The sequence below is a fragment of the Lytechinus pictus genome, chromosome 6 (assembly GCF_037042905.1).
Source record: "Lytechinus pictus isolate F3 Inbred chromosome 6, Lp3.0, whole genome shotgun sequence".
NCBI classification, from domain to species: Eukaryota; Metazoa; Echinodermata; class Echinoidea; order Temnopleuroida; family Toxopneustidae; genus Lytechinus; species Lytechinus pictus.
Window position 1 is genome coordinate 24,022,831 of NC_087250.1, and position 144,179 is coordinate 24,167,009.

Below are 144,179 nucleotides of genomic sequence, written 5' to 3' on the forward strand. Positions count from 1 at the left end.
CAATTTGTTAGAAGTGTGTAGCATGCAGGATAAGAGAGTAAGGATGGGATTAGGAATAGTATGCAAATGGACTAGAAATTTACAAAATGGCGCCTGGATGGTCATGCATTGCCCCTGTCCGTCCGCCCCCCCCCCCCCCACTTGGTTTCCGCGCAATAAGTAAAAAAATATGTAATGGATAAAAAAAATTTGGTGTGTAGGTATAGGACACCAAAATACAGGCTCAGTTCGAATTCGGAGTCCGCAGGTCAAAGGTCACAGCTCATTAGATATGCGAGTTGGTTTCCACATGATTATCATAAGTTCCAAATGAATATTTAGAAATGTTTTTTTATTTGAATTATAATCATGTGAATGATCACACATAGACATCTACTATGTATGGGAAATACCATGTATGTTGCGCGCCATGTTATATAGTGGTACACTTTGGGGGTACTGACCAATTTTTTTGAACTTTTATCAATAGATGTGCAAAAACATCAAGGTAAAAAGTCAAAAGCACGGGGCAGAAAATAACATTATTCAATAGCTGTTTTTGAAGTCAGTAGGGGAGACCGGGGTTAGTTGGAACATGGGGTAAGTTGAAACATTGTAATTTTCTTTAACGTCTTTAAATAAATTTCTGCAATACTGCCCTCAAGTTATTGTCATTATCAACGGCCATCCACCATATTACAGACAACACATGTGCAACAAGCCTGGTGAAGTTAGAAACAAATTTTTGTTTTTTGACCTTCTGAGTAAATTTTTTCTCGTTCAGAAATGTTTGATTATCTCAGAGAAGTTTACAGATCAAGTTGGCCAGTTTAGGGGTATAATATACACTTATACCAAGCTACAAAATGAGGTTATTAATATGCCATGGTGAAGTCCCTTTTTTGTGCTGTAAGCTTATAAACGTCGAATGAGCCTCCGGGGTTAGTTGGAACAAAATTGAAGGGGCTAGTTGGAACATGTTCCAACTTACCCCAAACATAATTATGAATGAAAATATTGGATATGAGAAAAAAAAAAAAAAGTATTTCACACTCTTCTGAACATGTATTGTATACCATGCTTAGGCACCTAATGCAATGTTAACCCTTTTTTAATATAAAAAGGGGGGGTCAATTTGAGCCCCCCTCAAGATATTTTGTCACTATGCCGTCGCACGAAATTTTTTGACTACACTCAGCTAGCTGACTTTTTACTTTCAAGTCTTGCGCATCATTTGAGACCAAATTTGTGATGCCTGTGTGCGCGGTTTCAAAATTACGCAACAAATTGTATGTGCATGTTCGGACCCAAAATTGTTCAAAAAGGTGATTCCATGTACAAGGTCAATGCAAATTGTGTTTTTCAACCAAAAGTCATAAATGTATGATTATTTTTTTACTTTTGCTGGTTCAAATAGATTCATTTTATGCTATTTATGATCGCAAAAGACTCCTGACAAAGTCCATCGGAAAAAACAAAGTTCGAAAAAACAAAAAATACATAAGAAATTATATTTTATGCATTTTTTGGTGGATATTTGTTATAAATGTGAAAATTGATACTCTCACCAAAGATTCTACTAGCTTAATAAATAGAGTTAAAGGCAAAAACATACCAAAAAAAAACAAATTTCTGGAAAATTTTATATGCTTATTTGCATAATTAATTATGAAAAAAATAAAAACAATCAATTTTTGTCTTATAAATTTGATGCAGAAGTACATGAAATTGGTGATAGTACACTTAATTGCATGTAAACTCAAACGCACCCAAATATGCGGAATTCTACTACACAGTCTGCTTGCGTGAGTGGCTGTATAATAGAAAACATAAAGTTCAACGAATCCACACTTTAATATTTTGAACTTGAATAAGATAAAACAAATAGGCTATAGTAATATTACAGTTTTAAGTAGTTTTAGTATAATTCTTACATAAAGTTCAACGAATCCACACTTTAATATTTGAACTTGAATAAGATAAAGCAAATAGGCTACATGTAATATTACAGTTTTAAGTAGTTTTAGTATAATTCTTAATTGACCATGCAGTGTTCCAACTTACCCCATACCATGTTCCAACTTACCCCGATATGGGGGTAAGTTGGAACGTTTGCGATAGTCTTGTTCAAGGTGGATTTTTTCAGTAACCATAATAGAGTTAAAAATTTTATGGGGTACACTTGAAGCCCTGAGATATATGCTTCAAGCTGATATATTGATTGTTTCTCGAATAAAATCTATTTGGATTTTACAGCCATTTTTGTCAAAAATGTTCCAACTAACCCCGGTCTCCCCTACTGCTGCTATATCGAATCGCGTATGATGGCGACACTGCAAGAGGCCTTCCACTTGTTAAAATGAATTGCAGAAAATTGTCTGATATTTGTAAAAGATGAATATTCTTATGAAATATGTGCTTAATTTTTTTTATCATCAGAAGTATCATCTGTATGTGTAATGAAATGTTTTAAAATTACCTCGAAACAATGACCTATCAACCATATGGTTTGTTTGATTTTACAGGATCATTTCAAAAGATGCATGGTGATGAGGCAGCAATATCACAGTCATCAATGTGTCGAATCATCAAAGATGTGTCAGAAGCTATAGCAAGAAGGAAAAGGCAATACATGAAGTTTCCTTCGACAAGAGAAGAAGTTGAAGCAACTCAGCGACAGTTCTTCCAGTACTGCAGATTTCCAGGAGTGATAGGTGCAATTGATGGGACACATGTCTACATCAGGAGCCCTGGTGGGGATCAGGCAATATACTTCCTCAACAGGAAGAATAGATACTCGATCAATGTTCAGGTTAGATTAATTATACCCTTTCTTAGGCCCTTTTCACAATTAGTGCTGAGACTGCTTGCAACCTTTGTGATTGTGTGCGGCATATATTGTGATCAAATGATTGCAATTGCTAATACAAGCAAATGTGAAAGCCACTTAAATTACTATAACTAGAACAATGTACTATTTTGTATAAATTTTGGCCAAAAAAAAGAATGTGACATTAATTTTCTTTCCTAGGATTTCCTATCACTTCAGTTTCATTTATAGTAATTATTCGATTCGTATTTGATTGGGCAATTTTTAAAATGAGTAGTTAATTCTGTAGCATATATATATTTTTTTTTTGTGCAAGTACTGAGCAATTGAAGCAGTGGAAGGGTGGGGTGATTGTTGGATAAATCAACCTAACATGGAAAGCACACCAATAATTTTTATGTGCATGCATGTTAAAATTGCATTCCAAATATGTGATAAACTTGCAAAACTCAATTGTTGTGTGCTCCCATTGGATGTCCCAAAGAAAATTGAAAATTAAGTGCCCAGAACGATATAGAGACAGTTATGAATGTAAGATTTGATATTCCTCTTTTGTCTTCTGCTAGGTTGTTTGTGATCAGGCTGGGAAAATAACAAGCATCGTTGCCAGATGGCCTGGCAGCACACCTAACTCCGCAACCGTAAGTCACTTTTCAACCAAACTTGGATGGTAGATGTACTTAGGCGACCTGCATATTATGCTGCAGTCGGAGGTCACATGGTAAGGTCAAAGTGTTCAAAGTTTTTGTAGAAATGTACCAAACCCGACGGTGCTCTCACTCCATGATGTGTCACTGCATCGTAGCAATCCAGTCGGATTTGAAATGGTCTACACATGTTGAATATATGGTCAAGAGCGCAAATAGTCGTTTATATGTTCTTCGCACTTTGAAATATCATAGTCTGTAATTTCAGGACCTTATAGTTGTATATACTAGTTTCGTGAGACCAGTTGTTGAATATGCTGTACCTGTATGGTCAGGAGCACTAACAAAACAACAAGTACAAGTCATCGAACGTATTCAGAAACGTGCCCTTAGAATCATTTTTGGAGCAGCATATTCTTCATATGAGCATGCTTTACTCCAGTCAGAACTGATGTCTCTTGAAGATAGATGGATCAAACTCTTTGACTTGCGTTTGCGAAGTCTATGCAAATCCCCACGTCTAAACTGTATCACCTTCTACCTCAAAATAGGACTTGTCAATATCAGACTAGAAGCTTGGCCGGAACAGTAGAGATGCGATGTCGAACTTCACGATATAGAAATAGCCCCTTGCCCTCGTTGATTCGGCACCTTAAAGAGAAATTCCAGTAGTTGCAGTGATTTCATGAGAAAGTCTGTAAAACAAGGCTTAATTGTCAGTATATCATCGAGGATCTAGATCTGGTACAGTTACATAAACTGAACTTTGTGAAATCTTGAAATCTACGCTGAAAAATGTTCAGGCTGAAGATCCCCAACACAGATAAGCGCACGTGGGACAGTGTATAATTATTGCTTCGAATGTCGGGCCCGACGCTCTACCCGAATCCTGTGCTTATTTGCTGATTTCTCAGCAATTACACAATTTCTTCCAGAATCCTTTGGCACATATGTTTTATTTATACAAACAGACACTTTGGTGGTCATTTCATTGGATTCTGTACGAACTCATTTTGATATCGTTACCAAAACTAGCATTTACCTTTAACTCTAAAAGAATTGATTACAAGGAGTAGTTTTTTTTGTATATATCTTCCCCTATCGTTACATGTATAATAATATCAAACTACGAATGGCTGAGAATTAAAGAACTCATCATTCATTGGACTCTTAAAATGTGATATCATTAAGAGATTGTTTTTTATAAAATGCAGATTACATACTAATTCTAATGTTGAGTTCTCTTTATGTTGGCGAACTCAAGTTTCATTTCATTTCATTTTACTTTGTTAATCAAAATATTTTTCTTTCATATGAGCAATTATTCACTGATATCTAGTCGTAAACTTAATATTTGAATTGAAGTCATAAAAATTGCCAAAATATGTATTATTGCAGCATATTAGATTATCGTTTTTTCCCAAAGTAATGTAATTCAGAATTTAATATGTAAATGTGTTTATTAATTTCTCTTTGTATATATGTTTAATCGTTTTATGATTTCTGTATACAGTGAATACTGAATCATTTATTTTTATTATTATTTATTCATTTTTATTTGTTTATTTTTTATTCATTTTATATATATTGTTTATTTCTTAATTTTATCTTATTTTTTATTCATAAAATTTACTTATAAAAGGGGGCCTTCACCCTACAAGCTCTGCTTTTTAGTTGGTCTCCTTCCCTTTCGATTTCATGGTATTATTGTATTATAAAAAAATGATTTAAATGTTATATTTTGTTATAATGTATATTGAACTATCATTGTAAATGTAAAAAGATTGAAAGAGAAAATAAATGAATTGAATTGAATTGCTTCTTCGCCCTTTTCTCTCTGTTTCCCTTCCACCATCAATTTCTTCTCTTCTCTCTCTCTCTCTCTGCCTCTCTTCTCTCTTCCACTATTTCTATTCCTTTCTGCTTTCCAATTCATTTCCTCTATCCACTCATATTTACATGTATTTTGAATATTTTTCAATTTTTTTTATTGATCAGTGAGTATCAATTTAAATTTATTTATGATATACTTTGTTACATATGTCTATATTGAAATTTGTTCATAGTACTATAAGTTTTTTTACCTTGTTATTGATGATTTTGTTTGAAATGTAAATTTTCGCAATTCGGCTTTTGCCGCAAAGAAAGGATTTTTAATAAACCATTTTGACTTGAATTGAATTTACAGGTCAACATTAAAGTTTATGTGCAAGGCTCTTATGACAAGTGTTATTCCATCCCAGTCATTTCACAATGAAGTTTCAATACAATTATGTTGTGTGCCCTCGCAAATCACAATATTTCTGGTTATTTTCATGAGTGGGCGAGACACAATCACTGTTGCCATGTTTTATTCTAGAAATAGTAAGCTTAGTATGAAAAAAATTATTGAAAAAAGCTGGCCCGATTTGTCCAGGTCAGAAAAGGGCAACACAATTTTTGTTCAGGCCTTAAGTGAATGCATTCATACAATCTACCATGTGTTTGGGAGTACATGTTTAAATAGCAAATCAGCGTTCCTATTGTAAGGTATCTACTGATTAAAAAATATCTGTAAAAAATTTAAGAATTCTGTAAACTTGTTTTTTTACGGAAATGTGTAAATTTACATGGGAATTTTGTAAAAGTATGGTAATTTTACGGAAAAGGAATCCGTAAAATTACGGATTAAAAAAAAAAATTCCGGCAGCAAAATTTCCGGACAAATTTTTTTTTTCCGTTAATTATTTATACGGAATCATGTTAATTCACGTAAATTTTCTGTAAAATTTCCGTAAATAATATCCATATTTTACATGGGAATTTGTAAAAGTACGGTAATTTTACGGAAAAGGAATCCGTAAAATTACGGACAAAAAAAAAAAAAAATTCCGGCAGCAAAATTTCCGGACAAATTTTTTTTTTCCGTTAATTATTTATACGGAATCATGTTAATTCACGTAAATTTTCTGTAAAATTTCCGTACATAAAATCCGTATTTTACATGGGAATTTTGTAAAAGTACGGTAATTTTACGGAAAAGGAATCCGTAAGATTACGGACAAAAAAAAAAAAAATTCCGGCAGCAAAATTTTCGGACAAATTTTTTTTTTCCGTTAATTATTTATACGGAATCATGTTAATTTATGTAAATTTTCTGTAAAGTTTCCGTAAATAAAGTCCGTATTTTCAAGAATTGTAATTTACGGAATCTTGTATATTTTACAGAACTTTTCCATAAATTACCACTTTCTGTAAATTTACGGAAAAAAAAAAAAAGTCCGGAAATTCTGCTGCCGGACTTTTTCCGTTAAAAAACGGAAATTTTTCTAACAGTGTAGAAAATGTTGATAACATTCTTATAAAACTATAAAACAAATCTCTGTCTTTTCAAAACCGCGAATTATTAGATGGAGGATTTGTTACTAGTACAAACCGTGAAATTGGTTGTAAATGATTCTTACATCAAAACTATCAAATCAAAGTCTTCAGTAGAGTGTATGTATGTCAAATTCTAGTTTAAAGGGGTAATGTGTTATGTTTGAAGCAAATTACCTGCACATTTTACGAAATTTTGAGGGAAATTTTACCCTTAAAATATCATTTTTGCCAAAAAGTATTATATTGTAGAATTTTTTAATTATTAATTGATTTTTTGTTTAGTTTTTTTTTTTCGTTATTGTAGAATAAGGTTTTAATATTTTATCAGCAATCCGACCGTGAAGTCATGTACCTGAGTGTTCCATTGCATGCTAGCCTGCTACCGGCATCAATCCAGCGAAAGTTCGAATTATTATGAGCAGATGTCACCATATTGATACCACATGTAAGTCTGATATAATCCCAAGACCTACTCAGTTTACCATATTGCGTACATTGAGGCTTAAGTCCGAATCCTCAACATAAACTCCATGTTCATACTGATTGCTTGCCCGACGATTGATGTCCTAAAGATTTGTCTGTCTCGGACGTCATCAGAGGGCATCTAGGAAAAGAAGGTGACCCGGTGGGTGTTCCGCTAAGCTTTTCGTAAGTTACGAACGACTTTACGTACGACTGGTGATGATAATAATAATAATAATGAAAATAACAATAATAATTCAAGTATATTTACCCAGGGAAGCCACTTCAGTTGTAATTTTTTTTTCTCCCAGCGGGCCCTGCTATTAATATTATTACCCCGGCTTTAGCTGGGCTGCCTAGGCGCTCAAAGCATTTAAGGAATTCCTGTCTATACCGGTTACCCATTAACCTCACCTGGGTTGAGTGCAGCACAGTGTGGATAAATTTCTTGCTGAAGGAAATCACGCCATGGCTGGGATTCGAACCCACGACCCTCTGTTTCAAAGTCAGAAGACTAAGCCACAGGGCTACAACGATACCTTCTTGTGGTTATTATTATTTTTTATGTTGGTTTAGCGCCTAAGAAAGAATCACCGGTAATTCGCAAAGTTGCTCATATTATTCACAAACAGGTTTGTGAAACACAATTACCGGATTGGTACGTCCTGAAGCGGTTCGTAAGTTACGAAAGAATTTACGCACACCTTAATTTTAGAAAAACACGGTGCGAATTGGAACCATTTTGTCCCATAGCCATAGTAGCTGGAATCCTCGAGAAAAAGGGTCCACAAAGGTTGTTTTTTTAACCAATAACCTTTAAATAATCTTATTGAAAAGGTTCTTAAGTGACCGTTTAATGTAATTTAGAACCTTTTGTGGGAACCTTAAAGGTTCCATAAAGATTCTTCGAAGAACCCTTTCTTAAATTCATGCGTATTATTTTACGAACAATTTTATGAAATACCCAACTGACCTTGGGAATGTTGCAAAAACAGTTGGATTTATATATACTATAACAAAATTTTTATACGCGAATCCGAAAATGCGCACTTCATCTTAATGAGGTAACGTTAGATGTCCGGATTTTCGTTTGTCTTTATTTCTCTGCAACGGGTCTTTAACAATCAAGGTAATCTCCCAAGTAAGTCAAATTCAACCCATATACCCGACTTTTCAAGAAATGATTTTGCAACAGATTTTGAGCTTTATAGTGTTGGGTTCGACATTTAATTTAAGGACTAAGTTGATTGTCTGATAGGAATCCTCATCGAAGTCATCAATATAAAACTTTAAAACAAAATGAGCAGACACTCTTGATATATTTGCGATTAATTCACATCTGAACGCAACATTTTTTTGCCTAATGTCTCCTTTAGTAAAAATCGAAAGAACCGTATATGTATATCTAGGCCGATATGATAAATCACATTTTACTCCGATGAGTGCATGTCGAAAAGCTTCAGTATAGGTCCGTTTTTAAAGCTATTTTATGATTTTGCGGTACCAAAGACTTATTTATATATTTAAATCACATTTAGTTCTGTGCAAACTACTTATTCATCACCTCATGAAACTTTTATATAAAGGAAATAAAAAAAAGAGAAGACGGGAAAAGAGGACAAAGGCAAACATAAATCGGGTCATATTAATCACAATACTAGACTTAAAAAATAGAAACACAAAATTAAGATGTGGACAAGAAAGAAAGAAAGAAGAAAGGAAGGAAAAAAAAAAGGCAAGGAAAAAAAAGAAAGCACTGGAAATATTTATCATAACATACCAAATGCGAAAAATGAAGTCAAGTAAAAACAAAGGTAAAAAAACGGGACAAAGTAAAAAAAAGGGTGAATAAAATATAGGGGGAAAAACGAGAGAAGAAATGAAACACATTAAAACCCAAAGTAGTGCCACAAGCAGGATATAGTGGTATTGATTATGAGATAACGTGCTATTGGACAGGCTATAGTATATGGGAGAAGGCATCGAATAACTAACTATGACCTTGACATATAATCAACCGCATGCTCCTAACTCAAACTCGATTGCATGAGCCCTCTTAAAGGGAAATACTAAGATTAACTTTGAAATAAAACGTAGAACAAAATGTCAGAAGGAAAATAGCATTCGGGATAACCCCCGTTATCAAATAATAAATTGTTAGGTATGATATTTTTCAGTTATAGGTAAAATATTGTCAAATATTAGAATGCCTCATCGGATTTTCTACCTCTTAATATAAACAAGTCCGCTCATTTTTCGACCAATATTGGAGTATTTTGTAAGCTTGGAGTGAAGGGATATTTTCTGAACCATTGTCACACATTATCTTTGCGCCAAATCCATTAAATTTTCGTTCTAAAAGTTTGTGTGTTTTAGGGACTGATTTGATTTTTCCAACGTTTTGTGTGTTTACGTCATGCTTGGTCTGTAGGTCTAGTATCGTTCAAGTCCGGTCTTAAAACACATTTATTCTAGTCACATTTCAAATCACGATCTCCCAAGACCCCTCTCCGTTATATCATCTCTCTCTGTGGGTCTCTGAATAGGTTTCTGACGGCGTAACTTAAATTACCGGTATATAATTTTTATATGGCGACTGTACAAGTTAACTTATTGAATCAACAAAAACATTTCATCACATAAGACAACAATCGTGTTTGTTACCCAGTTATTCTGAGTCCAAAAAATTTGGAATGTGTACAATAAGTAAACATTATAACAGTATATTGGCGTATTACTTATCATTTAATCCTCTTTGTAAACTGATTTGATCGATTTCATGATGGTAACTTAAATATATTCATACTATAGTTTTTATTTCGACTTCACATTTAGCTTGCATTAGAGATTGTGCGCTTTAATCCGTATGTCATGTAATTACGATTTCATTACACGTTAGATTATCTATAATTTTTGTGTGGGATGATGATGAGTTATACATAACTTATTTTAAGCGACATGATGACATGGTCATATCAAACAGTCTAGCATACGACGTATACCTGATAGTCATTAATATTTCATAATGCACGATTCAATGGACATGGTGGAGAACATATTCACCGCTATTGTTCCGTTGCGCCTTTTTTGCAGCTCAAACCGAATAAAATTGAATGATCTCATAATCAGGAAATCAGTAAACTCTTTTTCATGCACTAGTAGTATCGTGATTTGATTGGGATTTCAAATCATACAATATGACCAAATTCATGAAATTACAACATTATGAATAATAATACTTTTGTTGACGAGGACGACTTCCATATGTTTCTTATTTTTGAGTGTGTTAGTTTTATTGTAGATGTAGCCCTATATTTTACATGAATTTCATAAAGGGCATGATCATAGACACAATTCTAAACTAGATACTGTATTGTCTTTGGGTTGAATATTTTTTATAAAGCCTTATCGTCTTAAACAAAACAGCATCTCGTCTTTAGAATAGTGAAAATTGTAAAAGAATTCCCGGAAAAAAAAGGTTCTTGATCCGTTAATGGAACAAGTAATAATCACTTTGATGTAAGTGGAGGCCCCGATTTTATGCCTCCATAGATGTGCAATCCTTGCTCAGTAGATTTTACGGCACACTAGATTTGAGGCGATCCTCCTACCCTAATGCACCCACGTCTCTCGGGGATAGGACATTCCGCGGCATCCTTCCTCTTCCCCCATTCCAATACACGAGTCGTCTAATTTCGCAGCGGTTGGCAATAAAGTGACCATGAGCGCTGTGTACGAATCTAAATTGAATTTTCCAAGCATAGGTCACGTGTCACATTAATCCTGCAGAGTAATCGAGGCATAGGGGACTATTCCACCTCGCCTATACTGCGGTGTATGCACCCTTCGACGAGACGAGCTAGACATAATACATACATGCCAATGTGCAATACGTCAGTGCTGGATGCAGTAGGTACACCAATGAGTAGACATAATGTACTACAGTACAGCTACTGATACTACCACTTCCACCATCCTACTACTGTACTACTACTGTTACTAGTACTATATTACTATTACTGTTACTACAAATACTAATACTGCCATCGACTGCCGGTATGACTCTTGCAAAATAATAGAAACTGATATGTTAAAAATCATTGCCTGTTAAAACTGTTTACGGTCTACCATTGCCCCCCCAAAGTAATTTGTAATAAACTGCAATAGAGTTTCCAACATTTAACTATAGCATGCAATGTAATTTGTGATCAAACAGTATGATTAAATGAGGAAAATCATGAAAGTGTCTGATTTCACTTCATGTCTTCAGTAGATCTGAAAACATTCTGATCATCACCACTGATCAATGTACATTGAATTAAAGAGATTAGTCAACCATTCCGTCAACTGATGATTCATATAAAACCAAAATATATTTTTGACTAGGACCAGTCACATCTTCCCATATACACAATTCTGAAACATACCACTCATCCATCAACTCTGACGTACTGTATACAATGCTGAAAAGTCAATAATGTGTATCCTTAATATTACTTATAACCAACATGTTCAAAAGTGTATAACTAGCTATTTGTAGAACTGGTACTGGAACAACAAATTCATAGACTAAAACCAGATTGACACCCACTTCTGCTGATAACATTCAAAGTCATGAATGTAAAAAAAAGTTCATGTACTCTTAAAGAAAAGTCAAGTGAATAATTAACTGCTCGATCACCCTTTTTTTATAAAATAAACGTTACTTGCATGTTTACGTGTCTTTCACTCCAAATTGAATAAATCTTAAGGTCACTACCAAGAGGGTGCGAAGTGAGTGATTAAATTTTTTTTTTTAAAGAGAAATCGAGGTGATTATAAAAGCAACAACAGCTACATGTGCAACAATAACATATTATGATAGCATCGATAGTAATTATAATGAGAGTAATAATGGTTATGATGATGACAATAATGATACACTCTAAGAAAAAACAAACAAACAAACAAACAAAACCTTTGACTCTTCAGAAGTGCAAATATGCCCCTGTCCGTCCCTGGGCACCACCATAGGTCTAACTTTACACCATTTAGACAAAGGAAGGTGTAAAATTGCACCTGTAAAAGCTGTTCTTAGTGTAGCACTAGTAATGATGATAAACTAAACTTTTTTCGATGTGTGAACAAAAATGACATCAAAAGTCGTAGAACTATTAATGATTGTATTAGAAATGTTAATTATACTGATAGAGGAGAATAAACGCATTGTAAAATGCTCCAAATCAAGATGACCTTAACTCTGCGTGCAAATGAAGAAATAAACTGATAATCAATCACATCAGGTTGGTCCATTCTTAATAGCTAGTCTAATAAACTACCGAGAAAAACAGTCCGTACCTAGCGATGATGTCACAATATTGAAACTGTGTTATCAATCACTATTACGCATTTTTCAATAGACGGTCATTTGTTACTCTCATTACTCATCCTCGATAAAATTTAAGAACGGCTTTGCATCAAGGGTGGTGAGGGGTAGAACAGTGTGGCAATCACATTCAAAGAAAATTTAATTTTGGACTCGGTATTGGTGATGTCATTATATATTAAGGAATTCTTGAAATCTTATTAATCTTATTAATTTTCATATGAGGACAGTGAATCTGTATAAGATGACGGTGGTGATTGGTCGTGGTCAAAATTATGATTCAGCTGATTGATGATGATTATACGCTTAAAGAGGAATGATCTGGGGAGCGTAACGCAAAGATTAGCGATCAATCTTTAAATGAAATGACCAATCAAGATCAGCGTTACACGCGTTTTTGGCTAAAAATGCTGACCAGTAACCAATCAGAAGCGTTCTTTCATATTTGCTATTCATCGCAAACCTTTGTGTTACGGAGTCCTGATCTTGTTAATTCGAATTTTTATAGTGTTTATACCGTAAATAAATATAATGATGTTTATGATGGTGATAATGATCTTGCCGGTGATGCCGATATTAAGGATATCGTCGCTTTATACGTCCAATAACCCTAAATTTGGAGTAAAAAAAAAAAAGAATTTCGACCATTCCAACATGGCCAAGACTAGTGCTTGTTTCGTCTTGATAACCCTATAAATGTGATGCCGTGGAAAAGGTTTTAATTTTCATATTTTCACGGATACAAGCATAGTTTACTGTTGGGCTCACGTTTCGCCATATTGGGTGACTTCAAGTACGTTGTTGAAATCTGGTGTTGGTGTTGTGACAAAACCAACACCAGCAACAACACCGTACTTGACATGATGCTGATGTTGGGAGTGATATCGGAAAATATGACTTATTTCCGGCAGTTCGTGTTGAGCGCTGGTGTTGAATGTCGTCTGCTGAACCGAGCATCACAGCTGGTGCTGACGATCTACGTGTAATTTCCACATTTTGTCAACACCAACCCCCAGGGATTGGAAAATCGTGATTTCAAGTTCGGTGTTGGTGATTTGAAGCCTACGAACAGGCGGCGGACAGGATGAAACATCCCCGTAAAATTAGATTTTTACAGACAAGGGGCCCATTGCAAAAAACTTTTGCCATAAAAATTGCATTTTTTGTCAGAGTATTTTAATGTGTAATTTTCAATGGCATAATTTTGTTTGCCAGAGTTTTTGTTTATTTGCCAGAGTTTTTTATGGCAAAAGTTTTATGCAACGGTCCAAGATGAATGCAAATCATTAGAGCCTTATACCTTTTGATGAAAAATTACATTCACTCTTTCTGTGGGCCGTTTCATAAAGCTGTTCGTAAGTTAAGAGCGACTTTAAGAACGACTGGTGAACCCTTTTAACGCGCTAAACCATCGCCAATTCAATATACCATTTACCACAAGACAGGATCACCAGTCGTTCTTAAAGTCGCTCTTAACTTACGAACAGCTTTATGAAACACCACCCAGATTGTTGAAGTAATATCAGTCTATGCATTCTGTAAGAATAGATGTTACTCTAATTTCTCCCCGATTTAACTTTATTCGTCAAAAAGTTCTCGCGTAATGTTGTGTTGTGCAGCGCAGCGCAGAGGCGTGACGTCATAGGCTATCGATAACGCGATCTGTATCATTCCTCTGAACCCAGCTCAGTGTTGGAACTCGGTTCAGCAGCCTTTTCACGCTCTCAACACCAACATCAACACCGAACACCGAACTTGAAATCACCCAATGATAATTATTAAAACATAAATCACTAAGATTATTAGCATGTTTTGATATGGTTCTCATTCTACACTCTTAAAAATGTTGGGCAACATACGGTCCACACAACAATTGGTTAAAACTTTATCCAATTCTGGGTAGTTTTACACCAATACTGTGTAGTTTTCACCCAAAGCACACATTATTGGTGTAAAACTACCCAGAATTGGATAAAGTTTTAACCAATTGTTGTGTGGACCGTATGTTGCCCAACATTTTTAAGAGTGTATTATCATTATGTTTCTAATGACTTCGTCATTCTCTCTTTTTTTCTCTGCATGTTTTCCATGACGTCTGAACACTACTTCTCTTTACTTACGTCCATCCGCAGGTAAGTCGTATTTTGCTCACTATCCAAATACAAATTGGGACTATGTAACGCATTTAGTATTGCTCTCTTGTCGATTGTGTCTTGAGCAACCGTCCTAAATATCCAGGTGATTTTCGGACAAATTCCACTTTGCTCTTCGTTAAAACGCAGATGCCCAGTATTGTGCGCGCGGTAAAAAAGCTACAACAATACCTTGGATTTTAAACCCGCCTTGAAAAAAATTAGATGAATGACGGTCTGTTACCGTGGAAAACATTGATGCCAATTATAAACCCCCAAACAGAATAAAAAATCTCAAAACAAAAACAAACAAAAAACGAACGTTTTGAATGTATATCATTCACAACTACATGTGATGATATTGTAGGGCTTTCTTTTCGGGGACGCATAGAAAATAGCGACAAATTTACCATTAAAAAAAAACATACTGCCCTCGTCTGAAGACTGGTGGCATTAGTATTCTGTTCTTTGTAATATTTCCGAAGTTTCGTGGTACGGGAAGTAAAAAATGAATATTTGAGATTCTTTGATTAAAAAAGTCAAGCAGGTTGTTTGTGAGGACTAAAAATAAATGATTTTATAGTCATCCAACAAACCTTACCAGGATTTAAAAGCGCATAATGTCACAAGTACTGAGGATACAAGGTTGATATTGGAAATGGACACGGGGTTATATAAGGAAATAAGGTAGAACTAGGAAGCAATTGTTGCTGTCACACCAAACAAAGCTGACTCGAGACTGATCTAAGGTATTTCGTTATTACGAACGACTTACCATCGGTCGATTTGGAGTTGATCTTTTGGTATGACTGTCAAATGGATGCAAGTTGTAAGTGTAGAAGGGAAGGGTATATGCTCTGAGGAAAAGGTACATTTCCAGGGTCGTCGAAATGGGGGACAATAATATTTTGAAAGACTATAAAAGAGAGGGAAGATTTGAATGTTTAGCATATTACGACAGCATGATTATAAATTACATAAACTCTAACACAATGATTTATCGACAATCCTTATGGTAGAAAATGAAATCAAGACATTCCTCATCTTTATGCACACGAGCGCCCATAAGAATTTAGAGAAACTCTGGACGGTTAGGGTCTCTGTGTGCGGGTGTGTATGTGTGTGTGTGTGTGGAGGGGCGTGTGGGTGTATGGGTATGCGTTTCTATGCAGTGTGTGAGGGTGTGTGTGGGTGAGTGCGTATGTGTGAGAGAGATGCATGGAGATAGAAATAAAGACAAAGAAAGAGAGACCAGAACATTTCATTTTACTCCAAAGAAAGCTAAAGGGTTAGCAATCCATTTTGTTTTGTCCTTTAGATAAGGAGACCTGCTGGAAAGGACAAAGTGTTCCACAGTGTGTTCACAGTGTTGAACACAATGTATAACCATCGTCACATTGTATGTAATCATTAGTAAGCATCAGTACGTTTCATATTTCCACGCATAATATGTGAACACACTGCGAACGCTCAGACATGCAGAGGTGTCCACAATGTCGATGTTTTTTTTTTTTCCACACAGTTAAATTTGAGCATTTAAACAGTGTGAACTACACTTCTGTTATCTTAACTCACACAATTCTTTCAAACAAAGGAGAGTGGTGTAGAAAGTACACTAGAATTTCAAATTATTTTTGGAATGGGTTTTTCGTGCTGTAGTTTTAGATTTGAATGAAATGGCGCAGGGAACAGAAAAGATGGCTTGCTGAGTGACACACTTTCCCCGTACTCAGCAGAGGATTACCCCAAGAGGTTGTTTTTCATTCTGGGGCAAACGAAACCAGCCGTGACATGCATGCATTTAGACCAACATCTACGTGGAGTATGCTAAATTATTCCGCAAATTCATTTTTGACCCTTTCTCTCTCTCTGTCTCTTCAACATCCCTTCCCATACACGCACACACTGATAGCAAATGCGCTTTGAGATTTAGCAGCATTGAAGACATAAGGCTGATTATCATTTTTCGTAAATTATGCATACTCATCTTTTATCTAAAATGCGCATGATTGTATATTGAAAGGTGGCAGGATTATGAGACGACTCAATTGAAATGATTTAGAATACATATACTTTGGCTTCAAAACCCACAACAACATTGTTAATGTTTATGGTTTGAAAGGTTGATAACAAAACAAACCAACGACTCTCTTCGATATTGATTTACTTCTTCTAAGATATTAAAAACACAGAATTTATGATGTCGTCTTGACAGCTGTATTTAACATTGTATACCATTTTCTTCCAATTTATTTATTTTTTAATTTATTTTAATTTTTTTTTTACCGTATATGCATGTTGCAGCTGTTATCATCCATTTTTTTCCTGCCTGGTCGCCAGTTGTGGTATTTCGCTTTGCTCGCTATACGTAATAATTATATAGAGTGTAATATGGATTATTTTTTTCTTATAATCCATAATTCTCTACATGTACTGAATAAAATATAATAAATATCTTCTAGTTAAGGCATTGCAGGGACTCGTGTATTAAAATCCATGTTTGCATTATACTCGTTCCAGAATTATAAAAAAAAAGCAGAGATCATCTTTTTAATATGTTTGGGTACCTTCATAGCCACTCAATACGATCTCCCATGCTCATCCCTCACCCTCACACGCCGTGTTTGCCATGTTGGCTGTTTATCTGCATTTCCCTTTTACACTGTATTCCCGGGGGCGTTTGCAATATTCAGTTACCTGCAAACCGATATTTATATACACGGGCACGCATGATTTCATGGCACATAACAGTGGATCCTTGCATAGCCGGACGCGGTGCATGATCTATAAAAAAAGGAGGTACATGTACAAACAGTTGTATTCTTAACCTAATTATTTACACAAGGTATTTGAAAACGTGTATGTATTAACACGTACTTCCATGTAGCTATCATTTCTTAAATCATTACCTAGTCATGTTGGATAAATTAAAGAAATAAGATTCCTTTTCATTAAAGTGCAATAGGGTGCCGATTTAATTCATCTATTTCAAACGCAAATTCAAAAGCGGGATATGCTCTCCAAAATGTAATGCAATAAAAGAGAGAATATTTTTTTAAATGCAGAGTGGCTGGGGTATGAAACCAGGGCAAAGTCTGAAAAGCCGGAAACGAAATAACCTGAACATAAAGCTTATTCGAACATTTCATGACGTCACAACGAGAAATAAATAACCATGGCAACCATCAGCCTCCGTTGGCTGTCGGCTCTACGCTTATCCCTCTTCAGCCGTCCAATTTGGATTCTCAAATATTTGTCCAGGCAGTCCCATACTTTCTCCCCCATAACCTTATACGGAAGGGGTCTCGTCTCACGCAGTGATTTGAATGTTGAAACTTGATGCATATGCATGCAGCAGGAAAAACAACAATCACACACACACATAGGTTGCGGGCAATTTAGCTCAGAAATGGTCTTAATTTCAAATAGCCAACATTTTTTTCACTACCAAAATTATGGAAATGAACACATTTTATTCAAAAAGGTATAAGATACAAAATTAGAAATAGAGACTTTGTCAGATATATTGCTATACGTCGAATTCAGAATAGAGTCAGTATAATATAAGTTAATGAACCAAATGATTGTAAATCGAAAAGACACATCCTAAGCCGTTGATACAAAGTAATAAAAGAAAATAACTGTGGTGTCATTAGGTGTTTTATATATTCTTTTTCCGATGTATATGAAAGGCGACTCGGTGATGATGTATTGGATTTTTTCCTTCAATTTTCCTGCAACAATGGACGCCTTGGAAGTGATTTTCCTAAAATAATCTTAGTCAACGTATAAACAGAGAATCAAATGAAATAACAAGTCTAACAAAAAAACCCTCTTTAATAACATATAATTATGCAGACTATGGCGTACAAACAACGTAATTTACTGCTTTGGTTTGGAAGAAAGAAACTTCGTCGAGTTTGCACTCTTTTGTTCAGTGTTAATATTACTGAGCAAAGCGCGGTATTTTTCATGACTATTATCTATTATTTTGATGACATTTCAGTTTCTCTGACATTCATTCCTTTGAGAATGATTTATGTACATTTATGCCTGATCTAAATAAAAAGAGAGGGACCCTTTTGTATAGAAGTCACACTAAACGAATCAATGAATACGAAAAACACGAATTTTAAATATAGTTTATTCATTATTATCAAAATACAGGATAAAACATGATCGGCACAGCAGCCGTTTAGATCATGGCCCTGATACGACATGTAAAAAATAATTATATAAAACGATATTAATTATATATAAAAAATAACAAAAACATTACAATAACTATTTTATATAACAAAATAAGCCAGAAAAACTTTTGCATGGCAAGCAGCGAGCAGAATGTGAATTTTAGTTGATTTTCACACTTTTTGAAGTAGGGTAGAGAAGGAAACACGCAGAGTGAGAGAGATAGAAAAAAGCAGAGGAATACTTTACTGGGAGATAAAAAGAAAATATATACTTAAAGTGAAAGGAGCAAAAAAAAATAATTAGAGACAAAAGGTAGTAGGGGAAGGGGATGCATAATTTAGTTTAATTTAATGATAACAAGGGGGGGGGGGATAAGGAAAATTATTCATTCATGAAATTTGACATTCTTTATCAGCAAAGCTTTTTACCAATGATGTACAGATCTGCTCCACGAGAAAAGGTTCGAATCATTTCAATTCCGTGGAGCCCCTGTAAATGTAAGTATAATGAGTGAGAGTTGTATTCTCCTATAAACGGATTATGCAGAGGTATAGATCGAATTTCCTATTAGTCATTGATGATTTGGTTCATCAGCAAACAGTGGTAAAGGAACGGATTTGAACGTGTTATAGAGAGTTTTTGTCTGTCCTAGAATTCCGATGACTCATTTTTTTTCAATTGGAATCAGTGTATGGAAGTAACATAAAACAGTCAGAAGAGAAAAATGACAAGCAACCATGGAATCGATGTAGTGTTGTTACAAATTATGAAATTATGTTTTATTCCAAATAAACTGAAGGATGCTCACTAATGTAATAACCAATTAATAACGCGATAATAATTATCAATATTATTGAAAATAATGCAATTTTACACTGTAAGAGCCGTTTGATTTTTGAGCAAGTTGTTTTAAGCCAGTCATTCAACAACCTGTTTGAAACTTTAAACAGTAGTTGTTTGAGTGATGGGCTTGAAAACGTGTATATGTGCGTTTTTTACAGAGTACATTGTTTACTATGGTCACGATAGACAACAACGAAGACATACAGCATTTAACAAAAATATAAATCGAATTCGAAATAATGTATACTTGAACATATTAAAATGAAATAATTGTGAAATCAAAAAGTTCATAATCTGTATGATATATATTTTTTTTACATATTTAATTGGTACAAAAACATTTTTTTTTCCCGTAACGATCAATATTGAAGAAACGTGGTCGACGTATACAACGAAAGGAAGGTATTTCCGATTCATCAATCTCTACTCTCAAAACTACAGGATTTAAGATAAATCCAGATTGGTTGTGAATAGTAACCAGCCGAATTTCGGATTCGTTATCAATCGTAAGGATTGTTATTCAAATCTTAAAAGATTTAAATACAAATGTTTCAGTTTTATATTTCAATCCACAAGGTTTAAGTCTATATTATCTTGTATTCGGCGGGTCACTATTCACAACCGATCTACATTTATTTTAAATGCTTGAAGTTAGAGTGTACTCTAAAAAACGATTCGAACAAGGCGATTGACCCCTTTACTCTAAATAGTTCTAATTACATTCGCATCCTATGCATAACACCAAAAAAGGTCAATGAAATTGCTCTCTAATCGGCGTGAATTGGCCTCTTTCAACCGGGCACAGTGCAGTGCAATTTGTTTGGATATTATACAAGGACCCGGTTTTGTATACAGTGATTGAAACAAGCTAAAAGTCTTCCACTTGAGTTCCCCTCGATAGCGCTTCACGGAGATGCATAAAACATCTCCTTCGCTCCCTTGTTTCACCCTCTCATCCTCCTCATGTCTCGGGCTTTCTCCCCTCTCCATATATCCCTTCGGAACTCTCATGTATTCTGCTTAACCTTCGTCATTACCATAATATACCTCTGACTTTATCTCTCTCTTTTTTCGTTTTTGACATGGTATGTTTCAACTATTCTGGTTGCCGATATTACAAAGTTTAGCAACTGATTGTATTTGTTCGATTGCTTGCAGATTAAGTGCGATAAGTAGTAAACATCATGATAAATGTCTATAAAAAGGTAAGTGTAACTGCCCCCTGTGGCCTAGTGATATGACAGACATGGGGCCTGTTGCATAAAACTTTTTACCTGAGAAAACTCTGGTACAAACTGAAAACTAAGGTTAGTCTGATTTCTGCCATTGACTTTAACACAGGGCAAAACCCCGGTAAAAACAACCTGTGTTTTCTCAGGTAAAAAGTTTTATGCAACGGGCCCATGAAGTTGTGTACTGGATAAATAGCGGAATACGAAGAAATGGATGTACATACAAAAGAGAAAAGAAACAAACCCACGAACAAGAAAAAAGAGTAATATTTTGGGGGAATCATCTCTGACGTTTGAATAATTGTGTATAATATGAATAATGTCAGTAGTATTGCTTTCATTATTATTAGGCATATTATTGTTACTATTATCATTGTCTACTCTATTATTATCTTCATTGTAATCAATATTATCATTAGTATCATCATCCTTATTTCTTTTTAACATTTTATAATAATTATCTTGAATATTTCGTCTGAAACTGAAAATGCTCAAAATGTCAGCATGGTAGCAAAGTTTTTCATCAAAAACAAAGCTGATCAATCTATCGTCTTTCCAATTAAATAGCAAAAAACGATTGCCCCTTCTAGACTACTCATCAGAGACCTTGTCCCTTTTGGCATGAGGCAAAGCTGGCAAGAAAAGGGAGGGAGTTGTCATCAATCAAATTACTGTAAAAGAGCCAAAGAAGAATCGTGAATTACCCGTTTCGGACATAAAAAAAAACAGTTTCAACAATTTAGATATTTTTACTTGCATTCGTTTTGTTTGATTTGACCTAATGTATATATTAATATCTTAATGCACGATTTCAGTTATTATTTTGATTGATCTCATCCTGAAATATTTTCTTTGTAAATATTCATTCAACATTATTCTCTCAGCTATTTAAAGTTCGTATTTTGAAATCTTTTGACTTTCTTAAGATTATGGGAAGCTAAAAACGCTTTCAAAGAATTTAGATCGTCTTTTTCTCATATTTTCTATTTCCTCATGATGTTTTGGGGGAAAAAAACTATATTTATTGCTATTCCCCGAGAGATATGGCCGAGTATCAACATTAATGAAGTAATAAATTGAACATTTACGGTTATCATAGATTTGCGTCACAATGTGCTATAACGTGCAGTTAAAACTACATTTTAGACACACTTACCCCTCGCGAGCCTTATAGTGGGTTGAGCGATATTTTATTTTAGCAAGAACATTCAACTTTTTTTTTTCATTTTAAGGTCAGTCCTTCATTCAATTTGATCAAATGCCAATAAAGAAACCGAGAAGTTCAGCCTACTTTCCTCACCAAATCTGAAGACCAAGCACATAGGTTTCATGCTTAAATGCTTTCCTTCATCATCCCACCATGCTGTTCCTCTCTCATTTCAATTCATCGCGGTGCTGTTACGACAGACAACGGTATCGATTATGATAATAGTACACAATCAGATCAATAAATGGCCTGGCCGAGTGAGGCAATTATCGCTGGCTTCTTACGTGTCAGCGAGGGGAGAAGAGAACATTTTTTTTTGGCTTTCCATGCTTTTTTATGTTCTTCTTTTGGGGCGGCAAAGTACCCGTGTGTGACAACAGCCATGCAATCTAACTGGCCGATATCATTTTAGCATTCTTAAATCATTTTGCTGAATTCTTTATTAATATGTTTTTTTTTTTACATCACATACTTTGATAAAGGGGGTCGTGAAATTATTGTTTTTATAAGCCCTATATAATCTAGTTAAAAGTCATTTGAAAGAAGTGAAGAACAGTCATTTACAACTGAACTAAACCGAATTTAAATTTGAATTCTTAATAAGTTTGATCTATAACCATGTTACAGAAATGATACTAAATTGCGAGAATATCATATTGCAGACTTCGATCACGCGCACTATCCCTTAGGAGGGCGCCCTAATAGGCAGATGTGGATGATGCGAATCGTTTCATGAAGACATTCATATCAAGGAAAGATAAGATAATTAAAGGTATGCGACTGTCTGATTGCTTCTATTAAAACACGTCTATACTGATATTATCTACCAGAGTACATGCATCAAAGTAAATCATCCAATAAACGCTCAATACAAGACACGGTAAAAACCCATACAGGCCACTACACCCCGTCTTCATCGAGGACACCGCAAGGCATATTACGGAGTGCTCAATCGCGATGTCGTTCAACATACATTGCTTCGAAGTAATGATTGTAACTTCAACATCTCGGTGTTTATAACCCATATACAACGCAGTTCAGGAAAGCCACGCGATAAAAATAACATGTTTATTACAATTCCCCCTAAAATTGCAACCATCCAAAAAGAAAAGAAGGAGTTTAAAGCTAATGATTTACTATAATATCATTCTTATTTTATGTTTTTATTGATTGAATGATGATGTTTTGTTTAGGATTAGTAATTAACTCATCTTAAGTTTTTATGCATCATGTTGGATTTAGAAGAAAAATTACACGAACATGGTGAGAGTGCCAATGAAGTTATATACCCCTTTGTAGCTCACTGTGAAACAAACAGGTAAAACATTCTATTATTTATGTCATTATACATTATCTATATGCATGGCTATTCTCATACCATCTATCCTACCTAACAAAACAACAGTACATTATAATAGATCTCACCATTTTTTTGTTCGTTATTGAAACAAACCGCATATTGGTGTTCTACACAGGTTCAAAAGGGAGAGAATGAGAGTTATCACATATTTTGTTTGCTTCTTAGCAAGAGAAACAAGGAGCAAACCATGGAACCTATACCCGGTGGCATACGACCTCCAGATCATCCAAAAGAAACCACACACCAAGCCATGGCAAGTCAGAATGTAAATTGGTAACACTCTCTGTCAGTTTGGTATTCCATCTATATTACTCTATCAGTCTTTGAAACGGCTCGGATGACAAAAACCAATATCTTCATTCGGATCATTTATACAAGGTGCCGAGACATGTTAATCATCTCAAAGATGATTCTCGGTTTATTCTATCCAAGTCTTGCCTTACATTTACTTCGTGTACATGACGGCTCTGCCTTTTCGGAGTCATCTTTTTAATCTTTAGAGCTAAATATTTCAAAAGATGAAAACGAATGTGAAGATTACATTCATCTGTAGTATTGTATACCAAGATCCTTCTTAATCATAAGGCCGCTTAATACAAGTAAATGTCCGTATATGTATTTCAGAAAATATATTTTTCTGTAAAGTTGAATAAAATATTGCATGTGTTGCAAAGTTTAATTTTCTTCAATACATGTAGAGGCAATCATCAATGGCAACATTGCAAATGCAAGGAAGAAGTAGATTTCGATGTCTGGTCCAATAAGGATTATTTTCTGTTAAATTTATTATGGGGAGCTTATAAGCTGTATCTGATCTTCGATATTGTTGGTTGATCAAACAAAACAAAAACAACAACTTACAATAAGAACCCCCGACAAAACAAAACACTACGAAAAAGCAAAAAAAAAAAGCGTTCAAAGGTTTAAAGGTTTTGTGTTCATAAGAGCCGTTCCAACGCATTACACAATACATCGCATCTGCGATGGTAAACGACTGTCCAAAAGACTAGGCTTTATACAAGGCGTCAGGAACATGGAGTCCTACTGCTTCCCAAGGCAATATACGCCAGCCTCACACACTGGTGGAATGATGAAATAAGAACAGGCGATCTGTACACTCCTATGATTAGACTCCAATTGGTATTGTAGTCACGCTAGAAGACATCTCCTTCCATCTTACACACCCCACAGGTGTAATCTCCCCCGGGAGGGTTCAGGGATGTTGATAACAGGAGGGGCCGGAGGAATAATTTCGCACGAAGAAGGGGTTAAGGTGGAAATATACTACAAATCATTTTGTATCCATGCACCATAAAGAACAGAGATAATATTCATGCCTCAATAAATGCTTTTTATATAAATCATCATTGTAAAGCAATGCTCATATTCGGGGCGAAACTTGCACTGCGGTTTTTACTGCCAGAGAAATGAAATGATGAATCTTCTTTAATCTAATGAAGATATTGACATATCGTAAATATCTTGCAAATTAAGCTTTCCAGAAGTTTCAGTGTAGATAGTTAAGTGGGTTATTGCTTCTTCAAGATATTGGGTGATAATGTGTATACGTGTGATGGAAAGTGTAAATCGAAACGTTTTTAACATTTTAAGTTGTATTTTTGAGACTTATTTAGAGAAAAATTTTGCATACATTTCTTTGATTCGATGTAAATTGTTAAAGAAAATGTTTTAGTCAATCTCGTAGGGTGAGTATCAAATTTTAGCATTCTTTAAATTATTCATTTACATGTTTGAGTAAAAGTGAGCGTTATCTCAAAACAACGTCATTTTATTTATCTATTTTAGTTCCAGGCAAAGACGACAAGAATTTAATTCTTCAGAATTAAATTCGTAAATGATGTTTTCTGACCTCATATAAATGAATGAAAATGTGTAACACAATATATTATTGCACCCACACAACTTAGCAAGCAGACACACCACACACATTATTCTAAAAACATGAAAAAAATAATAATTTCAGTCGTAACACAATCCTTCCTGTTTGCTGAACATGTATAACAATGGCAAATAATTGATATATTCCGGCGATGATTATCGTTGATCTGTTGATTGTATCAGTGTGATGAGTCCTCATTTCAATTCCCAATCGTAAAATACAACAGGAGAAGACTGCCCAGCCTCATTAACATTTCATCCTCTAGTCGTCATCATCTCTCCAGCGATAAGATTCTGAAATGATGATAGAGCCCCGGGGAAGCATAAACTATGATCTATTTTCCTCCCGTTTTGTAGAGAGCTTGTGAGATTTTGTTGACCCGTTTGGCATGGCCTGGTTACAGTGTTTGTGATCGGTAAACAATGTTTGTTGATTGAAAAGCACGTTGGAATTCCTTTAATTAGAACCGAAGACAGAAATTTTAAGAATGGGTAGTTTCTATTCAGCCATTCAGGCAAAATGGCTTTATAGATTTCTTAAAAATGGAATGAAATAGAGAGAGAGAGAGAATGAAATGCAATGATCCCCCGGGAATAAATAATTGAGGTCTTCATGTAAAATGGTTTGTCTTGAATGCACAAGGAATGTAGATGAAGACGTACCCAGTAATATTGAACAATATCAATCTCCATACTGCAATGATGTCCGTGAAGTTTAATTTCCGTTATTGGTATTCATAGTATTTATTGAAGTTTAACGAACTTTCATTGGAAATAAATTATAATTTGCTGACATCAGACTAAGTAACAAGCAATGCAATGCTATAACATATTATTTTATTTATTTATTACTATCATTATCATTTATTTTATGTTGAAATTATATTATTATTTTCTTTTTTTTTGGAGGGGGAACTGCCAATTAAACGTATCCTTTAAACACATTCATAGAACAGGGACAGTGAGATGATGGGTATACGGTTCTTTTAAGTGACAAAAAATAGACACAACTGTTTAATTTAAAAAACTCGATTCTATTTTGAGTGATTGATACATTATGATGTTTACATGGAGCCATATAAAAAATGATGCTCAACAATGTTTGAATAATGTTTGTATAATTTATTTTCGTCATGTTCCTTTCTCTTCCGAATTCTTCTTAAATAATCGCTATATATTTTTGCGATAAAATATGGGGCAACTAATGATTTAGTGGATATTAATGGACCTTCCTATAAACGAACGTGCTGAATGATTAAAAGTGAAGGGAGACATGTAGCATTAGCTAATTGAAAGTAGTGAGAGGGCTGGGACCTGTCAAAGATTGATGGCTGATACTCAATAGGCAAGGACTTTACGATAACGAACGGATGAGGAAGGGAGAAACAGATAGATACAGAGAAAGAGACAGACAGTCAGGAAAGAGTTATACAATTATGCTTAACAAATAAGATTATAAATATCTAGAAATGCTCCACAGTGAGTGGAGGAAGTACATAGCAGGGGCCGCGGAATGATTTTCAAAGTGGGGGAGGGGGGGGGGGGGAGCTGAGCCAAAAGTGGGGGGCTGACCATGCAAAAAATCACCATCATAATTATGGTCATTTTTACGTCTTTGTACATGCACGGTTTTGGAAAGAAGTGGAGGAGGGTACCGAAGCCCCCCAGCCCCCCGCTTCCGCGTCCCCTGCATAGGTCATGTGTAGGGAATCCAGAATCCAATTACTATACCCCTGCCCAAAATAATATTTTTTTTATTGAGCACGCAGAAACATATATTTAAAATCTATTAAAAGTCTATCATGAAACGCTTATTGTTGATAATTCGAAATTGACGTTGTGCTGTAACATATCTTGCTAGTTGAAATTATAAATCTACAGTAATATCATGTCAAAAAAAAAAATCAGTAAGGAAAATTCTAGCAATGCTGAAAACGTAGCGTCAAACAAAAAGATATGTATTAATGAGAGTAATTATGGTCATACTGTTTTTTTTTCTCCTTTCTTTTGTGAATTTCTTAAATTACTCTGCGAAAAGCGGATGTGCATGTTAACTTATATGCAGTATATAAACGCTATGAACGTTAATTTCTCGATAGTATATACTACGGTATGCTATTGTGTGCGCATAAATGAAATCCATGACCATACCAAGGGCTTATGCTTGGTAAGACAGCATAGGATAATAATCATAAACGAAATTCACACACTCGCTCGCGTCCATCTCACTGAAAGGTTTTAGTGTAGCGAAATTGTATTCAAGGCATGCAGTATTGAAGGGCACTCGTCGCATCCCTGGGCGAAAACTGGGAGGATCCTGAAGAGGCTATCGCTCGAGTGACTAGAATATACCATACCACGCACCATAATCACATTGCGGTGTCTATGGAAGAGAGTTATAAATAGGGAAAGATGCTTTTAGCGTGTGGCTAATTTTAGGAGATGTATTTTGGACATCCACCTGTCCGTTTAGTAGTTATGTCTGATTGGTAGGAATTGTTAAAGTGTTCCAGGTTAATGCCTATTCATTATTAAAGTCTAACAAGATTTATAGAAAAAGAGGGAGAGGGAGAACGAGAAGGTGTGTTGTTTCATGGCAGCACAGACTTTGATGTCATTTGCATTTACTGTTGCCAATTGGGCATTTAAAATACCACAAATCTATAATGATTACCATGAATGCGCTGATAATTTCCATGATTATGGTTGTAATTTAATAATGATGATGATAATGATGATCATCAGCATCACGACCGTGATCATAATTGCCATCATCTTTAAGCATCACGAATACCACGACAACCACTACCGCTACCAATCAACATCGGCCACCATGTTTCGCTTTCAAAATATCCAATGCAGTCGCTATCACTAGCATTGCCATACTAGTAATCATAATTTGTATGCTACCTACATGAATACTACTATAATTTTTGTATCATATTTTTATACACACACAGAGAAAAAACCGTTTGTAGTCTTTAATGATCAGAAATTGAAATCACGTTCGTCATCATCAACCAAACCATACCACCTCCAAAACCGTCACAATAGTATTATAATGATAATGTAATTGTTGATAAATTGTGAAAATTATCGGCATTGATATCATAAAAATAAAAATAATTCTAATCATCTTAGCTGATGGTCATTGCTATTCACCTCACACCTGCAAAACTCTGGAAATGCATTTTATGATGAACTACATTGCTTCAATATCTTTAATGTCCTAAGTTATTCTTCATGTAAAACTATTATTGAAGATTATGCATACATGTATAAGCATTGCAACATTTACATCTGTTGCTTTTCTCATAACATAACACTGTATCAATTTTATCACTTGGGTAAACGGATTGAAATAAAAGTACAGTCCCAATTCATTGCCTCATATTATATTGATGCTGGTAGTTATTATAGACAACTGCCCTCTTACGTAATTGGTCTGCCACCTTATTTCATTAAAATGGCTGAATATGTATAAAGTACATGTATATAAAAATGTTGCGTGCATGTACGTGAATTTTAATCACGTGATTCGAACCTATATATTCAAGATCCTAAAATCACTTTAAAGAGCACCATCTGAAGACCAAAACTTAAAAAAACAAAAAACAAAAAACAAAGGAAAACCAAAACAAGTGCAACAAACAAAAATAGACCTATATCGATCAATATGAGCTTTATATAGCTTCATTTGTATCGATATGTTGTGATTGAATGTCGGGTGCATTTGGGGCGTCAGCAGTCTTCAAGCATAAATTAACTTTTGAAGCCTAGTCCAGAGTGATAGTACCATGACCTTAAGACCGGGTAAGCACTAGACTTCCTGCTGTCTTATGGAGAAAGGGGAGATTATATAGCTATCGCCATGTGACGCGCCACCCGCGATGGAAGAGTAAGAGATAGGGCAGAGATATGTCAGGAAAGAGGGAGAGATAGAAAGAGAGATAGCTGGTCGGAAGAGGGTAGAGGGAGAAAGATTGTTGGATGAGAAGGGGGTGGGATCATGAACATTTTATATGAAAATTGTATGGATAAGAAAAGAAATTATTTTGAGAAGTAGATGGAGGAGGGTAGGATTGGGGGAGAAGATAGTTTGTGTATTCAGATAAAAAAAAATCTGGAAACTTTTACATAATCAGCAGCAAAGCCAACATCTCTATGAAAGACCTTTGTTATATTTGTATTTTGTTGACGAAAAATAAATAATATCTAAATCTAGATATATATCTATGATTAATTGTAATTTGTAGACCTCTTGATAATTTTATTCTGCTGTGAACAATACGAGGAATATGCATTTTATGGTGATAATCTTGCTCCTTTTTCCTGTACATCCATCCTCCCTGTCACATGAGAGAAAATAAGCCCAACGTGCATTCCTCATACGATGGCGGATGAGTTCCCTCCAAACCTATTGCGGAGGGTGCAATGAGTGCGCATCCGGGATATTGGAAAGGGAATGGCGTTCTGCGGGCGAGAGAATTGATTGTACATCCTGTACTGTGAAGCACTTGTGGCCCTGACGATGTAAAAGTGACATTAATCCCATGCTGAAACATCCTCCTTTCTCGCATGCCATGATAGACTAGGAAGTGGGTGTCAAAGAGTGATAGAAAAGAGTGACAGATGGGTCTAATATGGGAGTCAAAGAGAGGTGACAATAAATAAAAACAAAAGGAAGAGTGATTGTGGGTGAAAAAGTTAACTATGGTAATCGATGATATTTATGAAGAAAGTATTGTGATCATTAACTTTCTGAGAAAAAAATGATAGCTATCAATTAGAGAATATTAGTGCAATACTACACTGTAAAAACTGGTGTTTAAACTGACACCAGTTGGTGTTAATAGAGGACCAACACTCTGAGGTGTTGAAATTACACCCTAGAGATTGAACATAGCACCAGAAAGTTTAAATGTAACAACCAAAGGTGTTGTAATACTAGTAACACCTATATGTGTTAAACTAACACTGTTAATTCAACTTCGGTGTAAAATAACTGGTGTGGTCCTCGATGTACACCGGTTAACAAGAGTAATATGAATTATAGTGACGATTATGAAATTGCAACGAAAAACCCATACTACTCTTGCTGCTACACATATCATTCTCCTTCCGTCCTCTTCTCCTTTTCTATGAGATTGTATGCCAAAAAACACGAGAGATTAAATTTTCAATTTTCCAAACGTCTAATATTGTCGTTAATTCATTATCAATAATAATAATAAGAACTTGATTTACGAAGTGTTTTTTGCCCGAGGATACAAAGCGCTGTTATTATTACCCCGGCTTAGCTGCAATGCCCATACATTATTCGAGGAATTTCTTCCTACCGGGTACCCATTCACCTCACCTGGGTTGAGTGCAGCACAATGTGGGCAATTTTTTGCTGAAGGAAAACACGCCATGGCGGATGGGATCGACCCCACGTCCTTCAGATTGAAATACGAGAGTCATATATTACTACCAGACCACGACCTCCACACCATTCGCATTGCTCTTAATGTTGCATCAAATAAATCAAACATTCTATTTGTAGTATTGATATTAATGTGTGCATATTTTCATTTTTATATGATTTGTCTAATTCGCATTCTTCTCTATTTTCGTCCAACAGACAACAGGGAATCAAAGTTGGGATCCAACACGGCTCTGTTGAGAACGCTCAAGTACACGGTGGTAGCAGCTATGGTGATTCACGTAACATCATGCGGATGGTATTATCTAGCTTGTACGGGATGGCATGGGGATGAGACACCCTCCTGTCATAATGGATCATGGGCTTTATCATTCAACTTCGGTAAGATTTAATCTCATTTGAATAATCAGATCAGAGTTAATCTACTAACCTACGTTTGTCACAAAAAGGGTTTCTTAAAGGGCTTGTCCCTTAAATTGTCGGTAAACGGAGCAGAAAGCAAGGGGGGGGGGGGTAGCAGGTCCCACCAGGATGTAGCTATTTATTCCGATGGGTGATTCGAAACCTAAGAGCTGTTTAAGATTTCTTTGTTGACTAATTTGTATACATTTATATTCGTAGTTGTTTATATGTATATATCCAATGAATCTGTTGCTGCGCTAGTGCCATGAGCGCCTCTGAACGGTGTGTGCGCTCTATGTAGGACATCACCATTATTATTGTCAATACTATCAAAGGTAAAGTAGTTGCAGTAAACAGTGATTTGATGAGAAAGTCTTTAAAATCGAGGTTAATATTGTCACCATGTTATGGCAGATCTAGATCTGATTTTCCCAAGTTTTCCCCAGATTGATTGCCGTCTTTGGTTGAATGTGAATTACATGTTAAGTCAGATTAAGCATCGAAGCGTAAACACCTTTGAACGCGTTATTTTATTGACGATTAGGCCTACGCGGTAGACCGCGTCTCTAAATTCTGACCTTACAATCTGGGGAGTGTTTCATGAAAGGACTTGTCAGAAGTTTTATCCGACAAGTCCCATTTTATCCGACAGTTACCATAGGAACAATGCCTCTCAGCCAATCAAAATCAAGGAAAGTTGTCAGATCTGAATGTTGATGAAACACTCCCCAGGTGACGCATCTATATGCGTTTAACTCTGACACATAAAAAGCGGTATCCTGCGTCTCCCGTCCCTGATTTTGCAACCAATCCGATGACGCATTTATACACGTCTAACTCTGACGCGTAAAAACCCGATAGCCCACGTTTCTCAAGCCTGGGGAGTGTTTCATCAAGATTTTTGTCCGACAAGTCGTCAGATCTGACAACTTTCCTTGATTCTGATTGGCTGTGAGGCAGTGTTACTATGGTAACTGTCGTATTAAATAAGACTTGTCGGATAAAACGTCCGACAAGTCCTTCATGAAACACTCCCCAGATCTTACAGAGCGTGATCGGTTTATCACGGACGGACATTTGATTTTGAAAACTTTGAAGGCTTGTAACAAATTAGGAATAAGATGAACATGGTTCCTTTGTGTTTTATAGTGAAGGGTAGGACAAAGTATGCTGAATGATGAAAAAAGTTTGTTGCCATGTTAACCTACAAACATAGGTAGCCACTAAATGTGCCATATCACGGACGGACATGATAGAAATGTGGTTTTCAGAATCTTTGAACATTTTTATTGTTTCTATCTAAATAGCTTAACTTTGACCAATAATTGTTAATGCAACTTACACTCAGGATTGTTAGCTTCTATGTTCAGCATATTGAATTGTTAACCAATATCAAACTTCTGAGAGAATTGCAAATATTTTCCATCTCGGACGGACATCTCGGACGGACATCACGGACGTACACAATTAAAATACATTGGAAGTACCTTGTAAGAAGTTCTTATTACTTGTTTGGGGGAACAAATGCTATTGTATTGATGATTTGTACATTTTTTATATGATTCAACAATATTAGTTGCACAATCAAGTTGCTACAACTTGATTTAAGTTGTAGCAACATGATTTCTATGCTAGACACACAAAATAATCTAGCCATATGATTGCTTTTAAACACAGTTCTTTTCAAAATCAAATATCCTAATGCACATTGTCTTCTTTTAAATTTAGAGAATACTATAGTTGGTACCAAATCAACATCCAGTGGATCAATGATCATGTTGATACTTTTTATGATATATCATGATGATACATGTTCATACATTTTTAGGCATTACTTTTCGAAGAGCACATATTTTTTTTATGTCCACAAAGTAAATCCAAAATATTCACAGGTTGCTGATCATTATGCTTGTTTGGTGGATCAAGTACGACCACAACACTTGTCCAGGCTCTCTTCAAATTCATCTTTTGTCCATATTAAAGTGGAGACACCCCTTCACATCAACAGCCCTCATGTATTTAGGCCCTGACCGAATCCAAAATTGAAATCAGATACCAATTAAACTTCTAAACACTGCAGTGCAAGCTTTATATGAATTGCATGCATTTTCAAGATTACCAGATCAACAATTTGCTCAAAATTAGCTCCAAAACAGACTTAAAAAAAGGAATTCTTGTACTTTTCACAAGCCTCAAGGACGTGATGTCATGTTCTGTTAGAAGCATTGTGAATCCATAGGTTTGTACATGGAAAAAATGATTTTTTTTCCTGCTTATCAGAATATGCATTCTACTTTCTTCTTTTCCATCACTTTCTGCAAGCTTCAATTGATGAAATATACAGCTTTTGACTTATTCTTGCTCTATTTCATTTCCTGCTTTTTGGCATACATGTAGCTTCCAACTCTATCTGCATTATGTTTTAAAAAAAATTCCTGACAACAATTAAGCCCCAATAACAGCCAAAGAAAGATTTCACAAAAAATTGTGAAGAGTTGTAGGTTTCCATCCATTTGAGTTCTGAATAATTCTCAGTATACCCAGTTGTTGTGTGTCCGGACAGGTTGTGTGTCCGGACGATCAATTTTAGAAAGTCATTTGGAAAAAATTACAAGCGAAGTTTCATCAAATTTTAGTACAAAATTTTAGAAAATATTATAGAGAACAAAATAGAAGATGATAAAAACTATTGAATTCATATTTTTAGTGTAATCTTAAGACAAAAAAGAAGGCTTCAAAAATATAAAGTGTCCGGACACCCGATCCCCCATCCTACCATTTTTCACTGCAAATTGGAACTAAAATTAAATTCATAATCTGCTCAGTATTTGCTCATTGTCTGTCCGTGATGAAATTTATTCCGTCTGCGATTATTTTGATTGATTTATGATATGGATAAAATGTATGGATTTTAGATATATTCAAATGAAATGATGTACAGTGTCTAGTGAGATGCTTCTACACACTTCTATTTTTGTTTCTATTCTGATAAAGAATAAAAAGCTGAATCCATACATATTATCAATATCATAAACTCAATAAAAATGATCACGGACGGACATTAATTTCATCATGGATGGAAATTTCAAAATGGAATGTTGACATCTACCAGAAAAATTTACTTCCCATATTTTTTCTACTAATTTATGTTTGATGATAGATTAATGCTAAGAGTACAAGAAAATCCAAACCAAATTGGAGTAACTTTGAAAACAATAAAACTAGAGTGAATTGAATTTGAGTGAATTTACATTGTCCGTCCGTGATGAAATTAATGTCCGTCCGTGATCATTTTTGATTGAGTTTATGATATGGATAAAATGTATGGATTTCAGCTATGTTCAAATAAAATGATGTATAGTATTTAGTGAGATACCTCTACACCTTTTTATTTTTTATTTCTATTCTGATAAAAAATAAAAAAACTTTTTATATTTTTTTTCATCACGGACGGAAATTTCAAAATGGAAATGTTCACACCTACCAAAAAAAATTACTTCCCAATATTTTTTTTCTACTAATTTATGTTTGATAATAGATTAATGTTCAGAGTGCAAGAACATCCAAACCAAATTAGAATAACTTTAAAAACAATAAAACTAGAGAGAATTTAATTTGAGTAAAAATGTCCGTCCGTGATGAGAGGTAATAGCACCCCCACGAATAAAATGGACTATTCCAGTACTTTCGGATTTATCAATCTTCATGAAACTGAGTTCTTTGAAACCTGAGATATCAAAGATTATCTTAAAAGCAATTTTGATAAAAATATCTATAAAAAAAAAATTCACCTCAATGCTAACCCTTAACCGATCATGCTCTACATTCAATCCGGTGACGCATTTAAACGCGTCTAACTCTGACGCGTAAAAACGCGATAACCCACGTCTCTCAAGCATGATATTACGAGTCTAACTCTGAATTAATTGTTGTTTTAAGTCCCACCTGTGGTTTTTTTTTTGGCAAAACACATCTATTTTTATTTTGATTGTTGTTTCATCGGTCCATGCATAGCATTTTGATATCATGTCTACATGATTTATTAAATTCTCAAACCCAGGGTCATCTTATTTTTTTTAAATTATAGTGGAGCGGTTATGTGACAAAAAATGGCCAAGATGCTCGGATCTGGCAGAAAGTGTGAAATTTGGTATACAGGGGTATTTTTGGGCGCTGATTTCAAAAATTGCCGGCCCCAAGCGATTTGACCATCGGGTCGGCCGCCATTTTGAAATCCAAGATGGCCGCCATGCAAAATCATCAAATGTCATTTTTTTTTTAGTTTTACATGGCATGTGACACTGAAATTTGGCATATAGGGGTATTATGAGGCACTGATTTCAAATATTGCCGGCCCCCAGCAATTTGACCATTTGGTCGGCGGCAAAATGGCCGCCATCTTGAAATCCAAGATGGCCGCCATGATATATTATTGCAATCATTTTCTCGAGTTTTATATGAACTGCGGTATTGAAATTTGGCATAAAGGCTTAATTTGGGGTGCTGATTTCAAATATTGCCGGCCCCAAGTGATTTGACCATTGGGTCGGCCGCCATTTTGAAATCCAAGATGGCCGCCATGAGAAATCATTAATGTCATTTTCTTGAGTTTTACATGACGTGTGACACTGAAATTTGGTATGTTGGGGTATTTTTAGGCACTGATTTCAAATATTGCCTGCCCCCAGCAATTTGACCACTTGGTCGGCGGCTAAATGGCCGCCATTTTGAAATCCAAGATGGCTGCCATGAAAAATCATTAAATGTCATTTTCTTGAGTTTTACATGATATGTGACACTGAAATTTGGCATATAGGCTTAATTCGGCGTGCTGATTTCAAATATTGCCGGTCCCAAGTGATATGACCATCGGGTTGGCCGCCATTTTGAAATCCAAGATGGCCGCCATGAGAAATCATTAATGTCATTTTCTTGAGTTTTACATGACATGTGACACTGAAATTTGGTATGATGTGGTATTTTTAGGCACTGATTTCAAATATTGCCAGCCCCCAGCAATTTGACCACTTGGTCGGCGGCAAAATGGCCGCCATCTTGAAATTCAAGATGGCTGCCATGATACAAAATTGCAATCATTTTCTTGAGTTTTATATGAACTGCGGTATTGAAATTTGGCATATAGGCTTAATTTTTGGCGCTGATTTCATATATTGCCGGCCTCGAGCGATTTGACCATCGGGTCAGCCGCCATTTGAAATCCAAGATGGCCACATGAAAAATCATTGAACTCGATTTCCTTGAATTTTACATAATATGTGCCATTGAAATTTGTAGTATATCGGTATCTGGGTGAGTTCATTAAAAAAATTGCTGGCTCCAAGCAATCTGACAATTAGTCGGCGGAAAAAGGGCCGTCATCTTGAATTCGAAGCTGGCTGCCATAGAAATATTGCAATTATTTCGTTGAGTTTTATATGATCTGCGGTATTGCACTTTGACATATAGAAGTAGTGTGGGGAGCTTATTTCAAATATTGCTGGCCCTCAGCGATCTGATCCCCTGAGTCAGGGTTATACGGGCCAAAGATATTAACCCATTTAATTCTCAATTTTTAATTTTGATATTGCTTATTGACAAAATTGAATGAAAATTATTGATAATCTAACACTGATTCTAGGGAGGGTAACTTTACTGAACTTCCTTTTTTCAAATTGGGAAGATATATCACCACTTTGGAACTATTTTTATACTGGCGGAAGAAGTATTGCCATTTTACTGTCTCAAGTGATGAATTTGATCCTGTCAGGTGTAGTCTTCATAAATGCCGATTTATTTTAAAAATGAGTTGGTCGAGGTACCCTTTCTGGTCAGATATGGAATGTCAGACATGTATCCTATCCACTGGACAGGTAGTAAACATTCAATTCTCGAATTTCATCCTTATTTTTTTTTTGAGCGCCTCTTTAACACACGAGTCTATGGGAAATGTTTTAGGCCCGTGATACCTCAGCTGCAAAATGGCAGCCATCTTGAAATCCAAGATGGCTGCCATAAAAAAATCATTAAAAAAAATAATTATAACGAAGGTATTATTTTGACATTTGGCATCTTGGGGTATTGACATTTCCCCCAAGTAATCTGTCCAATAGATATGCTGAAAATGGCCACCATCTTGAAAATTCATTAAAATCATTTTCTTGAGTTTTAAATAATTTGAGGCACTGCATTTTAGACATACAGGCAGTTTTTGGCCTGCTGGTTTTAGAATATTGCTGCCCCAGTAATTGATCCACCGGGTCAGCTAAAAATGACCGCCACTTTGAAATCTAAGATGGCTACTACGAAATATCTTTCAAAAATGTTTTCCTGAATTCTACATTACCTGTGACACTGTAAATTGGTACTATGAAGCAAAAACTTGTATTGTATGTTAATTTCAAATATGGATAGATAATGAACATAATTATAACACATAACACACTTTATCTGCCATTTTAAATCACACAACATAATGGGGCAGCTGCTCGTACAGTATATGACGTCACAAATCAAAAACTTAAAATTCCAATATCTTTGATGGATTTACCAATATCCTTTTTATATCATATTTTCTTGTGTTTTTACAACAAACTTTTCTCCGGGGTGAACTTTCCTTTTTAATGGATAGAGCAACGTCCGATGTGGCGCTGCTAAGTTGCTGCCGGGCTCATGCATGATCTACAGGGTATGGGCGAAATAAATTTTCGGAGCATTTCTGTTACTGAATTCTATTTTGAACAATAAAATATGTATTATTATCATCCATCATTAATATTAATTTCATCATCACCATCATCATCTTACCACTATATAACCATCAGTACTTCAAGTCTGGAGCAGTTTTCTTCTTGTCGATTTGTAATAAAATATCGCAATTATTGGAGCAATATTCTGAAACCAGCAGGCCAAAAACCTGCCTGTATGTCTAAAATGCAGTGCCTCAAATTATTTAAAACCAAGAAAATGATTTTAATGAATTTTCATGACAGTCGATCCACTCTAGATTTCAAGAAGGTGGCCATTTTGCAGCATATCTATTGGACAGATTACGTGATACTAGACAAAGTGATTTTTTTTTCAATGATCTTTTTTCATGGCAGCCATCTTGGATTTCAAGATGGCTGACATTTTGTTTCTGACTCAGGGGATCAGATCGCTGAGGGCCAGCAATATTTGAAATAAGCACCCCGCACTCCGTCGATATGTCAAAGTGCAATACTGCAGATCATATGAAACTCAAAGAAATAATTTACAGCCTCTCAACAGAAAATGATTGTTCCGGATGGTTATTATTCAACCAAAGCCACCTCAAATGTGTAACTGCAGAAGAAGCTAGCTGTTTGTGTATTATGGTGCTTCATACTTACGTAACATCTATATCAGCAATTAAGGGTGCCAAAGTATCATAATCCTTGCAACGGACAAAGATGTGGTTGTGTTGGATTTACAATGGGTTTTACTCACCATTATAATGGTGTACATCATTCAAACTTGGTAACCATATTGGAATTCAAAATAGCATCTATTTATTATGTTTTTTTCATTGATCAAGGATGCAAAGATCAAGTTTTTCTCCAAATTCAAAGTGTTACAGGCCATACGTAAGACTTGAGCAAATTATCTTTCATGGCGGCCATCTTGTATTTCAAAATGGCAACCAAACAGGGGTATGACAATAATCAGTGCCTAAATATATGCCTATATGACAACTTTCAGGGCCAGAGTTCATATAAAACTCAAGACAATTATCATTACTTTTAATTCATGGCGGTCATTTTGCCGAAACCCGGTGGTTATACATTGCTGGTGGCCGGCAAAAATCAGTGCCACGTACTTCTGTATGCCAAATTTTGGTGTCATATATAATGTAAAATCCAAGAAAATTTTTTTGATATGGTTTTTCATGGCAGCCATATCTTGCCGCTGAACTGATGGTCAGATCACTTGTGGCTGGCAATATTTGAAATCAGCACCCAAAAATAGGTACTCTATTTGCCAAAGTTCAGAGCACATGTAAAATTCAAGAAAATGATTTTTAGTGATTTTCATGGCGGCCATCTTAGATTTCAAGATGGCAGCTGACCTGGTGGTAAGACTATTGAAATAAGTGCCCTAAACTACGCCTACACTGTATATGCTAAATTTCAGTACCATAGCTCATACAAAACTAGAGAAAATTATTGCAACGATATTTCATGGTGGCCATCTTGGATTTTAAGATTGCGGCCGTTTTGCCGCTGACCTGGAGGTCAAATTGCTGGGGGCCGGCAATATTTGAAATCAGCACGCCGAATTAAGCCTATATGCCAAATTTCAGTGTCACATATCATGTAAAACTCAAGAAAATGACATTTAATGATTTCTCACGGCGGCCATCTTGGATTTCAAAATGGCGGCCATTTAGCCGCCGACCAAGTGGTCAAATTGCTGGGGGCAGGCAATATTTGAAATCAGTGCCTAAAAATACCCCAACATACCAAATTTCAGTGTCACACGTCATGTAAAACTCAAGAAAATGACATTAATGATTTCTCATGGCGGCCATCTTGGATTTCAAAATGGCGGCCGACCCGATGGTCTAATCACTTGGGGCCGGCAATATTTGAAATCAGCACCCCAAATTAAGCCTATATGCCAAATTTCAATACCGTAGTTCATATAAAACTCGAGAAAATGATTGCAATAATATATCATGGCGGCCATCTTGGATTTCAAGATGGCGGCCATTTTGCCGCCGACCAAATGGTCAAATTGCTGGGGGCTGGCAATATTTGAAATCAGTGCCTCAAAATACCCCTATATGCCAAATTTCAGTGTCACATGCCATGTAAAACTCAAGAAAATGACATTTGATGATTTTTCATGGCGGCCATCTTGGATTTCAAAATGGCGGCCGACCCGATGGTCAAATCGCTTGGGGCCGGCAATTTTTGAAATCAGCACCCCAAAATACCCTTGTATGCCAATTTTCACACTTTCTGCCAGATTCGAGCATCTTTTTCACATATCTACTGGACTATTAAATCTAACTAATCCTACATAATAATTCAGTTTAACACTCGACTTCCTTGCCATTTTATTTACTAGCACACGAGTATGTCGATTTGAATAAAGGCCGTAATGCAAACTATAAAAGAAATCAATTTTTAAATATTATCAATTTCAAAACGCGTAAAAACAAAATTCCAGGAAGAGGTACAAAATAAATTTTACCCCATATATTCATGCATGGTGATTATTGTTTAATGATTCTGTAGAATCAGAGAAGGAGGGAGCAGGGCAATCAAAATGTTCGCTCTCAAGTCCTCTTGTTTTCTCACTCCGCCCTTTATCGTATAAACCCTGTTCGAGCTACTCTTTGGAAATGTCATGTGTCACCTTCTGTCATTCAGAAACGGCGGAGAAAATCTCCCAAGTATTTATTTACCCCCATCGCTCTCTGTCGTAATATCTCCTCGCACTATGCTGGCCCGTGATGTATTGCGTCGGGCAATGTTTATTTGCTGTTGAGAACAGATTGGGATGGAAATAGGAAGGGGGATAGAACGATGAGAGAAAGAAAAGGAAGGGAATTGGGTGGAGAGAGGGAAATAGATAGGAAGAGAGAGAGAGAGAGAGAGTAAGAGCGAGAGACAGAGAAAGAAAGGAGGAGGAGAGGGACAAGGAAACTGAACGTAGAAATTTTATTCCTCAATAACTACATGTCTACTGATGATTTGACTGCATGAACCACAAATATTTTATGTATAAGCATTATATTTCTTATTTTACTTGCCTCCATACTTCTTCTCATGTTTCAAAATGCTTTGTCAAATTTTGAATTATTTCACATAAAATATGCAAATCCAGCCTTGGGTGAAAGTTAAGAGGCACAGAGTGCTTTCCAATTTTGTCTCCAAAGGAAAATTGCTCCCCTTTCTGGGAAGAACACTATTTTAACATTGTAAAAAAAAACCCACAAAAAAGAGGTTCCATTTCAGGGAGGGGGTAATTCTTGGCCCACTTCCTGTGACTCCTTTTAGGGAAGAACTATTGCTCTGTTTTTAACAATGCTGAGTAATTGCAAAAAGTCAGTATTATCATGTACGTACTGTACTTAATACAAATTAGTTAGATGACATCAACAAGAACATTCGCATAATTACGACATTGCCCCGTTTATATTGCCTTTGGAAGTACTATCGTTCTATTCGTTCTAGTGCAACGCCGCTTGCAGGTTTTGGCAATAATTCCCGACACTTTATGGACGAATCAACCTTAATGGACTCTTAAACTTGGTTAGTGGTTGGGAGACAGAGAAGAGCGAAGCCTTCTTCGGAGAAAACAAGAAATTGGATTTCATTAGTCTATTTGTTTGTTCTATCAATATTATCATTTCATTAACAATTTTCCAATTAATGTACGCAACTTGTAATAAATAGAACATCAGACAAAGACAGTCCCATTTTATTTTAAAGTAGACGTAGGCCTACATGTGGATGATCGCTATATTGCTTCGACATTACCTCTTCCCTCGTTCATTTTATCATGATTATGTTGTTTTCCTCTTAATAAATGTTCATCAAGACAAAAACAGTGTTTAGGGCGGGAATAAAAGCCACAAGTATTGGAGAAAGTGTTGTGAAATACATGTATAGCTTGTAAATTATACGAGGAATGCATGTTATTTTGCCGATTTACACGCTTAATTTGTTGCGTTTCAGCGAAAGAGATGTTATCTTCGGAGAACGCCCCGTAATAAATCGCAGGTTTAATCACCATTGATCACATGCGATCAAGCGCAGACTCTATTTGGTCACTCAAGTGTAAATAAATAAGCATAATTGTACCAATATTTCAAGCTTAGCATTCTGAACACTTAAAAATTGGTTATTCTTTATGTTCATCTTTTTTTTAATCAGCCAGTAAAACTGAAGCGGAAGGATACAGATAAATGTTACATACTTCTACTTACCATCACTACAACTTTCACCACTACCACTACCATGATAAGGAGCCCGTAGCACAAAGCTTAGCAATGATCTAGGGAAATTTTTCTACGATTGATTGCATTGACTACAATGTATAATCAATCGTAAAAATCAAGCGAACGATTAATCGCTAACCTTTGTTTTACGGGAGCAGCTAAACTATGACATAGAATAAGACGAAATAAAAAAGGGAAGAGAAAAAGAAGAAGAATAAGGATAGGAAGAAGTTGAAAAAGAAGGAGGAGATTGTGATAATGTTGAAAAGGAAAAAGAAGAAGAAGGAGAAGAAGGAAGAAATGACAAAAAAGGAAAAATAGGAGGTAAAAGAGGAAAAAGACGAAAAATTTGTTGAACATTATAAAAATCCCCCATTTCAACATAATACCAAAATAGTCCTATGTTGGAATTCAGTCTACATCCGATTGAAAATAAATCACCAAATTCCACTTGTCCCTTTCTCCTCAAACATAAGTGAATGCCTGGTGAAAAACTGCCGTCGCCCCTTCCGAATTAACCCCTGCACGTGGGACAACATATCGAGTGTCTGCTAGCATCTGCGGGCACATTCGTTATTTTGCCGGTCAATTTAGCGAACAAAAGTGCATTCTATATTGGGTCGACCTCGATTTCTTATAGTGTCGTCTGCTATAACGTCAAAGATGAATGCCCGGGACACCGCACCCTGTTGTGAAAATGGACGAATGTTGATGACATTTATCAAACACAATTGGAGTACATTTACATTTGAAGATGACATATCAAAAGAAGAGGCACATCGGGTAGTCGTTTCGTTTACCAAGCCGAAACGAAATGAGGTTCCAAATAAAGTTCTGATCAGTTTTCCATGTTACTCATTAATGTACCCCTGCTGAAAATGTCTTTCTTTGAAACCATTATTCAGTACCGGTAGTTTGTTTCAGGGGTTCACCATTTCTACTCCTTCCAATGTCACAATTCATGAAATTAAAATATTACTGCTTTCTGCACCAAAGGGTATTATGACAGATATGTTACATAATCCTTTGCAAGTAAGAAATAATAAAATATCTAGACTTTGATATCCACTTATGAAATTGTGCAACCGAAATGTTATATAGCAAATAGTATTTAATAGGGTTTAGACAGGGGATCATTATGACGTGCTAAAATGCTAACGTTATTTACCCTACATTAATGATCTGCATGTCTTGTGACATTGTCCTGTTTCCATTGATTCGGACTGAAAATACGTGTTTCTTCTTTTTATTTAGAAATGTAAATTGAAATCAAAATGTTATCCAGATTAATAAAACATTCTCTTCTCCTCCTGATAACAGGCTTTGCTATGAAAAAATATTACACATACTGTAGTTATTAAAGGCGACCGCACACCTTACGATTGGTCTGCGACTCAATTTTGGAATAAAACGTAGTAGAATTTGATGCTAATATTGAGACTTGGAATATCTTACTGTGTTATGTTCCTAATCATCGTACGAATACCTATGTTCAAATATGTGACTATGCTATCATTCTTCTTAGAATAAAATCAAATTGAATATCTAGTCGTAATTACGTCATAGCAGTCGTAAGATTGGCTACGATTTGAAACTAATTTGGCCTTTACTCGAAAATAAAGGCTTGCAATCTTTCAAAATGGTTATATTAGTATTCTTTCAATTAATTTTAACCTCAAATAAAATGATATGTTCCATTCACATTTTCAGAAAATGAGCAAAATGCGATTTGTTCCAAAATCGGATCGCGAACAGTCGTAAGGTGTAGTTATTAAAAGATATTCAAGTTTTAATAATAATATAGATGAAATCCCTCTCTTATATTAATACAAATCAATTACAGTCAGGAACTTTTGCATACATGTATTTACACATGAAGGAAATGCAAATCCTCAAGAATTTATAAATGAAATGTTTCGAGAAAAGGGTCCCTGGAAATTGATTATTAAAATGTATTAAAATCCTCATCGTTCTGGATGTGAGTTTCAATCCGTTACCAAGGCAACAAGTGCATCGTCCCATTTTCTCTCAAATTTCACCGGAGGTGTTCGTCTGAAGGACAGCACAGAAAATAAATTGACATTTTTCCTTTCGTCTTAAATTCTGAGTTTTTTCCTCAATCCTGCATGGAAAAGTATCCACTCATACATAATATTTCCTCCCGTACATTTCATACGGGCATATACTAGTGATTACACTCTCTGCTTCGGGGGTGAGTTGGCATGGCAACCGTGGTGACGTCATTAGGAGAGGGGGATTTCTTTCTCCTTGCCTGTTAGCCGCATCTGGAAAAATGGTCATGTCTAAAATATGCTATCATCATGGAGTATATGCTCCGGCAGTCTTGCGTGCAGTTTATATTACCTGCTAACATGTACATTGCATGAGTAATGTAGAATTCCATTTGCGCCATATTGTTCTGAAAAATGAAGACATGATGAAGGTTGTATGAAAAGAGTGATGAAACATAATTATAAGCTGTTTCGGTATCAATAATTACCTGACCGTTCAGTTAATCGGAAGAATAAAAGTACATTTGACGAATAGTATCCATATTTTGTTCAATACGTTGTTTCTTCATTCATTTACCTAGTTATTTGTTTTTCAGTAAAAATGACAGTTCACGCAATCGATGAAATATTACATGAAAGTTGTATACAGTGCGTATCAAAAAAAAGTTTACACTTACAAAAAATCCTGTAAAATTATACATTTGTAATATCCTGAAGATTTTTCCACATTTTAACATTGGTACAGATCCATTTAAGCAAATGACGATATAACTGTCGAAAAATATTTCCGCTTGAGTGAGCACCACTTACTTTTGAAAAGTTAGTGAAAAATGAATTGCGCAGAACTTTGAAATAGTTATGTGAATAAAAGTAGACCTTAATCATGAAGAACACGTGGAATTTAGCTAGTAAAATTGATTTGAAGATATCTCTTACCTTTTTTAACTTGTTTCCTTGCCCAAAACACTTCAAAGAGTGCAGTGCACCCCACACCACTCCCCCACACACCGAGGCCATCGTGACGATATTTGCTTTACACTGAGCTGTGATTAACATGAAATGGCCTAGGCTTGATTTTCATTATGTTAATCATTGTCAAGCTTGGAAAAAGTGTGGAGAAACAAGTATTGAATGATAAATGAAATGTAAACCCACTTTAAATGATAAAAACTTAGTGAAAATATGCTAGAGATGTCTGATATAAACTTTTGTTTTTTCATTATGTTAATCATTGTCAAGCTTGGAAAAAGTGTGGAGAAACAAGTATTGAATGATAAATGAAATGTAAACCCACTTTAAATGATAAAAACTTAGTGAAAATATGCTAGAGATGTCTGATATAAACTTTTGTTGAGATTTAGTTATGTCCTCAGATCCGGCTGGCACTAAAAGGTTAAATGTTGTGCTTTACTAAGTGTTGAAATTTCAATTTGGGTGGCAAAATTGTTACAAAATGCTTGAAAGTATCCGTTTTATTTCAATTGACTAAAAGTTCAAGAGAAATGTATGAGAAATGTTTCGCAGGGTAAGTTTGATTTTGTCCTTTCCCCTTGACACAGGGTGAAAACGAGCATTTCTGCGCAAACAGATTTCTGCGAGCTTGACAAAAATGGACAGTGCTCACTCAAGCGTAACATTCTGTCAAAACTTTTACTTTCATTGGATAGAAGAGACCCAAATCCAAGATTATATGTGAGAAAAATACCAACATGTTGTATATTTTTTAATTCCCAGTGCTATGATACGTACTGTATAGTTAATCACCATGTGCTAAAGTATTTTTTTCTTTTAACATTCTTTTGCTTTCACTCCCTGTTTCCTTAAAATGTTTTTTGTCACTATTTTAGATGAAACACTTTGATCTATCCTCATTACAATCTTTCAAAGTCTTTGGAATTCTATCTCATGTAATTCCTATAATATAAAAGCATGTAAAACATGAAAACCTTGTTATTTAAACATCGACCACTGTCCAATTTCGACAGAATTTTTTGTTGTTGTTATGAGCGCACACTTCATGTCTTGTTATAGATTTTGTCAACTCAAATGATACTCTTTTCCTCTATCAAGACGTAGTATGAGTACAGTGTCATCTTGCAATTAGTTGCAATGAGAGCATTAACATACAATGAAGACCACCCTTGTATTGCCTGAGCCGTAGATGAGGGCAATATGAATAATTATTGTTGAGTCTCTTGCATGTATCCTATAACATGGATGTATAAATCAATTAACGGAATCTGTATTAAAGTCTTTGCCAAACATTGTACAGAATATTGAAATAAGTTGTATTTATATCTTCTTCTGACTCTTGTAGGTCAAGATTTGGACCAAGCATCAACTGGCGATTCATACGTTATTTCGCTGTACTGGTCTGTTGCAACGGCGACATCAACTGGGTAAGTACCAAAGTCAGACTTCTTTTTTAAATCGAGTTACTGTTTCTTTTTTTATTTTCCCATTCTAAGATTAAATTTTCCATACCTACTAAGTTTTCCTATGATGGGGGAATATTCCTGTTTTTTGGGGAAAAGAAAAAAAAAATCTTTGTGTTCCTATTTCTCTAAAAAAAAAAATCATGGTGTAGAATATGAAATTTAAGGATATTCTTATTTCTGGATTTTTTTTAATAATCTTCCTATTTTTTTTTACTATAATAGTTATCAGCCAGATATGGAATTCCCAAAAGCAAAATGCACCCGTATATATGTATACATATACATGCACAACTTTCTTACAAACAAATGCGCGAAAAGAAACAGTGAAATTCTTTGAGGATAAAGAAATAAAAAGGACCTGTTTCATTTTTGGTATCCGGATTCAGCATAGATTCTGTCATTTGCAAACATTGATCTCATTTGATTTCCTTGATATCCCGATTCAGTTGTAGTCGTATGTTTATTTGCATTCCTTTTGTTTATTTAAATGTATTCGCGATAACATTTTTGTTGATTATTTTATGAAATCCACGAAATTAATCAAAATGCACTGCTGCTGTCGTGACGTTAAGAAAATTCACATGTTTTCTGTGGACAATGATGCAATATAGATTTAGAAAATAATCAAGTCATTGCTATAAGCTAATGGAATTTATAGGAGTATTTTACAAACAGTTGTTTACTTCTCTTTTTTGTTTCCAAACCCGTACAGATATGGTGACATTAGTGCTGTGAATGAGAAGGAGAAATGGTTTTCAATCGGTGCTATGTTGCTCGGAATCGTTGTCTTCTTCGGTATGATTCTCGGTGGTATGGCATCCATGTTGACCAACTTTGACGCACAGAGGGCACGCTACACACACCGTTTCAACGTCATAAAGGATTCGCTTGTAAGAAGATGTTTTATTCATCAAAAGCTATTAGCTGTTTTTATGCAATATATTTTTTTTTATGATAATGATCTGGAGAAAAATTAGAAGTATTCTCGTCATTCTATTTAGAAAAACACACCCAAAACCACACCTTTAGCCTTTCATATAATTGTCGTAACTGTTTTTTTTTTCAATGTTATCTCGTTTTAGTACCATGACCTCATTTGAGTAAACATATATATGACGATATATTTGAGTATTGATACACATAGTAGTCATTCACATAAGTCATTATTCAATAGTTAGGGTTAGGGTTATAATTAAATGGGGAAAACGAAGAGGTACATATCTTCATATCTTCCTTGAAATGCGTGTGCACTGTAATCTTAGTAATTACGGCTGCCAAGCTCCAGCCGGGGAAATAATATCCAAGTCCTTTGAAGCGCATAGAGACATTATTCATAATGTGATATGCGCTATACAAGAACTGTATATTATTATTATTATTATTAAGCAGAAGCTCGTTCCGCAAATAATCGGATTATAACGAAAAACAAATCATCATGAGCAGTAGCGTTTTGAAATGAAATGTCCATATCATACATAAAGTTCCTGCTAATACAAATGCATGATCAAATCATGTAAGCCTAAATGTGTAGCCCAGATCGTGATATAGACACTTCAACAATCTTAATCCTTTTTCATGTATTTGTAATACCTGGCCCATGTACTTTTGGCCTCAGCCTGTTGAATAGATTTGATAAGTATGAAGAGGTGTCCAAGAAATGTACATGTTTGAAGATCGATGCTTCTTCTATATCTTTAGAAGAAAGCAATACTTTAAAGATGATTTTATTATCACTACTTCAATATCTTAGGAAAAAAACATTAATTTGTGGAAGATTTTATTATTACTTCTTCCATATCTTAGGAAGATAGCACTATTTTTTTGATGATTTTATCATAACTACTTCAATATCTTCAGAAGATAGCACTAGTTTTTGATGTTTTTATTATTACTACTTCTATGTCTTCGAAAGATAACACTATTGTGTGCATTATTTTATTGTAACTAATTATATATCTTCAGAAGATAACACTATTTTGTGGATGTTTTTATCATAACTACTTCCATACCTTCAAAGGATAACAATATTGTGTGCATTATTTAATTGTAAGAGCATGATCGGTTAAGGGTTAGCATTGAGGTGATTTTTTTTTTAGGTATTTATATCAAAATTGATATCTCAGGTTTCAAAGAACTTAGTTTCATGAAGATTGATGATTCCGAAAGTACTGGAATATTCCATTTTATTCATGGGGGTGCTGTTACCTCTCATCATGGACGGACATTTTTACTTAAATTAAATTCACTCTAGTTTTATGGTTTTTAAAGTTACTCTTATTTGGTTTGGATGTTCTTGCACTCTGAACAGTAATCTATTATCAAACATAAATTAGTAGAAAAAAAATATTGGGGAGTAATTTTTTTTAGTAGGTGTTAACATTTCCATTTTGAAATTTCCGTCCGTGATGAAAAAAAAGATGAAAAGTTGTTTTATTCTTTATCAGAATATAAATAAAAAATTAAAAGGTGTAGAGGTATCTCACTAAACAATGTACATCATTTAATTTGAACATAGCTGAAATCCATACATTTTATCCATATAATAAACTCAATAAAAAATGATCACGGACGGACATTAATTTCATCACGGACAGACAAAGTAAATTCACTCAAATTCAATTCACTCTAGTTTTATTGTTTTCAAAGTTACTCTAATTTGGTTTGGATGTTCTTGCATTCTGAACATTAATCTATCATCAAACATAAATTAGAAGAAAAAATTATGGGAAGTAAATTTTTCTGGTAGATGTTAACATTTCCATTTTGAAATTTCCGTCCGTGATGAATTTAATGTCCGTCCGTGATCATTTTTCATTGAGTTCATGAATGGATAATATGTATGGATTCAGTGTTTTATTCTTTATCAGAATAGAAACAAAAGTAAAAGTGTGTAGAAGTATGTCACTAGACACTGTACATCATTTTATTTGAACATAGCTAAAATCCAGACATTTTATGCATATCATAAATCAATCAAAAATGATCACGGACGGACATTAATTTTATCATAGACGGACAAGTGAGCAATATAAGCTAATACTGTGGAAAAATCCATACACGCAAATGAGAGACTTTGCTGAGCAGATTACGAATTTAATTTTAGTTTCAATTTGCAGTGAAAAATGGCACTGAGAATTATTCAGAACTCAAATGGATGGAAACCTACAACTCTTCACAATTTTTTGTGATATCTTTGTTTGGCTGTTATTGGGGCTAAATTGTTGTCAGGAAAAATTGTTAAACACAATTGGAATGCAGAATTGCAGATAGAATTGGAAAGCTACATGTACTGTATGCCAAAAAAGCAGGAAATAAAGTATGGCAAGAACAAGTACAAAACTGTATATTTAATTAATACATGCTTGCAGAAAGTGATGTAAAAGAAAGTAGAATGCATAATCTGATAAGCAGAAAAATCATCAATTTTTTCCATATGTATTTATTTAACCTATGGACTCACAATGCTTCTATTAAACAGAACACGACACCACAGTTTTTAGGCTTGTGAAAAGTACAAAAATACCTTTTTTCAAAGTCCATTTTGGAGCTAATTTTATTAAAGAAAATTCCTTATCTGGTAAACTGAAAATGCATACTATTTATAAAGCTTGCACTACATTGTTTAGAAGTTTAATAAGCTTTTGATTGGTATATGATTAATCAATTTCAATTTTGGATCTGTCAGGGCTTAAATACATGAGGGCTGTTGATGTTATGGGATGTTTCCCCTTTAATATGGGCAAAAGATGAATTAGAAGAAAGCCTCTGACAATCGTTGTGCTCATACTTGATCCACCAAACAAGCATAAGGATCAGCAACCTGTGAATCTTTTGGATTTAGTTAATGGAACTTAAAAACATCTTTGCTCTTGGAAAATTAATGCCCAAAAATGTATTAACATGTATCATCATGATATATGATAGAATACTTGTATCAAGATTCGACATGATCATTGATCAACTAGATGTTGATTTGGTACCTACCAGTATTCTATCATTTGAAAAGAAGACAATGTGTATTAGGACATTCTTTACATTTGATTTTGACAAGAAATGTGTTTAAAGCAATCATATTTGCAGATTATACTGTGCGTCTAGCATAGAAATCAAGTTGCTACAACTTATATCAAGTTGTAGCAACTTGATTGAAGTTGTAGCAACTTGATTGTGCAACTAATACTGTTTAATCATAATTAAAAATGTACAAATCATCAATACAATAGCATTTGTCCCCAAAAGAGTAATAAGAACTTCTTACAAGGTACTTTCAATGTATTTTAATTGTCCGTGATGTCCGTCCGAGATGTCCGTCCGTGATGGAAAATGTTTGCAATTCTCTCAGAAGTTTGATATTGGTTAAGAATTCAATATGCTGAACATAGAAGCTAACATACCTGAGTATTAGTTGCATTAAAAATTATTGGTCAATGTTAAGCTATTTAGATAGAAACAATAAAAATGTAAAAAAAATAATCTGAAAACCACATTTCTATCATGTCCCGTCCGTCCGTGATATGGCACATTTAGTAGATACCTATGTTTGCAGGTAACCATGGCAACAAACTTTTTTCATCATTCAGCATACTTTGTCCTACCCTTCACTATAAAACACAAAGGAACCTTGTTCATCTTATTCCTAATTTGTTACAAGCCTTCAAAATTTTCAAAATCTATCAAATGTCCGTCCGTGATGAACCGATCACGCTCGTAACTGCTTCTACAATATATCACTATTTTGTGGATGATTATAACTTCTTTCATATCTTCAAAAGATTTTGCTGATTTTATTCCTTTTACTTCCATGTCTTCAGAAGATAGCACTATTTTGTGGATGATTTTATGATATTACTTCCATATCTTTAGAAGATAGCACCATTTTGTGGATGATTTTATTATAACCACTTCTATATCTTCAGATGATAGCACTATTTTGATGATTTTATTATTACTACTTCCATGTCTTCGAAGGATAACACTATTGTGTGGATTATTTTATTGTAATTACTTCTATATCTTCAGAAGATAGCAATATTTTTGTGGCTGTTTTTATTATAACTACTTCCGTATCTTCAGAAGATATCACTGTTATGTGGATGATCTTATAACCTTTTCCATATGTTTAAAAGATAACATTTGTGTGTGAATTATTTTGTTTGAACTACTTCTATATCTTCAGAAGATAGCACTATTTTCGGAAGATTCATTATAATTACTTCCATATCTTTAAAACATAGCACTATTTTGTGGATGATTTTATTATAACTACTTACATATCTTCAAAAGATAACACTATTGTGTACCTTATTTTATTATAACTACTTCCATATGGTCAACAATTTTATTAACCCCCCATATACAATTCATGAATTGTATGGACCATTTTGCTTGAGAAAATAACTAAAATTTTACCCCAAAATTAATCTGAATATACAAGAAGCTGTATGAAATAGTTTACATATTGACATTTATTTATCAATCCATGTTTTATATTGCCTATATATATCTATATACCTATAGCATATTACACGATTTGTTTATCCTTAAATTGATCAATTCATTTCTTAATGTATGTTAAGATGTATCATTTGTTTATGTTTAATTGAATTTATTCGTGCATTTAATCATGATTAATGTGTATGAAATAAAAAGAAGCGAACATATTGGATAATCTTACACTTTTTATCATTATTCTTGATGTTATAGAAGGACCAAAGTGTTCCTGAGGATCTACAGAAGCAAGTGATAGGTTACTACGAGTACCTGTGGGTCAGAAAGAAAGGTGTGACAGATGACAGTCTGATCAACGCTCTACCGCTTACCTTCCATGCTGAGGTCTCACTCAGTGGGAACAAGTACATTCTAGACAAGGTAAGATCGGCTACAATTGCTCTGATGGAAAATCTGCACGTCAAGCCAAACATAAAACCCCAAATCCTAACGGAATAAACCCTAATCCTTATCTTTACATTTATTCTGAACAAAAAACTTTATTACAATCCTAATTCTAACCCAATGTCCTCTGATATATAAAGACATGAACAATTGTCGTAGAGGCATTTGCCGATACGACGCGATTTTTTAATAGTTTTTTTCATTTTGCATTGAATATGGAAGTTTCAAGAAGTATCTTTTTTTAATTTGAAGTTTGGCCTAATGTTAAGAATTATTCCAATTTCTTTAAAATTCGGATCGCATAGTGTGCGCTGGGTGTAAGGGGTATAAGGGGTACAGTATATCATATTTTCCTCCTTTTCTCTCCACTACTTTCATGTAACAACTTAATCAACGGTCGACAAAACGTGAACTTATCACTACGAATCCTAACCTCTTTAGATCAGTATAAAGAAGGAGCTATGAACAAACAGTTGCAGGTTGGAATTGAGTTTAGCTTGACAAAATGCAAATACCTGCAGGGCTACAGGTGGCTTGTTTGTCACATTTTTAGGCGAGTTTATCTCCTACTTCCAGCCTGCATCAATAATACATGTATCTCAAAGCTGGAAGGAAATTGGCATCTAGTGCATTGCTGATTCAGGTCAATTTTTCTTCAGTACCGTCTTTTTTGTAAACTGTATAGTTTAGTTCTGCTACTATGTAAGAGTACCCAATTTTATTCCTATCTTCTAAAAATAAGCATTAGTCGACCTATATAGTGGTAAGGCTATATTGATTTGCAACAAAGTGAAAAGTTTATTTGTTTATTTTCTTGAATATCCTTATCACATTCTTATTCATTTACAAGTGACGATTGTCATGCATATTGAAATAGGTATTTTTCATTCTCCATATGAGCTGGGTTTAGTCAGTATTTTGAAGATCAATCACAGACCTCCGACTCAACATTATTCTACTATATCATTGTCAAAGAACTGTTTAAAAAAACCTCTCATAATCTTCTATGGTCATGAACTTTTCTCTACGTTTTCAGGCACCCATGTTCCAAGGGCTGAATGACGGGTTTCTGCGCATGCTCTCTCTGGAGATCAAGCCATCGCTGTACCTGCCGCGGCAAAAAATAGCGGGAAGAAACGAGATTTGCCATGACATGTACTTTATACAGAGAGGAGAAATCGAGGTAATGTTGAATGTTTTGATAAATATTACAACAAATTTAATCGAAATATCATTAATTGACTGAAGATAGAAAGAATGGTAATGAAGAGAGAGAGAGAGAGAGATAGAGGGGGGGGGGGAGGCGGGGGGGGGGGTGAAAGAATTAATAAGAGATAGTAAGTTTGAAATACAAAAAGAAAATGACAATTGACATTAGTCAAAAAGATTAACGGGTTAATACAAAAAGGAAATTAGATAGAGCTTATCAAAATATGAGTGGTTTACACTTTGATTTTCTATCATAATGTTTGAATTACTAAAATATCGAATAACCTCATGATGTTAGCTAAATTTGAAACATTAAAACATTTCTAGAGGAAAAAAGGGCATTAATCAAAACTATAATTAACTGATAACAATTCAAGATGGATATTTTCTTTCATGCAGGTTCTTTCCGCTGATGATGATGACACACCCATTGCGAGACTCAACCACGGAAAACTCTTTGGAGAAGTGAGCGTTCTGTTTTCTTCTTTATCAGGAGATCCATATCATGCATATTTAGCTATTCATATATTTCCTTTACTAATTGGTTTTGTTTGTTCAACATGATTTCTACACTTGTCACCCTACAAGTGGAAAAAAAATCAAGAGTAGTATAAGAATGCAACAAAATAATAACAATGGACGAAGGATTCTTGTTTTCTACATTTCTAAATCACTTTCACTAAACTGAGCAATCAAATAAAGTACACTTCGTATACCTTATTAAATGATTTCCTTTGAGAATTGCATAGAGTATTATAGCCAGTATTCATCCCTTCCTTACATTTCTACGGATATCGCACGAATATATTAAATAAGTAATACAAAATTCTTGTTATTTGTCTTCTTTCTTGTATTTTCTGGTCAATAGGTTAGTCTTATCTTCAGCATGCCTAGAACAAACACTATCCGAGCTGCTGCTCACTGCGACCTGTTAGTCTTGGACAAGGGTGACTTACAAAATGTTCTCCTTCATTACCCTGAAGGTAAGTTGTTTTCTTTTTTTGAGGGGGGGGTATTGATATCTACGTAATTGTAATCGCGTCATATTACACACCCCTCGCTTTTAACTCTAACGATCCACTCCGTATTCCTTGTTAAATCATCACTGTCTGAAGGTAGGACTTTCATACTGTATAACTGCAGCAGATTAATCTTGCAGTAATCATCTGTCTCTTCTTCTCCAAAAGAGCCATCAGTTTAAATTAAAATTATATATCGTTTCTTTACTGGAAGGCCTTATAGTTATCTTTGAAGAAACGCAGTATATGAGTAACCATAATAGTAATTTCAATAGTGTTAGTACCAACCCATGCTCCTTTACCTCTAATATTAATTAAAATTGTGCTAAATGAGACGAGATAAGTGTGCTAATTTTGCTCACTCAAATACAGCCAGTAATCTCCTCATAGTATTATTAAACTGATCAGAAAATGAACTGAATTTCACAATTGGAATTTTTTTCATCTAATCAGGAATAAATTTTGAATCATTTTCATCTCTTTTAGTTGCCAAGAAGTTGCAGGATATCGCAGATCAACGTTGTGATGCAGCAGGTCTTCTAGAAGAACGTGTACGGGCTGGCGAAGGCATCATTCCTGCTTCCAAGAGCCTCTCAAGACATGGTAACCCTCAAAACAGTAAGCACTTATACAGAAACGAGCCTTTACCGGACTTTCTGGTATCTTGAAAGTGCAGTCTTCTAACCCTGATTCGAATATATTGTCAATAATAAAGGTTTGTTGTAGAGCTAGATTATTAAGGTTCTACTGTTGGTGTAGAATCTATTAATCCACGCCAAAGATATGACATATAGTAGATAAAAAAAACACCCTTTATTTCTTTTAGTAAGAGAGTATAGAGAAAAACACTGTTTTGAATCTACCATTACGTTCTTGCTCCAATTATTACGTTTTTAAAAACAAAATCATGAAATTACCATTTTCATCATAAATTACGTTTTTTACAAGTTTATTTATTCCAATCATTTTTGGGGGCTTATACATAAATCTATACCTTGGAACAGTTATAGTTGAAGGGAGATTTTTACGGAAGATGGGAACATTTTACAAGACACTGATTAAGGATTTTTTATATGAACAATATGTATATTGTCAGATTTTCTGTATTTTTTTTAATTTGAGACAGAACCTAGTATTTTTTAATCATGTGATGATGATGATAAGATGCATTAAATCACTCCTCGCTGTCGTCCACATTAAAAAAAGTATTATCAATATTCAATTAGTAAAATACCAGGGTGAGTGCCGAGAGGGGGAAAGGATTTTAACAAAAAGTGTAATCAACTGGCTATTTCTCTTTATATTCAGAACATGACACTGGATATCCACTCAATTCCTATGAAGCTTTTGACATGGAAGATGTAGAATCAGAATGGGTAACTGTGCACAGAGGATCAGTAGTCATGGTAAGTATTTTACGAAAAGTAATACATTCCATAGGAAACTAAATTTGAATCACTTTTTTGCATTATTGTTTATTTACTGGCCTTCGGTGACTTTGGAAAGTTGAGAGTTGTGTAAATTAATCTGGATTGTCTCGTATTAAAAATATTTCTTTGAAGAACGATTGAAAAAAGATATGGCAAGGGATATATTGAATCACACCCTTGTCGAATGTGTTTTTCCGTATTAAAAATTACATAGCCTCTGAATATAAGCTGGAAATATTCACAATGCGTTAGAAAAGAGGGGGAGGGGGGGGGGAGGGGAACGAAATTTGTTTGAAAACAGATAACTCGTATGCTTCCATATTTCTGTGGGAAAAAAAGTTAGCTGTATCACTGTTCAAGATTTATTTTTATTTTACATCATGCATTGAAGTATTTTGACGTCCTATCTTTGATATCATTAAAGCGTGTAATTAGTTGATTCTTTGTTTAGTTCATACTTACATACATATATAATTATTTATGCATGAACTTTAACAAAATACTAATAATACTCTTTCACATCTTAGTAATGACGTTGGCTTTTCTTTTTCGCTTCTCATCATCTGTAACAATTTTTCCAACATGAAATGGATTGCTTTCTGAAATCCAAATTCTAATTCTCATTACTCCAATAAATTATTTTAAGAGATCTAAAACTTTTTTTTCTCGAAAAAGGGATATTCTTGTCAAAGCTGAAAACGTAGTTTTTCACATAAGGGAAATTATCATATCAGCGCTGAAAACGTAATATTTATTTATTGAAACACATTTTAATAAAAAAAGATTTCCAATCTGCCTTTCACACTTTTGTTTTTGATGTGTGTGAAATTTTAATGATTTGAACATTTTTGTTCTTCATATTTGGCCCTTAGAAATATTCTTTTATATAAATGTAAAATCGTATAATTTTGTGTTACATTTGAGACTTAATATGAGTTATAATAAATCAAAGAGATTCAAGTTTCATTTGGTATCAAACCAATATTATACGTTGTGTACCTCTAACAGCATGGTTATGAATTAGTACACCTCTTCCCTACTTCTTCAAAGATTGTTTGTACCAGTTAGAGCATAACATGGCACCAGCTTTATCAATGTAGACAATATTGAATCATTTCTTCCAAATAATTATAGTCAAATACATTTTTACCTGTACACCTGCTGACGAATAGTTTAACAGTGTATGGGGGTATCTTGGTTTAGGAATAGAGTCTAGACCGGACTCGAAATCACATTTTGATGGCCTTGGTTGTGACCTCGGGCTGAGTCCATGGCTTTTGGAAACAGGGATTCTGGGGGTAATTGTCTGGGGGGAGCTGCGTATGTTATACACCATAGGCAGTAACCCCTAGAAATGTGGTTGGTATGCTCAAAATGGAGATTTTACAAAAATCTCCATCATTTGGAAGTGAATACCCCCCCTTTTTTTGCTTGCTTGTAATTTTTTTCTGACGATCCCGTTTATTTAGCTGGGGAAACCTTTTTTTTTTGTATATCATTTTTTTTTCTGACCCAAATCCCCTTCATTTTGGAGTAAAATATTTTCTTGTTAAGAAACCAGCACCTCTTTAGAAATCGTTCCAGGCCCCTGGTTGAGTTTTATGTAGCAGTAGCACCAAAGGAAGGGTGTGACATCTTCTGTAATCCATTATTTTCATACATTTTGAGTGGAAAAATAGAGAATGACATGCAAAAGAGATGTATGGATAGAGGTGCACGAGGTTGTGTGTGTGAATTTATGTGTGTATGTCTGTTTGTGGGGGCGGGGATATATGACAGATAAAAACACATATTTTAGTATAATTCTGGCTGATGATGATAACCAAGAGTTGAGATCTCGTTTCAACGGAGAATAACATTTGCAATTTTGAGTTTAAGGGTATGAGAGAGAGAAAGAGTGGAGGTAGGTTATGTCAGGCGTGTACTATGATCCCGTTTCTTGTTTTTCTTATATCCCGTTTTCTTTGTCTGTCTCTGTCTCCTCCTCTCTTTCTTTTTTCTGTTGTTTTTCATAACCCCCTCCAAAATCATCGGATCATATTCCCTCTTTGATTAGCCGAACATAACAGGAATTAATTCTAACATCATGCATTGCTTACAGGCTGCCTCAAACAAAGACTAACAACAAATAATAATTCCCGATTGACCCCCATATTAGCATTCGTAACGTTACCCCATATTTCAAATGGTGCAAAATTGATTGAAACAATTTTTAATATCCTCGTCACTGCATTCCCCCTATCACTTGAAGAACTTTAAGAAAGTCGTACACACGAATTCAGAATAAAGGATTAAGTTTTGTTAACTTATCCAAAAAAATTCCATGGTTTCTAGAAAATTGCTTGATTTGGATACTTCTTAACACAACATAGTGTGCAATAACGAGTAGAAAAATGCCAGTAGACTAACAATGCTTTGATATGAAAATAATCAAACTAGTTGCAGAAGCAAGGGATTGGTAACTCTCTGCTTAAAATCGGTTATTTTGCCGTATGCATTTGCACAAACGGCATTTGTCTTGAAACGTTCTCGAGACATAAAATACTGGTAATCAATATTAATGACATGTGTTTCTTTTTTTGAGGAATTCATTCATCAGGTTTGGTTACGATCGAATTTGATTCTTTATTTATTTATTTATTTATCTATTTATTTAGTAGATTTTATTCATTAATTTATTTTATCTTGGGGAGGGGGGGGGGGCTGCTTACAAGATATATACCGGTATTAATAGAAACGGATAAGAAAAAAATTGTATTTAATTACTGGTGTTTTGAATCTTTAATAAACAATTATCACTTTTTGCGTAAATCAATCATGTAAATAACTTTTGAAGTAAGTACATGTACAACTCTGTTTTCAGTAGAAGATGATAAGCTCAATGTCCATTCAGTTGTTCATTTTATTGACATCGTACGACATTTTATCACATTGCCTTAATCAGCACAGCCCGGCTCGGATGACACCATCGGTAAGAAAGTTCTTGCTTCCAAAGTCGAGATTCAGCTTCTTCGATCTCGCAAAGAAAGCTTGTCACATCACCCTTTTCACAAAACATTTTCCTATCTTGTATTTATGCAGTAGCTATAGCACCGTAGTAATCCTTGTAGATATGTGCAAAGAATGTCTTTTGTCTTGTATATGTGCACATTTCATCGCTTCAGCTCCACCCGTATTTCTCTTTCATCCAATCAGTGTTCGCGTGTAATGATATGCATATCTTGTCACATAAGCCCAGCCCACTTTCTTTCCTAATCCAATTACCATCACCGTACAATTTGCACTCCTTAGGCAGGCATGGCGTCAATATCCCTTGTGTCACACGCTGTGTCTTATGCAGAGCGTTGTATTCATGATTGGAATCCACAAGCCCTTTCAAGCAAGTGCTAATTTAGTATTTTCATGCACCTTGAAACTCGAGCTAATAAAATATATTTATCGTAGTTTTACTCCCGTTCACTATTTCAATGCGTATATTCTAGACATTTATCCTGGTGATAATTTCATGTACAGCTCTGCTTGAGCAAAGCTTTGTATACAACTATCATGTACCTAGGTGTTATTTGTTTTGAGCCAATGGAGATATAATGGATGAATATTCAAGTAATCATATCCATCAAATTTAAATAATTATTTCAACATTTCAACATTGAAAAAAAAACCATGAAGAAACAAATGAAGACCCTGCATTCTTTATATTGTGTAATATGTTTTCTCTTATGTACATTGTGAGAAAGTGATGTAAAGTTATTCTTCATCTTCATACTGACACTTTCATGCTCAATTCTTAGCAATCATTCTTTTAACCTATCCATTTGTGTAATGTATATAGATAGACATATGTATTCATATTTATATATAAAAAATCGAGTATACTTCTGCATGCTTATTCTCCGTTTTCCAACTTTACTTCCGATGTTAGTGTGGTTTTCGATAATACACAGAATAATTTACTTCTCTTATGCTTTCGATGTAAACTGTATATCCTTGCTTTATCCTTCCTTTTCAACCTATTGACAAAAAATAGTCTTTATTTTATTTGTTGATGTTCGTAGCATATATGTTTTACTGGAATTGTTGCAGATATTAGCGTTGCATATTAACTTACAAATACAAACTGAAACTAACAAATTGTATGCCTATACTTTTGTTCACAATGATTAGACTAAGGAAATTAATCTTATCAATAAAACAAAAGGTAGAGCGGCAAAACTTTACAAGTAAATGACTGCATTTGGAAAGATCAGTGTTGATGATAGGTTGATTTAATTTCATTAATATGTCCTGAAATAAATATTGTTAAAGCCATTAATCCTTGCAGACCATTAAAATTGATTTGGTTACATAAAGCAAGAAGAAATTATGTCAGATGGTCAAAAGATTATACACAAGAAGAAGAGGTAGGTTAAAATCGGCTATGACAGGATGACATCAGAAATAATTGAGTTACATGAATAAAATTAAAACAAGTAGACGATGAGGCCTTTCTTCAACAATAGAGCAAAAACTGCTAGAAAACCAGACATAGAATAGATAGACGGGATACAGTTCATAAATACTCCCTCAGTATATACGTCGCTCAGGTTTTATCTGATAACATTGATTAAAAAGAAGGCAAATTCTGAAAAGTTTTATGGTTTCAAATTGAATTTTGTACAGCAATTACTGACATTGTAACAAAAGATATTAATGGTTACAGATTGTGTAACTAAAGGTACATGAAATCCAAGAAAGACATTGAAAATACACAGTTTCAATTACAATGATAAAATAAGATATCTTATATTTTGAGTGGACTAAAACAATCCCAATTCGAGCAAATTAATCGATTGCTGAATGACATGATAAATTCAATTTTTTTCTTATTATTTTCAACAGCGTACTGGACGTCATTTACGTATCTTATGGGATGACATTCAATCTCTGATCACAGACACAGTGGTTCTACCAAACTCACGATTCGCTAGGCTCTGGGAGCTTCTTGTTCTTCTTGTCACTCTCATCATCGCCTTCCTATACCCCTACTGCGCCAGCTTCATCGGTATGCTCACTTGGAGTTACCAAAGTTTAATACTGCAAGACCGCTATAATTTCACCTTTCTTATAAAAAAATTGGATGATTAATTGTTTTATTTCATTATATGTAAGATTAAACTGAGGCGTCTACTTCAAATATCCTGGGTGTATATGCTTTTCTCTATAACGGATTGAGTCATATAGGATTAAAACAAAATATTATAAGCATGATGACTATCCGTCGGCGATTTATCAGGGCCTTTAGTCACCAACTCTTTTCCTGGCAAATTTCCTCTTTTATCAGTTTTATGTAAAACATATTTCTATCACTTAAAAAAGTTTCCTTATTCAATTTTTACAAGAAAAGATGAATAAGATAGATATTCATTGTTTTTTGTGAATAAAGTTATTGAGTATTTTTTTGAAAAAATAATGTAATCATTAGTCTGGGATGTACGATGATTGTGCTCACACATATTTAACATGTTTACTTTCATTATTGTTTATCAAAAAAAAAAAAGTTTTCATCTCTGTTTTCATCACAGCCAACCAGAATCGAAATGATGAAGGAACAGAGAACCTGATACTTCTCACACACATGTATCTCATGGACTTCGTGCTCGTCATTGATATCGTAGTAAGACTGCGAACGGCTGTCACTACGCCAAACGGTAAAATATAATTGAGGCTGTGTGAAGAGAAAAGATTCGGCCTAAGTAGTTCTATAACATACAGTATTCAATTAAGGTCTGAACTGAAAAAAAAAACGGCATAGGAAAAATATGCTTTAAGAAAAAGGCAAAATATTAATAAAAGAACATAAAATAATAAAAGAAAAAGAAACCAGACATACAATACCCAATCAGAAAAGAGAAATTAAGAAGCGAAGCGAAAAGAACATAAAACATATACAGTAATGACTTATTCCCCCTCATGCAGTTCATTTTTTTTCCAGAATCATATTGGATATATTATTTTCTTAGTAAAATATATATTATGTAATTGAACGACTTTTGTATATTGCAGAGGAAATAAGTTTTTAAAGTTGTTTATTCAAATGTGCCAAGCTTCTCAAGTCATGGATAAGTAAAAAACATCAAAGTAGAATCAGCTATATATTTTTAAAGAAACGAAAAATAATCTGTGAACAGTGTATTTATGATCTTCACATCCCCCATTTTTTTTTTCCAAATAGGTACATTCAAGGATTTCCATTACATCCGGGACCATTACGTACGGAGCTGGGGTTTTGTTGCTGATGTGGTGGCGATCCTTCCTCTTGATCTGTTCTGTCTCCTTCTACCCGTAGGAATCAAACGAACACACGCCCTCTATCTACTCGCTCTAAACAGGCTTATCAAGTGCTGGCGGGTAGGATATTTTAGATATTTTAACCCCCTCCCGAAAAAATACTGCTAATACTACTACTACTACTACTACTTATAATACTACTACAACTACTAACTACTGCTTATAATGTAATAATTATAATTGAATAAATAACTGAATAAAAAAATATTAAAAATAGAAGAAAAAAACAAAAACTAAGCACTCACTAGAGTTTAGAATCTGACAATAAGACAAATAGTTCAGTTTCAATAACAAAGTCGGGCAATTCTATTATGTAAGCCTGACACCCACCGTTGGTCATTCTTATTTCAGTTTATGAACTGCTATACTGATTCCTATGAAATAGAAAAAAGTGGACTCATCATTTTAGAAAGACACTTTCTTGAGGCACATCAGAATTTGAAAATTGATGTAAGAATACAGAATCATGTTGGGGTTTCTCTAAGTGACAAAGATATAAAAAAATGAACAAGAATTACTGATTAAAAAAACCCCAAAGCAATTCTAGCAGAAGTTTTTACTGAAAATATACTCACGTCTCTTGGATTTGTCCTTGTACCCAGGTTCCAAACTACCTGCAGAACCTAGAACAGAACCTTGACGTCAACATTGGAACCATCCGATTCTTCAAATTCGTCATCTACATTGCTCTTCTCTCTCACTGGAGTGCCTGCCTATGGTACCTCTTCGCATGCCCGTCCGGCAAGTAAGTATCCCCGTATACCTGCTGGCTTAACTATTATGGTACCGTTTGAAACCTGAGATACCATTATGGTACAATGAATCCGTGGTACTTTGCAATTATCATAACTGTAATTGAATATACCATATATATGTACCTCTGGTACCGCTGATTTATGTGATCTTTAATCGCTTCTTGCCTTGAAATGGCCACATATTCAGAGAAGAATAGAAAACCCCATAGGCCTACATCTTGGGAGGATTTCATGAAACAAATAGGTTCCTATCCTTGGGCACAATTGATTAATATGGACCCCCACCTAAAAAAAAAGATAAGAGAAAATGGAGCCCCTTCGAGCATAGTGAGTGAAAGTCACTATGATGGTAACTTGACCATCCAGTAGTAACTACCTAGGATACAATGCTCAACAACCAATCAAAAGCAAGGATTTCATGAAAGTTATCATTGGATGGCAAGCAACAATACCATAATTGATTTTCGTGATACAGGGTCTTTCTGTCTCACAACAGTAATTGTATCATATCGTGATAGATATCACCCTTGGTACCACCGAACACCCTCAGTTCCAATAATCTATTACCCCCATTCATTAGATTTCGGTGTTTTTCACAACACTTCATTACTTTTGATTACTCCTATGTATTTATTTCTTCTTGGTTCTAAAGAAATACATTTAAACAATCTGCTCAATTACTTTAATGCAATTCTTAAAGGCATTAACGTAAAATTCAAAAAAATGTTGCCTTCTCTGTTATTTCACAATGCTCTAACATAGTTTATAAATTAGTATGTTGCTATACGCTTTATGGCAATTGCAAACAACATGTGACCAAAAAATAGTTTAATTGGTAAGGAAATATTTATTTTGCTGTGTAATCAATTTAGCTTAATTCTTTAAGTTAAATGTTATTTTCACCCTAGTACAGTCGTAGCATCATATGGAATATGGGAAGTTACAAATATTTGATAATTTGCTGTACAAAAGAATCGATTTGTAACATGTATCAATACTTTTGTTCGGGAACAACCGTGCGGAGAATATTCTTCTGAAATTTCGCTTCCTCAAGTAAGATCCAATATCACGTGTGAGAGATTTATATAATTCTATTGTCCACATTTTTATTCTGCATGGACTTCACAACGTGTTTTCCATAAATACTCTCCGTCGCGTTATGATATCATACTTTCGCCTCAGTTTAATCATGTTCTATTTATCATACATCTAATTAATGCGCAACTTATTCTTGTTAACAATAATAATTTGTATTTCTGCATGTGTTTGAGTCTCCAAGACTTTTCTTCATGTAATTAATAAATGTTTAAACAAATTAAATAATCAAGAAGCAAATAAAGAAAATATTATTTGAAAGGAATACTTTTTCTTGTTTAGTATTAAAGGAATGATTATAAGGAGATAATATGACAAATTTTGTCACACCATAGTGGTAAAAAATTATGTAGTTATTATCAATGGAATTTTACTACTGTAAATGCTGTATCTTCCAATTATTTAATGTTTTATTTGTCATATTTGTGTACAATGTTACATATGTATGTGATTCACGTAGCATCTTTGTGGTACAACGCTGTTGTAGTATGCATCGCCGTCCAAAATAGTTGCCGCTTCGCTGTGAATTGCCTTGTATGTTATCCATGTTGCTTTTGCATAAGTAGGTTTTACACTGTAAAAAATGAAGTGCTAATTTAGCACTTACAGTGCTTGTATAGTGACTGCACTTCGAGTGCTGATTTTCTAGTTTAAATTTGAACTAGAAAATCAGCACTGGTAGTGCAGTCACTATACAAACACTGGAAGTGCTAAATTAGCACTTCATGTTTTACAGTGTATCAACGCATATTGTAGAAACCCATGTTGTATCAACATGCAGTGTCAAAAAAAATGTTTAGACTCCTTATTTTTTTGTCCAAGTATCCACACAATAGCTATATTAGAACTTATATTTAAGAGACTTTATCCCCAGATAGACTCGTTTGAATGCGTCAAGTAGCATCCTCGACCCTATCCAAAGTATCTTCAATGTCTTAACCACCTAGAACGTGAGGGCTCTTAAACATAGTTCTTCTGGAACTTGAAGACAGCATGGTGTATTCCCAATGAATATAATGGCTATGCTTAAAGAAAATATTCTCTAGCATTGTAGAGTGGACACCGCCCTGTTACATAAGCTTCAGAACACTTTTTATATATTAATTAAATTTCATTTACTTTTGAATAAAAGAGTAAGCAATATGTATTATGGGCAAAATAAAATTCTCATCATGCAAATTACTAAACATTTGTGTGTGTGCCACCGGAAGCGGCAAATCATTTTCAGTAACATTACACTCTTAAACTTAAATCACAAAGGCAAATTCTAGAGGAAAGCCTCCGTACAATTGTCAATATGTTTTTCATAAACTTGCGGGAGATTTTTTTTTCGGAGATCTTCTGTTGGTTAAAACAAAATTTTCGTCGTGAACTTAGCTTCAGCCTTCGAAAATCAAATCAAACTTCAGACGACATGTATAACTTCCCCTTTCTAATTATATTTTGAGACATTCGTTAAACGTAGATCATACATGTATTAGTACTAGTCCTATCACCATTTGCGTTCATTCTGTCATGTGTGTCCAGTCTTGTCTGCAATTCTAGTTTCGTTTTTGTGTCTTATTTTTTATTTTTTTAATTTTTTTATTGATTTATTATTTTTTTAAACAATTTTTGCTTACAAATGTACGATTGGTTCATTCCTGCAAGTATTTTCTTTGTATACTTCATTCATGTTGATTGAACACCATTGTCATTAGCGTGTTTTCTCGATTCTGAGAGAGATACGGTCAATCTAAATATCTGGGACATCCGCGAACAACCGCGTGTACCCGCGGGTAATCGGAGAATACCGCATTGATGTCCGCAAAGAGCCAACATTTTGTTGCAAGAAACTTGAAAATCAATATACTGTATAGTTTCAGAATCAGTTTAGTCTACAACTATTGATTTTCGATTTAAAATAGGTTTTATTTTTTTTTTGATACAGTTGAAATTGATATTACAATTTAAATTTGCTATTGAAATTTGCGATCGCTTACAAGTTGCGGTTACCGTAACCTTTCCCATTATCTTCAGCTTTGTATCGCGTGTTTGTTTTCCGCGCGTATGAAATTTGTTGGGTGCCCCGCGAAGTTACACTTTTATTTGCGGTTCCTTGTGTTGGGTTGTTCGTGGATATTTTCGGATTTTCGTAGGTTCCATATGCGAATCTATCAAATTGGTGATTGAAGTTCATTATTGTGAATACAGTAACATTGTCATGAGTGTTTGGAACATTACATCTCCTTTTCTTTGATTTAAGGAATTCCCGATACGAGTGGTATCACATTTTGAAAACTGATATGATATCAATGCAGGGATGGAATTGTAATCGGCTTATATGCTCTGTTTTGAAAGCCAGTTTATCGTTGTTGTTTGTTGTCAAGAAAATCGGTCTCCCTTAAACCAATTCAATACCAATTTTTTTTAGTCTCAAATCAATGAAAAAAAAAAAAAAATAACGATTTAGTTGCCACCAAAATGAAATTTTTGTGGCACATACATATTTTTTTATCGGTGCTAATATTACTTTTCTTCTTGTTCCATTTCACGCGCTATTTTTCGCAATTTTTAGCTTGAATTAAACTTACATAAATTGCAAATATAAAAAAAAATCAGGGTCAAGCTAGGTTTAGGACGTTTTATTCAATTTTTCCATTCAGTGTTCTTGTGTCTCCATTCTATTGATGAGGTCATAAATTGTCAGAATTTGACAATTTGATTATCTTCTTATTGTGATGATGTTGTACATGTAATTCAAAACGTGACTGTGTCAAATCATAAGTGATCTATGTCTTCATTGTTCATACAGCAGATCTAGACATTGTTGACCATATTAGACCAAATAAAATCGTTTGTATTTATTTCTTCATTCTTGGATAGAAATCAACAGCAAAATTTCATTGTAGTTCGTCCTACCAACTATTTTTTTTCATACATTTTGTTCCTCTTACATGTTACTCTATTAGCTATTTTCGTTGCATTTGTGTCCACGCGCACAGATTACTTTTCTTCATACATTTTCTTAGTTTTACAACGAACATCTTTTGTATTTCTCATTTTAATATTTTATTCATTGAACTGTAGTTTGTATCAACAGATTCAGTTTTAGTCAATTTGACATTAGCGATCCTTTTTATATATTCAGCAGCGTCTCCCAAAACTAAACTATAGATCTACTTCATTTATTCGAGCACCTCATATATTTCCGCACAATTATCATTGCTTTATAGTGTGTCTTTATTACATTTTATCTAGAATCTTCTTTTGAATATTGTACATTTGTGTTGATATGAAATAATTAGAGTGTTCAGTATACAGGGTGTATATGACAAAACCCGACAACATCTAGGCTTACATCATTTTGTAACTTATACGTTAGGTAGAAATGGATAGCAATATTGAACCGAGTATACATTGTAGTTTGATATGAGCTCTTACAATGCCACCCGACCCTTGGATCTTGCCCCAGCCATGCGGTCCCACACCTCTATGGTTCACTTGTTCCATGTTTTGCATGACTATAGAGCATCACCCGCCCCACCCCCTCTACCCCTTCCTATTAAGAAATTACATACATGACATGTGGTCTAACTAGTATTGTGATAATGTAAGCCCACGAATCACCACACACTGGTAACACATTCATTCAAGCACTCGCTTCTGCAGCCCCACCCGTCCTAGCTCACCCCTCACCATAGTTTTGTTGAGTTGTTGAGTGGATATTCGGTGTTCGTTACTTGAACAATCAGTGCAAATAACACTTGGAATTTAATTTTTGACAATAACGTTTGTTCTTTTCCTGTCTTGTTAATCTTTATAATACAACATGTTTCTCCCCGCTCTCTCCCTTTTGTTTCTTCAATGCTTACCCGATGATACCCGTTTCCCCCGAATTTTGTGCGTGTATTTCCTTCCTGATTCTCACTTACAACTTTTCCTTCTACTACGCGTTTCTTTAACACCCCCTATCGTCCAATCACTAATCCCCGCCCTTCTCGTGAACAACATGCCCCACTTGTGAAATTACTATGGTAACTACCCTTGTGTGTGTCCTTCCCCTCCCCCTTTAATATGTGCCCCGCCCCTTTTCCAACTTGGATTACGCCACGAAGCTGTCAAGTGGACATGTTCAAAAGCGATGCACATTTCGTGTTCAACAGTAAGGGGTCGACGAGGTTAGCATAAATGAATGGTTTGGTATTTTTTATGTATGATTTTTTTTCACACGTATTTCGCTTTCTCTTTCTGGCATTGGGTTTCTATCATTGCTGCTTTAACCTCCTAAAACTTGCCTCTAATTCTGAGTTTATAAGGTACCGGTATACATATCATTTACAAACATATGAACGTACATAAAATATTTATTATAATAGTTCACTAATATTATGATTTGGATGATGACGAAATTCATTATAATATAAATAGCGTTCGATAATGAACGTATCCTTATTTTCTTTCGGGGGCTGGTAATTATGAAAGATATATTTGGTTGATTGTCTTGCTTATGAATATTGTATGGTAATATTTCTAACTCAGGGTCTTTGGTGTAAGCAATTTATAAAACGATAAATATGGTACCGTAGCATATTATGATTAAAATTTTAACAAATTTAGGGAAGAAAATGTGATAAAAATTCGAGTCTCTGGCAAAGTTTCAAGTTAGGACCAATACAAAATTGTAATTAGATTATGTCCATCACAGGAGCTAGCTTGATCACATTTTTTTTTAAAATCTAAAGTTCCTCGTATTTAGAACACAACGACTAAAAAGCAAACATTTTAAAATCCACGGTTAGTTTAACGGTCAGTTTAGAGGCAAGTTAAATTGCATGCAGGCGGAATGGTTGATTAGTACATTTTTTTAGCTACCAAACGATGCTTCTTCTAATTTTACTTGGAAAATGATCATCACTTGTAGTTTTCTTCTGTTAGTTTACTACTTTAACTGTGGCTTTTATATTCGGAGCATGAACATCTTTCGCAACTTGCAACATTCTCGCTGCCTAGCTGCATTTTGCTTCATTTATTATCATCATCATCGGGGAAAATTCTATAATTTAGTACAATATCTGTAGCAGTAGTTGATAGATCATCATTAGAGTTAGTGGCATAATTGGTTTACCATTCAAAGTACTCATTCCTATGTTAAAATTTACGTTATATAATATATGGATAGTGTATTTATGAAGCTTTTTTTGCAGGGGAGGTGATATATGTACACCTTATAGTAACTTCCTGAGAGCTTTGGAAAACCCGAGTACAGGCAAATATTCGAAAACCAGCGAATCAAATTAGATGAATATACTTCGTAAGGTAAATATTCCGCATAATTATTTACCGGAAAAGGCGGAAATTAAGAAATCCAAATGAATGAAATGTAACAAAAAAAAAATAATATGATATCAAAATATTGCAAATGAACAAAGAGTGTGGATATTCACCTGCTTGTCAGTCATATATTTAAAAAATATCAATATAAGAAAATCAGCTAATCAGTGTCATTTGTCTTGGCATCTATTTCAAAATCACGGAGGAGTCATGATTTATTTTTTCCCGCTGGTTTACGAGTAGGCCTACACTTTCCTATTTATCTTCCCATTGTGCATTGAGTGTAGACTTAGACATATCATTCAGATGAATTTAAATTTATCATGTGAAGCAATGCCAGTAATTATTATTTGTATATTTTCCTTAAAATACATGTACAAGGATGTTATTACATTGTATTTGTTGTTATATGATGTCAATTAAGTAGGTTAATGTTAATCTATAAACAGTTTTCACTACGTGTAATTAAAAACAAACACACTTATACAAATAATATATTAAATATCATTTCATTTATTTTTAATTTTCACAAAAAATACGTCTCAAGTAAAGTAGATACGGTCGATTAAATACAAATCAATACGATAAATGAGATTAATGTGCAATCACAGTTGAAATACATACCTGTTTATGGATATATGACATCAATAATAGAACATTGTGATTTATATTTTGTGAAGATGAAGAGGCTCACTAAGAAAATCAAGCTTGTATTTCGTGGGCTACTCAAAGGGTAATGGGAATGCAAAATAATATTTATAGAAACAAAGATTATTTAAAACACAAGTCAAAGTAATCATGTGATTGGTTCATTCAGTATCACTCCTTATTATTACCGCATACCGACATAATGATAAAACGGCAGACGTATTCATAAATTAATACTATCGTAAATCCATCGCTATGATTTCAGATGATCATTTTTCCATTCGCACAATGCTTACACATTTGGTATATTTTGAATATGCGGAATAGCAATCTCATGTCATGGTCATGTATGTAGTAAATTCTTTGCATAGTTGTGTACTACGAGGACCTCGCTTCGATGATACAGAACCTCGTCTAAATTTTCACAACTTACTCAATGAATTTACAAGATAACTCATACTGTCATAAATCATTGTGGTCATGGTGGTCATGTGCAAAGTCAACACAGTCAATGTTGGGACACCAGGTTTTACTTCAAATTTCATCAAATCATTTTGCCCATTTTTTGCCCGTCACATATTTGTCGTAAATCGTAATTTTAGAGTGTTTTTTCTCATCTGATTGGCTGGATAGTTGATTTCTTTTGTGTGTCTGGTTCCTAAATCGAACGAGAAAGAAATATCATTACGATCTCCAATACTTTTATTGAATTGATGTGACCGTTATTATTATTACCAATTATAATTATTTTCCATTATCATTATAATTATTATTTTCATTTTCATTATTATCGACATTATCATTATTGAAATTAGTATGAATATTATGAAAAAGAAACATGTCCCAATAAACTGATAATCTAAATACAAAAAAAGTCTATGAAAGTTTATACTGCTATTATGAAATGAAATAGATTTTTTTGTTCAAATGCAAGTATCCTTAAATTTAACTCTAGATTTAATGTATTTTTTAAAATAGAATTATGACTAGTTCAAAGAAATAGTTAAAAAAAATATTGTTATTGTTATCAAAGTTTATTTGGGTACTTGCTTGTTTATCATTGATCTACTTGGTACGGTTTTTGTTGTTGTTGTTTGTTTTGATAATAGGATATAAAACAAAACGACCCCATAGAGAAAAGGATGATAGGTTCATTGCTTTCTCAAAACATTTATTTAGACCGGGTATACCTACTTTTGGATTATTTTTCATCATTATTTTCATGTTCATTTTTCAAACCTAATAATGGTTCATCTGTCTTTTATTGCAAATCATATGAATTTGGCTATGTTCATTCTTTAACCTAATATTGGTTCATTTGTCTTTTGTCGCAAATCATACGAATTTGGCTATTTTTACTGCAGGCTTCTAGATATAGATCTATAGATTATATTCGCCGCTTACTAATCCCTGTTATAGGTTGCGAGAAAACAAGCATTTTAGATATTTACAGTTATCAAATTTCCTTTCTAACTTGCGCTTCTTAGATAATTTAGTTTTCTTAGCCTTTGCTACAATTGGCATTATCCATTTCATTTTCATTGTTATTAATGGTTGAAATGTAAAATATAGGTAAGTATGATTTGACTTTTTCTTTTCTGGAAATTTTATTTGAAATATATTTCTACATCTCGGAAAGTGTATTAGCTCGCTATATTTAATTGCTGTTTTGGGGAGAAAAGACTATTACCCAAAGAGCATATTTTTAGTGTCATTTTTGGCCTGGGCAGGCGGGGTGTCATTTTGTTTACTACACTTGATAATTTAATTGATTCTTATGGTGTAGAAATTATCCACAAAGCGGCGGCACGTTATGAAAAAAAAATCAAGATTTCCCATTAAACTATCTTTCTTTCGCACATTTCCGCGAATACTTTCGAGGCCGCTTTCTATTGGACGAAAGTTGTAGAGAATATAGTCTTTACAAATACTGAATAATTTATTTGAATGATATATTAAGTAATATTTTATCGAAGCTGTTCTGAGACCTTGGTTGCGGAATGTCAAGTTAGTTATATTCTTGCTGCATTTTGTTTTTCATGTATTCACTTTTTTTTTAGTTTGGACTCCTCCAATCAATTTTAAACTGAACACTTTGTTTACAAAAAATACAAACTACGACTTCCGCTTCCCACGGTTGACCGGATAGCCGTAAATATTATTGGAATCTCCATTGCGTGAAAGGCGCTGAAGTTACTACCCGATTGCTAGTTCTTTTCTCAAGTGTAGATTACTGGCAATTGGTCAGAGTGGACTATGAATTCTTGATGAGTTAGTTGGTTTCTTATCAATCGGTAATTTGATGTCAGTTCTGTGATTTTAATCCTGAAAAAATATTCTTACCTCCCTCGCGATGTTTGAACAGCGACGACAGTGCGCAGGCCGCTCCAGTCGCCGACCCGGCGGAGGCGGAGGTTTTCACACTGGCGTCCCACGAGTACATTCAATCGCTATACTGGGCCGCGGCTACGATGACTTCTACGGGCTACGGAGACATCAGCGCGCATTCGACCATCGGCCGCGCCATCGCCCTGGCTGCGATGCTTGTGGGACTCCTCCTCTACGGCTATTGCCTCTCATCCATCGCTGCTACACTGGCAAACTCAGATGCTCCCAGGTCAGTCTCAGTTTAACTCATCATGATTTTATTAAAAGAATCATTTTAATTATATGATTTAAATATTTTACTCAACGGTAAGGAATTAAACAATTAACAAGAATTAGGGTCTAACGTTACTATAGCATTATTAGCATAAAGGAATAAATAAAATATAAAATTTAAATGAAAAACAATCATTAGCCAAAACAAAAACATCAGTGATATTTCTATTTTAGAATGACTACCCCCTAGCAAAAATGATAAGAAAAAAAAGCAATTGAAAAGCAGAAAAATACTTAAAACCGAAATCTGTCTTCAAATCATCAGACTCCTTGAGTGTCCAGTGCCATAAACGCACTAGGCCTCCAAATGATAATGTATCCTGTTCCTAAATTCTTAAGTGAAATTCGTAATGAGAAATTGAGAATACTGAGAGTGAGACATACTTATTGTAGGCCAAATATTTTAAAAAGAAAATAAGAAAATAAATCATGTATGGTCAGTATTTGAATGTAGAGCATGTATGCACTTGTTTGAATTTTTGACATGACATTGTTTGATTTTGATTTATTTCTACAGAGTGGGCTTCCAGGAGAAGCTGTTTGCCTCGCAGGATTTCATGAAGAAACACAATCTGAGCCTAGATCTACAACAGAGGGTTATCAACTATCTCAGTCTTGTCTTTAGAAGACACAGGTACACTTAAAATAAGGCTAACAAAATGTTTTACTTCTGATCACAAAACACAAAAAAAATTGAAGAGTTACCTCAAAATTTCAGCTACTGACTGCAGCCTTCCTCAGCGGTGTGACCCAATTTTACATCAATGTTGTGATCAATGATTGGGTCATTGATCACTACAATAATATGAGACTGCATGTTGATAGGCAGATAGTTGCAACGTCTCTGTGAATTATCAGAGTGACTTCTAGATGGAACTACATTATTACTTTCAGAGCAAAGTTATTGTACAGTCAAACCTGTGACTGTCTATTAAGGGCACTCCCCAAACAGGAGTAGTGACCACTGTAGACAGGTAGCTTTTATAAACAGGCTCTAAAACACATCTTTTTTTCAAATGAGAGACAATTTTGGTGGCCATTATAGACAGATTGTATGCAGGTGGCTGCTGACAAAGTGACAGGTTTGACTTTTTTATTGATTCAGTTAAACATCACCTTCATTCTCTTATTTCAGAGGAGAGGCTATCCCGGGTGGAGAGCGTGTGATGCATGATATGCCTATTCAGCTTCAGCAGGATATCGCCTACCAAGATGTACATGAGACACTTAGCAAGGTAACCAACTCAATCTTTGCAATCGTGCAGATTTTGATATCCACTTTCCCAAATTACACCGCTTTCATTTCCAGTTATTTAGGTCCATAAAAATTCATCAGGCGTATAACACAAAACAATAAAATACATACTAGAAAAAGTAGATGACCTCCCCAGATGCTAAGTAAGATAAAAAGGACAAGATTGTTAAAAAAACATCGTACAAGAATAATACTGACCATGAAATAGGAAACTACACATGAACAAAGCAAAGATTATGTTGTGTTGTGCCAGTGATAAGCAAGCAAAAAAATTAATAGATAAAACTTTGAGTCACAATAGGTCTGCCAGCTGTCCTTCCAAATTTCTCCTCTAATGGAGTACAGTTATTGGCGTCATGGATCTTATGTAGGATCTATTTTAAGCAAAGAGATGGTTCTTGTCTGGAGGTTTGATTGTTGGAGAAATTTTCTTGAAGTTATTTGGAAGTGTTGATTTGACACTGAAGAAAGAATTTTATACTGTAAGGTTTTTGAAATCACCTCTTAAATTATCAGAAATTTCATATTATTATTCAACTGAAATACATGTGATGGGCTTAATATTTGACCTGTTGTATTTTTTAAAACTTAAAAGTTAAATTGATTTTGCTATCCGAAAACACTCTTTTGATTTGGAACTTTTACTTCAATGTCCTGCCATGTATTATAGTAACATGATATAAGAATCTGCAGCCTACAACGATTATTTCCCCTTTAGTTTCCAACAATTTGAGTTTCCTTCTAATTGCCATTTTCACAGGTGCCTCTGTTCAAGGAATGTGACTCCAACTTCCTACGCATGCTTGCATTGAAGCTCCATGTATTCATCTTCATGCCTGGTGATGTGGTTGTTTATCAGGGGGATATGGGCCGCGAGATGTACTTCATTAGAAGAGGTACCTGTGAGGTAAGAAACAAACTTCAAAGTAAAGTTTTTGTCTCTCAGCAGAGTGAGACTATAGGCGCCGCTTTTCCGACGGCAGCGGCGGCGGCGGCGTCAACACCAAATCTTAACCGAAAGTTAAGTTTTTGAAATGACTGCATAGAAAGTATACGGACCTAGTTCATGAAACTTGGCCATAAGGTTAATCAAGTATTACTGAACATCCTGCCTGAGTTTTATGACACATGACCAAGGTCAAAGGTCATTTAGGGTCAATGAACTTAGACCATGTTGGGGGAATCAACATCAAAATCTTAACCTAAGGTTAAGTTTTTGAAATGACTGCATAGAAAGTATACGGACCTAGTTCATGAAACTTGGCCATAAGGTTAATCAAGTATTACTTAACATCCTGCCTGAGTTTTACGACACATGACCAAGGTCAAAGGTCATTTAGGGTCAATGAACTTAGACCATGTTGGGGGAATCAACATCAAAATCTTAACCTAAGGTTAAGTTTTTGAAATGTCATCATAACTTAGAAAATATATGGACCTAGTTCATGAAACTTGGACATAAGTTTAATCAAGTCTTACTGAACATGATGCTTGAGTTTCACGTCACATGACCAAGGTCAAAGCTTATTTAGGGTCAATGAGCTTTGGCCAAATTGGGGGTATCTGTTGAATTACCATCATAACTTTGAAAGTTTATGGATCTGATTCATGAAACTTGGACATAAGGTTAATCAAGTATCACTGAACATCCTGTGCGAATTTCAGGTCACATGAAAAACGTCAAAGGTCAATGAACTTTGGCCAAGTTGGGGGAATCTGTTGAATTACCATCATAACTTCGAAAGTTTATGGATCTGATTCATGAAACTTGGACATAAGAGTAACCAAGTATCACTGAACATCTTGTGCGAGTTTCAGGTCACATGACCTTTCAAAGCTTATAGATATAGTGTATAAAATGTGGATATAGGGGTAATCAAGTATCACTGACAAGTTTTAAGTCACAGGATCAAGGTCAAATGTCAATGAACGTAGTATTGTATCATCATATGGTGTTTTTTGTGAATAATTTTATAGTTGTTTTCAAAGTCAGCACTGCTGCTATATTGAAACGCGTGATGCAGCTAAGACCGCCAGAGGCATTCCACTTCTTTTATTTTGATCTCATAATCCAGACAATCTTATTGAATTGGGTCCCATTATTTTTAACCCTTTCTAGGCCAGGGGGGGGGGGGCCTCGGAGGCCTCCCCCCTCAACGAATCGCGCGATATTTTCGCCGTGCGAATTTTTTTTGACTGCGCCGCTCGCTGACTTATTACTTTCAAGTCTTGCGCAACTTTTGAGTTCAATTTTGGGTCACCCGGATACGTGGTTCCGAAATTACGCAACATTATGTAAGTACATGTCAGACCCAAAATTGCTCAAAAACGTGGTTTTGTGTAAAAGTCAATGCAAATTGTGTTTCAACCAAAATTTATAAATGTATGATTATTTTTAGTTTTGCTGGTCTAAATGTATTTATTTTATGCTTTTTATGATCTCAGAAGAGTCCCCAACAAATTTCATTGAAAAAACAATGAAAAACAAAAGGTCAAAAAACAAAGAAATACATAAGAAAGTGCCAAAAACAATATAATACATAAGAAAATGATTTGATATCGCAATTTTTTTCATGTACATGTACACCGCAAAGAGTTTCTATACCCAAAATTAGTACATTTGGAGCTTTATTTAGGGAGTTGGAGGAAAAAGTATGAAATTGCATACTAATTACGCATAAATTAGCATAATCACTTAATAGCGATTCGCATGAAATAAATTACTATACAATTTTGTAGATTATGTCCAAGGCAACCCACGTGCCAAATTTCGGCGCAATCGCGCGGTCGACGGTCGAGATCTTAAGGGGGGCCTGGGAGGCCCCCCCCCCCCGGCCATATGAACTCCCAAAATACCCCCGCCTAGATAGGGTTAAGTAAAACGGAAAATGAGCTCGAGCATTTCATCAATATTTTTTGTCTGACAGGTTGTCAGTTCTGACAACTTTCCTTACCGGGTAGATTTCAATGGCTGTGAGGCACTCTTACTATGGCAACTGTCAGAGAAAACAGGACTTGTCGGATGAAATGTCTGACAAGTCGTTTCATGAAATGTTCCAGAGATGTGTGTGTGTGTGTATTTGAGTTTTGTCAGACGTGCAGTGGCGTAACAGGCGGGGGGGCAGGGGGGGGGGCAAGCTGCCCCCCCTGGCGGAGCTCACCGGGAAAATAAAAAAACGGGAAAAAGAAAAAAAGGGGAAGAAAGGGAAAGGAAAGAAAAAAGGGGAAAGGGAAAGGAAAAGGGAAAAGAAAACTAAGAAAAAATATAAAAAGGGAAAACGGAAAGATAACGGGAAAAGGAAGGAAAAAAGAACAAGTGAGAAAGAACAATTTGCCCCGATATACAAATACATTAGCATGATTAGTAAGACAAGGAAATAAATTAAAGATGACAAAAAGGCAAACAAAAGTGGGAAATAAAGGCAGAATGGAATTAGCCAAAATCTAAATTGGAAAATAAAGAATAGGGACAAGATAACATACACTTCCGGGCTGCCGAGGATTGAGATAACGAGCGGGAAGAAAAATGGATGGTATATAGCATAATGTTGTATGAAAGTCTATCATAAACTTGCTAAATCTCCAAAGGCTCTGTCCAAGAGTCAAGACCCCGTGCAGTGGGGGCTCTAAGCTCTATATCTGTAACCTTTAATGGGTTCTATAACGGGCCCCTATATGGACCCTTCCTGCATTAAGCTTTACGTTGAAGCACTGGCGTACCACAGCCAAGGGGAAATAAAAGAAAATAAAGGAGGCAGCGAAATGAGATGAATGAAAAAAATATATGACATGATGTTTGCTCGCTGGTGACTTTTTACAAATTTCCCCACATTTGCTATGGTGTGCCCCTCACAATATTTGGATGATTACGATACACAACTGCATTGAATTTATGTGTTGTGTTAAAGCTATATAAATATACACGCAATTTGATTAAAATAAGTGACCGTCTGTAAGGTTAAAAATGGCTTTGATATCAAGAGGTTCCGGGGCTCTGCCCTGGACCCCACCCATAAAGCACTGTTATATGGATGAGTTTGGACCATGGCCCCCAAAAGTTCTACAACCAAACAAAAAAAAAATGAGGAAAGAAAGGAAAGTGTATTATATTTTTCTGAATATCACGCTAAAATCTATCTTTATGTTAGATTCTCATGAAAAGGTGATTTTTTTATCTCGCTCACTCGGGACCTATATTAAGCTACTTCTTGCCAGAAGCGCCATACTCGGCCCCCTCGAGCATATAAAGCTTCGCCCTGATGCTCACAGTCATAACAAAAATCCTGTTCACCGTGGCGTACAAAAAAGAGAGAAAAAAGGAAAGAGAGGAGGGTGAATATGATATCATCTTTTTAACATTATGTCAAAATCTATCACAAAATTGGATTTTTGCAATAAAAATGTAAAAAAAATTTGCCCGATACGCCATATCGCCCCCTCAAAATTTTTGCCTTATGACGCCATTGCCTGTTCCATGATATGACCGGGAAATTTTTGGCTCTTGCCCCCCCTGGCCACCGACCCCTGTTACGCCGCTGCAGACGTGTATCAATCAGATATGATTATTTACGTCTGGGACCGACCTTTAACCTCACCATCCGAAAGACGTGACCAGGGCTCGAACCTCCAACCTCTGCATCAATTTGTAACTTCCCCACAGCTTGGATTACTGGCGCACGCCACAACGCCCAGAGATTTTTTGTGGCATTTCTTTTTAAATTGTGTTTGTTTTCTTTTGGTCTTTATCAACTGCTCTTTTTCTAGTTCTTTGAAAGATGAGAATCGTGAAGTTTGCATCATCAAATCTTGACAAGATATTAACTCTTCTCAACACACACACAAAAAACCCCCCAGGAACCAGCTGTCATTTTTATTGTGCCTATTGAGTAAAAGGATTGCATTTTATTTGTGTAGAGCATAATGAAGACCTACATTTTCTTGTCGCCTCTCTGTCCAGGTTTTGTCCAAAGACGGCGACCGTGTGATGAGCAATATTGGACCTGGCCAGTACTTTGGCGAGGTGGGCCTAATCTTTGGGGACTACCGCACGGCCACAGTGCGTGCAGCATCTTACTGTGAGTTGTTGATGCTGAAGCGAGTGGATCTCGACCGGGTGCTCAAGTTTTTCCCTCTGATTGAGAAGTAAGTTCCGAGCCTCCTTATTATTTGGACTTTGAGAGCTATATGTTATTATTATTAGGCTCTTAGGAAATACATGGTTTGGTGATGGCTGACTATTTGTAATTAAATTGTTACTAGATCACAAATACTAGTTGATAAAAAGCTGTGTCTTCTACAACACATATACATTTCATAAGTTCCGAGTCGACATTGCTTGACCTTACTCATGCTAGTCTAGGAAATTATTTCAATACCTGTTCCTTTTTTTATATGAGTTCTTATAATGTCCAATAAGTTAAAAAATTATGAAAATCCAGAAGTATTTATTTTTGTACGTGATCTCGATTGCCAAATGTGTATCTTTGATATGAAATTCAGAAACCCTCAGTAGTTTAACTTGTCGATCCTATAGCAATTACCGTGATTACCCAGATACTATACCATCATGGCACATATTGATAACCCTCCCAAATTACCATTAAACCAGTCCTTCACGTTTATAATTTTGTGGAGCTAAATAAATCGCTATCCTTATTTTTTTGAGGAGCTCAATTGAGCTCCTCAGAATCGCTCTCCTTGAGGAGCTCAAATCAATTCAATACATTTATGATAAATTGTAGATTTTTCTTAAAATTGTAAATGCAACAGCTGTGTAGCTCTTAATTAATCTGTGGTGAAACTAGGGCTGGGTAAATACATTTACAAAATGTTGTGCTCCTGCTTAAAAAAAAATACTGTACAAAAAATTGCTAAAATTTCACATTTTGCATCTTTAAATCCATGAAATGGCCATCTCTTTCCTGATTCTGATTTGATTTTACACTCGGTAAATATTGTAGTCCCACATGTAGACTTCCATGGTGTTGCAACATTAACTGAAAACGATCGTTTTACATTTGGTCAACACCATGAAAGTCTACATATGGGACTACAATATTTACTGAGTTGAAAATCAAATCAGAGTGGGGAAAGAGGGGAATATTCTTCATTTTTTTTGTAGTTTCCAACTTAATCAAAATAATTTCAAGGAATTATGGAAAACAGATGCCTATTTCGTGAATATAAAGATGTAAATGTGAAATTTCATCAACTTTTTGTGAAGGTATTTTTTTTAGGAGTGCGATTTTTTGTTCTTATTTTATTTAAGGAGCGCGGTAGGAGCGCTGGCGCGATCGCGCTCCTCAAAAATGAAGGTCTGATTAAACGCATCATCTCATCATCAGTTGTATTCATTGACTTTTTTCTCATCCAGGGATGTTTCTTAAGGTTGTGATGGTATTCTGTATTTTATAAAATTACTAATTCATTGTCTACGCTTTTGTTATTGATAGGCAATTCTCGGATGCTGCTAGGAATCAAGGCCATCTGAGAGAGCTTAGAGATGCATCCAAAGAGAAGAAAGCAGACCCATTTGGTAAGTTAACACTGTCACCCATATAAGAAATCCTTCAAGTGATGATCCATGCAAACTTTGCATGTACAGTATTCAACAATACTAAATAGGTTCATTATTGCGGACTGAAATGATCGCTAGAGGGTATTCATTTGTCTCGCAATCTACTATGGTCAACAACATGAACAAGGAAATTCGTGATCACTCTCGCAAAAAGTGTTCACTAGCTTACAAGTTCACGAGCTTTCGAGTGCCGCTGCAACTCTTTATCAAGTGACGAAAATTATCTGATAACGTATAGTCTATTTATACCAATCCCCAGGACCGTACGCACGAACGCGGGAACAATAGGTGGGCACTGATCCGTTGTGTGATTGGTCGGGCGTTTCACCAATCAGTGCGTCGAATACCCTCAAGCGATTATTACAGTATTCAATGTGGTACACTTTTCTTGTGCCTAAAACAGAGCATAATGAACAGACCCGGTCAATCTGGGTTGGTAAGATTACAATCTGATTTAATTTCCTCAATCTAATACACTCCAGGGAATCATTTTGCTTTATACATTTCAATAGCATTTTTGGTCGTAAGAAAAAAGCTCTCAACTAAGTAATGTACAGTCCCATGTAAAAATATGCTTTACAAAAGACTTCATGTATAGCAGTCTTTCAGAAATGTGGAGGAAATTGCGATGCAATACCGGGAAGATTATTCCTCCACTCAAAGCTTGGATTATGGTAATTTTTTCTTATCATGGCTTGGAGAAATGGTATAAATATTTTCAAAGTGATAATGCATGCGACTTATAAAGTGCCAACCTCTGTCTGTATAGTGCTCAAGGTGCTCAAGGTAGATAGGCATAAATGAATACCTTTCGGATTAGTGCATGATGATGATCATGCTTATGTTGACTTCTTTTGTTCGCCAGTTGCTGGTACTGTGTTGCAGCCTGAAGATGAAGACGATACGGAAGACATGTCTCTCTACCCTGCTGCCACGTCCCTCCGACCTGTCGATATCTCTATCAAGGTCTTTGACAAGTAAGCCTTTCCAGATTTATTCCAATCCAGTCTTTGGGTGGGTTGTATCCGTTTGTCAGAGCATCTAAATCGTCATGGCTTTCTTTTTCCATCACTTTATTCAATATTCAAAATCAAACAAAGGAACATATGTGTATACATAATACAAAATAAATGCGACCAGGGGGGTGTTTCACAAAGATTTAAGTATGACTTAAAGTCGCACTTAAATGCCGAAGCGTACATGATATGCAATGCGCGATCTTATTGATAGATACGCAGTAGTGCGCATCCTCATGACACAAACTGACCAATGCAGTCAAGCCTTTCATACCGTACGCAATTCGGTATTTAAGTGCGACTCTAAGTCATACTTAAATCTTTGTGAATCGTCCCCTGGTCATGAACTTATAAATTACATGCAGGGCAAGACCACCACTGAAAAAGAATTGCAATATAAACAGCATTAGCAAAAACAATGTGTTATTCTTACACTGTTCCTTTATTGCTTTTCGCACAATAAAGTGATGCAAAACAACAAATATAAAGGATCAAGTTTTGAGCATAAAGACGTAAGAGGGAATGTATTTCAAAGAAGTGTGCTTGACCCGATTCCGGAGAATCGAGCCTGGACCATCTCTGAGAGTGGGGGCGTGAGCACTTTTAAAATTCTGAATCCTAGCGATGAGGGCCAAAGAAGTCTTGACACGCCGCTTCCGATGTCAAAACTCAATCCTCCAGAACCAGGTCAAATAGAACACACTTTGTTTGGCACAAAATTACAAAGACACCCACTTGGTCAATTTAGTAGTTATAAATACTGTTTGGTCCAGTGGATTTAAACAAAACTTTTCTATATACGTATGTATACTAAACAATATATGACATCACAGGAAAGAGAGATTTGATTGAAAAGTAATTTTCTGCATATTTTCATAATCTTCATCCTGAACTGTCATTATCATCATCATCACTGTTGATATTTAATAGTACAAAGATGATGTATAATTCTCTTGTAATCATCATTATCAACACCACTGTTAAAAGTTAATAATATTTCACAATGCGTTTTTGGAAAATTTCCTTTCAGGAAAAGTGAAGATTTCCAGGAACCGTTTCAGGAGATCAGCCTACTGAGTCGGCTATTTGCCAAACTGCTCATGAGGTAAACACTGCATACCATTGATCACTAAAATAAAAAGTGTGTTGTCTCTTGTAATGATAGTCCTTTAAAAGACCACAGGTTTTCATACATATAGAATTGTCAATGTCTACAATATCAGGGATGGCATAATTGCAGTATGCTGTATGATGAAACTATAGTTATAGTGGATTGCAAAGATATAGCTCTTCGGAACAAATCAAAAATACATTCCAATGAATAAGAACATGAAACTTTGCAGTGATTGTACAAGTAATATATAGGAATATAGATTTGAAAGGGTAATTATTTTTCTCTTATGTTTCCACACTATGTAAAACCATTTTACAAGTATCTGTCATTGCTCAATGTGCTGAACTTTAAGTATGAATTACTATTTGTAATTATTCAAACATTCTCTTTTCTTCTAACTAGTCGTGCTTTCATCCCAAATGGAACATGCTTCAAGCGTTGGGAAGCCATTCGAGTTGCTGTGGCGATCCTAGCTGCCTTCACAGTGACCCTCCAAGCAGCTTTTCTTCACATGAACATCGGCTTGTGGGTCGTCAACTACGCCCTAGATTTCATCTGCTTTGTTGACATGTAAGAGCTGCGAATGATATGTTACCGTAACAAGAAAAATCTGATGATGTATGTTCAGGCTGTAGTAACTTTCAGCAAATTCCATAGACCAAATAATTGCTATTATTTCCCTATTCAAAGTGGCCAAAAAATGTGTTGTCCTATGCAAACCAGAACATGCTCTATTCTGTGAAATCAAAAAATTTATTGTATAAACACATTGTTTCATGATGGCAAAGTTAATTTTTTAAAAAGTTTTGTTTATTAATTGCTAGGCTGAGACATGTATCAATGACAGTTTTGTATGGGAATGGTCTATAAAATCTGAATTTGCATTGGGGGACTTCATATCATGAGTTTAATGACTTTATAGAAAACTGCCTCTTAGTATTATTTTATTATGTTCTGCTTAGTTTTGTGCTTGTCAACTTCTGTCATGAGCTATTCAAATCTGAGTTGCAAGATTTCCTGTGCATGCTTGAGTATGTAGATGTGTGATATTTTTATCATTTGACAATGTATTTTTCCTTCAACAGGTACCTGAAATTCCATACTGCATTCTACAATGAAAACAATGTACTGGTCACTCACCCATTGTCTACTGCCAAGCACTATCTAAGGTAAGTTACTATTGATCGCTCAAACATTTCCATAGGGAAATTTCCATTGAAATAGACATCAATATTCTCAACAAATTCTCAATCTAGTTGATTAATATCTACGAATTATAATATTTTCTGTGATTTTGTAATCAGGTGCAAAGTTTGTGTGTTTTTAATTTCATAATCTTTTTGATGTTTTCCCATCTTTCTATTATAGGTGCTATAAATTTTTTTCAGGACTGTTTAATGAATTTGCTTGCATAATACAACAATAGATGTTATCCAGTGTCTAGTATTTTGTGTTAATTTTCTGGTATATCTGACATTGCATAGACATTTTGAAGCTTTTTTAAAGTATACATTTCTTTGTATGAACAACAGACTGTTTTAAGCAGTCCACATTATCTGATTGAAAATTATTTTACTTATATTTTTTTTATAGAACCAACTTCCTGATTGACGTTCTAGCTTGCTTCCCAACGGAGCTCATAGCTTATGCCGTCATTGGAAATTTCTCTCGTAAGTACACTAAACTCGTTCATAGCTCTGTTATTATTCTTTCAAATTAAAGTTTTCCTCATTAAATGAAAATAGAACGGAAATGAGACATTCAATATCAATCACAAATGATGGAAATTCTTCAGGTCTATTTTGAACAACTTGGCTATATAAACATGTATATGTTTTCACCTTTCAGCACATAATTTAGAGATTATCATAGATTTTTATCATTTTTTTCTAATTGTAGATATGCAAGGTATTAGGATTCTGCATTGTAATATAATTGCTTCATTCGCAACAACGATTATCAGAAATAAGAGATTATGAGCAGAAAAAGAGATTTTTTTCTGTTTCTTTTTGAAACTCTTTATAAAATCATTATGAAAAATAGTATAAGGGAACATTTTGAAATTCTTCTTCAGTGTCTTGATATCCAATCAATCTAGGAGACATTTCATAAGTTACACATGACTATACTATTTCCTTAACTGGTGATCTTTCCTTGTCCTAAATGATATATGCCTGTGTAGCTTTAATACTTTGCACCAAATAACATGTTCCAGTTGTGTATAAAGATGTGCTTCATAGATTGATTTCTTCTGTTATCACCGCAATGTGAGAAATTAATATCTGTTATTTGTTTTTACGAACAGAGGAAGCAATTCATGTGTATGCCTTGGTCAGAATCAACAGGCTTCTTCAGCTATACAGAGTGGTAAGAGACCATTTTATACAAACATAAACACTATTTCAAGTAATCCCCATTCATCCAATGATGAGTTATACCTCATTTACAAATATACATGTATGTTGGTCAATGATCATATCCTCTTACAGAGTGTTGCAAATAATTGCAAATTTGCAGTTAATCGGTTGTTTGCTTTTTGTATCAACAACTATCATTGATTTGCTTTTTGAAATCATTTTAACACTTATAAATTTTCAACATAAAAGTTGTAATTGACAGTCAGACCGCAGGTCCCTATGCTAATGAGCAAAAAGGTCAGATTCATCCAAATCATCTCGAGGCTGAATCCTCCTCCTTGCAAAATCTTGTGATTCGTGAGATTTTCTTTCTCTAAGAATTTACCTGATTTAACCTCAAGTCAAATGAAATATCATTGCACCATCAGAAAGAGTAAATGTTACTCTTTCATACTGGTCATTTATTTTGTATACAATATTTTGATAATAAGGGAATTTCTGGCCTGAAAATATGCCTCAAAACTGAATTTTCTTCCTCTGTTTTCTTTTGCAAATTGTGCAAAACTTTCTATTTTTAGCCTCAATGATATATATATAACCATAAAGCTGAACTTCTGTACTTTCTCACAATGCCACTCTTGATATGCGGCACCTTTTAGTCGGGTCAAGATCACACTTTTCCCTCCAAGGTACAAGACGAGATTTTCTGAAATTTTGTATTTGCATGAAATCCAGAGTTCTGATTGGCTGGATAAGGTTCACAAAACAACAGGCGCGGGGAATTTGAGGAGATTACCACATGGGAAGTGTGACCTTCCCATGAACCCAGGCACTGGAACCGTTGGAATTTGCCAGTGTGTGGTCTCTTTGACCAATCAGAGTGCAGTATTCTTGTTTTCAAGCTGCTTTTTGTACTTGGCCAATGAAAAGCGTGATCTTGACCCAATTAAACCAATTCTTATTTTGAAACCTAGACCATTTTAAAGCATACATATTCAGCTTTATCACAAAATGATTTGGGCTCAAACAAAAATAAAGTGTAAAAATAGCAGCTTTTGTCTGGTGAAAATAATTATTTTGTAGCATATTTTAGATCAAAAGTTTAACCTATATTACAAAATCTTTGGATAAATGCAAACACATGACCTAAAAGAATGATTCTTCTTCTTTACAATGATACCAAAATCATGAAATTCGATGCCCAATTAGAGCAGCAATGACCGAATGAAAAGAGGTGTTTTGGTCCGCATCAAGCTCATTAAATATGTAGAACTTCTCTAGTCATGAATATCACTTGGATGAAAGAAGCCACTTTCTTGGGACCTGCCGACTGACTGTTGATTGCAAATATTTTCTTGAAGTTCCCCATATAGTAGAGCGGATTAGCCGAACAATTGTGCAAATTTTGACTAAAGCATGAAACTTTCACAAGTATAAGTATATGCCGTAAGATTTATTTTAAAGATGGGAGGTAAATTTTAAAATGCCATTTTCGGCCGTTGCCATGGCAACGGATTAATTTCTCAAAAATGACATACATTCCCATGTAAATGGTAAATAAACATGATATAGATGAGCAAAATGATAATTTTCAAGTTCCCAATTGAATATATATAAAATTTAGAAACATTCAAAAGTCCCAACGCATCATTTGATCCTTGAAATCCTAATGTAGACACCAAAATAACATCCCCAGGAGTATTTTTTTAATGTACTATGTCCACTTTTAAGTAACATTAAAACCCCCATTTTTCAAACAATCTTTGAATTTTTGGACACAATATTGACACCTGACTGTTTATTCAACTTGACACAATGTACAGTATTAGTTGACCCTTGAAACACTAGTGAAGACACCAAAATCATATCCCCAATGTGTATTATTAATGAATTATATGTCCATTTCGAAGTAACAACAGTCAATTTAGACCCCATTTTGGAGGCCATCTTGGATTTGTTAACATACCAGTCCATTGGTTGTCCTTGTAACTTGTTCTAATGCATTAAACCATGGTTTTATGATGATGGTTTAGACATCAAAATCATATTCCCCAGACAGATATTGAACAAACTATGTCCTAATTTATTATTTCACTTTTGAAACTATGGTTTAGACACCAAAATCATATCTCACAGGTGAATATAAAAGGAGCTATTCCACTTTTAAGTATCAGCAGCCATTTTAGAATAGTTTTTGGAAGGCATATTGGATTTTCGAATATACCTGACTGTCATTGTAACTTGTACTAATATTGTTAGACTCTTGAAACCAATGATTTAGACACCAAAATATCATCCTCCAGGCCAATATGAAATGAGCTATGTCCGCTTTAGGTATCAGCAACCATTTTAGATTCAATTTTTTGAAGCCATCTTAGATTTTTAGACATTCCAGACCACTGGCTTTCCCTGTAACTTGGTCCAATGTACTACTTGATCCTTAAAACCAATGAATAGAAACCAAATTAAAGCCATTTTATCAAGTAATGGATGAATTGTGGATTTTTAGCCTATGGCACCCACTGAGGGCACCATCTTGGAATACCCTTGAGTGCTTAAATTATTTTTAACCTTTCAACCAGTAAAGGTATTTTTTATCTTATTTGACCAGTCTACTTTTCATCTAAAATAACCAGTGAATAGATTACACTTGGCGTTGAATAGATTCATATGTTACTTTAAAAATTATCACAGTATTACAAAATTTTCTTCGTCAAAATCAGCAATGCAATTTTAAGGGGGCCAGATATGACGTATCAAGCAAAATTTACTTTAAAATGTTCTCACCGAGCCGGCGACAGAGCAAAATTTTCCAAATTTTTCATTTTTGGTATATTATTCGTAAAATAATCATATTTTATCCATCTCTCTTTCACTTTCTCTGTATTTTTTCTTGTGATGATTTTTTTTTCTTTTTTGGGAGGGGGGAGACGGGTTTCAAAATTCCCGGGAATTTTCTTGATGGAAACTTTCCATGGGAATAAACGTGACTTTTGTGGGAATTTTTTTAATTTTCGGCAATTTTCATGAATTTTTAAAGAAATGATGGGAATTTTCACAAAGTAACAATTTTCTGATATTTGTATGCAGGAATTAAAGAGTGTATCCTGGCAGATGATGCCTAATAGTGATTTGCTATCATATTTCAAGCCAAGTATGCTAAAACAGTCGGACAAGGCATGATTTCATGATTTCATGATCTCCATGTAAAAGTTGATTTACTGTATTTACCTTGATTAGGATATCAAGACCATGTCTACTCCTCAAATAGACTTAAGATTTTGATTTATCAACCCCTATAATCCCCTTAGATATTGATATGATGAACAGCTTTAAAACACAAATTACCCCAAAACGCTTTCTTCAAAATGGCCGCCTGCGAATACTTTGAACGTAATTGTCCAGCATCGAAATTAGAGTTTCGGGAATTTATTTGAGCCAAAAAAAGTCTGATGTGATTTTTGTAGGTCTTATTTCGATGCCATGTATTATGAAATAAGATGGTGCTTATCATTTAGCATATTTATGTTCAGCAACCTCCTATAAGGAAAAGGAACTAAATAAACATATTTTTATCAAAATTTGTACTTTTCTGGAGCCATTTGTAACATAGAGCCTGTTCAGACCGGCAGAGATAGCGCGATCTAGCGCGCGCTAGATCGCGCTATCTCTGCGGTGTGGAAGGTACAACGTCGTTTCGGTCCGCCCAACAGCGAGCCACGGCGAGCCAAAACGGCGTGCCACTGGAGCACCTCTTGGGGGTGGTCCACGAGAGATAGCGCGGTCTAGCGCGCGCTAGATCGCGCTATCTCTGCCGGTGTGAACCCGAGCTACGATAGCACGCCGGAAGTCATCAAACACAGTTAAAATACAAGAGTCTAGAATCTAGATTAATCAAATTAGAAATACATGCACAATGTATACAACGCCATGAAATAAACGTAGGCCGGCTAGCATAATAGGCACAGCGATATCGAGCTCTCAACTAACTAGTACGGGTTCGTAATAGCGCGCGAAATCTTTGACCGCTCTGACCTCATGACGTCACGCGTCATGGCAACAGGACCTCTAAAAAAAGGGGGTGCTACGATAGACCGCGCTATCTCACTGCGGTGTGAATCCGGCGAATGCCAATGGGCGGACCGTGGATCGCGCTACGATAGCGCGATCCACGGTCCGCCCACGGTCCCCCCCTTGCGGTGTGAACAGCCCCATTGATATTCATCATTATGTTCAAGCATTACCAAAACAAAAGTAATTTTTGTCATCCTAATGAAATCATGCATAACACTTAATGTAACTTTTGTTCAAAATTAAAAGAGTAGGTCAAACCTTACGCATATTCAGTTAATTTTATTGTATTTTCCGTCGGTCCATTATCTTGTCAGCTATGTTTTTTTTTTTAATGAAATGTTATGTTATTGCCATTTCAACGCCTTAAAATGGTATTTATACATTTAACAACAAACATGAACGTGTATGTTTGGCACCCTAATCTTAGTGGAAATGAATGAAAATAAGATTCTACTAGGTATTTTTTTTTATCAAAGATGGTATTTTCTGGGGGGAAAATGATCCGTTGCCATGGCAACCGAACACACATTTGCAAAAAAATGATATCATTAAATTCAACAATTACCAAGGCAGCATCAGTTTTTATCATGCTATTGTACTCATGCAGAACACTTACTGTAATTTTTGTTCAAAACTTAATGACTGGTCAAACATTATGTAGCTTAAGTAAACCTTTATTTTGCATCCCACCTGACCATTATCATTTCAACAGTATTTTTTTTGTATTTATAAATTTCATCTTGATTGGTTGCCAAGGCAATGGCTGAAGATGTTATCTACATATTAACAGCAAACATATATTTTCTAACACCCTTAACTTAGGGGAAATGAAAGAAAAATCAGATTTTATCATGTTTTTATTTATCAAAGCTGCTGATACTTTTCTGGGGGAAATGAGCTGTTGCCATGGCAACAGAACATTTGAATTACTAATATTTATCGTTTAATTCAAGTATTACCAAGGCAACATCAATTTATTATTCTAATGAACTCATGCAGAATACTTAGTGAATTTTTTGTTCAAAATTAAATGACTGGCCAAAGCTTTCGCATATTGAGTTATATTTGTTTTTTCCACCTGTCCATGATCTTGTCATCCAAATTAATATTTTTTGTGAATTAGATATCATTTGGTTGCCATGGCAATAGCTTTAGATGTTATTTAAACAATTTGCATCAAACATATCTATGTTTAACCCACTAAGATTAGGGGAAATGCAAGAAAAACCAGATTCTATAGTCCTTTTTTTATAAAAACTGGTACTAAATGATCCGTTGCTATGGCAACAGGCAATTTGCAACATTGATATTTATCGTTGAATTCAAGTATTACCAAGGCAACATCAATCTGTATCATTCCAATTAGTTCATGCAGAACACTCACTGTATTATTTCCCCTAAATTAATTGAGTAGGTCAAACCTTATGCATATTACATAAGTTAATTTTCATTGTACTTTTCACCTATCCATAGCCTTGTCATCCCTGCTGTTTTTTTATTATTAGATGTTATCTGGTTGCCATGGCAATGGCTTAAGATGTTATATTTATAAATGTAGTCACAATCATATTTCGATTAGTACCTTAAAAATATTGAAAATGGAATGATGATCATACATGTATTCTATATTTTTATCAATATTTTTACCTTTCTAGAGGGAAATAAGCTGTTGCCATGGCAACGGGATCTTTGCAACATTTGTTTTTTTAAATTTAATTCAAGCATTACCAAGGCAACATAATGTTTTATCTTTATAAAGAACTCCTGCAGAACACTTTCTGTATTTTTTGTTCAAATGAGGGGGTCAAAACTTAAGCATACAGATTAAGTCATTTCCAGTTGTATTTTCCACCTGTCCATTGTCTAGTTTACCATGTTATTTTTGTAAATTAGATGTTATTTGGTTGTCATGGCAATGGCTTGAGATGTAGTTTATACATTGACTACCAAAATATCATTGTTTAACACTGTAAAATTAGGGGAAATTAAAGATAAATCCTATTCTACAACGTTTTTTTAATCAATTTTTTTATTTTTCTGGGGAAAAACAAGCCGTTGCCATGGCAACAGACCAATTGGAACTATCTTGTTAATTTTGAATGTTTCTAAATTTTATATATATTCAATTGGGAACTTGAAAATTATCATTTTGCTCATCTATATCATGTTTATTTACCATTTACATGGGAATGTATGTCATTTTTGAGAAATTAATCCGTTGCCATGGCAACGGCCGAAAATGGCATTTTAAAATTTACCTCCCACCTTTAAAATTAATCTTACGGCATATACTAATACTTGTGAAAGTTTCATGCTTTAGTCAAAATTTGCACAATTGTTGTGATTTTTGGAGCTAATCCGCTCTACTAATAAGCCAATTCTAATATATACATGTATATATGTATGTCTCAGCCCCTCTATCCTCATATGCATGAATTTCCTTGACAAACACTCTTCTTCTTCCATTTAATATCAAGTGATGCACTTCACTGATAATTGTCGTAGCTGAAGTAGTTTATAAGCTGAAATCAGTGTGACAATTTAAAACAATGTTTGCTTGAAATTAAGATAGGGGTGAGAGTTTCCATTGATACCAACGATTCAGAAAATATTGAAAACTTAAAGAATGAATGTTTTCAGTTAGGTTTGTATTCCTTGCTTAATCTGTGCAGAAAATTGTCCCCTCTCAGTGTTTTCCTATACTCTGTGTCCTTTTGGTTCCTTCTTTCAGCCACTTGCCTTCAACTACTTGGAGTCCGACGTCCAGAACTTGACAGGAAACATCAGGTAAAAGAAAAATACTTAGCATACTAGGGCTGTTTGTCCTGCTATTAATTGGAAAGTAATCTTTTTAGTTAACCCATACAGATTTTATGGGGCTGTTTTGCAATATAAAATGACTATTATAGGCAGTCTTGAGTAGATTTGCTCCTAGTTTCCACTGCGCTATTTCCCCCTGTACATTGCCAATAGTACAGTACCTCATGATTAAAGTTCAACAACACTCTTTTGTAAGACCTGAAAAGTGAGTGAACTCGAGTTTCTGGGTTGTAGCTTATGGTTAATAGGCAAAAAAAATAGGTTCATCGTTTGACTCTTGCCAATCCTGCAGATTTTTCTGCTTTATTCATCTTTGACCAAGCAAAACGTGCCTGCTGACCCTAATTTTCATTATTTTTTTCTAAACTGGTGAATGATGCAGTAGAACATGGGAAGGGGGGGGGGGGGAAGTTACCGATTTACCAATCCATTATTTATTTTACCTTTGTAATGGCAAACACATTTTATTCATGCCTAAGACTGGGAAGTGTTATTTCAACCTGTTGTCTCCTTTTCACAGAATGATGAAGTTCTTCTTCTACATGGTCCTATTCATTCACATGCTGGCGTGTATGTGGTACATGAATGCTTGTCCACCTGTCTTCAAGTACCCTATCACTAGGGATACATTCAGTGGCTTCATCAACACCAACTTCCACCGCTGCAAGAACAACTCGTGGACATCCAAAACAGATACTAGTTTCTGTACGTCAGTGTGATTAGTTAGATAACTACTAGTTAGATTAGTTGATTAGAATTTAGCTTTTAGATTTAATTTCCTATCTTTATCCAAGAAAGATTTATTTCATTTATTGAAGAGCTGAAATATGTTCATTTACACTTGTGTTTGTCACATGCAGATATAATTTTGAATTTGTATTACCATAAACGTTTATGATTTTAGATTGACAGCTGCTCAAAGATATGGCAGTAAGGTGACTCTTTGTTTAAATAATTGTAGCAGAACTCTTTGTCTCAAAAATTTTACCAAAAATTTATATTTCAAATAATATGTTTCCACACATGGGCAGGATTACCCTCACCATCAAATTGAGTTTTTTTTTTTTTTAAGGTGTCTAGATAACCGAATTAGCAGTATCACATTGCAGCTGCTGTACTTGATTCGTTAATAACCCTGGCCTTATTCTTTTGTGTGTTGATAGACAATCAATCAATTGCTGCCCAATATGTGACCAGTATGTACTGGGCATCAGCCACCGGAGCATCAGTAGGATATGGAGATATCCATGCCAACAACGTATCAGAGGTAAGTGTACCCTACTCTCCGAGTGGTCCAAGTCACCTGGCTGACACATGAAAGTCGGGGGGTTCCATCCCCGGTCTCGGCACTTGTGCCCGTGGGGCATTTAATCAACAGTACTCTTTTTATCCTACATTCAAATAATTAGATATGTTAGCTGTATGCATTCTTGGTAACTATGTGTGCAGCTGTTTTAGAAATTGAAATATTGAGGTCAATGTTGGATATTTTAATTACCCTCACCAAAGTGGCATCAAGACAGATGTTTATAGTTTTTGCCTGGGCTAGCATTCTGAAAATCTTCCATATTGAAAATTTTATAGTGCATTTTGAAGGTGAATGGTTGAAGTGTGCCAAATTGCATCAATATACCAGCAAGCCAAATGTGTGCAATGTCATGCCAATGGCTCATCTCATTTCTGATCACAATAAATGTGAAAAAAGGTAACAGACAGAAGAATGCTCAGAATACTGGCCCTGGCTTGTAATATTTAGTTTAACACTTTTACTGTATAATTATGATAACACAAATATTTTCTTCAACCAGTTTTGCCTGTAAACAATGTGTGCACATTCTTGATTCCCTGAAACAGCCAGTTGGTTACAATGACTTATCCATGAAATATCCATTTATAACCTGTGTTTAAAGTAGCAAATGCAAATTAGTGTCTTGCCTAAGACCCTATATGTAGCAATGATTTTGAATTTGTATTGTTGTTTCTGGGGACTTATGCACTAATCCATAACTCCTCTAATATATTCTTTTGTTTATCCTCAGATGATCTTAGCCCTCTTCTCCATGATCGTTGGTATTGTCTTTTTCGGGTACATCATAGCTAGCGTAGCAGCCAGCTTGGCCAACGCAGACGCCCAGAGAGCACGATACCAGGAGAAGCTTACAGCCATCAAGAGATACCTCAAGGTATGGAGTGTTCACGTACATAATAAGTCAATATAAAGATGTTGATATGAGGAGGGACTTTAGCTCATTTGGTAGATTAATGTATAAGGGGGGGGGGGAGTTGTGCTTGCCAAAAGATTTAGTCTTATGGTAGGGGGTCCTAAAGCTACGCACCACTCATCACGCATGCAGTTTTTATGGCAAATGCGCACTTTGTGTGTGGGACTGTGACTGCAGAGTGACGAATGATTCCTATTCAATTTTTTTCTACAAAGGCTGCATTAAATCTCTAAATGCAGAGAAAACCAACAACTGTTTGGAATTTCGGAGTTATATTCGCTTTAATTTCATTTTATCCTATTAATATATTTTAGAAATTGAGGCACAGGAAATACTATTTTTTTGCATGATAAATCGAGTGCGTAGCTTTAGGACCCCTTCTACATCGGGCAGCGAAATCAAGAGGTGTTCGGAAAACACAGCGGGATTTTCGTAATAGTGAGTTTTGCGATATTTTGTTCTTGGTTGATGATCTTAAGAATGTTTGCCACAAATTAGTGAAAGATAATTCGTTGAAATATTAAAATTGGCACAGTTTTTATCATTTGTAAACAAAGTGCGTAGCTTTAGGTCCCCCCCATCATACTTGTCATTAAACTTAAATACCCAGCTGTACAGGTATTATTTTGACAATTTGACGACCCAGGGCCCCATTGCATAAAGTTACTACCAGTATTATAGTAACTTTGCCATCTAATGAAAACTTCCCTGAAATCCTTGATTCTGATTGGCTGATAAGCATTGCTACTATGGAAGTTACCATTGTAGAGCAAAGTGACTATTATAGTTTATGCAACTGGGCCCAGTTATAACAGGCCCCTGCAGAAAGAGGCCCTGGGGCCAAATGCAGACAGAATCATATCACATACAAGGGACATGCCACATCAAGAGGTTACCAGTTGTAATTATGTCCCGGAGGGAGGGGTGGGGGGCAAGTACAATTGTTAAGTGTCTTATTCCTCTCTCAGCAGAAATTACATTTTTAATCTAATGATTTTAATGTATAAAAGACAAACATGACGAACGTGGAAAGCTCTGTGAATGTTAGTGTGATTTGCTATGACAATAATAATGATTTAAAGATTCATATTTTGCACACATTTGTTGATAATGACACTCAAGGTGCACAATTAACATATGACAACTTATCCAATACAGAATATAAAATCTATAATGGAAATCGAAAAAAAAATGACAAGTGAGGGATGCGGCACAGACTTTTATTAATCAATGTATCAAACGGAAGCTTTTCATGAAAAAGCTCCCTCGTATTTAAACAATGATTGCCTTGACCCATAGCTGTCCATAACAAATGTTTATTAGAGATGAAAGTTTAATGATCGTTCAAATATTTGTTATCCCTGATCACACACAGGACCAGGCTGTTGAGAAATCCTTGGCGCAGCACGTTGACGTCTACTACAACTACATGTGGCTCAGGACTAAGGGTGTGGAACCGGACTCCCTGTTTGATGGACTTCCTCTGGCTCTCAAAGCTGATGTCTCCCTTGACCTCTATCAAGGGATCATCAACAAGGTATAATTATGGTCTTGGTTTAATCATATTCAATGAACAAAGTCCTCATTGATGAAAACAACAGGAGGTTGGTGGGGTTGTTTTACAAAGATTTAAAGACAGAGACCCGTATTCTGAAGTCGGGTTTAACTTAAACTCTGGTTTAAAGTTGTGGTTTAACTATAGAAAGCCAGATGTCACATAAATTTCTAATGTTTAAGGTTCAATGTATCGGCTCATTTGGCTCTCAAATCATTCTTAACTGCCTGGGAAGGGTATATAAGATAGTGTCTTCTCCATTCAAGAATTAGAAAAAACCACAGTGAAACATAACAAAGATGCAATGTAAACAAGATTCTGACATTTTTGGCTTCCCACAATTTTAGTACAAAGTTAGACCACGGACTAAGTTAAACCCGACTTCAGAATACGGGCCAAAGAATCATCACTTTTCATGAAGAATTCAATTTGACTTGGGATTAACCTCTAGGGTTACAATAAATATTCCCAGTGCTTTTAACAAATGTAGTGCCAGCAAATTATAATTTACTCCCTAAGAGAGGTGACGATCCCCTCCCCCCACCAATTTAAGTGTGAGTAAACTATTACACTGACATCATTACATTGGTCTGAATCAAATTAAGGATGTGCTGACCAAGTACTATCCAATGACATTGCAGGATGAATATTGTGTGTACTTTGGCCATTAACCATGACCTATTATTGAACATAAATGGAATTTGTCACTGTTTTGTGACCATATCTGACAGATAAATTGTTATATGGAGTGGTTCAGTAATGTTCCTTGTGTCGGCATTTAATATCTTTCCTCTTAAATCTGTTCAACCCCCAGGTACCATTGTTCCAGAACACAGAGATAGGCTTTCAAAAGATGTTGGCAATGTGCATCAAGCCAGTCTACTACCTCAACAGGGAATACATTGTACGCAAACATGACTTTGGAAAAGAAGTAAGTATATGTTTGGCCTGTCCATCTTGTTAAATATGTCTCACTTGCAGTATGATTATAACCATTGCTATTTTTCAATTTAGCAACAGCGTAAGCAACAAAAATCACAATTATATTTTTGGAAACATCAACAAAAAGCACAAAAGTGTTAAATTGTCAATGAACTTTCCAAGCAAAATCTATATTTTACCCCTAAGGGACTGGGCTATATGAGATTTATTGAGGTAGGGAGGGGGAATCATATGATGGCTCCCCTTCTGATCTTGGGGTTATGGGGGGGGGGGGCAACAGTATTGTCCATGATGTGAGCAACTGGAATGTAGCTTGAGTATACTGCACTACTATTGATAGAAGAGCAATTCCATAAGATTTTTATGTCTGACCCTCCTATAAATGGAACCTGCCTGAATTTACTTATCTTAGTTTTCTAGCTTGGCATCCTGTCAAAAGTCTTGAGCTGCGTCTTTTCTGCAGGAAAATTGCAAGCAGCTTTTCATTACTGATAACATCATGCGTAATTTAGTGGTCATGCCCCTTACTACGATGTCATTGACTTTGAGCGTTGAAAGTTGAGATCGCTTTTCATGACTGATTCTGACATTTTATCGTGGACAAAAGTATGAGGAGTATGGTAAATTGGATATGAAAAGACACATATTGCCTTTAAAGCTGACAACACTTGACAAAATGCTCTTAACTGATAGTGACTTGGGCAGTTCATGAATTGAAATAAGAATGTAGAGAAACTAGGATGGGATGTTTAAGAAAATAATGATAATCACTTCCTATTATTGTTCCCTTCTTGTAGATGTTCTTCATCCATCGTGGTGTTGTTGAGGTTGTCTCTGAAGACGGATCAATTGTCTTTGATACAATGCAATCTGGTAGATTCTTTGGTGAAATCAGTCTGGTCTTCAGTTGTCCAAGAACTGCCTCCATCAGGTAGGATGAATTATCTGGGGCCCGTTTCACAAATAGTTACAACTGTTGTAACTTTGCCATTATGTCAACTACCACCATGGTTACCTTAATTATGATTGGCTTCTACGCCCTGTTACCATGGTAGTTGCCATATTGGCAAAGTTACAACAGTTATAACTTTTTATGAAACCCGCCCCAGGTCTTTGCACCAAGACCAGGGTCTCTTCGCATGAAAGAATGAACTTTTATATATAGTAACTTTACTTCTAATGTTATATGTCTCCACTTCGTGCTCCATATAAGTTTTGTATTGCTTTCAAATTCGCATTTACTATGGGGAAACTCTCTACAACGCACCACTTCCTTTAAAATTGCAAATTAAATTACAATGGAGTGTTGAGAGGCTTTTGTCAAAAGTTGGTTGACCGGGACAGCATCGGAATCTGTTGACTCTGGACAACGACATACATTTTTTAGCAATTCTTCGTCCAGTGCAAATCTTTTGATGATCTGCTGCCCCACTCCACCAACTTTCGACAAAAGCCTTGCAGCTGTCCATTGTGATTTTGATTGCATTTTCAAAGGAATCGATGCATTATAGAGAATTTCCCTGTAGTAAATGTGAGAGCTATGGCTTGAATAATTCATTAAGTCATTTGAAATACTTTGCTTGCACATACAAAAAGGTTTATTATTACAGGATTTCCGCTACATCTCTCACATGAACATTCAGTCTTTACATATTTGATCATTGCTCTTACTTACCAGGGCGGAGAACAATGTGGACATGTTTGTGCTCAACAAGGAAGATCTAGATGAGGTACTGACCCACTACCCATCCATCAAGGATCAGATCAACAAGGTTGCTGAGGAGAGGATCACTGCTGTACGCAAGAGAAGCGAGGCCAAAGTTGACCAGGCAGTGAGTTCTCAATCCCTCATTTTCAGAATTCACCTACTCTGTGTAAAGTTAATAAACTATTCTAGCCCCATGATTCTAGACCCCTAGGAAGCATTTCATGAAAAATTTTGTCAGCGATTTTCACCGACTCATTTTTAGGCAATCAGATGCAAGGATTCGCAGTAGCTTTTTAACAATATTCAACTAAAAATTACTGACTTATTTCATGAAATGTTCCCCTTGTTAAAGCAATCCTGTTAGTAGCTCATAGAGGATGCTGCATGTATCCTGAGATGATAGTATAGTGAAGTTAACCATCAAAACAAAGGCCATCAATCGCACATATCCAATATTTTGCACTGCATTTTATTTTCAGAGCAACACCCCAAACAACAGCAATAACAACAGCATCAAGGGTAGTAGCTTCAACAGCATTGAGAAGTCTGAGAACTCTACGGCCAGCGCAAGCAGCAGCAGCCACCCATCATGCTCTTCTACTGCCGACAATGCCAGCAGCCAGACCCGACCGGAGGACGGACATTCCACCGGTACCGCAGCAGCTGCCAGTGATAACAGGAGTGAGCCGGAGAGTCCCAGCGTCAGCAGCACGGCAGCCACAACGCCAACGTCTACTAGTCCACCACCACCACCCCCTGGTGAAGCACCCATGAAGCCGGCCCGTCAGATCCCACAGCCCAATGCCAATAACAATGCCAGCACTGCGGAAGGTAGTGGTAATAACAACAACCAAGGAGGAAATAATGGTAAGACATTGCTTTACCCTTCCACATCAATTGTAAAGGGATTTTAATTATTAGTCAAGTTTCAAAATAATGATGGTGGACAGTGATCTGGGTCCTGTAACACAAAGGCTAGCGATTAATTGTAGGCTTGATTTTCATGATTGATTGTGCATTGAAGTCAATGCAATCACTTGTAGAAAAATGTCTTACGATCATTGCAAACCTATGTGTTACGGGCCCCTGCTCTTCTATGCCACATATCATGTCCATGGTTGTTGGAAATGGGTAGTTTATAGTTATGTGTATTGAGTGTAGAGCTTAACAAGGATTGGTAAAGAACTCCAAAGATGCCGAGCAACCAGTGGTGTATTTTCTATTGAAGAAAAAGTTTTTATTGTCTGTTTGGTGATGAAATTTCTCATAAAAGTCCCATATTCGAATGAAATTAGAGATCCCTAAAGTATTTTTTTATCAATATCAATTATTCATCTTTCTTTTATAGATTTATTATATTTTCATTGAAGAAGTTAGCAACACTTGATAACACTGATTTATAGTGTAGTCTGTTGAATCTTACTGTTCAAAGCCTTTACTCTTTAATCTTAACAGCCTCCAACACACAATCTGATCCATCAGCTCCTGACAGCTCCTCCTCCACGACCCACGTACCAACTCGCTACCCCATGCCGTTCTGCTGCATCAGACGTGATAAGAACTACCTAGAGGCACTTCTCCACGCCAACCGCTTTGTTCTGAACCCCGACAGCCCTGTGGTGCGTAACCTGGCCAGACTGACATGTTGCCTAGCTGTAGCGACTTCTTGGACCATCATGTACCAGGTAGATATAATTTTATTTTTGTTTCATAGTGATCTAGATCTAGAAGTTTTTGTTGTCATGCCATACAGGGTAGGAGGGATGGTAAACAATATATTGAATTGAATAGTCGATTGTATCTCTTACGTTACAGGGCATAACAGTGATATGTTGCTTGGCTACACAGAAAGTTATTAGAAATTTGGAGTTCAGCAAACTTTTGGAAATACTGAAAATAACTGAACACCAAAATATGTGGTTACTGCACAGGGTAGCCCTGTTTCAAAACCATAATAAAGATAAATAATGCATTTTGCTTCCTTTGTGTTTCTGCAGGCTTTCTACCAGGTCCAGAGCATGCCTTTCCTCATCTTCAGCTATGTCTGTGAATGTGTCTTCATCTTTGAGGTCAGTTTAAAATATGGTTATATTTGTCTAATGCTCATTGGTGATTTGGTTAGATTTCATTCATTTTCTGAATTTTAATCTTTTTTTAATTCTTTGAACTGGAAGAATCTCAATCTTTTTTTTCAATAGTAGTTCTCTAGGCATCATAAGGTTCTTGTAGATATATTTTGTACAATGAGTATCTTGCTTTTAGCCCTAAACAGCGTCTTGCTTCCTCAGGAAATGTTGTCTTGTGGATCTATTGTTATTGTAAGGGTTGTACTAGCCAGAAATAATCATACATTCGTATTGATTTTGTATATTATTTTGAGTAGGATACAAAATATGAATTATCTATTCTTTTGTAAGGGATGAACAAGGTCAGGTATTTACCATTTTGCCCATTCCTTTAGATCTACATTAAGTTCCATGTCAGCAATGCAGACGAATACGGCGCCCTTGAGAAAGACTTCAGCAAGATATACAAAAGCTACTTACGCAAGTGGAGCGGTTTCGCACAGGACCTGATACCTACGCTTCCCATAGAGCTCTTTGCATTCCTGGCCCAGGGGGATAAGCACTTTGCAGTACTGTCATTCCTGAGGTTCCGACAGGTTATACGTCTGATGCGTGTGTCACAGTTCTTTGATAGATGGGAACAGGAACTTAATATCAAGTAAGTAATGAAAGAGTCTTTGATTGTAAGATGTCTCATAAATGTAAAGTGGTCACTTATTCTGGAGTTTACGAGGAGTTCAGTGTTACCTAGACCCCTGTTACACTGGATATTCTACCCAATACCAGTCTCAGGGCGCCCCGAGACTGGTTTTCAAAAAGTTGATCTAAATTTTTGACCCCCTATTACACCGGAATCATAACGAGTCTTGGTGCCTTCCCCCCCACTGAGACAGCTTTCTGTGCGTTTACAGTGACTTACCAAAGCTGTCCGAGATTAATTTAGCAGGGCGCCAAGTGCGTGCTGTGTTTGTTTGGATAATCGTTCCAGGTGTAGCACATCAAGCGAAACTGTCTCTGACCAGACTCGGGCAGGTTTGTGTTTACACCAAATCCAAAGCAGTCTCGGAGCACACCGCGAGGTGGTCCGAGATAGGTTTGCTGAGAAGGGGTCTCGGGTAGGTTTTTGCGTTTACACCGGATGAGAAACCTGCCCAAGACTGGTTTCAGGGCGCGCCAAGACTACATAGGAAATCCGGTGTAACAGATGTCTTACAGTCGTGCACGTTCACACCAACGCGTACATGTTATTTAATGCTTAATTTTATTGATGGATATGCAGAAGTGCCCATCCTGTGCGCATGATCTGGCCAATGCGATGATTTGTTATATACCACATGCAACTAAAAGTGAAGAGGGACTCTATGTCACACTCGAATCTTTGTGAAACACCACCCGGTTGTGTCTAGTCCCAGTAATGGATAACCCTCTAAACCGTGTCACTGTTAGTGAGTCTTCAGACATATACACTAATTAGAAATACAAACAAAAAGTTGGTTTTAAAACAAGTCTGACTATGCTTCAAATTGTAATGCCAACTTTAGTTTCAGTATATTGGTCAATTGAGTTGTATATAGTTGGTTATGTAATTGTTCTCTCTTGATTATCTTTTTCATTTCAGTATCCTGAAAGTGAGATTAACCAAGTTCTTTGTTTTACTGCTGATCATCATTCATCTGTTTGCTAGCATCTGGTACACCATAGCATGTCCTCTTGGTGTTTGCAAAGAAGGCTCATGGGCTACTAAGATGGGTAAGTTGTCCATCCTCCGTTTCTTCTTTCTTGTTCTCTCTTTTTTATTGATATTCTGTTCTCTTTTCTTCACTTCTCCATTGCAACCTTTCTTCTCTGTCAATAATAATCTCTTTTCTCTTTTCTTCCATGCACTTTGTTCTTCATTTTTGTCTCGCCTGCATAGCATAGCGACTATAGGCGACGCTATCTTAAGTTTTTGAAATGTCATCATAACTTAGAAAGTATATGGACCTAGTTCATAAAACCCAAACATAAGGGTAATGGTGTATTATTGAAGATCCTTCCTGAGTTTCAGGTCACATGACCTAGGTCAAATGTCAGTTAGTGTCAACGAACTTTGACCATGTTGGGGGTTTAGTGGAATTGTCATCATAACTTAAATTTTTTTTGGATCTAGTTCATGAAACTTGAACATAAGAGCAATTAAGTATTCCTAAATACCCTGTGCGAGTTTCAGGTCACATGACCAAGGTCAAAGGTCATTTAGGGTAAACAAACTTTGATAATGTTGGGGGTATTTATGGAATCGGCATCATAAGTGTATGGATCTACACATGTAATTCATGAAACATAGACATAAGGGTAATCTGCAAGTATGTTTTGCACCCGTCTTAGGTAACATGATTGTGGTCAAAGGTCATTTTGGCTCAATGGACATACTTATTTCATTATCAAATGAGTGTTCTCTTTTGTGAATGATCATTCAATAGCTGTTTTCAAAGTCTGCACTACTGCTATATCGAATCACGTAATGCAGGCGAGACTGCAGAGGTGTTCCACTTGTTCTTTTCTTGTCATTTTACTCATTCCTATTCGCTTACCCAATTCACTTATTTCATGCATTTGCTTTCTCTTGTCAAACATTCCTTGCAGTGCTTTGCCTTTTCACCCTTTCTCAGAGTGTTTTCTTTATGTCCCCTATCTTCTCATCCTTTTCTTTCACATGGGTTAAGGTTGAGGATCCATAACATTTTCTCAGGCGGCAATTGCTCTGCTGTAAAATCGACACTCTGTATGGAATGACCAAATTCAACCCTGGATTTAACACTATATACTATCCTAAACCTAACCCCTTAACCTTGCTAACATACAACCCTATTGCAACCCTTATTCTAATCCTATATCTTAGATGAAATAAAGCAAGGAGCAATTGTTGCCAGAGCAAATGTTGTGTCACCAAGGCTGACATACCATTGTTGATTTTTGCCTTTGTTTATACATGTATAGGGAGCATTTATTTAGAAAATGTTGCCAGTCTTTTGTGAAAGTAGTAAATATAGTGACTGAACACTAGTGAATCTGAAATATACTGTTTTCATTTCCACTTAAACGATTTTGTTACGTTGGGATGGGATCGGTGATTATTGAAGGGAAGCGTAAGAAGGAAACTTTGGAGAAAGTTATACAGTTCAAATCACTAGGTATTTAATCATCAATATTCAGCTACAGTTCGAAGTACATGAAGATTCAGAGTATATCAGGAGACGATGAATATAAAATAATTTAGAAGTATCGGGTTGAGATTCGAAGTGCAGTTAAATTAATACTGGATGGACATCTAAGTCTTGAAGTCAGTCAGTCAGGATTAGTGTGGGTCTAGTATTCTATCGTTGGTATTCTCTAACCTCTAATAATCAAGAAGTCTTATTTATATCTTTTGTTTTGGGGGTGTAACAATTTAAGGTGGGAGTGATCTAAACTTGATCTGATTGGTCTACAGGTAACTGTCTCTCAAACTTTCTTTGGTATAAGGGGTGTGGTGATGCTCTGTGCAAGTGACTGGGGCTGGAAGTGTGAGTCATACTTCTTCCTTGAAGTTAGCTGACGTCACTGAGTGTTGGTCTTTTTATGGTCAAGGTTTAGGAGTTAAATGGTATTGGGGGTTTAGGAATTCTTAGATGACATTCGGGGAGTTTGTAAACAAGTGAAGGTGAATGACTGAAAGGATAACAGAAAGTTAAATACATACATAACAATTTAAAGACCCACATCGTGCTGAACTCAGCCAAGGTGAGGTGAATGGGTAGCCAGTAGACAGAAATTCCTTCATGCTCAAGCACCCGATCAAGGTGGCTGTGCTAAAGCCAAAGTGATAATAACACCATGTTAAGCAGGGCCCGCTGGGGGAAACAGTTTTCAGAACTGAAGTAGCTACCCTGGGTAAAATATGGTATTAGTAGTAGTACATGTAGAAGTAGTCCAAGTGCTGTAAGAATCCTTACAAACAAATGACAAGAAAACAGTTGTCCAACATTTGCTATGGAGCTCACAACTTCCATTTATTGTCAATATCTCCATTTTATTCAATCTTTGACAGGTTACAGAGGGAATGAACCATACATCTTCTATCGTTACTGTGATACTATCTACTGGGCTGTGGCTACTTTGACATCAACGGGGTATGGTGATATACATGCGTACAGTGTTCCTGAGCTAAGTAAGTTTAGATTTCAACAATGTCAAATGTAGAGCGAGTAGTCTTGTTCCCATACATGATACTAATTTCATTTGGTTAGGTGTTATCTTTCTCAGTCCCACAAGAAAATATTTTGACTTCATTGGTTTTATACAGAATCCAGAATCCATTTGGTCAGCATACTACCCACATTTTGTAATATGAAGAGAAAGATCTTCAGGAAAGTGAAAAACGATGGCTACAATAGTGCTGTTAGATGCTTCATAGTTTCAATAAATAGCCAGAAAATTAGTCTAAAAATCAGGAGAGTGATTACCCCCCTCCCATTTGTATGTAGACGAATGTCTGAACTTCAATATGTTCTAGATTTTTAAAACCACTACATAATAGGTTTGGGACTTATTCCATCTTTCACATTGCATCTTCTATTTCGTGTTTGTTTCTAGTATTTGCAAGTATGGTGATGGTGTTTGGAAAGCTACTCTTCGGTTGGGTGCTCGGAAACATCGCCTCCACCCTCGCAAACGAAGAGTCGGGACGAGTCAGCTATGAAGAGAGACTTGCAGCGGTGAAGGTACGTAGGGCATTCTCACAATATTCACTGCTCTATCCTATTCTCTGTGCGTGATGAGTCTGCTTCAGGAATATTGATATTTATGGGTCTTTATCAGCGATTTTCACTGCCATATGTTATAAGCTACTCCAAATCCTTGCATCTGATTAGCTGAGATCAAATCCATCAAACTCTTCGTGAAACACTCCCTGTAAGGTCTTTGTGTGGTGAAAATTAAAGACCCAGACCGGACCCAAAAATGAAAATCACATATCACTATATACCAATCGAAAGTTTATAGACTACTAAATACAGCAATGTTAGCTTTATGCATTTTCATCGCTTAACAGCTGAGTATTTTGCTTAAGAACAGCTCCAATTATCAGGCTTAGAAAACAGGCTTTATTGTGCTTTTCACCGGCCTCGAGACCGTGACGTCACGTTGTGTGAGAAACGTTGTGATTCCATAGGTTTGTACACAGAAAAACTGGGTGATTTTTTTGCTTTCCAGATTACGCATTTCATTTTCTTCACTTCTATCACAGAGTTATATCACATATATTTTTTCCCGCATGCTTGAATTTATGAAATCTACAGTTTTGGACTAGTTTTTGCCATATTTTATTTCCTGCTTATATGGCGCAGATTTCAATTCTACCTGCATTCAGATTATGTGTAACAACTTTTCCTGACATAGCAATTTAGGCCCAATACGAGCCAAACAAAAAAAATCACAAAAAAAAGTAGTGAATAGTTGTAAGTTTCCCTCTATTTGAACACTGAATAATTGTGACTGCCATTTTCATCTGAAAATGAAAAAAAAATTGAATTCATAATCTGGAAATCAGAAAAATCAACCAGTTTTTTTGTACACAAACCTATGGAATCACAACCCTCCATACACAACATGACGTCATCATTTTCATGCGACGTTGGGGTGCTCAATCGAAACAAGTTCAGGAGGAGCAATTTCTTTGATTTCTATTTAATCTTTTAAGTAATGGAAGGAGATATATGTAATATTTTTGTTATATTTCTATTCTATGAATCATTACCTTTCAGTTGATGTATGGTTGTTTTTACCCCGGTCAGGGTCTTTATTTATTTTAAAAATCTTTTATTAAAAAAACATATACTGGTACCGCATAATAAATTACTATTGTTGGTACTAAAGTGTAGAAGAATAAGCAGCAGAATTTCTTGGTTGTAGGCTGATAATGAGACTTCATTGTATCCTCTTTTGCTTTTTATCTTGTGAAATGTGATGGAACCAAAGATTTTTTAGTACTGTTTCATTATTAACAAATATCTGTGCTAATAAGTGTTCAAATTACATGTAAAAAAAATCTAAAATAATTCCATTTTAGAGATCTTGCCAAGCATTTCAGCACCGCAAAGTTCGCTCAACTCTCTCAAAATATTGCATTTTATATAATTCTCTCACAGGACCAAATGAAAGACATGCGATTGAACAGCAAGTTGAGGAATCGAGTTATTAGCTATTTTGATTATCTATGGGCACGTAACAAGTAAGTCAGAGTTTGGTATTTGATTACCAGCTAAAGCGATATATATCTCTTTTTGATATATTGCTGTTTTTCCTCTCTTCATCATGTAGAGAATATGGTAATACATTTTCCTTGTAACCCTCTAGAAAATAAAATGAATTTCACCATGTAATGCTACGGTCACTATAACAAACACCTTATGAACGATTTCATACCATGTATTGGTCCCGGTATTGGTATGTATAAAAAAACGTTTGTACGGCAATATTAAAGGTATTTGTGACCATCACATTATGCTCATATTGATAACTCTTGAAATTTATTGGACCATCCTACCAAATAATTTGTAGTTGCAGGAATTGTATTGTATCATTACAATTAAAGGACAAGACCACCTCAACAAAAAATTGATTTGATTTAAAATAGAAAAATCCAACAAGCATAACGCTGAAAATTTTATCAAAATCGGATGTAAAATAAGAAAGTATGACATTTTAAAGTTTCGCATAATTTCATTAAACAGTTATATGCACATCCTGGTTGGTATGCAAATAAGGAGACTGATGACGTCATCCACTCACTATTTCTTTTGTATTTTATTATATGAAATATGAAATATTTCAATTTTCTCCTCTTTGTCAAGTGAAACAATGACTAATTCCTCCCTGAATATGTGGAATTAGCATTTTATGAAAACTATGGTTCAGTCAAGTTGGTCCTTATTGTCAAATCTGTAAAAATGAAATATTGTATAATTCAAACAATGAAAAACAAAAGAGATATTGAGTGAGGGACATCATCGACTGTCTTATTTATTTGCATGTCACTGAGTTGTGCATATAACTGTTTTGTCAAAACTAATCAAAACTTTAAAACTGTCATAACTTTCTTATTTTTATATCCGATTTTGATGAAATTTTCAGTGTTATGCTAGTTTGATTTTTCTCCATTTATTCAAATCAACATTTTCCTGGGGTGAACTTCACCTTTAATGTTGTATTTCATGAAACAGGTTAAAGGATAGAAAGCAGAATGTTGCTTCTTCATCTGAGTGATTCAAGGAATACAAAAAGAATTTGAACAAACCTTAGAAATACAAATCCAGCCAGTTTATAAAGCAAATAATGCACAGTTTGTACTGTCGCAGGCATCCCGGGTTTTCACTATATGTAATTTGTCGTGCATTGTATTTACCCACTAACACATACCTGTGCATTATTTGCATTATATGAGCAAAAGTTGTAAATCATACACTGAGTTTTCTCTTTTTCATTCTTCTTGTTCAGGGGTATAGATCAAAGTATCCTCTTCAGAGATGCCCCATTCTGTCTGCAGACTGATCTAGGTCTCGATGTTGCTGGCGAACATCTACAGAAGGTCAGTAGACAGTAGTCTTTCAGTGTTTCAGTTGGGTACCTTCACAAAGAAGCCATGTCCAAAACAGAAGTTTGAGCACCTTCTTTCATGCAGCATTCTTGCAATTGTCCTTTCATCTCTAATCATCACACTTCATCACAAAGGTGCTTTGTGTGTTTTATACTGACTTTCTCACATTTTCCTGTTGGTTTTTAGTGGTGAATGTGATAGACAATAATTCCTGCATGAAAAACTTCCGTAATTCTTTGCAGAGACTACCTGGTTCGGAAAGGACAATGGTTACCAATATCCTATCATACTCATTACTCACCCAATAAATTTAATTTCATGCTTCATTCTTCCTGGGAAGCACTTGCTAGGTGTACATGATGGTATTCACAATCTACTACTTTCTGTTTAATAATATATTTTATGATACGTCGGGATTTATTGGACTTGGTCATGTGAATATTTATATCCTTGCAGGTGGCTCTTTTCCGAGAGGCTGACGAAGCATTCCTACGTGCTCTTTCCCTCATGCTCAAACCTGTTCTCTTTATGCCTAATGATCTCATCGTAAGACAGGGAGATGTTGGAGATGAAATGTACTTCATCTGTCGAGGAGTGGTATGATTCCTTATTTATTTTATCCTCTCATTTGGAAAAAAATACACAACTCGGCATTCGAGGAAGCATGTTAACTTCACTTGTATTTGATGCCATAACGAGAAAATGTATCATGTTAGTAATATCTAAGATGGGAGTCTCATGAAATTCATATCGCATTTCCATGGAAAAATGGATCCTTGCCCAGAACCAAACCCATACAAATATCCCTCAAAAGCAAATTATAATTGTTTATTATGTAAATATAACCCCAAATTACATCAGAAGAAAGCACATCTTAATGGACACTAAAAGCTTAACCCTATCTTAACTGGGCTATTTCGGACCGGAGGGGGGGGGGTCAATTTGACCCCCCTCAGGCCCTCAGATCTCGGTCGCTGATTGCGCAATCGCCGCAAAAATTTGCATGCGTGTAGAGCCGGGTTTAAACTACAAGAGTGTATAGTAACATTTTCAAAATTAAAAAAATATATATTTCTATTAATTAATTATGCAAATAAGCATATGAAATTTGCCATAAATTTGTTTTTTTGTGTATGTATTTGCCTTTAACTCAATTTATATAGCTAGTAGAATGCTAATTTTTGGTATCAATTATTACATTTCTAACAAATATCTACAAAAAAATAGCAAAAATATAATTAATTTCTTATGTATTTTATTTTAGTTTTCTAATTCTTATGCATTTCTTTGTTTTTTCAAACCTTTGTTTTTTATTGTTTTTCCCGATGAACTTTGTCGAGGAACCTTTTGCGATCATAAATAGCATAAAATAGATCCATTTAAACCAAAAAAATAAAAATAATCATACATTTATGATTTTTGGTTGAGAAACACAATTTGCATTGATTTTTTACACGGAATCACGTTTTTGAGCAATATCTGGTCTGACATGCACTTACAAAACGTTGCGTAATTTTAGAATCGCGTACCCGGGCATTGCAAATTTGGTCTCAAAAGATGCGCAAGACTTGAAAGTAAAAAGTCAGTGAGCGGCGCAGTCAAAAAAATTCATGCAACTGCGTAGTGACAAAATTTGTTGAGGGGGGGTCAAATTGACCAGTTTAATGACGGTTAATGCATGATACATTTTTAGTGTCAACTCCCATCCCTAAGCTACATTCTTGATTTTAAATTCAGGTAGGTTTGTTTACTCCGTAACACATGATGTTAATTTTGATCTGATTTGTAGCATTCAAGCATAATTTACCCATAAAGACCACTGCTACAAAAATTTGTTAAAGTCAAGCTACCATAAACACTTTTATGGAATCCCCCTTGTTGGCCCGCCCACCAAAAATTAGTGTAAATATGGATTTTTAATCCATTTTGTTAGATGGTCCATTTCAGGACAAAAAATTGCCCATGAAAGAATACATGGTGTACCGTGAAACCACTACACTCTTGTTCGTTGCCATGGAAACCTTTAAAAATTGCCCTATTTTGTTCTCTTGTCACAAAATTAAGCTTGTCCCATATCTCATGTCTTTTTTTGATCCATCTATAATTTTTTTAGGTTGAAGAGCTAGAAGTTAACAGCCATTCACGTGTTGCCCGAGTTTTAGAGTCTGGCGAATTCCTGGATGACATTAACCTCCTTTACGACGTACCACGGCGAACTTCATACAGAGGCCGAACCCACGTTGATGTTCTCTCATTGTCGGTGCACGATTTGAAATCAGTGCTGGAGCAGTATCCGCAGGTCGAAGCACAGATTCGTCGGATTGGAAAAGAGCTTTACGGTGACTACGCCAACAGTGTCAATGCCCAGGAGATCTTCCCTGCCAAGCAAACTGAAGTCTAATTAATGAACAGAAAAGCTATTAGCTCTGCTTCTGAAAGCAGAGCGTCCGTTTCACCCAAAGTATTAAACGATGGTGACAAGGGATAAACTGTCTACTGGCAGGTGCGAGCGAAAGAGATAATAAGAAAGAAATACTTGCATATTTATAGCCAATTGTGGCCTAAATACGATGTTTCTTGTAGACATATATTATGCAATTGTGTGCATTGTATGATGGTGTGTATTCCTAATAATTCTGTAGTGAACACAGTGAATAGATAGATAGATTAGAAAACTGATGATGCATCTCTATACCCGACTGGTGTGAATATGTATGACATATCTATCAAAACAAAGTGCTTGATGACCCCAAAATTCACATATTCATGAAATACATGTACTTATTTTCCTTGAATTCTAAACTAAAGCAAAACTTGCATACACCTATGCAAAGACAATTGGATGACTGAGTAACGAGTTGAAATGTATTCAATTACACAGTCATTTTCAAAGCCCACTTTGTGAATGTTTGTGATGCCAAGTATGACATTTTGAGTGAGCTATCAATTTTACAGTAATATTTTATGACGCATATATTCCTGTAGGTTGCGATAGCGCAGTACTAGAGTTTTCCAACTCAACAATAAGGTGTTCATGTATGTGTATGCAATGCATACTTGTGCCAAATGATTCAAGGTTATTCATGACTAGGTTATTTTGTCGCCCAAACTGAGCAAATTTGGCAGCTCGATAAGGTTTGTCTCTTATATCTTGTATATGATATAATGATTTGTTCATACACGTATATCACAAATAATTCTAAAGCCATCATGAAATGACTGTGCAAGACTTATTCACATATTATAACAGGGTCCTTTCTAGTATCTAAAAATATGTAGAAAGAAATCAAAATCTTGAACATGTCGAATCAATGTACATCTTGCAGAAAATTATATGAAAATCTACCATCTGGTTTCTACCTTCGTCTATTTGCTTTTTTCGCTGATCGTGGCAAAACATGATTTTTAATACGATATTCAACTGACTTTTGTTTTAGGAAATTTCTGTTTTCCTACATAAACATTTTGTTTGCCATAAATTGATGTTATTTCTTTATAATCACACTTTCTTTTAATCAGAATATTCTGTTTGGTGGATACGGTAATCAAATCGTATATCTGGTCCATACATGATACAACTTATGTAAACACTACCTTTGGAATTCATGATTATTATGAATATCCATTAATTGGCTGAATACTTTTATTGTATCTTACATGTATTTTAAATGATTTGCTTCAACTTGATTTAACTTAATCTAAATACTCTATTCATTGTTGTTACCATGCATTGCAGCAGAAATTAAATTTCTTTGAATTCCTTCCTCTAAGTAAAAAAAACACAAAAAAGTCTATCAAATGTATGAATTTAACTTATAAATCTTATCTATAACTTGATGTATTTGAATGCTTAACTAGAAGATGATTGCGTGTGTATATATATATGAATATTTCAAACCTGTATATAACTTTTTTCATACTGTTTTTTCAGAGTTGTTGCTTTTTAATTTTGATTTTATCAAGCAGTTTCATGTTCTGTCGTTCTACTTTATTTCAAGCTATGCGTATTGGGTTATGGTGAATGATGAGTATATTAAATTGTATTTTATCCATTTATTTTCTTCCTCCAAGAACCTCACATCATATGATGTTAATTTCTCTAGAGATCTAAATCGTTAAACGTCAATGATCTTCATTAAATGGACAGTGAAATAGGTTTAAAAAAATTTGATTCATTTAGACAATTAATGTGTTGAGAAATGTTATTAAATCTACTTTCTTTGGGGCGTGTTTATACTTGTCCAAAGAAATTCTGAATTATTTTATCTTCTTGAAATTTAGAGATTAAATTTAGTTTGTGTATTATGCCAGAGAAGATTTGTTATTGATATTGTTACAACAAAAAGTTGCTTTTGGAGAGGGATCTTCATTAGAAATGCCAGTTAAAGTATTTCATTCTTTCAGTCTGCAAAGGTGTATTTATCTTCCTAAAGTTATATTTCATTAAACTGCAATTGCTTCTTGTCAATGTATTGTTTTCTCGATTCAAATTGTAATACCAGCAATAATGTTTCATTTTTGTGTGTTCTCATGTTTCAGTTTCTATGTGTTATTATTGTAATTTCTTCTGCATAATTATGTTTGAACCAGTACTGCTTTACTTGTCATACTTCAAAATTATACATAGGACATACAGTATCATAGATGTAGATTTTCTTGCCAACTCCTGGAAATGGGGAACATTATATTCATCATTGTAGATATTTGTCATTTTGAAGAAATATGAATTGTATAAACATGTAGCATCATTCATTACTATTCCAAATCGCCCGAGGCTGTAGTCTAATACCTCTTGTGAGTATAATCACCACCCCCTCAAACTATATTTCTCCCTTTGTCAATATCACTGATATGATTTTATTTCTTTACACACATATTTTTCTTATCACTCTTGAAGCCAAATCGTTGGGCAAAGTTTGATAATAAATATATTAAAGTAAATATTTGAGTAGACAGCTGAAAAACAATATCCTAGGTCATTTACAGAACTGTCATGCATATAACATACATATGTAGTTGATAGTAAAGATCTAAATGGTCCAAATTTCACAGAGGAGTTTTATTTTGAACCATTATTTGGTTTAAAGAATACAAGGACATTAAATAATGTCTATCATACACTTTCTTTCAATCATTGCCTATATGAAGCACATGGTCCCTGTAAAAAGTCAATGGGATTTTGAGAATTCTGTATCTAATGGCTCAAGCTAGTGCATTGATAATGAGAGCTTTTCACTCCTGTTTTAGTGTGTGTATGGAGAGGAATTCATCCTTTGTCAATAATTTGGACCAATTAGTCTTCAGTTACCCAAAATTATATTATACATCTTTTATTTTTTGTGTAATATATTGCTGGAATATTTGGGCCAGAGAAAATTGGTTTTAAGGATTTTTTTTCCTGTACTGTTTCATAAAATATACTCCCTTTTCTACCATTTTATATTTCATTAGCATTGTACTATTTTTTTAACTGGTACATAATACGTTATCTGCCTTGCGTTGAGAAAACGAATATGGTGTGCACAAGAACATGACAAATATCTCCTAAGAATTTTCCCTTCAAAAAAATAATTCAATTCCCTTTTCCTCCTTTTTGTCTTTATTCCTTTGTTTTTCTTCATTTCTCCCTTATAGCTAATTCTAGCCAAGCCCTTTTTTCACCTTCATGCATAATGTATTCATATATTTCATTCATTCATTTTCATCAGGGTGAGAACTGGGGCTTTTAGTGTATTCATTATCTATTCACAATAACTATTATAGAAAAAAGCCAAAAACATCAAGCCAGTGTATTAGTCTATTTCACCAGTTGTTTCCTTTTCTCAAAGTTAGGCAGATACTTCTCAGACAAAAAATGGTAGTCTTATCATCAAAGACCTTAAAACAGGGTGTTCTTTTCTCTCATTCGTGTGTATAACATATCCTTCCCTCTTCGAATGTGCTTATTCTTGATATATTTATCTTCTGCTTGTATAATGATCTTGTCTATATCAACTGTCCATAGAGTTTTTACCTTGTATATATTAGTGTATAAAGGAAATCAATTTGTTAATCATATATCAGTTGTGCTAAGTTGTGGACTTTCAAAGAGAGTAGTTCAAAATAAAGAGATCTTATCTTTAGTGTTGCCAATCTTATATATGCAAGCATTTCTGATGGTTTTTCATGTTTAGATGATAATCAAATTTAATATATCGGAACTTACCAGGGACATTATAGTTATCGAAATTGGGCAAGAGAAGCCAAGTCGCATTTCCTGTAGTAAATGGCAGTATTGATTGCCTGACATGTCTTCTTGCAGGATAAATGGTCAGGAAATCTGGCCCTGTCTTACAAAGAGTAGTGATTGATCCAATTGAGTTTAACTATGGAAAGCCAGCGACCCCAACATCTAGAATGCATATACTTATTGCTTTTCTAAGTAGGATGAATTCTTATGCTAGATTAAATTTGTATGCATGTGTCTTGCTTCTCAGGCTATGAAGTAGAAATTTATTATGCCAAAGAGACCTAATTATCATCATATAATTATCCCTATTGCTCATGTAGAGTAACAATTTTGTTTCTTGCAGACATCTATTATGCAGTGAAAATAAGTTTAAGGCAGTAGGCATTAAGACTCTTGCAATTCATGTTATCCTTTATATGTGTGTATGAAATGACTAGGTGGTTTTATCCCCCCTGATCTAATTTTGGCAAGGCAGCTCAACCTATCTAATGCCCTTGACCTGAAATTGTTTCATAATGCATGAATTAAGGAAAAATCTACATAAAGATACTGTATCTTTCCTTTAACTGTACTTTGTAATCAAGATGAAATATACCCAGTTGTATGACTTGACTCATAAGCATTAATCTGTGGGAAGCAATTTGAAGTAGTTTATAAATAATATTTCATAAATTACTAAGTAATGACAAAGATCAAATTTCCACATTCATCTGATCTGTGCTATTTGATCTTCTTCAAGTAGCTTGGTCTCTGTCCTATTGTAGACCATTGATTTATTCAATAAGAAGCCAGTGATAGTTAGGCACACTTACATGTGCATTGTAACCAAATAAATTTGTCATAAGCTCTCAATACATTTTAATTGTTAAGTATAAAATTGCCTAACTGTAGAGTTAATTTGTATTCTAACATATTGTTGAATTTATTGTAATTGATAGGGGCACAGTTTATAAAGTGTTACAATGTTAACTTTCTTATAATGGCAACTACCATGGTAACAGGGCACAACCTCCAATCAAAATGAAGGTTTCGATGGAAGTTTCAGTAATGGCAAAGTTAAAATAGTAGTAAGCCTTTATGAAATGGGGCCCAGAATTATATGAAAACCATTTGATATGCTTCTCTCTTATTAATTCTTGTTCTGTAGTTGGTTGAGGAGTATCTATTTCATGAATCTTTCTCTCTTTTTTTGCCTATTCTTTCGTCATCGGTGATGTAACCGGGAAATGCTGTTGATATATTCTGTTTTTGCCCAGTACCATTATGGTTTCTCATATTGGACATTGTATTTTCACACTGCAATAAAAGTTTCCAGTGTGTTTTAAGAATATATAACAATGTTTGTATGGTTTCCCTTTTGTCGTGTAAGGTACAACTAAGGTTTCTTTTTTGTGGTATTATAGTGTGAGAGTTTGGGCCCTCATCTTTCTGTATTGAATCTTTTTAATCTATTTTTTATTTTATCTATGATTTTTTTTCGGGTCCCTTTTCTCTTCCCTGTTCACCATGTGGGACTATTTAAAAAAACAGAAGACTTGCTTTAAAATGAACGCAATTTTGATGATAATAATAATACTACTAATAATAACAAAGCTCTCCCTCTTAGTTGAGCTTGAGTTTTGGAGTTGCGTCTGATAACCATTTTTCCCCAGCAAGGGCCTCCAGTTCTCATAAAAAATTTCTGGTGTATTAATCCATCAACCTTTCTTCTTTATCCTTGTGCATTACTATTGCTTTTTCTCATTGTTCAGTCGAATTTCAAGTAAAAATAAAAAAAAAAACATAATATACAAATAGCGTATATACATAAGTGCGAACGTCCGAAAGTTTGTGTGATGTGAAAGACACTAAAGTGACCCCACTATCAATATGGATTGAAGATCACAAGTCATGAGAAAAGAGATTCTCTACTCACAGGATGAAAAAAAAGGTTACTTGTCATAAGCGGGAATATGAAGAAGATGATCGTTATTCGGAAAGTTGTTTTATTGTTTGTTTTCACGTAATCTGTTCCTTGCAGTTTATTCTTAGATCATCATTGGTACTTATACAAAGACTTTGAGGATATATGGGAAAGATAATCATCACAAAATAACATGTGAATTAGAACAGCAACAAGGAGAAAATTTGTTGCTACATAACAATGGTATTTTTGCCATAATTATAACTAATTATGAAAAAGGTTCAAGCTTTCCTGTCTATTTTGATGTCTTATTCGTAACCATAGGGTTCTCGATCATATGAGAGCAGAAAATGACCAGATCCACACTTATTAAAGTGATATTAGGATGTGAGGGTTATAACTAAATGACAGAATGAAGCTTTTCAACACACACCCCCATGTAGTTTGCTAAGGACTTCGTAATGGCAAAATTAATTTAGTTATCATTGACACACACACCCTTACACACAGACACACACACACAAAAGAGGTCAGTTGCCCGAAGTCATACGTGATATTGAGAGACATTAACCAGATAAATAGGGTAGTTTCTAAATAATGCAATGAGTAATTAGCAGTATGAGTTGTTTATTCTTTAATTAAGCATGTTGATTAGTAGGAGAATATCAAAGAGCAAATTTATTTTGAAAATGCATGCTATATTTGAATGGTATATCAATACCACAAATAATGAGCAGATCAGATAAATAAGATCCTGAAATCTCTTGTTCTGTTTTAATGACGGTGGTTTTCTTGAAGATGAACAATCTTTCATCCTTATCATATCACGTTTTTGAAGATTATAGAATCAAACTACTTGACCGATATCAATTACCTGCTATCATCTCTGAGTGATAGGATATGATGTGTAAATGCCAATATTCGATGAACGAGATCTCTACTTTTCTCTTCCTTTTCTTCTGTCCCCCCCCCCTTTTCCTCGCTTTTCTATTTTCTCCATTTACTTCCTTACACCTCCATGACTTCCATTTTCATTGGTCTAGTTTCCTTCTTTCTTTTCACTCACCTACCACACATTCTTCTTTTTCTCCACGGAAGATTGCTCTAATCATCACTAATTAGAACGATGTGTTTTTATAAGTAATAATAGGAAGAAAAAAAAACATTGAGGGATTTTAATTTTTTCAGATTGTTATTTCTGTATTGATTTCATTATTTTTTTAGCATAACATATCTATCGCGTTAAATTTCAATTTCGCAAAGTAACACAATCAAGAAGTTACACAAAAAAAAAAACAACAACAAACAAACAGATACGTGTAAGTGAGCCAGGACTTGCTTGTGTTTGAGGCTCTAAATGTCAATTACAAAATGCAATGAAAATATTAATGTTAAATTACGTTTATTTGTAAAAGCATTAGCATGAGATAAAGGTCTACATAATAAAACCTAATTAAAAAAGCACATACACGCACACGCCCTCAATCACTTATTCAATGTTTTTTTTTTTCGTTTAGAACAAAATATATAATATACTTTGTATATTATTGCGAAATACAGTCGTGTATCTGTTCATTTTCAAAGCAGTTTCAGGCAATGTGTGAAATATTACAATTATGTTGTTTATGATGGGATATGGCATATATTATTTTGTATCATACTTTTATTGAAAATCTGAATTATAGTAAAAGACCCTTGTTGATGTTTGGAATGAAAAATAATAAATGCAATGAAAAAAATGAATGCAAAAAAAAAAAAAAATAATAATACAAAGGCTTCATATAACACACGTATACTAGACCTATTGTTCTCTTTCTACTATAATCGTCTATTTTGCTTGTATTTCCTTTCTCTTTTCATTTTTTTTTCAATCTTGTTCTCGTTATTACCTGCGCTTTTCCCTCTTCCTTGTTTCCATGAAATATTTTTCTGCTTTTTATCATGAATGCCACTCGGCATTCAAGCTTTCACCTTTCACCTCATGCTCATCATAATTTAAATAGTTTTTGTTTTTATATTATTCAATTTTTCCCTTTTTTCTTCACAGTATTCTCAATTTAATTTTCCTTCTATCCTTCCCTACAGTTCTTTGCATTTCTCTGATCTTAATATAGCACAAGAGACAAATAAGCAACACTAATTATCGTAGCATTATTAACATCATGTTGGTAATATCAGATTTTCTGAAATAAACTTTATTTTCTCTTCAACCTATGGTTGCTTGTCCAGGAAAGATTTCTTTGTTTCTTTCATTTTCATTAACTATATTCTAACCTAAGAGATCATTTCAATGACAAACAAATGAAGTTTAACGAACTTTTGTCATATTTGTTTAACATAGATGGCGCTAGTCATTCCCAATTTTCAATAGCTTCCAAGCACCCACACAAAAGAGGCCTTTATCTCAACAAAGTCACAAACAATGAAAAGATAAGATTGTTATGAAATAAATAATTTATATGGCCTCGATTATCTTGAAAATGAATATCTCTCATATACGTATCATATCATTTCTAGACTTTGACAAATAAATGAAACCGCACTTGAGCGATATCAATGCTGATAAAGTTGAAAAACACAGTTTCATTATTAAAAGGTTGATGATGTCGCAAAGTAAACACTCTAAAAAAAGGTTTACCCAATATTGGGTAAATGGCATAGGCGGCGGAAGCGGCGGGAGACGGGGGGGGGGGGGGTGGGGGGACCTGTCCACCCAAATTTGAGGTGGGGGGCGATTCCCCCTTAATTCTTTGTTGATAACTTTTTTTTTTGCTTGTCAATTTTGTTTCCTGCGTCCCCTCTAAATTCAGATGGACCCCCCCTAAAATTTTGGTTGATAACCTTTTTTTTCTTTTTTTTCTTTGCTTGTCCAATTTTTTACCTGTGTCCATCCCCCAAAATTTCAGGTGGACCCCCCCACCTAAATTTTTTGGCTTCCGCCGCCAATGGTAAATGGAAACACGCATGTTGGTCGGGTAAACAGATACCGAATATTTTGTAAATTTTACGCGATGTTGCGTTGAGCTAGCCCAATATGGGGTAAAAAAAACCCCAGCAAACATGCATGTTCCCCATGTACCCAATATTGGGTAAAATTTTACTCAGTGTTTTTAGAGTGTAGGGGACCAACTATTGAATATGATTTATTTCTATAAAATTTGTATGATTATAAATTGTCATATATATATGAACAAAACAATTTGGTAAATTGCCAATTCGTCCACTCACCACATGGCCTACACGTGAATGTGAGATCTTTGAAATGCAATTTTGAAATATTGAAAGAAGTATATATCTTTTAAAAATTGAATGTGACTTTATTAACAACAACAACAACATAATACAAATTTACACCTAATTCATGACATTGTAAAAATGCAAACACCGAGCATATTAAAACATTATTAACAAAGTACGTTCTGTACAAAATTTCAATAACAAATTAATAATTCCCTATCATATTAACTGTACATGTATCTATTGTACATTGAACAGTGATTTTTTTTTACAATGGACACAAAAAACAATGGAAATAAATTCAAATTAACGAATGTAAATATTGGTAAGATATTGAAATAAATTGCATTATTACCAGTAGACAAAAAAAGGGGAAAACAAGTGTTGTTAAAAGGAAAACCAACAGTTAGCACGAGTGCTAGTCGAGATTGGTTCTTCAAGATTCTTTAACTGTATTCTGAATCCAAAGTCAAAGTCTAAGGCTCTGGGTTCACAATATTATAAACGTAAAAAGAAAAAAATATCAGGACTTAATATGATATCATTAAATCTTAATGATTAATCACAACTCAAGAGTTTAATTCTTAGATTTCTGCGAAACGATGATCTTGTTGGTTCTTCCCTTGTATTTTTGGGTATTTATTCTATAACCTTGCACCAATGAAATTTTTTTTAAAAGTACCATGTTTCGTATTACATTTGGGTAATCGTAGCATTAAATGCTCTCTCCGTCTAGTACTATACTTATGGTTCATTGACTTAAAGTAATCCACGAACGAGTGTGGTAAATGTCCCACTTGAAGGTCGTATACAAAATGTTGAAACTGAATGCTCAAACAACTTATGAACGTCTAACACATGTAAACTTAGTAGTCTGGAGCTTGTTCGAAATGGGTAAAATGTTATTACACGCATGGCCATTTTTTATATGCCAGTAGTGTGCAGTTTAAATTAGCTTTATAGCAACTTCCCAAGACTACTATTTCATACAATATGTGTGGCTGGATAAAGGATTTATACCAGCGTATGAGAATGTGAGTACTAGACACACAGTGTCTCAACTTACACAGTAACCCAATTTTCCTTCGTATACATTTATGAACTTTTTGAATGTGCTCCTTCCAAATAAAATTTTCATCAATTTGGATTCCTACAAAAGATGCTTCACTGACTCTGCCTATAGCTATGTTACTATGTTCACATGATTGTCTTGGTCCCTAAATGATTATATAAATTTTTCTTTAAATTTATTGTCAACTTGTTAACAAAACCTTTATTCATATCTCTTTAATCTCTTCGTCTTTTTATCAAAAGTCTGAAAGATAAGCAAATAATCTGATTTAAAAATGGTAGATCATTTATATACAACAGAAATAACGTGGGCCCAAGGGACTGAACCTTGAAGAACACCATATGTTATCATTCTCTGCCTAGATATTATTTCCTTGTAGCATAAGACTTGTGATCGATTTGAGAGGTAACTGTAAAACCAATTCAATACAATACCACGTGTACCATAATTTTTCAACTTTTCTAAATGATTTCATGATCAGTAGTAACTAATGCTTTCTTAAAATCAATAAAAATACAAGGCGTTTGCCTTTATCAATTGATTGCAAAATATTGCATCTACAAGGTTTATCAATGATAATTCAGTAGGCCTACTATATTGTCTGCGAAAACCATACTTATGTTTATACAATATTTTGTGAGTTTCCAGAAAATTCATTAGTCGACCATTAATGATTTTCTCAAACACCTTTTTGCAATGACGGGAATAACGACAGCAATGCAGACGAATATGGCGCCCTTGAGAAAGACTTCAGCAAGATATACAAAAGCTACTTACGCAAGTGGAGTGGTTTCGCACAGGACCTGATACCTACGCTTCCCATAGAGCTCTTTGCATTCCTGGCCCACAGGGATAAGCACTTTGCAGTACTGTCATTTCTGAGATTCCGACAGGTTATACGTCTGATGCGTGTGTCACAATTTTTTGATAGATGGGAACAGGAACTTAATATCAAGTAAGTAATGAAAGATTCTGATTGTAAGATGTCTCATAAATGTAAAGTGGTCACTTATTCTGGGTGGTGTTTTACGAGGAGTTAAATGTTACCTAGACCCCTGTTACACTGGATATCCTACCCAATACCAGTCTCAGGGCGCCCCGAGACTCGTTTTCAAAAAGTTGATCTAAATGTTTGACCCCCTATTACACCGGAATCATAACGAGTCTCGATGCCTCCCCCCCACTGAGACAGCTTTCTGTGCGTTTACAGTGACTTACCAAAGCTGTCCGAGATTAGTTGAGCAGGGCGCCAAGTGCGCGCTGTGTTTGTTTGGATAATCGTTCCAGGTGTAGCACATCAAGCGAAACTGTCTCTGACCCTGTCAGACCGCAGGTCCCTATGCTAATGAGCAAAAAGGCCAGATTCATCCAAATCATCTCGTGGCTGAATCCTCCTCCTTGCAAAATCTCGTGATTCGTGAGATTTTCTTTCTCTAAGAATTTACCTGTTTTAACCTCAAGTTAAATGAAATATTATTGCACCATCAGATAGAGTAAAAGTTACTCTTTCATATTGGTCATTTATTTTGTATACAATATTTTGTTAAATTAGTAAAATTTTTGGCCTGAAATTGTGCCTCAAAACTGAATTTTCTTCCTCTGTTTTCTTTTGCAAATTGTGCAAAACTTTTTATTTTGAGCCGCAATGATATCTATATCACCATAAAGCTGAACTTCTGTACTTTCTCACAATGCCACTCTTGATATGCAGCACCTTTTAATCGCGTCAAGATCACACTTTTCCCACCAAGGTACAAGACGAGATTTCTGAAATTTTGTACTTGCATGAAATCCAGAGTTCTGATTGGCTGGATAAGGTTCACAGAACAACAGGCGCGGGGTATTTGAGGAGATTACCACATGGGAAGTGTGACCTTCCCACGAACCCAAACACTGGAACCGTTGGAATTTGCCATTGTGTGGTCTTTTTTAATTACCAATCAGAGTGCAGTATACTTGTTTTCAAGCTGCTTTATGTACTTGGCAAATGAAAAGTGTGATCTTGACCCGATTAAACCAATTCTTATTTTGAAACCTATATCATTTCAAAGCATACATATTCAGCTTTATCATGATATAAAAATCATTTGGGCTCAAACAAAAATAAAGTGTGAAAATAGCAGCTTTTGTCAGGTGAGAATATTTATTTTGTAGCATATTTTAGATCAAAATTTTAACCTATATTACAAAATCCTTGAATAAATCCAAACACATGACCTGAAAGAATGATTCTTCTTCTTTACAATGGTACCAAATTCATGAAATTCGATGCATAATTAGAGCAGCAATGACCGAATGAAAAGAGGTGTTTTGGTCCGCATCAAGCTCATTAAATATGCAAAACATATAAAGTCATGAATATCACTTGGATGAAAGAAGCCACTTTATTGGGACCTGCAGTCTGACTGGACCAGGCTCGGGCAGGTTTGTGTTTACACCAAATCAAAAGCAGTCTTGGGGCGCCCCGAGACCGGTCTCGGAACACACCGCAAGGTGGTCCGAGATAGGTTTGCTGAGAAGGGGTCTTGGGTAGGTTTTTGCGTTTACACCGGATGAGAAACCTGCCCAAGACTGGTCTCAGGGCACGCCAAGACTACATAGGAAATCCGGTGTAACAGAGGTCTTACAGTCGTACACGTTCACACCAACGCGTACATGCTATTTAATGCTTAATTTTATTGATGGATATGCAGAAGTGACCATCCTGTGCGCATGATCTGGCCAATGCGATGATGTTATATACCACATGCAACTAAAAGTAAAGAGGGACTCTAATCTTGAATCTTTTTGAAACACCACCCGGTTGTGTCTAGTCCCAGTAATGGATAACCCTCTTAACCGTCACTGTTAGTGAGTCTTCAGACCTATACACTAATTAGAAATACAAACAAAAAGTTGGTTTTAAAACAAGTCTGACATATGCTCCAAATTGTAATGCCAACTTTAGTTTCAGTATATTGGTCGATTGAGTTGTATATAGTTGGTTATGTAATTGTTGTCTCTTGATTATCTTTTTCATTTCAGTATCCTGAAAGTGAGATTAACCAAGTTCTTTGTTTTACTGCTGATCATCATTCATCTGTTTGCTAGCATCTGGTACACCATAGCATGTCCTCTTGGTGTTTGCAAAGAAGGCTCATGGGCTACTAAGATGGGTAAGTTGTCCATCCTCCGTTTCTTCTTTCTTGTTCTCTCTTTTTTATTGATATTCTGTTATCTTTTCTTCACTTTTCTATTGCAACCTTTCTTCTCTGTCAATAATAATCTCTTTTCTATTTTCTTCCATGCACTTTGTTCTTCATTTTTGTCTCGCCTGCATAGCGTAGCGACTATAGGCGCCGTTATCTTAAGTTTTTGAAATGTCAACATTACTTAGAAAGTATATGGACCTAGTTCATAAAACCCAAACAAGGGTAATGGTGTATTATTGAAGATCCTTCCTGAGTTTCAGGTCACATGACCAAGGTCAAATGTCAGTTAGTGTCAACAAACTTTGACCATGTTGGGGGTTTAGTGGAATTGTCATCATAACTTTAAAAAATTTTGGATCTAGTTCATGAAACTTGAACATAAGAGCAATTAAGTATTCCTGAATACCCTGTGCGAGTTTCAGGTTACATGACCAAGGTCAAAGGTCATTTAAGGTAAACAAACTTTGATAATGTTGGGGGTATTTATGGAATCGGCATCATAAGCGTATGGATCTACACATGTAATTCATGAAACATAGACATAAGGGTAATCTGCAAGTATGTTTTGCACCCGTCTTAGGTAACATGATCGTGGTCAAAGGTCATTTTGGCTCAATGGACATACTTATCTCATTATCAAATGAGTGTTCTCTTTTGTGAATGATCGTTCAATAGCCGTTTTCAAAGTCTGCACTACTGCTATATCGAATCACGTAATGCAGGCGAGACTGCAGAGGCGTTCCACTTGTTCTCTTTCTCGTCATTCCACTCATTCCTATTCGCTTACCCAATTCACTTATTTCATGCATTTGCTTTCTCTCGTCAAACATTCCTTGCAGTGCTTCGCCTTTTCTCCCTTTTCAGAGTGTTTTCTTTATGTCCCCTATCTTCTCATCTATTTCTTTCACATGGGTTAAGGTTGAGGATCCATGACATTTGCTTAGGCGGCAATGCTCTGCTGTAAATTGCACACACTATATGGAATGACCAACTTCAACCCTGGATTTAACTCTATATCCTATCCTGAACCTAACCCTTTACCTTGCTAATATAAAACTCTATTGCAACCCTTCCTCTAACCCTATATCTTAGATGAAATAAAGCAAGGAGCAATTGTCGCCAGAGCAAATGTTGTGTCACCATGGTTGACTTACCATTGTTCAGTTTTTCCTTTTTTATACATACATGTAAAGGGAGCATTTATTTATAAAATGTTGCCAGTCTTTTGTGAAAGAAGTGAATATAGTGACTTAACACTAGTGAATCTGAAATATACTGTTTCCATTTTCCTTAATTGATTTAAAGACCCACATCGTGCCGAACTCGGCCCATGTGAGGTGAATGTGTAGACAGTAGACAGAAATTCCTTCAATGCTCCAGCAACCGATCAAGGTGGTTGTGCTAAAGCCAAAGTAATAATAACACCATGTTAAGCAGGGCCCGCTGGGGGAAACAGTTTTCAGAACTGAAGTGTCTACCCTTGGTAAAATCTGAAGTTATTAGTAGTAGTACATGTAGTAGTAGTACTAGTCCATGTTCTGTAAAGATCCTTACAAAAAATGACATGAAAACAGTTGCCCAACAGTTGCTATATAGCTCACAACTACCATTTATCGTCAATATTTGACAGGTTACAGAGGGAATGAACCATACATCTTCTATCGTTACTGCGATACTATCTACTGGGCTGTGGCTACTTTGACATCAACGGGGTATGGTGATATACATGTGTACAGTGTTCCTGAGCTAAGTAAGTTTAGATTTCAACAATGTCAAATGTAGAGCGAGCAGTCTTGTTCCCATACATGATACTAATTTCATTTGGTTAGGTGTTATCTTTCTCAGTCCCACAAGAAAATATTTTGACTTAATAGGTTTTATAAAGAATCCAGAATCCATTTGGTCAGCGTACTACCCACATTTTGTAATATGAAGAGAAAGATCTTCAGGAAAGTGAAAAACGATGGCTACAGTAGTGCTGTTAGATGCTTCATAGTTTCAATAAATAGCCAGAAAATTAGTCTAACAATCAGGAGAGTGATTGCCCCCCCCCCATTTGTATGTAGAAGAATGTCTGAACTTCAATATGTTCTAGATTTTTAAAACCTCTACATAATAGGTTTACGACCTTTTCCATCTTTCACATTGCATCTTCTATTTCGTGTTTGTTTCTAGTATTTGCAAGTATGGTGATGGTGTTTGGAAAGCTACTCTTCGGTTGGGTGCTCGGAAACATCGCCTCCACCCTCGCAAACGAAGAGTCGGGACGAGTCAGCTATGAAGAGAGACTTGCAGCGGTGAAGGTACGTAGGGCATTCTCACAATATTCACTCCTCTATCCTATTCTCTGTGCGTGATGAGTCTGCTTCAGGAATATTGATATTTATCAGCGATTTTCACTGCCATATGTTATAAGCTACTCCAAATCCTTGCATCTGATTAGCTGAGATCAAATCCATCAAACTCTTCATGAAACACTCCCTGTATATATAAGGTCTTTTGTGTGGTGAAAATTAAAGACCCAGACCGGACCCAAAAATGAAAATCACAAATCACTATATACCAATCGAAAGTTTATAGACTACTAAATACAGCAATGTAAGCTTTATGCATTTTCGCCGCTTAACAGCTGAGTATTTTGCTTAAGAACAGCTACAATTATCAGGCTTAGAAAACAGGCTTTATTGTGCTTTTCACCGGCCTCGAGACCGTGACGTCACGTTGTGTGAGAAGCGTTGTGATTCCATAGGTTTGTACACAGAAAAACTGGGTGATTTTTTTGCTTTCCAGATTACGCATTTCATTTTCTTCACTTCTATCACAGAGTGATATCACATATATTTGTTCCTGCACGCTTGAATTTATGAAATCTACAGTTTTGGACTAGTTTTTGCCATATTTTATTTCCTGCTTATATGGTGCAGATTTCAATTCTATCTGCATTCACATTATGTGTAACAACTTTTCCTGACATAGCAATTTAGGCCCAATATGAGCCAAACAAAAAAATCACACAAAAAAGTAGTGAATAGTTGTAAGTTTTCCTCCATTTGAACACTGAATAATTGTGACTGCCATTTTCATCTGAAAATGGAAAAAAAATTGAATTCATAGTCTGGAAATCAGAAAAATCACCCAGTTTTTTTGTACACAAACCTATGGAATCACGACCCTCCATACACAACATGACGTCATCATTTTCATGCGACGTTGGGGTGCTCAATCGAAACAAGTTCAGGAGGAGCAATTTCTTTGATTTCTATTTAATCTTTTAAGTAATGGAAGGAGATATATGTAATATTTTTGTTATATTTCTATTCTATGAATCATTACCTTTCAGTTGATGTATGGTTGTTTTTACCCCGGTCAGGGTCTTTATTTATTTAAAAAATCTTTTATTAAAAAAACATATACTGGTACAGCATAATAAATTACTATTGTTGGTACTAAAGTGTAGAAGAATAAGCAGCAGAATTTCTTGGTTGTAGGCTGATAATGAGACTTCATTGTATCCTCTTTTGCTTTTTATTTTGTGAAATGGGATGGAACCAAAGATTTTTTAGTACTGTATCATTATTAACAAATATCTGTGCTAATAAGTGTTCAAATTACATGTAATAAAAATCTAAAATAATTCCATTTTAGATTTCTTGCCAAGCATTTCAGCACCACAAAGTTCGCTCAACTCTCTCAAAATATTGCATTTTATATCATTCTGTCACAGGACCAAATGAAAGACATGCGATTGAACAGCAAGTTGAGGAATCGAGTTATTAGCTATTTTGATTATCTATGGGCACGTAACAAGTAAGTCAGAGTTTGGTATTTGATTGCCAGCTAAAGCGATATATATCTCTTTTTGATATATTGCTGTTTTCCCTCTCTTCATCATGTAGAGAATATGGTAATACATTTTCCTTGTAACCCTCTAGAAAATAAAATGAATTTCACCATGTAATGCTACGGTCACTATAACAAACACCTTATGAATGATTTCATACCATGTATCGGTCCCGGTATTAGTATGTATAAAAAAGTTTGTACGGCAATATTAAAGGTATTTGTGACCATCACATTGTGCTCATATTGATAACTCTTGAAATTTATTGGACCATCCTACCAAATAATTTGTAGTTGCAGGAATTGCATTGTATCATTACAGTTAAAGGACAAGACCACCTCAACAAAAAATTGATTTGATTTAAAATAGAAAAATCCAACAAGCATAACACTGAAAATTTTTTCAAAATCGGATGTAAAATAAGAAAGTTATGACATTTTGAAGTTTCGCATAATTTCATTAAACAGTTATATGCACATCCTGGTTGGTATGCAAATAAGGAGACTGATGACGTCATCCACTCACTATTTCTTTTGTATTTTATTATATGAAATATGAAATATTTCAATTTTCTCCTCTTTGTCAAGTGAAACAATGAATAATTCCTCCCTGAATATGTGGAATTAGCATTGTTTAAAATAAAACTATATGGTTCAGTCAAGTTGGTCCTTATTGTCAAATCTGTAAAAATGAAATATTGTATAATTCAAACAATAAAAAACAAGAGATAGTGAGTGAGGGACATCATCGACTGTCTTATTTGCATGTCACTGAGTTGTGCATATAACTGTTTTGTCAAAACTAATCAAAACTTTAAACTGTCATAACTTTCTTATTTTTATATCCGATTTTGATGAAATTTTCAGTGTTATGCTAGTTTGATTTTTCTCCATTTATTCAAATCAACATTTTCCTGGGGTGAACTTCTTTAATGTTGTATTTCATGAAACAGGTTAAAGGATAGAAAGCAGAATGTTGCTTCTTCATCTGAGTGATTCAAGGAATACAAAAAGAATTTGAACAAACCTTAGAAATACAAATCCAGCCAGTTTATAAAGCAAATAATGCACATTTTATATTTGTACTGTCGCAGGCATCCCGGGTTTTCACTATGTAATTTGTCGTGCATTGTATTTACCCACTAACACATACCTGTGCATTATTTGCATTATATGAGCAAAAGTTGTAAATCATACACTGAGTTTTCTCTTTTTCATTCTTCTTGTTCAGGGGTATAGATCAAAGTATCCTCTTCAGAGATGCCCCATTCTGTCTGCAGACTGATCTAGGTCTCGATGTTGCTGGCGAACATCTACAGAAGGTCAGTAGACAGTAGTCTTTCAGTGTTTCAGTTGGGTACCTTCACAAAGAAGCCATGTCCAAAACAGAAGTCTGAGCACCTTCTTTCATGCAGGAATCTCGCAATTGCCCTTTCATCTCTAATCATCACACTTCATCACAAAGGTGCTTTGTGTGTTTTATACTGACTTTCTCACATTTCCTATTGTTTTTTTTTTTGTGGTGAATGTGCCCACTGGGCAATTTGTTACCGATTACCAATTTTACCGGTTATTACCGGTAATATCACCCGGAAATTTGAGTAACACCAAATATTACCGTTATTACCATGTTATTACCGAAATTATAATTCCTGTTGATACCTGTTACTGTTATCACCCTGATGAAACCTACATTTACCTAGTTACAACAGGGTGATGAGGGGTAATAAGGGTAATGTTGAATGACTTTGATTGGTTATAACATTGCAAACTTTAGTAATAAGAGCAATCTTACAGCAATCCCAGCGAAATTTTCAAAGTCCAAAAAATTACTGTTATCACCCTGATGAAACCAACATTTTACCCAGTTACAAACAGGTTGATAAGGGGTAATGGGTAATGTTGAAACGCTTCCATTCCCAGACAGCAAAGTATCTGGATCACATACGGTTCTTATCTGGGATATCTGGGTCCCATATGGGCCCACATGGAACCCAGATGAAAACATATACTTGAACCCACATGGTGCCCAGATAGGACTCAGATGGAAACGAGACCTCCAACCCATGCGGAACCCATTAATATTGGGTAAATGGAGTAATATCAGATGGTAATATCAGGAAAATGCTGGGAATATTAGTTACTCATGAATATTCATTACTACAATAAATGGCCAAAATTTTAGCTAATATAGCTGTAATAATTAATGTGTTTATGTTTATGCAATTATTCCACCCAGAAAATTTTCAGAAAAATGTGTAGTTTATATATCATATTAGTCATAATCATGACATTAATTTTAGAAAAATGTTTTAGGGTTGAATAATTGTTAACCATAATTTGTCAAGTGTTGTAAACTCGCTCAATATATAGAAGTAAATGACAGGGTTTGGTGGATAGGTGTAGGATAGGATTAGGATTAGGATGTAGGATTTTAGGATAGGATAAGATGATATGGCTTAGAGTATGGAGTTGTAAACATGTGCTTCAATGACCCTAATGACACTAATTGTTTTTTTAATGAGCCGACATTAATTGGGTAATATTGGGTAAACAGAGTAATATGAGGTGGTGATATCATTAAAATGCTGGAAATATCGGTTACATCATACTGGGTAATATTGGGTAAATGGAGTAATATCGGGTCCGGGTAATAACGGGGAAAGATTGGTCTACTATTTCCCCGTTACTACCCACTGGTGTTACCGTGGTAATAACTACGTTATTACCTGTTACAACCCGGGTAATATCGGGTAAAATGCCCAGTGGGTGATACTTAGAGATGGGAAGACAATAAGGAATTCCTGCATGAAAAACTTCAGTAATTCTTTGCAGAGACTACCTGGTTTGGAAAGGATAATGGTTACCAATATCCTATCATCTTGGCTATCATACTCATTACTCGCCCAATATATTTAATTTCATGCTTCATTCTTCTTGCTAGGTGTTCATGATGGTATTCACAACCTTCTACTTTCTGTTAATATATTTAATGATACGTTGGGATTTATTGGACTTGGTCATGTGAATATTTATATCCTTGCAGGTGGCTCTTTTCCGAGAGGCTGACGAAGCATTCCTACGTGCTCTTTCCCTCATGCTCAAACCTGTTCTCTTTATGCCTAATGATCTCATCGTAAGACAGGGAGATGTTGGAGATGAAATGTACTTCATCTGTCGAGGAGTGGTATGATTCCTTATTTCTTTTATCCTCTCATTTGGAAAAAAATACACAACTTGGCATTCGAGGAAGCATGTTAACTTCACTTGTATTTGATGCCATAACGAGAAAATGTATCATGTTAGTAATATCTGAGATGGGAGTCTCATTAAAATTTATATCAAATTTCCATGGAAAAAGGGATCCTTGCCCCGAACCAAACCCATACAAATATCCCTCAAAAGCAAATTATAATTGTTTATTATGTAAATACAACCACAAATTACATCAGAAGAAAGCACATGATAATGGACACTAAAAGCTTAACCCTATCTTAACTGGGCTATATTCGGACCAGGGGGGGGGGGGGGGGTCAATTTGACCCCCCCTCAGATCTCGGTTGCTGATTGCGCAATCCCCGCGAAAATTTGCATGCGCGTAGAGCCGGGTTTAAACTACAAGAGTGTATAGAAAAATGTTCCAAAAAAAAATTTATTAATTAATTATTCAAATAAGCATATGAAATTTGCCATGAATTTGTTTTTTTGTGTATGTATTTGCCTTTAACTCAATTTATATAGCTAGCAGAATGCTAATTTTTGGTGGGAGTATCAACTATTACATTTCTAACAAATATCTACAAAAAAATAGCAAAAATATAATTAATTTCTTATGTATTTTATTTTAATTTTAATTCTTATGTATTTCTTTGTTTTTTCAAACCTTTGTTTTATATTGTTTTTCCCGATGAACTTTGTCGAGGAACCTTTTGCGATCATAAATAACATAAAATAGATCCATTTAAACCAACAAAACTAAAAATAATCATACATTTATGATTTTTGGTAACACAATTTGCATTGACTTTTTACATGGAATCATGTTTTTGAGCAATATCTGGTCTGACATGCACTTACAAAACGTTGCATAATTTTGGAACCGCATACCCGGGCATCGAAAATTTGGTCTCAAAAGATGCGCAAGACGGCGTAGTGACAAAATTTGTTGAGGATGGGGGGTCAAATTGACCCCCAAGTTTAATAAGGGTTAATGCATGATACATTTTTAGTGTCAACTCCCATCCCTAAGCTACATTCTTGATTTTAAATTCAGGTAGGTTTGTTTAATTCGTAGCACATGATGTTAATTTTGATCTGATTTGTAGCATTCAAGCATAATTTACCCATAAAGACCACTGCTACAAAAATTTGTTAAAGTCAAACTACCATAAACACTTTTATGGAATCCCCCTTGTTGGCCCTCCCACCAAAATTAGTGTAAATATGGATTTTTAATCCATTTTGTTAGATGGTCCATTTCAGGACAAAAAATTGCCCATGAAAAAATACATGGTGTACCGTGAAACCACTACACTCTTGTTCTTTGCCATGGAAACCTTCAAAAATTGCCCTATTTTGTTCTCTTGTCACAAAATTAAGCTTGTCCCATATCTCATGTCTTTTTTTTATCCATCTATAATTGTTTTAGGTTGAAGAGCTAGAAGTTAACAGCCATTCACGTGTTGCCCGAGTTTTAGAGTCTGGCGAATTCCTGGATGACATTAACCTCCTTTACGACGTACCACGGCGAACTTCATACAGAGGCCGAACCCACGTTGATGTTCTCTCATTGTCGGTGCACGATTTGAAATCAGTGCTGGAGCAGTATCCGCAGGTCGAAGCACAGATTCGTCGGATTGGAAAAGAGCTTTACTATGGGGCGCCAAGTGTCCGCCAGTGAATTAGGTCCAAATCACGGCATTCCGTACACAAAATGTGTTTTTATTCAGACGAAAATCATTTCGTCATGACGCTTTTTTATTTCGTACACAAAATTTATTTTTTGTCACACAAAATCAATTTCGTCTCGAAATGCACGAAATCAATTTCGTCTAGACGAAATGTAATTGCGTCCACAAAGTTTATTTGGCGTGCCATACGAAATGAATTTTTTTCAAACGAAATGGCGCACCAAATGTCCGATGGTAAATTCCGTCCAATTCACGCCATTCCGTACACAAAATGTGTTTTTGTTCATATGAAAATCATTTCGTCATGACGCAGTTTTATTTCGTATACGAAATTATTTTTTGTCACACAAAATCAATTTTCGTCGAGACTAAATGTAATTGCGTCCACAAAATTTATTTCGTTGCGATGCGAAAATCTATTCCGTCGACGAAATCATTTTGTGTCAAAACCACAAAAAAATTTCGTTGACGAAATGATTTTGTGTCAAAACACAAAAAAATTTCGTCGACGAAATGATTTTGTGTCAAAACACAAAAAAATTTCGTCGACGAAATGATTTTGTGTCAAAAGACAAAAAAATTTCGTCGACGAAATGATTTTGTGTTTTGAGTCTTTTTGACATAAAATCATTTCGTCTCCTCTGTCTCGAAGGGGACATAAGAAGGTCGCTGATTGGCTGCACCTTGCTCAAGCTGTTTTCGCTCCGGGACGATCACACTTTTTCACAGCTCAGATTGGCATGTTGGTGAACTTATTAGCTTAGATTTCACGTTATTCATGCCTACATGAGCTGCATACAACTGCTCTAATCGGTAGGATGTGGACGGACATTGCATTCGTAAGTTCAGCTATGTTTTCGACTTCAAAATTACGTTGAAAAAAAAATGGGAATTCGTTAGTCGTTACCAAACTTGCATTTGCAAAAAGCTGTGTAACAATACTAGTCCCGTGTATTTAAGTTTATGTACTGTAGTCAGCAGACCATTGGGGGGGGGGGGGTTTGTCTTTTCTGCACACCTAAAAAGTAAAATGGTTATGAATTATACAGGTTGAAGATATTTAGGCCTTGATCTTAATAAATAATGTAAAATTCATTCCGAGCAAAATGCTGAAAATTTCATTGAAATTGGATGACAACAAAAGTTATTGATGCCTGGCCGTACATGCCGTATGAAACTCTAACGTTAGGCTACTCCACTCAGTGACTCACGCGTATTGCGAGGTTAGTATTAGTATACTAACCTCGCACCATTAACCACGTTTGGCAATGGATTTCTAACTAGTGGGTCACGCGTGCTGTGATCCCACTTCTGGTGTCCACAACACACAACCATCGCCTGCTGTACTAGTATAGTTGTGGTAGCCCTGGCCCCACTCATTACTAGTTCGAGGTTAGTGGCTACATATAGTTGCTACAGTACATGTATAGATCTATAGTACTAACCTCGTACACCGAACTGCATTTGGCCCTGGATTTCTGTGAAGTTGGCAAACATCGCTTCATTACAATACAGAATTAATATTTGCCGAAACTCCTCGCTACTCACCGGGGCGCTTTGCGGTGAGTAGCCATAATACAAAAAGTCAATAGTATATTTTTAATTAAATCAAAATCATATTTAAAAAAAAAGCAAATTTGATTACTTTGGAGTTTGGACTAGAAAGTGACTTCGCGTGTCTCTTCTTTTTACGCAAATAAAAGGAAGCCAGATGGTGGCGCTAATAAATTTCACAGCCTTGATTCAGGCTCGCTTCAAATGCAGCTCCTCGGTAATTATGCCCCCGCAGACAAAGTCCGGAGGGGGCATTAAGCGTTGCCCCTGTCCGTTGATTCGCCCGCCCCCCCCACTTGGTTTCCGCGCAATAAATCGAAATATATTTCGATTTATATATATTGATTAAAAAAATTTTGGTGTGTAGGTATGTGACACCATAGTACAGGCTAACTTTGAATTCGGAGTCTGCAGGTCCAAGGTCACAGCTCATGAAATATCCGAGTTGGTTTCCACATGATGACTTATGAAATATTCTACATATTTAAACGAATTTGAGTGTGTAGGTAGATGACACCAAAATACAGGTTAAGTTCGAATTCGTAGTCGGCAGGTCAAAGGTCACGGCTCATTAAATATGCAATTTAGTTTCCACATGATTACTTTAAAAATATTCTACATATTTAAACAAATTTGAGTGTGTAGGTAGATGATACCAATACAGGCTAAGTTCGAATTCGGAGTATGCAGGTCAAAGATCACAGCTCCTTAAAGATATCTTATGAAATATGCAACAGATTTTTAAAAAATTTGGGTGTGTAGGTAGATGATGATGATGATGCACAGCATTTTTACAGCGGCGTAACAGGGTTCGGTGGCCAGGGGGGGGGGGGGGGCAAGAGCCAAAAATTTCCCGGTCATATCATGGTATGAAGAGGCGTAATGGTGTAATAAGGCGACTATTTTGAGAAATGCAGCTCCTTGGTAATTATGCCCCCGCAGACAAAGCCTGGAGGGGGCATTAAGCGTTGCCCCTGTCCGTTGATTCGCCCGCCCCCCCCACTTGGTTTCCGTGCAATAAATCGAAATATATTTTGATTTATATATATTGATTAAAAAAAATTTTGGTGTGTAGGTATGTGACACCATAGTACAGGCTAACTTTGAATTCGGAGTCTGCAGGTCCAAGGTCACAGCTCATGAAATATCCGACTTGGTTTCCACATGATGACTTATGAAATATTCTACATATTTAAACGAATTTGAGTGTGTAGGTAGATGACACCAAAATACAGGTTAAGTTCGAATTCGTAGTCGGCAGGTCAAAGGTCACGGCTCATTAAATATGCAATTTAGTTTCCACATGATTACTTTAAAAATATTCTACATATTTAAACAAATTTGAGTGTGTAGGTAGATGATACCAATACAGGCTAAGTTCGAATTCGGAGTATGCAGGTCAAAGATCACAGCTCCTTAAAGATATCTTATGAAATATGCAACAGATTTTAAAAAAATGTGGGTGTGTAGGTAGATGATGATGATGATGCACTGCATTTTTACAGCGGCGTAACAGGGTTCGGTGGCCAGGGGGGGGGGGGGGGGGCAAGAGCCTAAAATTTCCCGGTCATATCATGGTATGAATAGGCGTAATGGTGTAATAAGGCGACTATTTTGAGAAATGCAGCTCCTTGGTAATTATGCCCCCGCAGACAAAGTCCGGAGGGGGCATTAAGCGTTGCCCCTGTCCGTTGATTCGCCCGCCCCCCCACTTGGTTTTCGCGCAATAAATCGAAATATATTTCGATTTATATATATTGATTAAAAAAAAAATTGGTGTGTAGGTACATGACACCATAGTACAGGCTAACTTTGAATTTGGAGTCTGCAGGTCCAAGGTCACAGCTCATGAAATATCCGAGTTGGTTTTCGCATGATGACTTATGAAATATTCAACAGATTTATAAAAATTATGGTGTGTAGGTAGATGACACCAAATACAGGCTAAGTTCGGAGTCGGCAGGTCAAAGGTCACGGCTCATTAAATATGCAATTTAGTTTCCGCATGATTACTTATGAAATATTCTAAATATTTAAACGAATTTGAGTGTGTAGGTAGATGACACCAAAATACAGGTTAAGTTCGAATTCGTAGTCGGTAGGTCAAAGGTCACGGCTCATTAAATATGCGATTTAGTTTCCGCATGATTACTTTAAAAATATTCTACATATCTAAACAAATTTGAGTGTGTAGGTAGATGATACCAATACAGGCTAAGTTCGAATTCGGAGTATGCAGGTCAAAGATCACAGCTCCTTAAAGATATCTTATGAAATATTCAACAGATTTTTAAAAAATTTGGGTGTGTAGGTAGATGATGATGTTGATGATGCACAGCATTTTTACAGCGGCGTAACAGGGTTCGGTGGCCAGGGGGGGGGGGAGGGCAAGAGCCAAAAATTTCCCGGTCATATCATGGTATGAATAGGCGTAATGGTGTAGTAAGGCGACTATTTTGAGAAGGCCAGAACTTATCTTTAAAAAAAGTTGCGAGCGAGCGAAGCGAGCGAGCAATTTTTTTTACCTTTTTAATACAAAAATCCAATTTTGTGATAGATTTTGACATGATATCCAGATAATAAATTTATTTAATTCTTCTCTCTTTAGATTCCTTTTTTGTCACGGTGGTCTGTACGCGCCACTGTGAAGAGGATTATTTGCGGCAGTAGCGTGAAGAGTAAAAAACAAAACAAAAAAACAACGAGGGGCGCAGTATAGAACATGTGCCAAAAGGCTGCTTTATATATATATATATATATATATAAGTCCTGAGCGAGCGAAGCGAGCGAGAAAAAAAATCAACTTTTCATGAGAATATAACTTTGAGCTATTTTTTAACATATTCAGTAATTAAAATCATATCCTACAATACTTTTCCAACAAAAAAGGAGGTAATTCCTCCTTTTTTTTTAAATATTCCATTTTCAGTATCCAAATAGAGATGAAAATTATCCTATTTGGGAGGGTAACCATGGACCTGGGCCTTTACTGTGTATTTACAGTAAACTCTTACTAAATGAACAAATATATAAAAAATTTGGTTTACCCTACATAATAATCCTGGGCTACTTTTAGATTGCATAGCCCGGGGGGGGGGGGAGGCTTTTTGGTCCCCCTCTTCAGATCTCCGTCGATCGCAACGAAAACCAATACACACGTCACCATCAATGTAATCTGCAAGCATGGAGCTAAGGGTGTATCGCTGATTTTACAGAATTTAAATTTATTTTTAATAAATTAATAATGCTAATTTATGCCTAAATATAGAATTCTCTGCTTTAAAGGTAAATCTCTAAATAATTCCCCAAATTCTATGATTTCTAAACAAATGTGCTCCTGAAAAAAATGGTAAATCAAATTTCTAATCTTATGTATTTTATTGGTTTTATAATTCCATACGTATTTCTTAGTTTTGGGGCCTTATGTATTTTATTGGTTTTTTTCAATGGGATCACTTCGTGGTACTATTCCAATTATAAAAAGCAAAGATTTGATTATTTTCAACCAATCAGTGCAAGAATAATGATGCATTTGTCAATTATGACTGAAAACAGAATTTCCATTGGATTAAATATGTATACAAAATAAAATTTTTAGCAATTTTTGGTCCAACATAAGCTCATAAAATGTTGGGTAACTGCGTATCCGGGCGTCTCGAATTTGGTCTCAAAAGCTCTGCGAGAATTGAACGGGAAAAAAAATTGTGGTACCTCGTTTCTCATTGTGGACTTATCGTGAAAAATGTGGATAGGGGGGCTTATTAAGCCCCCCCCCCAGGGGCTAGATAGGGTTAATATATCATCATGAATATACAAAAAAAATACATTTATTTTGTTGCAAGTCACTGGAAAAGGTTTGATTCCTAAATAAATATTATTCTTCATGTATTATCAAATATTTAATTGAAAAATTTTAAGCTATCTTTTCATTCGATGTATTAAGCGCTATATAAAAGCGGATTATTATTATTATTATTAGGTTTTATCATAATTTTACTTTTTGAAAATTATGCTATTTTGTGACTAAGGCTACGTTTCATGTACTTTCCACCAATAGTATACGATATCAATGGATTCTAGTTAATCCTTTTGGGTAAGATTGGAACTAACTCTGTGTTTGGTAGATAAAGTTATATGACTAACTTGTCCAAGTGTTGAGAAACGGGCCCCTGCTGAGTACATGTAGGCCTAGAGTTTTTATGCCCCCACAGACGAAGCCCAGAGGGGGCATTAAGCATTGCCCCTGTCCGTCCCCCCCCCCCCACTTGGGTTTCCGCGCAATAACTCGAAAAATATTTAATGGATTTAAAAAAAATTTTGGTGTGTAGGTAGATGACCACAAAATACAGGCTAAGTTCGAATTCGGAGTCCGCAGGTCAAAGGTCACATCTCATTATATATGCAAGTCGGTTCAAAGGTCTGAATTTGTTAATTATATATATATGCATATTGGTTTCTGTATGATATTAAGTTCAATCATATTGAATGGATTTCTGATCGCGTTAAGCAGGGGCATCTGTGTCCTTTGGACACGTCAAATTTTCTTAATTATGTGTAATTGATTTTATGACATGTGTTTACATTTGCTGCAGATTCCCATTCAGCCGTTGGACTGAACCGGTACTGTAACACAGTATGGATGGTCAATATGAAGCGAGCTTCATTGAATTCTTCCAAGAGCTTTGTACTCCGTTTTGCTCATTTTGAAGATGGTAGCTTTGACAGGACTGGGCAAGTGACACGTCTTAGACAGGATGCTGTCCCAACCATATTTGATTTCCTGCCTCGTCTTCAGAAGGTAGAGTAGATCTATATCATACATGTGTTCTAAAGAAATATTTTCTCTGTATTATCTACCTTTGGTTTGATAGAACATTGCTTTAAATATTCCATTTTCAGTAGCCAAATAGAGATGAAAATTATCCTATTTGGGAGGCTAACCATGGACCTGGGCCTTTACTGTGTATTTACAGTAAACTCTTACTAAATGAACAAATATATTAAAAATTTGGTTTACCCTACATAATAATCCTGGGCTACTTTTAGATTGCATAGCCCGGGGGGGGGGGGGGGGGGGAGGCTTTTTGGTCCCCCTCTTCAGATCTCCGTCGATCGCAACGAAAACCAATACACACGTCACCATCAATGTAATCTGCAAGCATGGAGCTAAGGGTGTATCGCTGATTTTACAGAATTTAAATTTATTTTTAATAAATTAATAATGCTAATTTATGCCTAAATATAGAATTCTCTGCTTTAAAGGTAAATCTCTAAATAATTCCCCAAATTCTATGATTTCTAAACAAATGTGCTCCTGAAAAAAATGGTAAATCAAATTTCTAATCTTATGTATTGGTTCTATAATTCCATACGTATTTCTTAGTTTTGGGGCCTTATGTATTTTATTGGTTTTTGTCTCGCCTGCATAGCAGAGCGAGACTATAGGCGCCGCTTTTCCGACGGCGGCGGCGGCGTCAACATCAAATCTTAACCTAAGGTTAAGTTTTTGAAATGACATCATAACTTAGAAAGTGTATGGATCTAGTCCATGAAACTTGGACATAAGGTTAATCAAGTATTAGTGAACATCCTGCCTGAGTTTCAGGTCACATGACCAAGGTCAAAGGTCATTTAGGGTCAATGAACTTTTGCCAAGTTGGGGGTATTTGTTGAATTACCATCATAACTTTGAAAATTTATGGATTTAGTTCATGAAACTTGGACATTAGGTTAATCAAGTACCACTGAATATCCTGTGCGAGTTTCAGGTCACATGACCATGGTGAATGGTCATTTAAGGTCAATGAACTTTGGCCGTGTTGGGGGTATATGTTAAATTACCATCCTAGCTCTGAAAGTTTATGGATCTAGTTCATAAAACTTGGACATAAGAGTAATCAAGTATCACTGAACATCCTGTACGAGTTTCAGGTCACATGACCATGGTCAAAGGTCATTAAAGGTCAATGAACTTTGGCCGTGTTGGGGGTATTTGTTGAATTACCATCCTAACTATGAAAGTTTATGGATCTAGTTCATAACACTTGGGATATAAGAGTAATCAAGCATCACTGAACATCCCCTGTGAGTTTCAGGTCACAAAACCAAGTCAAAGGTCAGTTAAGGTCAATAAACTTAGGCCATGTTGGGGTAATTGTTGAAGTGCCATCATAACTTTGAAAGTTTATGGATAGAGTGAATGAAATGTGGACATGGGTGTAGTTGACAGTCTTAAGTCTCCGTTCAAATGTCATTTATGGTCAATGAACGTGGTATTATGTCATTATATGAATGATGTTTTTGTGAATGATTATTTTATAGTAGTTTTCAAAGTTAGCACTGCTGCTATATTAAATTGCGTAATGCAGGCGAGACTGCCAGAGGCGTTCCACTTGTTTTTCAATGAGATCACTTCGTGGTACTATTCCAATTATAAAAAGCAAAGATTTTATTATTTTCAACCAATCAGTGCAAGAATAATGATGCCTCTGTCAATTATGACTGAAAATAGAATTTCCATTGGATTAAATATGTATACAAAATAATATTTTTGAGCAGATATTATGGTATTGTAGATAATGCCATGGGTAACGCGCGTGCCAATTTTCGTCGCGATTGCGAGATCAACGGCCGAGATCATAAGGGGGGCTGAATCAGCCCCCCCCCCCGTCTTCTTAGGCGTCGAAATAGCCCAGTCTATTTAGGGTTAAAGATAAATCCCTAAATAATTCCCCAAATTCTATGATTTCTAAACAAATGTGCTCCTGAAGAAATGGTAAATCAAATTTCTACTTTTATGTATTTTATTGGTTCTATAATTCCATACGTATTTCTTTGTTTTGGGGCCTTATGTATTTTATAGTTTTTTTTCAATGGGATCACTTCGTGGCACTATTCCAATTACAAAAAGCAAGATTTGATTATTTCCAACCAATTAGTGCAAGAATAATGATGCATTTGTCAATTATGACTGAAAATAGAATTTCCATTGGATTAAATATGTATACAAAATAATATTTTTGAGCAATTTTCGGTCCAACATGAACTCATAAAATGTTGCGTAACTGCGTATCTGGGCGTCTCGAATTTTGTCTAAAAGCTCTGCGAGAATTGAACGAAAAAAAAAATTGTGGTACCTCGTTTCTCATTGTGGACTTATCGTGAAAAATGTGGATGGGGGGGGGGGGGGCTTATTAAGCTTATTAAGCCCCCCCCCCCGGGGCTAGATAGGGTTAATATATCATCATGAATATTAAAAAAAAAACATTTATTTTGTTGCAAGTCAATGGAAAAGGTTTGATTCCTAAATAAATATTATTCTTCATGTATTATCGAATATTTAATTGAAAAATTTAAAGCTATCTTTTCATTCTTCTATCTGTTTTTGTTCAATATTTCTTATATGTTTCTTTTTTTTAATTCATTCATCTCGTACAGAGTTCATCCAAGCCAAGGAATTCCCCGAAAGAAAGACGTTTTGATTCAGCAAACAACCTCCCAGATACTGCAAAGTCTTCAGCACCTTCATTTCTCGAGGACCACTCCTACTCAATATCAGAAAGTCCAAGAGGGGTAAAGTGGAAGATAACAGCAATAATGGACTATTAAAAACTTGGAGAAGAGGCTGAAACCACACAGCAGAAGTCCCGCCGTGTACATTACTTGCTCTTAAGTTTGGACAAACATGACTCGCAAAACTTTACAACAAATAATTTACGCTATGTGCATTCTGATTATTTAAAATAGCTCAATGAAAAAGTTTACCACTGGGCATGTAACAAAAGTGCATTCATTAAATTTGAACGTGTTGCAAAAATGATGTCTTACAGTATATTCATTCTGACTTAGAATGTCAGAAGAGAAAAAAGTTTGTGAAAAGTAGGAATGACAGCAAGCTGACAGAAGAATAGAACAGGATAGAACAAGGCGATAGTTATGAATGAGCTGTTGGATAGAGACAAAAAGATGAATTAAGAATGGGGGTGATAGAGAAAGAGAGACGGGTGTTGGGGGAGCCTGTGATCAATGCCTGAGAAAGCGAAGATTACCATAATTTTTTTAAGGATTTGAACAGTCAGGAAAAATCTGGGTTTTTTTTTCTGTTGGTATTTCTCAAAATACTTGTATGTTTTATGTAACGAAACGGGTATAATCCTTCGGAAGTTTCACTCACACAGAAAATATTAACTAAACAAAAGAAAAAAAGCCAAATAATTCACTGATTTTCAATTGTTCAGTAACTCTCATATCCAAAGTGCCCCCCCCATCATTTCAATGTATTGGAGAGAGAGTATGAACGGGACATGGCTGTCTGCAGAAAAAAAAAATACGGGGGGGGGGCAAAAATTTTTGGGGATATGTGCAAGGGAGCGAAGCGACAGCAGAAAATTATTTTGCAATATATGCGAGAGAGCGAAATGACAGAGAAGAAAAATGCAAGAGACAAGAGATTTGGGGAATATGTGAGAGGGAGCGAAGTGACCAAGCAGAAGAAATGTAGAGGACATAAAATTGTTGGGGTATGTGAGGGAGCAAAGCAACCGATAAAAAAAGCAGGTCAAAATATTTTTTGTGAATGATTATTTTATAGTAGTTTTCAAAGTTAGCACTGCTGCTATATTAAATTGCGTAATGCAGGCGAGACTGCCAGAGGCGTTCCACTTGTTTTTCAATGAGATCACTTCGTGGTACTATTCCAATTATAAAAAGCAAAGATTTGATTATTTTCAACCAATCAGTGCAAGAATAATGATGCCTCTGTCAATTATGACTGAAAATAGAATTTCCATTGGATTAAATATGTATACAAAATAATATTTTGGAGCAGATTTTGATATTATGGTATTGTAGATAATGCCATGGGTAACGCGCGTGCCAATTTTCGTCTCGATTGCGAGATCAACGGCCGAGATCATAAGGGGGGCTGAATCAGCCCCCCCCCCCCCGAAATGAGCGAAATGACAGAGAAGAAAAATGCAAGGGACAAGAGATTTGGGGAATATGTGAAAGGGAGCGAAGTGACCAAGCAGAAGAAATGTAGAGGACATAAAATTGTTGGGGTATGTGAGGGAGCAAAGCAACCGATAAAAAAAGCAGGTCAAAATATTTTCGAATATGTGTGAGGAAGCGACTCGTTCACTCTTGAGCAGTAGGGACTTGTTTAAAAATAGCTTAAGAAATATGCGTTTTCTAAGCATGGTAAACACATATTGTAGGCCTACGGTAGAATTTAGGTGCTCTAAGAGTTAGATTCTGAATGAGCTGCATTTGCTGGTAAGACATGCGCAGAGGATCTTTGTCTTTCATCCATTTTCCACACTTTTCTTTTGATTTCAGTTTCCAGGCAGAAAGGCCCACCCTCCTGTGGAAGCCAATGGGGCAGGGGATTATATGCTTAAAATGCCAATTTTTCTGGTTGGAATATCAAACATTATCCTGAGCTTCGCGCTCATTTTAAAAATTATGTATAAACTATTAATGCTGATAAATACATTTAGATGTGCAGTGCTCTCTTGTAAAGCAGTTTTGTACTGAAGAGGCTACCCTGGGTAAATAAAACAGAATAAATGAATAAAGAAATAAATAAAAATGATGTTTCTAATCTCAGACTTTCTTATGCCCCTCGAAAGCTCACCCCTTCTTTGTTTCTCTTTTGATATCTAAAGTTCCGGTTTTTCCCTTTCTATCGTGCACTATTCTAAGCCCCAGCCCCACTGGCTTCCACAGGAAGGGGGGGGGGGGGGGCTTCCCCTGAAAACTGAAATCCAACAAAAGAAATTTGAAAAATAAAAATGGATAAGAGACACAGATCCTTGCCGCATGT

The 144,179-nt window shown here is 35.4% G+C and overlaps 3 protein-coding genes and 1 long non-coding RNA gene across 5 annotated transcripts in view; all 4 read left to right on the forward strand.

Annotated features, from left to right (window-relative positions):
- The window catches only part of LOC135154563 (putative nuclease HARBI1), a 10,826-nt gene extending 4,801 nt beyond the window's left edge, over positions 1-6,025 (forward strand). Inside the window, exons 4-6 of one of the 2 annotated variants that reach the window (XM_064101260.1) lie at positions 2,505-2,791; positions 3,376-3,530; positions 4,008-6,025. In XM_064101260.1, coding sequence (XP_063957330.1) covers positions 2,505-2,791; positions 3,376-3,483 — 395 coding nt within the window. In that variant the 3' untranslated portion in view covers positions 3,484-3,530; positions 4,008-6,025. Of the gene's footprint in view, positions 1-2,504; positions 2,792-3,375 lie in introns of both variants that reach the window. The other variant, XM_064101259.1, reaches the window with a different exon arrangement.
- A 23,279-nt stretch (positions 6,026-29,304) lies between these two features.
- On the forward strand, positions 29,305-115,987 carry LOC129263078 (uncharacterized). Its single transcript, XM_064100488.1, has 46 exons — positions 29,305-29,320; positions 31,131-31,313; positions 46,630-46,711; positions 47,463-47,640; positions 52,454-52,618; positions 53,679-53,825; positions 54,251-54,316; positions 54,720-54,834; positions 55,357-55,488; positions 56,179-56,276; positions 59,245-59,271; positions 61,179-61,341; positions 61,862-61,987; positions 62,512-62,687; positions 63,230-63,372; positions 72,804-73,055; positions 73,617-73,733; positions 74,235-74,334; positions 75,115-75,261; positions 79,312-79,496; positions 80,807-80,889; positions 81,797-81,908; positions 82,978-83,052; positions 83,464-83,631; positions 84,147-84,230; positions 84,655-84,731; positions 85,367-85,428; positions 92,224-92,279; positions 92,833-93,017; positions 93,476-93,579; positions 94,352-94,495; positions 95,910-96,071; positions 96,904-97,020; positions 97,829-97,962; positions 98,710-98,863; positions 99,219-99,606; positions 100,195-100,424; positions 100,737-100,808; positions 101,201-101,463; positions 102,424-102,554; positions 104,875-104,994; positions 105,420-105,547; positions 106,973-107,055; positions 108,321-108,411; positions 108,877-109,017; positions 110,534-115,987. The coding sequence occupies exons 1-46, from the start codon at positions 29,305-29,307 to the stop codon at positions 110,819-110,821; spliced, it is 6,270 nt and encodes a 2,089-aa protein (XP_063956558.1). The 3' UTR covers positions 110,822-115,987.
- A 4,795-nt stretch (positions 115,988-120,782) lies between these two features.
- LOC135154352 (cyclic nucleotide-gated cation channel-like) lies at positions 120,783-132,792 on the forward strand. Its single transcript, XM_064100489.1, has 9 exons — positions 120,783-120,823; positions 121,577-121,816; positions 123,886-124,016; positions 125,683-125,802; positions 126,228-126,355; positions 127,777-127,859; positions 129,124-129,214; positions 130,939-131,079; positions 132,541-132,792. The coding sequence occupies exons 1-9, from the start codon at positions 120,783-120,785 to the stop codon at positions 132,790-132,792; spliced, it is 1,227 nt and encodes a 408-aa protein (XP_063956559.1).
- Positions 132,793-133,410: 618 nt separating this feature from the next.
- Positions 133,411-142,172, forward strand: LOC135154564 (uncharacterized). The gene is made up of 3 exons (XR_010293959.1): positions 133,411-133,641; positions 138,949-139,154; positions 141,794-142,172. It is a non-coding gene; the product is annotated as an uncharacterized LOC135154564 (long non-coding RNA).
- Positions 142,173-144,179: the final 2,007 nt, after the last annotated feature.

What these genes read in the sequence shown, in the direction of transcription:
- LOC129263078 (XM_064100488.1), top strand. An exon ending in GGCTGTCACTACGCCAAACG is followed by an intron (nt 61,988 to 62,511) that starts GTAAAATATAAT and finishes TTTTCCAAATAG; the next exon opens with GTACATTCAAGGATTTCCAT. An exon ending in AATGTGTCTTCATCTTTGAG is followed by an intron (nt 100,809 to 101,200) that starts GTCAGTTTAAAA and finishes CCATTCCTTTAG; the next exon opens with ATCTACATTAAGTTCCATGT.
- LOC135154352 (XM_064100489.1), top strand. Translation starts at nt 120,783, where the DNA reads ATGTGTGGCTGGATAAAGGATTTATACCAGCGTATGAGAAT. An exon ending in CTCATGGGCTACTAAGATGG is followed by an intron (nt 124,017 to 125,682) that starts GTAAGTTGTCCA and finishes AATATTTGACAG; the next exon opens with GTTACAGAGGGAATGAACCA. An exon ending in TATCTATGGGCACGTAACAA is followed by an intron (nt 127,860 to 129,123) that starts GTAAGTCAGAGT and finishes CTTCTTGTTCAG; the next exon opens with GGGTATAGATCAAAGTATCC.